Here is a 140,764-nt window from a genome sequence, read left to right on the forward strand (position 1 = left end):
CTGTATTTGCATGTCGCTGTGTCGAGCACAGATACGCAGTCCTCAGGGAAGTTTCTGGGAATGGCAACCCTGCAAATCAACATACAACACGCGCTCAACAACATCACGCTCTGCACACATAAAAACACTTGAAAAACGTGTGACCCTTCAACTTACGCAGAGCAACACCCGCTGCAGGAACAATCCATGCAATCACTGTTTCTCCAAGAAGAGCCAACCGGGTGCCATTTATTGTCGACTTCATCCAGGCAATGGGTTGCACCTGCAGTACGTGGGTACAAGCAACGTTTGCCAAACTAGACATGCTCAATTGTTTCCGTTCACCAAATGGCGCGTGAAAATAAATAAATAAATAAATAAATAAATAAATAAATAAATAAATAAATAAATAAATAAATAAATAAATAATACCTGGTTCGATCGTCGAGACAGTGCAAAAACCGTTTGAATGTGGCAGCAGGACACATAGCAGCAAAGCCAGAGACAGGTATGACGTCTAAAAAAAAATTTGAAACGGCATAAGCAAAGCAATTCAGTGTGCTCCACACAACAAAAAGCACATCTTTAAGAGATTAAAAAACAACAACAACTGAAGGCATTTGCAACCCAAATATATTCAAAACAAAGAGCGTAAACAAAAAGAAGGTTTTTTTTAAATGACTGAATCACTACAGAATTGAATTCATTTTAAAATTAAAATTTAGAAGTGTATACCCCTCAATTTTTAAAAAGGAAAACAAGCCCCCCCAATTTCTTTTGGTTTACCATTGTTGCAGTATGTAGGTCTCATCTAAGAGAGACTCCGGTCGCAAAGGACTTTTATAGTGAAGGTCACAGGAAGGACCTTTGGAATTTGGGTAGTGGACCTCTTTCCGTAAATACAGTCAACAGAAGAAAAAAATAATAATTATACACACCGTACAAAGTTTTCGGAAATAATACTTTATTTCCAGACAACAACAAAACACTTGTCAAAGTTTCAAGTGACGGTTGTTGACTTGAGGTTGTGGTATAATTTAACTTTGTTAGAAGTTCACTTTTAACTTCTTAAAGTCATTGCATACCAACGACAGAACTTGAATGAAGCTATCTGAAGATTTTTGAGTTACAGTACATTTCTTGTCGTAGAAAATACAAAGACTTCAACTGGCTGATGTGTTTTATTCATTGATATCACGACCTTTTTCTTTCATTATTATTAAGTTGTTAAGTGCCTTTGTTGTTTCGCGAGGAGTCAGCGAGTCTGCTCCGTCAATTTCCCACTGTCCCCAAAACTTCACATGGAATGGATGGGTCGTCTTTCTTGTGCACTTTGTATTGACTTTGTGGCGGACAGTGGAATTGCGAAGCAACTCAGCACGAGGTTAAAAAAAAACCTTGAAATTGGTGCCACTAAAAAAGTCATGAAATAGCAGAATATATATATGTGTGTGTGTGTGTGTGTGTGTGTGTGTGTGTGTGTGTGTGTGTGTGTGTGTGTGTATTATCATCCAGTGAACTAGTTCTCGGAATTCTGCTCCACCTTGTGGATTTTAATAGACTAGATACAGATCAAGTCAAAATATCTCTTATTAACCCAGCACCAGCTCTTACACTAAGTAGTGCGTTTATATTTGGAGGGGGGGGGGGGGCATTAACCTTGGATTTAGTTTTTTTCCCTAAACTTCCAGTCAATGACACTGGGTTCGGAGCAAACAAACAAAAAATAATCAAGGTTACCTGAAGACCACCATTTAAATAGTCTCTTTTGCACAAAATTAATTCTGCACAAGACTTCTGTCAAAACAGGTACAAGGTTTGTCACAAAAGGTCCAGGGACTACAAACCGCAATTCCAAATTAGGCAAAATATACAAATAGACAAACCCACAAAATGTGCTGCATTTTTATTCATTTCCATGACCTTGCGAAAATACTTCACATCTGCTTCTTCCATGCAAAATTATTGTATTACATGTATGAGCCATTTTTTTGATCGTTTATCATGGGTCATCTCTCCTATGAACGCTGTATTTGCATGTCGCTTTGTCGAACACAGATACGCAGTCATCAGGGAACTCTCTGGGAAGGGTAAACCTGCAAATCAACATACAACACGCGCTCAACAACATCAAGCTCTGCACACATAAAAACACTCGAGTTTACCGAGTCTGTTACTTTGTTCTCTTCAAATAATCCTGGTCCAAGGTGCACTTGGGTCACAGTTGTCCCTGCAAAGAAGCGGTCCACACAAAATCAACAACTTTGTTTTTTACAGAGATAAAAACATTTGGAGGAAAATAAAAGCCATCTTTCAACTTACGCAGGGCAACAACCGTTGCAGGTACAGTCCATGCACTGACTGTTTCTCCAAGACGAACCTACCGCGTGCCAGTCACTGTCAACCGGATCCTGGCACCGTGTTCCATCTGCATGGATAGAAAAAATTCCAGCATGTTTTTTTCACGCTCACAAGACATCAGAAAACCATAAACATGACTTTACAGTATTCTCTTTACCCGGTGACATTTGAACTGGTTGGCAGCGGCCATTTGCCAGTGGCAGCAGCGCACACAGCAGAAAAGCCAGACACACATATGTTCTCTGAAGAAAACAAGATTTTTTTTTAACCATTGCATTCACAATTAGAGTTTAAGGTTCATTAAATGGGTTGAAAACAATCAATCAACTCATTTTAAAAACACACAAGTTAAACTTACCATTGTGACAATAGATGTCGAACTGAGCCTCGAGTACCAACGTGAAGATTTATAAGGCCAAATTGGGGGTGTTTCTGCTCACCTGCTTCTTTATGTCAACATCGACTGAGTCACGTATTTGGCCATAACATACATACTTCTGGACTTTAAAAAGCTGAATCAAAGTTCCTTGGCAAAAAAAAAGTCATTACACCACTCATGTAGTTAGACATTACCATATCGAGTCAAGTCATGTGATTTACAACTACTGAGTGATAATCAGGTATCATGCCAAAAATGAATTATAATGTATTTCTGCAAAGATTCATTTTTTAAAAATTCAAATAACACTCACCTACTTCTGACAACAACATATGGCATGATGTAGAGTAAATAAATGCTCTTCCGTAAAAATACCAGCATCTAGTGGCGGACAGTGGAATTGCGAATCAACTCAGCACTAGGTTAAAAAAAAACTTGAAATTGGTGCCACTAAAAAGTCATGAAATAGCAGAATATATATATATACACACACGTGTGTGTGTGTGTGTGTGTGTGTGTATTATCATCCAGTGAACTAGTTCTCGGAATTTTGCTCTCCAAATGATCGGAATCAGACTCCCAAAAATTCCATATCAGACCAGCCCTCATTGATTCACCAAATAAAATGTGGATTTTGTGCGTTCAATAAAAGCAGGCTGACTGGAACTGGCTGCATGCAGCTTTTATTTGTTCATGACCTTCAACCTTGACCTTCCCATCATAAGAAAAACAGTACAAAATGCATGGCGTCGAACACTGAGGTGGCAAACATGACACGCAGGCTGCTGACACGTAAACGACATGCATGTTCCGTTCATATAAGAAAGACGGCGTATCAAACGGCGGCTCCGACATTGGCTAACGGGTACACATTTTTGTTCTTGGCAAGCTCGCATATAAAAATAAACAAAAATCATGCTGTTTGTTTAAAATCCCTTGAACATGCCCTTAGACTGGAGAGAAGCACACACACTGTGGAATGTTGGAAGCCTTTCAACTCCTCGGGTCCCGAAACTTCTTTTAAAATGGACCAACGGATAAAGTTAGGCCTTAAAAAAAAAAAATAATAAATTGAACATGCACGCTCGAATGTGTTTGTTGTTGTTTACATTTGCCTGCGAGGAAAACAAAATGTGATATGTTTAACGATGGACAAGAGTAGTGATGAGTTAGGGAATTAAAGGGTCATGCCATAAATATTCCGTTAGTGCAAAAATAGTCATCTTTCACATCTCATTGCAGGATAAACGTTCGGGAGAGTTTGCGTACAAAGTCACACAAAAAGAAAGCAATTAACGCTGCAACCCAGAGTGGAGCATCACAATAAACAAACAAACAAACAAACCTTAAATCCTCAGTCTGAATTCATGTTGAATCAAGAAATTAAGCGCCTGACCGAGACTAACATTTGGCATACACAATTAATTATGTTGTACAAATGTGCGTTTTTTTTTCTTGAATGGAACCCCAAAAGTGACGAGTTGGTCTATCCCCAACTGCAGTCACATTTAGAGTTGGACATCATTTGATTCTGGTTCAAACCAATTCTTGATTCTGAATCTTTTTAGGTTAACAACAACAACAAAAAAACGTTCGTAGAGTTCAAATTTGGGGTGTCCAACACCCAAACTACGGCACATTAATTTTTCCACACAAAGAAATTTCGTTTTAAAATGACAACAATCTGGAACACAATTTTAGGGGTTCCACTGAATTGATTTTGGCCAATTCATTTTGAAATATATATTTTTTTAGGTCTAAAATGACGTGTACGATCACAAAGAAACAATTGACGGAAGCCGGCCAGGCTCTGTTATTCCCAAAAAGGGATGAGAAATGGCACATTGTGTACAAAAACGTATTTACAAATAAATAATGGCACAAACAGCAGATCATTTGAGGACACTTAAAACATTGAAATCAATGAATAACACTTGTTTTTTTTTTTTTTCTCTGCACTGCAAAAATTTGATTTAGAAACACAAAATGGCTGATAAGCGCCACTAAGTTGAAAGTCTTTCTCTCAAACGTGTGCATTCAGATAACCAGCGGGGGGCGCTGAGAGAATTCCGTAAACATTTCCAGTGTTTCGACACCGCTCGCCGAGAGTCCGAGACAGCGGCTTGTTGCCGAGGCAACCGGCCCGTCATCATTGAATCGAGTCGTGGCCGCAGCCCACCGACCTGTTATGACAACCTTGGCAGCTATGTTCGCATCTTTGACAGTCAATGGCGCCCCCTACAGGGAGGTGGTATAAGACGCTTGTGCTCCTAAATGAAGTGCTTACTACAAAGCAAAGTAATAGTTTAAATTAGTAGGAAATGCTTGCGTGTTAAGATGGAGTGACTGCGCTGATGCTTTTGCCCCACCAACGCAAGGCACGAGGGCACAAAGTGTGCATGTGCACGCTAAATAAATTCATCTGACACTACTTACAGAAAGGTAGTGATATCGGGCTAGAGGGAGCAATTGCAGATTGAGGTCAATGAAAGATTTGAACTCGTACACAGAAAATTTAACAGTACTCACAGTCATATATTCTTTATCCTCTGCAAAGAACAGCTACTGGTGAGCTGAAAGGAATTGTCGTAGGAATGTCCAGCTGTCTGTTTTATACTGCCCCCAGGTGGCCAAAGGTGGGCAATGAGATTTTTTTTTCAATATTCTATTTCATGATATCACTTACATGTGTTTTATTAATCAAGTAAAAACATTTTTTTGGGGCAGGTGGTGCCATGAAGAGCCCAATATCTCTAACTTCTTGTGAGTAGTGTATCTTGAGGAGCATTTTGGGGGGGCTTTTCATGACAGTTCCTCTGAGGTTTTACTTGTTTTTCAAATAGCACGGTGGGCCCGATGAATTGCCCCCGAGTCCTAAGTTGCCCACCCCTGGCGTCCTCCAGTGTCAATTGGCTATACGAGGTGTGTGATCGACACGTGAAGACGATGAGGCACTCTTCATGCATCCTTCGGCTCAGTGGAAACAAGTAGCAAAGGTCACGCTGCCTAGTGTGCGAGTGTGTGTGTGTGTGTGTGTGTGGCTCATAGATGCGTTTCGTCTCTGGTTTCAGAGACAAAGTGCGTCTGGTTGCGAGCGTTCCGATTCTGGCCTACTTGGGACTCCTCGGGCATGTGCGCCAGCGGGTCGGAGCGGATGATGTACCTGAAAGACACAAAGTCACCAACTCAGTTTGGCACAGATCTTCGAATTTCGGCCGCCTTGAAAATACGTATGTCGCTGCTTTCTTACACAATGTCGTTGAGCTCCAGCATGGTGTCCGGAGGCGGGTTGATGAGCACGTAGGACAGCGTGTTCTGGTGGTCGTTCATCTCATCTACGGAGAGAAACATGTTTCAGGGGGGCTTCGGTGACAACAGTACTGCTTGCTCGCAAGCAATCACGCCACGCAAGGAAACAACAAGTCAACAAGACAACATAGAAAATTGATACGCTGCCATTAATGAGACATGAATAAGGAGTATTTGACATTCGGGAATGGCAATAGCACAAAGTATTTATGGTTATATATTTATTCGGGCAAGAAAAAGAATATATTTACAAAAAGAAGAAAATCATTAACATCACCTAATGAAATCCAATAACTAGTTCATTTGATTCTTTTTTCCAACAGGTTTAATGCATCGCGTTGATTTTATTGATCGCTTTTTTTCGGGGAGTGGACGGTGCACATTTAAATGTCTTCAAGTGTGTTTTGCCATTTTGACGTGAGTCAAGTAGGTTCCGCGTGTCTCCGCGGCAACCCACCTGCTTGCGGCTCTTTACAAAGACAAAGGGGTGCAAAAGGGGGCGTGGGGGGGGAAGAGAGAAGGGCCAAGCGTTAGCGTCACTGACGGCCACTGTGACGAGGACAGGGGGGGGGGGATCCAGAGGCGCATGCGCAGCTTCAAACATGCACACAGCGTCCATCATCATCGTCATCATCATCATCTCCATGGCATTCCGACCCCAGCTGGCAAGGCGAGACGTTGCCATGCCGACACACATGCTCCAGCATCCGTCAAGACTGAACCAAACGTAGCGAGCGACTCAAAAACACAAGCTAGCGGAGCAGAACGCATCTGCGTGCCAGTGACCTCACCGACGGCCTCCGCCAGCCGCAACGCTGAATTGGTTTCATCTAGAACTTTTCACTATGACGTCACACGTAGGAATTTTGGAGTTTATGTCATCCCCTGTATGTGCGTGGCTAAAATGGAGGCCTCCATCTACAGACAATCATGCGTTCTGCTCCAGTCGAGAAGCCAAATGGATGCCCTGCGGGACTCTAGCGTTTTATTTTTTTGGGGGGCGTCACCTCACTCACGTGAGCACGATGCAGAGAAGGCCAGAGATAGAAAACAAGAGAGTGACAGGAGAGCGAGAGACTGGCTGCTGAGCTAACAATGGCAAGGACGTCATTCAGGATTAGCTCTCAAACACACTCGTGAAATACGTCTTAGGAGAGCAATTCAAGGAATGTGTGGGAGAGCGTTTTAGTAGTTTGTCTGTGGATAATTTGGTGTGAGAGTATTTCCGTTTTGCGTGAGCGCATTTATTTGTGCGTCGAGAATGTCCCAGTCTTATTTCAGTAGCGAGCGAGAGCAGCGTTACTGAATCGTCCAATAATGTGTGAGAGCGAGTTCAGTTAATGTGCGCGACAGCATTTCAGTAACGATGCGATTGTGTTTTAGCAGCGGAAAAACAATCAGCAGTGAGAACGTTTAAAAAAAAAATATGAGTGTTAAAAAAATAATAATCTAAGCATTTCAGACGAATATGTGAGATTGATCATGTGATGTAAGAGCATTTCATTAAAAGAGTGAGAAAGATTCAGTAGGTTGTTCAAGTGCGTGAGAGGTAATCCTGAACGACGTCCCCGACGGCCTCTCATAGTATCTAACACACATCGGACACACTCTCACAAACGCACGCACGCACGCACGCACGCACGCACGCACGCACGCACGCACGCTCTCACACATGCAATAGAACAAAGCGGATGGACCGGCTAACCTGACGGCCGGCTCCCGTCTGTATACGGCTGCTCTGATATGTCCTGCAACTCTAAGCAACGGCAGTCACGGTTAACTCGAGCGCACACTCGCTGTCAACGGCAAGCGCACACATCGAATCCAAAGAAGGATGCTGGTGAAAGGACGAGCTCCTTTCGCCCACAACCACGCACGTACGCACCCATTGGGAACACAGCACGCACGCACGCACGCACGCACGCACGCACGCACGCAGGCAGGCGCACGGGTTACCTTGCAAATATCCTAGATTTACTCGATTCATCACATCGCTCGCAGTGAGATTAGAAACATCCTCTACGGGTCAAAAGGGGGGAAAGAGAAGAGTCAGAGAGAGAGAGAGAGAGGGAATAGAAAGAAAAATCAGGCAGGCAGCGAATGCATTTGCGTTTTGACCAAAAGAAAAGTTTCAAAGGTGAGACGATGCAAGAAGTTCAAATGAGAAAAAAAATGAGAAGAAGCCATGCTTGAGTATGCAGAGAGTCACTTCCAAATGATTCATCTGTGGTGGGTGCTCACTCAGAAGGTCAGGAGCATTTGGGCTTCTCCCTGGAAGCAGCGTGAGCGACACAGTACACAAGATTCAGCCAGCGCAACACATCGGGAGGACGACTTTTTTTTGCTCGAACCTTCTCTGTTGTTTTGGAAGCGTGACGTGATGAGCGGAAATGTGAGCGGATGCAAAAGCAAACGGAGGCGTGATGCATTCACATGTTGCAGGGTTTCGACAGGTAAGTGCTTTAAATCAAATCGTTTTTCCACCTACACCCTTATGAGACATCTTTTATTAATAGTTAACGCTAAAAATGGTTATTAATTAAGTTAATAATGAAGATTTCTTTTTTTTTTTTTGCTTTTGACACTTTTGGATAATCAGACATGTCTTTATTTTGTTAAATAACACACAAAAGTCCTTTCATACCAAATGAGTTCAAAGCGACTGGTGGAATATTTTTTTTAAAAATGGAACAAAATTCACAATAATCCATCCAAAATTAATTTAGCATTGTCAATGGGCCAGAACCTCCTATGCATTTTGTAAATTATTCTCTCCCAAATATCTTTATCAATTTTATTATATATATATTATATATATAAAAAATGTATTATGTATGATTTAATATTTTCAGCAGTCTAAATTAGCCGAGTAAGTTTCTATTGGCTTCAGTTTTAAACGATAGTATTGATCGCTTTGCATTTTGATTGCAGCGTATCATCCGATTAGTCGGAGATGGTTTTTGAGGCAGAACTCTCAGATTGACTTGATGGACCCATGGAAACCCAAAGTGGTCATGACTGCATTCATACTTTGAATTTTGCAGTGAAAGGTGGTCGAAGACATCCATGCATGTTGGCTTCATGATGATGGACTTGGACCGCGTGTCACTAAAGACACGCAGCGGAAATGCCATGACATGATGAAACAAGCACAAACACAGATTGGAGTTCCATGAGAAAACACACAAATAAGAAAATTGCGGGTGGAGGCTATATTTCATCTTAACTTCATTAAAAAAACTGGATTTTTCCATAGAGTTTGTCCTATCGTTTTTTGAATCCTAAATTATTTTGGAGCAAAATTTAAAAAACAACAATCTCATGTTTATATTTACATTATTTCCTTTCATCTTAATACAGACTTGAACTTTTCAAGGATCAGTGCATCTCCATTCACCGCCTAAAATGATACATGACAAAATCCAAATGTTTTTCAATCTGAATTTTAAGACTCCACCCTTTGAGATTAAAGTAAAGATTTCTTCACTGAAACTCCAGTCTGCAAAAAAAAAAAACAACAACTCGATTTTGTTTCCCAAATGACAATTATGATGCAATGAGGCATCATTTGTAAACAAAATCATCAACGTGCCGTAATGGCTTCGCATTTATGGAATGAATTCTACTGCACGTTTTCATTTGGAAAGAAGTAAGGCCGTGGCGCTTCGACTGACCGTATCCCACAGTGGGCAGGCCCAGGTGCTTCATGCGGTTCTTGACCAGCTCGGACAGCTCCTGACGCTCGGAGCGGCGGTACAGGTTGAGGCGCTGCTGCGAGATGCGCTCGGCCCGGCTGGAGGGCTTGTTGGTGCTCTTCCTGCTCAGGCGCCGGGCCCACTGCATGCTCTTCTTCCTCAGCAGCGGGTGCTCCGACTGCTCGCTTGCGCTGGAGTTCCGGTGCGCCGTCTTCTCCTTCCACGACTCCTTGCGGTTGCGTTGCTGCTCCTCGCCTTGTTCCACGTTGATGGACACCTGAGACTGAGATGGTTAAGAACCTGTTAGAAAGCCGCTTTGGGACCCGGCTGACGTAACGGGTAGTAGCCGTTGCGTGCTTTGAGCGGGGCGGGGCGGGGCGGGGCGGGAGGGGCAGCTTGATAACCCTACCTGCACGTAACTGTCCTTGCACTGAAATAAGAGAAGGACAAACATACATCCAAACAAAAGGAAAGATGAGTACAAAAAAAAAAAAAAGAGGCAAAGCAAAAATCAGTCAAAGGGACGCAAGGGATGACCAGCCAAAGCAAACGCGGCGTCGCATGCTAGCTAACTTGCCTCGGATGTGGAGAACATGTGCGACTCGGTGCGGTAGATCCCGATGGGGATCTCGGCGCTGGAGGAACAGAGTTTTTGGAAGAGTCTGCCGTACGTTCTGATCCACAGGTCCTCCTCTGTGATCTTCATCTGAGGGAGTTTGGAGAGAACGGAGTTACCCCGGAAAAAAAGATCTCCTTGGGAGCTGCCGACGGTTGTACTTACAACGCACAGATACCCGGAACCTGGTGTCGTGTCCAAACCGAGAAGCAGCCTGGCTATAGCTATCATGTAGTCTTTCACAAATGACTGGTAGAGCAGCGTATCCAGCATGCTGATACTGAACACCCGCCCTGCCGCAAAGGGTAAGCGGAACATGAAGGCCAGATTGGAGCCCTTATCTCGTTCGATCTGGAAAAACAAGGGCAAAATGAGTGTCAGGAGTTGGAACTTGAGCGAGCGCTGCTAGTCTTTGTCTTGCCCACCTTCTCTAGTTTGGAAAGAGCCAGTGAGTAGCAGTCCTTGGCTCGGAACTGCATGAACCTCATGTTGGACGGATGCGTGAGCTCGGTGATGATGCTGAGGCTCGGGAATAATCTGACCAAATGGGATCACGGAGATCAAGCGCGGAATAAAAAGCGGATGATATGGAACTTTTGTTTCCTACTACCTGAACATAGTCTGGACATTGACGATGGTTTTGGCGTCGGCCATGTAGTCCTCCTCGGCACTCATGGTGCTCTCCTTGTCCACAACCACCAAATTGTCGGCGTAGATTATTCCACACTGCAGTAGGTTGTCCAAGCTGATCCATGAAAACAAAAAGCAAAATGGGTTTTGCCACAGCATTCTACTTGACTTCCGCTAGAGGGAGCCCACGTTCAACACTATGATGATGATAGATGAGATGAGAAGTATTGATTTAAAGTGATGTGTATAATTGCAACCAAGTCATACACAGAAATGTAACTTTTTCCATCTTTTTTCTTACAATTTTAAAAATTAATCTTTTGAAATTAATAATTCAAATATTAAAATTTGAACTGTTTTCTTGTATTTTTAAAAGCTTTTTTTGTCAAGCACCCGCCTCCCCAGCTAAATTCTCATGATGATATTCAACTCATGAAACACACCAACATCATGGAATGAGCGTGACTGTGACCCCCAGCCACCACATACTTATCGATGGTGCCGGCCATGAAGTAGACCATCGGGAAGCAGCAAATGGCCTCTAAGAAGTGGTTGTCTGGCCTGAGGCAAACACCAAATCACCGGTTAGCAAGCCACACGGATCATGGATCACTTCTGGAGTATCCCAGACACATTATGAGAGGAACCTCTTGAAGTACAGTTATTGGGATATGATATGATTTTTTTAAATTGCATGAACTTACGGGTAGTCCAGCAGAAGCACAATGGGGTTGAGCTCCTTCCGGGGTCGGTAGTACGCTCGCAGGGGGACGATGAAGTTGTACAAGCCGTTGCCCGCCGTCTCAGCCGACACGATAATCAGCTTGTTCTTGAAGCCGTACGCTTTGGCGTCTTCGAAGCTGTTGTGCGTGCAGCCCTTCATGACATTTCAAGAGGAACTTTTACTCACTGGATCCCGTCCGTGTATGTGTGTGTGCGTGTGTGCGAGTGAAAAGTCACTCACCTTGTCAAGGCGCAGGCAGCAAAATGGAGCTTTCTGCGGAAGGAGGTGACACAGTGTGGGAGAGCTGCCGATGTAGGGTGAGTTGGGAGGGTAGCCTTTCACAAAACTGCCAAAAAAGAAAGCAGGACGATTCAATGATTTGATAATAGCTGCAAGTAGTTTGCCACCAAAGTGGAGCAATTTAGACCTCAATCAAAATGTTCTGGAAAAATATGCCTGAAAAGTCTCACAAAAAAATTCAGTGAGTCAAGACATTTTGGGGGCTTTTTTTTGGTGGTGCCACCAAAGAAGGGAAAAAGCACTGGGCAAGAAGAAAACATTTTCATTTTTCATCCACTAAGCATCTCAATTGCTCTCTGAGCTCATCAGTACGCCACTAATATCTGTCGTTAAATGCAAAGAACTGTGTATGATTGTAAGTACTTTGGATTGTCCATCTACATGCTGTTGCTGAACCATTTGTGTTCAATGTGTTGCTTGAAGGAATAAAGCACCACCATCATAGAAGCTAATTAGCGTTAGCATCCACCACACACTGCTGCTTTGGTTTAGGCAGTTTTAAATCCACATCAGGCTGTTTTGGGATGAATTTGACACTAACTGCTGCTTGTTGTAACGTTTGACTCTCAAGACACCACTGGAGTTGGCTCCTAACAAATACAGTCCACCTAATGTGTCCAGTAGATGGAGTGTATCTCTATAATGGAGTTGAGTTGGAGCGATCTCAGCAACGATAAGCATGGAGAGTGGTGGTCTTGCAAAACTGCTGATACTAAATGAGAGTGTACCACATGCGTGTGTGTGTGTGCGTGTGCGGTGAGCTACACACGTTAGAAAGTGCTTCAGCCCCTTTCATCATCATGACACACCGCTTACACGCCAAGCTCATCTATCTCACCTTACCGCCCCCTGACACTTGAGGAGGTGGAGCACATTAATCCTTTTGAGAGTCTATTATGCTCAGGCGAGGGCTACTGGGTCTCAATGAGCAGATGTCGCGGGTTTGGATCTCAGCAGCGTCCGCGTTACTTACTCTGATCCGACGGAGCCCTCCTCGTCCGATTGGTTGGTCTCGTCCTCTGACTGGTCGCTAAGGAGGTCGCACGGTAGAATGGCGGAGGAGTCTGCGATCTCCAGGACCGGCGCGATGCTCGGCCTGCGGCTCCCGGAGCCGTTCTCCGTGGGCAAAGCCAGCTTGCTGATTTCTTCCGGGGGATCGGGGTTCTGGAGGTCGATGGCCACGGTGCCTGGACGCAACACACCGCACGCTAAGTACTCGGTCAAATCTCAAAGTGCGCTTCCCCTCTTTGATAAGAATTAAGAGCAGCATGCAAAAAAAAAAAAAAAAAATCATGATTTATATTTGTTAAAAATATGCCGCTTACATACGGATGAATGCACAGAGCAAGCCAGCCAGCCATATGTGGAACGATGCGGGATATATCGCATCTCTGGTAGACAACATTGGCGTTTTGCATGACATCAATTCATGCCACTTTTTCATCGCAAAGTACAAACTGCATTTGTACCGCCGTCTTGACCCCACCAACTGTTTGGAGAAAATCCATACATTTTGCCACGCCTGCTGGCCACCCCTTGGTGGCACCCCTGGACCAAACCAATGCTGGATGATTTCACTTCACGAATAAATACTGTCACTATTAAAGATTTCAATGATTCTGTTGATGATTCCATGATTTCAATGAAATGTGTACATTGCGTTGAAAAAGTGCCACGGATACATTTAAGGACTGCAAAGTACGCCACAGCTGTAGGAGGTGATGTGTCCTGCACAAACTTACCATATGAAGTGGCCTGATCAACTTTTACAGGTCAAAGAAACAAAAAAAGCACAACACAGTGATGTCAGCCGTAAAAAAGCAGGTAAGGAGAACAATCATGCACAACTGAGCGAAAGCATCACCCGCCCGCCGCTCGCAGCCGCCGTTCATTGACATTCATGCCATTCAAGCTTCATGCCGCTCGCTCGCTCGCTCGCTCGCACGCTCGCTCTCACCCATGCTGGCAATGATGCTGTGCACGGGCAGCCTGGAGGGGGCGTCGTAGAGCCCGGAGACCGACAGGTTCTTGTTGTGCTTCTCCTCCTGTTTGAAGATGAAGGCCGAGTTCTCCTCCTTGGTGATGTTGATGTAGTAGCAGGTGTCGGTGGCGGCCATGATGTGGCGCGGGCCGGGGTTCAACAGGATGCTCTTGTTGTCTTCCCGCTTAACGCCGATCAGGCACACGCCGTACCTGGCAGAGTGAAAACAAATGTAGGCTTGTATGGTTTGTAAAAAGCATCCCGAGAGCGCTTTTGCTTACTTTTTATGAGCGTGGAAGGAGGCGTAAGTGAAACTCTTGCCGTCGTACTCCCCGAAAAACTTGCTGTCACATAATCGGATGTGGTAGACCTCGTTGCCGGAACAGCGTCCGTACATCCTTTGCCACTGCTCCGGTGACAACTGGCCTTCCCTGCGGATTTATTAGCACAACGATGACACTTTCACAGATGGTTGATTTGGGAGGGATGCCCAAAAAAAAAAAAAAAAAAAAAATGTGTTGCCGCACTTACTGTCCTCTGGAGGTGTGAACGAGGAGCGTCACTAAGGTGGACATGGCCGGACACACGCAGTTGAGCGCAAGCATGGCGTACTTGAACTCCTCCTCACACACGACGTGATCTGGAAATACAGACGGTAACTATTGATTATCACTGTCCGAAAAGTGGAGAAAATGTTTTTGTAGTTACCAGCAAATTTCACATGGAATTTGTTCTCCGGCTTGAGAATCTGCACGTAGAGCGGACAGTTAGGAGCAAAGTCCTTGGCGGCCCAAGCCCTCAAAATAGTCTGATGATCCTGTGGAGGAGATGCACAGAGAACCGTGCTCAATAATAGCACAATTGCACGGATGGGTGTGGTCTGACGCAATTGTGCGATGCCATTAACATTTTGAGTTTGTCACGTGACTTACTGCGGCAGTTCGGTCACCCTCGTTCCTGCTGCTCAGGATGAAACACGCCTCGGCGTCGTCCATTCTAAAGCAGATGATGCATTTTTTATCACTGAGATCGATTGGAGTAGTGCCTTGATTTACTGGTTTAATTTGTTCCCTGACCAGGCTTGGAATTCAAAGTACATCTCAAATGGAAATGCCATTAACACCAATCAAGTATTTTGTACCATATAATAAATAGAATGGAAATAATCAAACGGTTTGCGCATCAAAATTGTATGCGTTGGTTGTGCGATTCCTGGTGTGTGCAAATTGACCACCAGGGAGCAGTATTATACATAGGTAACGCTAAAAACAAAAGAGGGTGACTAGGATTATTAGAGATTATGATTTTAATCTGTTGTGGGGATAGAAAAACATACGATGGGTCTGTTATGAAGTTATTATGATATCGTTTCAAAGCTACGTAACACGTCAGCGATCACTCACTTGGCCCTCATCAGGTCCTGGTCTTTGAGGGCCGACCCTTGAAGATAAATGACCCTCTGGGACCACAAAGGTATCTGGAGGATGCGGCGAACCTGAATATCGATATCGGTGGGACACAGGATCACCACATAATAATCCTGTAAAACAGAGGGAAAGTGAAGATGCTGTGAAAAGTCCACAACCCGACAGCAATGTGCAAAAAGACAAGGTGGACTGTCTCCAAAGTATACCTGCAACCTGGGATGAGCGTAGAACTCGTTGAGGAAATCCATCAGCAGGTCTATCTTCAGCGAGCTGACACACAACACCACGTGCTTCTCCGTCTGTGCTCGGTGGCGACTGTAGTTCCCGCCTAATTTCTGGCTCTCCATCCACAGGTAGGCGAGTTCTTCAAACTGAAAGCGTTTTGAGTGGAAGCACGAAAAGCCTTCAACAGATGTTTGTTGCCTCGCGTTGCCTTACCTGCAGCGGGAGCACCACCAGGGCCACGCAAATGAGAATGACCACCAGTAGCTGCGAGGGCCAAATCTGAGGCGTCACATCTCCGTAGCCCACGGTGGAGAAGGTCACGATGCAGAAGTAGAAGGAGTCAAACAGGGTCAGGTTCTTTCCGGCTCTCTCCAGGTGCTGGATGCCGCACGCTCTAGATAAATGTCACAGATGACGTTCAGCAAAAGTGACTTTTTTTTTTTCTTCCCATATGGGTGTGGCAAGACCAGTGATTTTGTTGTTGAGTAAACGCGCACTCACCCGGTGAAAACCAGACACAGTAAAGTGCAGATGAGGATGAACACCTGGTTGAACATGGCCGAGTGTGTCCTCTGGATGGCACGGTGGAAGTCATTCTGATAACACCACAGAAGAGCTTACTGTTCACAGCTCATCTGCTCTTACTGTATGTGTACTTTTTTTTAATCTGTTACAGGAATCATTTTTGTTAACATTTGTTCCGTGTTAGTATGCTTCGCATGTCGCCACCTGTCCGGCCCGGCGTGGCCTTGCTCTGCCGGTCTGCTTGGTAGCAGATTACACCAGCTGGCTGATTACAACTTTGGCAGGAATCCATTGGCAGAGCTGAGCTAGAGGGGGCGCTGTGGGGGCACTCCCCCCCCCCCCCCCTCACCCCAATATGTGCTTGAACTACCTTAGATGACTCTGGGCTTAATTTTTTTTCTAAATTAGCATCTGTCCTCCATCGAGAACATATTCTGAATCTTCAACAGCATTCTTTGAAAATGTTACAGGGGGTTGTTAAAAAAAAGTCTTTTGTTTTGTTTTGTTTTGCGGCTCCCCTGAGATAACTCCAACAGATACTTACAATCATGTTTTCCAGCGCCCCTTTGGCAAGCCAGCAGTTTAGAAAAACCGGAACAAATATGTTTCGTAAAGGATGCCAGAAGATCTAGAAAAAGCACAGTGAGTCCAGAGCAGTGATCAGCAGGAAGGTCAGTCGGTCAGTCAGTCAATGCTGGGGTGTTTTTGGACACAACAATTTGGACTCAAAAGAAATGCCCCTCCTTGTTTATTACTTACGGTGATAATAAATGGCACTGTATTGATCATCTCCAATATGAAGGATATCTGGAATATCTGCTCCCAAATGTTGCCCTGGAGAGCAAATTGACGATGAGCAAACTTCTGAACAAGCAGCAGTTTAGCAGATAAGCAACAATTTTTCTCAAACTCGCCACAAATTTGAAGACAGGCGACAAGAAACTTCTTTACCTTGTAGCTGAGATATGTGATCAGCATGGTCTCCAAAAAACTGATTAAAGCCACGGTCACCTAAAGTGGAGTAGAAAAAAAACTTTCATGAAACTCTGGAATTTGAAAAGTTTGTTGAGGCGAGCAACTACTTTTCTCCTTTCGTTTCACCAAGGTCGAGCAACTGAACTTGATTTATTGGTGAGGTGTTTGGTTCGGAAGGCCACTGCGAATCCGTTTGAGCTCTTAAGGATTGAATGTGTGTGTGTGTGTTTAAGATACTTAACACAAATACAAGTGAGTGTCCAAATGAATCATGATGAAATAAATCCATCCATCTACTTAAGTTCTTGTCTTCATTAGGGTTGCAGGTGAGCTGGAGTCTTAAACACTAGACTCGAACGAGCACTGCCGAGATTTCAACCCCCACCGTGCTGCTCAATATAAATCAGATGAAAAATAAATATGCTCACCTGGATAGCCCACAATGGATCCGGTCTGGTAACCCAGAAAATCAACTTCCTTTTAAAAAGCACAAGTCCATTAGTGACAATATTGTCATTTGAAAATACTGCTGTACCTTGACTAGAGTTGAAAGTAAGCGCTGAGAAGATGAAGCAAATGACATGCATTAAATTCAAGCTCAAAATGAGTGACGTTTGCGTATAAGGCAACTTTTATGAAAATTGACTATAATGAGGCATAAGGACTCAATAAAGGCCAGCCAAGGCCTCAACATAATTTAAAATAATTCAATTGAATTTAAATCATTTCTCAGTTGTCTCTGAAAAACAAAAGCTGATAAAAGTGAGGAATGTGTGGCAAAAAACGTGAAGATAAATTGAGTTCAATGAAACTAAACACGTAGGTGCAATATACCGTCCCCTAGTGGCCAAGACACGCACACATAATACACAATGCCCACTGAAATATTGATTTCTTAATGTTTTGTTACTTCTTAGTTATATAAAAATGATGTTTATTGAGGTGGCGCTGGCATAGAATATTTGTATCAATTTCAAAGTTGATTTATGAATTCAACTCAAAAGTCAAGGTACCACACTGCATGGTTGCATTTCACAGGATAACGAACCAGTTGATTTCTGGTGACTCCGATGTTGAATTGGGCCAGCTGGGGTCCCGAATCATTGAGTTGTGACTAGAAAGAAAAAAAAAAGAGAAATAAATGCATGACTCAATTATCAATTAATTGCCTTTTTAAACTGCTTCTTATTCCAAGAGCCCCTTAAATCCGGTCAAATCCAGCCGAATTAAAAAAATCAAAAAACAAAACCCAGATGAATCCATTTTGGTGACACCCACCACGGGTTTCCGTTGGTCTCCTTGAGATCGTCCAGGCTGACTCTCACGATGTAGAGCACGCAGGTGAGGATCTTCAGGGAGAAGTTGAACAGGCGGATCCTCAAGCCTGCATAACGGCAAAAAAAAAAAAAAAACAACAACAACTTTGACTGTGCTCAACGTTTGTCCGGTATAAGTGTGCGTCAGCTCAATTTACGGCTTTTCTGGCTCAGCATTGTTATTTTTTCGGCGGACGTGAATAATTGGTCGCCGCTACTTTCCCTCCCAGGAGAATAGCTTTGGAATCCCACAATTCCGGAGATTGATGACGATTAATCGGAACCTGGGCTGCAGTGTGTCCTGGCGCCCAGATGGCGGTAGCAGCTGCGTTCCCCGCGTCAATGATTTGGTAGCAGCTGAGCATCGATTTGGAGCAAGGTGGCCCCCGCAGCAAAGGGTGACATTTTCATTCAATTCTGCTGCCTTTTGTAGCAGCTCCTGAGAGGTTCACCTCAATGTTTCCCCCAGCGATCTTTATTGCGTTTCCTCATTAGGACAACGCCATGCCCTTTGTCTCAACGATGGATTTAATAGGAGGCATAATGCGATTATCAAAAGCCCACGTGAGATTGAGCAAGATTGGACGCTTCGTCATGGAGTGCCTTTTTTTCAGCGCAAGCTTTCAACCGTATTACTCTACTTACTTGACCTTTGGTTTTTGATGAAGAAAAGCTTCAGTCTCTCCTTGAAGGTGTTTTCGTTGACGTAGAACTCCACCTGCACCCTGTTGGGAGAAGCGTCGAGACTTGGATGAAACGTTAAATAGTCTTCCAATCGCTTTTGATTTTGTTTGCGCCGACAAACGTATGAAATCCCAAAACCACCCACTCGTTCACTTTTCAGCACAAAACTTCATCTGAATTTAATCATGAACAACAGAAATCCAAAGGGAAGCCAACGCGGCGCGTTTCAACAGCCCCGGTGGAGCCGACGAGCACTTAAACTGCGATGATGACGATGATGATGATATGTAGGGGAGCTCCGATAAATGCGGCTTCTGTACCGCAGCAAGAATGATTGTCGCTAATGAACGCAGAGGGAGTTATTAAAGGAGCACCGAGCTGACAAGATGAATAAGGGGGCACAAAAGAGTCGGCGAGGAGATGAGAGAGCAGTAGGCCCACATGATAGTGGGCGGGAGAAAATAAGAAAGGCTAATTTCCCCTGGTCGCATGCGATGGCCTCTGTCGCCATGGAGACAGATTCCAGGGCAGGAAAGGCTTTCATAAGCAAACAACATCCCTGAGACGCTGAATTGTGGCCAAACCATGTGAATCAAGTGCCAATTGGTGGCAAATGAGATCAATAACCGAGCAGGTGGTTCCCGCTGTCGGACGGGCGGGCGGAGAGTTTGCGCACTCCGACTTGAAATGGGACTCCAAAATAAACTGCAGTCTGAGAATAGAATTGATGTGATGTGATGTCACGCTTTGTTTGAACTGGCTTGCCGTGTGTTTGTCTGCGTCTCCGTGTGGGAGGGTGAGATGAGAGTAGTAGCACGCAGCCTGCCCTGCATGATGGAAAAGCAAAAGCAAAAAATCGTGGTAGCTTTCAAAGGGGAACGAAATATTTGTCTATTTTTCATTATTCTTATTTTTTTATTGACAGAAGAAGCTGAGCCTCAGACTCAATGACAATGTGAAGGACAACGAGTGGGACAGATTTTTTTCAAATCAGCAATGGTTCTCGGTATGCTAAACATTTGGCCCAAGACTACTTTTTTTTTCCTTGAATGACCTTGATAAATTGTGGAAAATTTACATTTAATCAGCGCTTTAATTTCCTTTTATGTTTTTTTTTAAACTGTAATTCTTCTGCCAAACTGTATTTACAATATAAGTTACTTGGGAAAAGTAAATATCTCCCCCGAAGACATTTCCAGATCAGCCAACGGTGCTTGTGTGTACTTTTATTCCCATAAAGCTAGTGGAACAAATTGTTACAGCTGAAAACAAAATGTCTCTATTTACTTTCTGTTTAGTTTGCACAAGTGCCGCTGCGTACGCAACAATAACCGACGCAAAGCCAGCAGTGCATGAATTCCAATTAAGGTGGCACCGCTCCTCATGTTCACGCCGTCACCAATCTCGCCGTGACGCGGTGACATTTAATAAACTTAAGCTGCCGTGGAAGCTGCGCAGCATCAGTCTTCCGTTCTCCGTCATCGCTTGAATTCACTGTTATTTATATTTTGTTGTATTTATTCCCCGTCGGAATACAGGCAGGTACCGAAGCTTAGATGTGATCTAAAAGCTGCAGCCACGCAAAAAAAAAATACGCCTCGCTGTCCGGAAGGAGATGATATTGTGGAACTGGCTCAAGTCCAAAACACTTAAGAAGTAGATAAGTTTGGTATAATCACTGACATATTGGCCAGCGGCCCAAAGAGATCAAAGTGCAGGTCACGTTTGGCTCTCCGAGTCATCGCTACAAGGCAGCGGCCAAAATGCTTTCATTCAAAACTCTTTGCAGTCGTTTCCAGATGACTTAGCATTTCAAATGAGATGAAATAATGCCGCTGTCAAAAGTCTCTCAAGATGCATCACGCTATTTGGACGCCAATGTGCAGACGGAGCAAGAAAGCGTGTTGAGCAATGTGAAGATTTTGAGAAGCCAATTGGAATAAAAGGTTCAAATCCAAATGGAGGAAAAAATGTTCAAATATTTACGAGACTCTATCAAATTGTTTGTGCGACTGCTCTCACGGAGTGAAAAGGAGGTGGCGATATTAACATCACTCAGCCGCTTGACAGAAGCGGCGCCTGGAGGCAAAAAGTGCATGTCAACATGCTTCGAGCTCACCACTTAGGATGCCCCCCAGAGAACTCAATCCATTTGCTACCAGTAGTACGTGATCGTAAATAGGCAAGTAGCCGGTGCAAATTGGCAAATGCTGCTTTATTGGAAGCATGCAAAGTGCACACAACTGCCTCTCTTAGAAATGGATCAATTGTCAATCATATCCACTGACAGGCTTTTTTTTTTTTTTTTTTTTTCCACTACACGTGCCACCTTTTCATCATTTAGTGTGGAGTTATCAAATTAAATCAAAAATATTGATGAAGAAAATAAATATTAAAAAAAGATTTACACAAACTAAAACCATATTTAAATAAATATATTAAGATTTCAATTTTCTTGGAAGTTTCATCACCACAAGTGTTGAAAAGGTAGCCATAAATCAGCATTGTGCAGCAATATCATGGCTCAGTCAGGCAAGAATCATAAAACCCATCCAAAGATGGTAAACAGTGTGACTGCTGTCTGCCGCCTCTGCCTTCATTTCCCAGCGCGTGACGTGACCCATGCCATGCAAGCCGTGACGCTGCCAGAGACTTACTGGGCATTGGTTGAGTCCATACTGTACTCCTCCTGATACCTGGATGCAGCACACATGAACATAATAGACAGGACAGAGAGAGATGGCTTAAAAAGCTGACGCTGGGAGAAGGAAAACAAATAAAAGCCAATGCAAACCACGGGAGACGGCTGAACACAAACCGTCCCACGTCCCGGCGAATCAGGAATGAAATCAGATTGATTTAGCTCCAGGCCATTATGGCTGACAGTTATACGTAGCTTCAAAGTTTCTGACAAGGCGTCAACGCATTTTCGCCTTTCTAAATGGGCTAATGGAGTCTCGCTCCATTAAAGGCGGGAGGAAGCAGCTAGGTCGCCAGAAAAGATGCGCACATCCCATTAATCTCAAACATCTTGTCTTATGGACAACATGGCTGAGTCACTGATTCAATCCTAATGGCTCGATAAAATGCCCAATTGTGGCTGTTGGTAAGCAGCAGTTGCTTTTAGTGGCCTTGCTCGAGCGGACGCGCCTCTCGTTCACTTCAGTCATTTGCTGTTGACAATCTGGACGCTCATAAGATCGTTCAGTGGATTTAGAAAGAAAGCAAACAGGACAAAAAAAAAAAAAATGTGTAACTGACAAAGTGGTCGACATGGTACATAGAAACGAGAAGATCTATGAGCTCACTGACGCTAAACACATCTCTTAAAACATATTCAATCCGTATTCATGCAATCCTTTGGATATCAATCCCCGTCGGGCCAAGCGCGCCACGTTCGGCTCACCTCTGTGCGGCAGATGTAAAATCCCGAGCCTGAGCTGAGTTAGCGAGACAACAAGTGGAAGGCGGCACTTTGGAAGCATGCTTCCCTGGAAGCGAGGGATGAACGCATCTGAAGAGGGAGGGCCTCGCACGCCGCCACTATCTCTGCAGCAATTTCAAGGGCAAATGGGATTTGTAGTTTCATTTGCGAGGCAAGGTCAAGAATTCCCGAGCTGGCAGCGGAATGCGTAGGGACTCGGTCATTGTATCATTATGTTCCTTCCGGGATATTTTGCACGGTACCATGCGATTCTGCTGGTCATACACGCTAAGATTGTTGAGGCCACGTTGGGCTGCCCACCCAATTCCACATCCGTTCAGCCTCGGCATCTCTTTAAGATTCAATAACATTTCTAATTCAATTTCCCTCTTCCACTCTGCGAGGCTCTGCGGGTTGAGTCAGAGGTAAAACGGAATTAAAAAAAAAAAAAAATGGGCGAAATACGTAATCGCTTATTCTGCCTCCCGAATGAATCCGTGTGAAATATCGATCCATGAGCGCGTGGGCGGGTTTGTGTCGCCACGCCACGCTGCTGTGAGCACGACATTCATTTGAGATTCGTAAAGCTCACATGTATTTGTAGATAAATGTACTCATTATTTTTTTATTCGATCATTTGAAGGCATGCTAAGCAGGGGGATTCTTTTGCGCTGACTTCATTAAAGATAACGACAAAGATGGACTGCTTGGAAAAACAGCTCATTAATAACCGGGGAATGAGATCAAATGAAAATTGAATTGTTATGTGATGAACGCGGGGGCACAAGTGATCATTGTGGACATGAAAATATTGGGCGGGGGTGTCCAAATGCCATCCTCGAGGGCCGCTATCTGCGTGTCTTAGATGTTTCTGTCCTCCAACACACCTCAAATTCAAATGATCAGGATTGTTTGATGATTTGAATCAGGTGTGCCGGAGGAGGGAAACATCTAAAACTCATTTTTGTCATAGTTTATGATTGTCAACGTCGTATATAGTACAGGCTACAAAACAATGATGAATAACTAGTTCAGAAAGAAATCAGACAGAAGTAAAGACTTCACGTATTTTAAAAAAGACGAATAGTAATGAAAATTGCAAGCAACATCTCTATTTTTTTTAAAAGTGAAGACAATTTGTAATGACACCAAGTCGATGCAAACATTTTCTTGGCGGGCCGCATAAAACGATATGGCGGGCCATATCTGGCCCCCGGGCCTTGAGTTTGACACCTATGAGAGTGGTCCTCGAGGAGCGCACTCGGACAACCCTGATTTAGGGACTTGAGATCATCTCGAATTGAATTACATATTTTTGATTGTACGTTTAAATTTTCCACAAAAGTGTGAAATGACCGAAGCGATCCATCAAAAGGTGCCAGCGTGATAAAATACAATTGCCAGGGGGGAGAAACGGAACAAATAATAAAAGTTGATAAATTGCAAAAGTGGTTGAAACTGGCAGCCTCAGATGCTCTGCGGAAAGATCGGCCGTCGAGCGGGATGCGGTTCTGTCACTCAACAGCGCTGCTCTTTATCTGATTGCTTCTGGGCTTCTGCTGGCTCTGAATAAACAGACTTGACCATTCAAATCTTTTCGATGTCGAATAGACTCTTCACAGCAAGGTAAAATCCGTCTTTCTGTTGAGACCACACTCCGCTGTTGAAAATGCTCCAAGGCTCGTTACGCATCGACATTACTGAGCAGTAAAATACTGCTTAGGTTGTTGTTTTTTGTTTTTTAACACACAGAAACAACAACAGAGTGGATAATTTATGTATAGATACATTCTGCTGCTGCTGCTGCTGCATTGGATCACTCTATTGATCTCCTTGCCATTATTTTTGCAAAGGCAAATTCTATGGGGGCTGTATTTCAACAAGCAAAACAGCCTTGAATTCTGTCAACATGAAGTGGCTGGCCTTTCAAATTGAAAGACTGAAAGCTGAGGCTAAGGTAACTCCTTCAATGAAAATGAAAAGATAGGCACCTCTAAAAATGCTCGTCAGAACTAAATAAAAAAAAAATAATAATAATATATATATATATTATATATGTATATATATATATATATATATATATATATATATATATATATATATATATATATATATAAATAAGCAGCTAAGTGAGAGACACCTCAGGTGTCAAACTCATTTCTGTCGATACAGTCTCCCCTCAGAGGGACGCTTTGCCTGGGAGCCACATTAATATGTAATCACCTCATTATATTAAATGTACAGTGCACTTAACACCCTCTGCATTAGATTGATATTACAGTCGTGCCAAGAGATTATCACCTGTCGCTCATCTCTTTGAACGAAATGAAAACGTCATTAGTGCATTACAGTCTGCACCCTCCCCCCAAAAATGTCGAAATAAAATATGATTGTATTGTTTTGTATTAACGCTGCAATCAAATTCATTGTGCTGCTCCTACTGTTATGGCCGTTTTAGCCACCAGCAGTCATGCATTGCCAATGTTGCTCATTTTGGGTGGAAATGAACCAGGACTACGGCAAATGGCTGGCAAGCAGTCCAGGTTGCACTCGCCGGGATCGCTTCCAGCAAATCCGTGACCCCAATGAGGACAAGCGTAATTGAAAATGGTTAGCTCGTTGGATGAAGCGCGACTCATATATTTCATGGTCAGCTCAGCATTAACAGCAACATGCAATCAACACAGCTAACGAGTAAACGCTGAGCGATTTTGGAAAATCTCCCGAGTCCCCACTGCAGCAGCAGCAGCAGCAGCAGCAGCAGCAGCAGAGTTGTGCAGTGCTCTCTGAAGCACAGCCAAAGCACCAAAAAAAGCACATTTGTGTTTTGTGCTACCAACCTGGCTTTAAATAACCCGCAGGCTTCAAGTGCAAAGATAATTGCTGTTTGTGACAGCTGTCAATCAAATAGTAGGGCATCAGTGCCCTCAATCATACAACAGCATTGGTTGCTATGTCAACCCATGGTTTGCATTTGATACTTAATAAGATAGCGTTAGGTCAAAAAAAAAAAAAAAAAAAAAAAAAACTTTCCCTTGAGACTCATTCAATTCTAATGGGAATGCAGCATCTACGGAATTATGTAATCACTGAAGTGTTAAATAAAAATAAAAAAACGAAATGACAGCAGGTGCCTTTGCAATCTGTCATGCAATTGCCGACCGACCACCGGCAGAGGCTGTCAGGACAATTTTGACCGAAGCAGGAGGGATTCAACATTAAACGGCAATTTCATTTCGATCAGCACTTCAAGTTTGGACGCGCGATATTGACGCGAAAAGACCAATCTATGTCTGTCCGTGCATCGTCGCGTTTCGGATCTCCGCTGCAGCTCGATTCTCTCTACCTTTGGCCGACATCGCTCCCAAACGAGTCCATGCTCCTCAGGGGGTTGGACGAGTGCGCCCAGGTGGGCTCGGGGCTTTTCCGCACCTCGGTCTTCACGTCTGGGTCGATCTCCGAGGGCGAGGGTGTCAGCTTGGCGCCCGCCATGCTTCTCTGTCGAACCGTCCCCCACCCCCACCCCCCCTCGTAGGCAGGCACACGAGCTCGCTCAACGCATCTTCGTCTCACTCAAGCAACACGGAGCGGAGGAGGGCGAGAACATTCCTTCCTGTCGCATCGGCGGGTGTTCTTCGGAGAGATACTGTGAGGCGCCAAGGCTCGACTCCTGCTCGCTTCTCCATCCCTGACGGAGAGGAGCGCAGCGCAGCGCAGCGCGGCGCAGTCTCCCTGCGCGCGTCGTCACGACGTAACGAACGTCAAAGCTGCCTCGACCAACGAGTCTTCTTCGTCTTACATAACTTGAGTTGGAGCCGTTTTGGTTTATGTAAAGGTTATCGGTCCACTTGAATGTAAATTCATCGAAGACTTGGCAGCTTTTTTTGTTATGACAGCCGAACGCAAAGCGCAGTCAAATAAGCAGGTGGCCGCTCCTACATGGCAAAAAAGATGAAACGAAGGTGGGCTACACTCAAGCCAAACGCGTTATTTAAAGTCGGCATAGAAAAAACGATTATTTCAATCCTTTTCCCACTAAAACTCACTTGAAATCTACCAAACTCATATGATAAGACATAATCATTCCCTATTTGGATAAGAGAACAGTCCAACAGGTTGTTGATTGTCAAACCTGAATCCTCACTGACCTCCCAAAATAACCCGCATAAAAACTCAAACTGGATTTGGTCAGCCAAATCCCGATATAGAATCGATAGTCATTAAACACTACAAAGAAACTGCTGATAAAAAGAAGCAGGCGGAGTTTTGTTGGATGCAAGCACGGAAGACAAGACGGACGCATTGATTGGAGCCGAGAGACATTCAGTGGCATGACGGGGAAGTGCGGATTGAAAGCATCCGATTAAAAAGACGCTGCAGGTTTAATGCATTCTGCAACTAATGAACCAGGTGGCAGCAGAGATTCATTTTTTGCATCACAAAGGCAATCAAAGGAAACGCTTTTTAATTCAAGCGCCACCAAAAATACAAAAGACCCCACGCTACAATCTGCAATGTTCCATTCTGTGTACGTGGAAACTACTTTCTCAAGCACTCTCACTGGTGCTTGGCACAAAACGTGAGATTGGAGGAGTTGACGCAGGACAAAGTGACAAGCCGATGGATGGATGGATGGATGGATGGATGACTGGAAGGACATGACATCTTTGTGACATTGCAACTTGCCACATTGAGTGCTGACTCATTACGGGCATAGGCATTTAAGAAATGGAAACACATTATAAAATAATCTATCTATCTATCTATCTATCTATCTATCTATCTATCTATCTATCTATCTATCTATCTATCTATCTATCTATCTATCTATCTATCTATCTATCTATCTATCTATCTATCTATCTATCTATCTATCTATCTATATTGCCAAAGTTGGAATCGTTCCGTAAAATGGAGATGAACGGTAATGAACAAGGAATTTGCTAAATTCAAAATTGGCTCTTAAATCTCATTCACTCCCAAAGACATATTTAGATGTATTTTCAGACCCCATACATTCAATACAAAATACTTTGCAAACACTGCGAGGACTCGATACATTAAGATACGGCCGGTATCGTCAGTCGCCCGTCGCTACTTTGTTCCCGACCAAGAGGACAAAACAGTTATTTAGTTGTTAAAGCTGTAATGGGTCCAATCACAACAAAACACGCCGTTCCTTCGCCACAAAGCTCCACATGACAGGATACTCAAGCGACACGCGCCAAGCGGCAGATGGCCACTGAGAGCTGCAATGATGCCTCTTATGTCAAAACATATTAAGGCAGCAAGCTGGCGCCGCTGGAGGTGAGCAGCACAAGTCTCGCCTGTGCCACTGGCTACAGCTTGAGCAACACACACACACACACGCACACACACACACACACACACACACACACAACTCCATCCTGCAGTGCGCAAATTGGTCTTCTGATGTAAAACGGTCCCACTAGCCACATATTGTTATAACCATATGTTCTTTTCTGAAATGGAAAACATTGGAAGGAATAGTCTCCCCCAAAAACCCGCTCCGCTTTTTGGTCTTTGGACTTGCCGTACATGTGAGTGCTGGATTCTGCCTAGTCAAAGGTGGCTAATTGCGTAATCTTCCGCTCCGACAGACATTTTGCAGGACATTTTGCCTCCCCCTGGAGCTCAAAGGAACTGCAGCAGCCTCAAATAAATACATTTTTTTTTTCATTACAAAAAGGCTAAATGGATTGACGTTTATTTCCCATGGCGAATAAGTAGTGTGTGAAGTACTAGAGGGCTCCAGACTGCCTCATTTTTTTTTTTTTATATTAACTGCACATAATAACATTTAAGAGTCGCGTTACACCATCAAATGACACTCTGACTTGTTAGTTGAATATGAAAATCTCAGGTGGGTTGTTTGAAATGTGCTTGAATTAAATTTGTTTGCCGAGTGAGCAGAGGCTTAGTGTTCCACAGATTTATTTTTTGTTCCCTCAACAAAAATGCATTCATGTGTAGCGAACTAAAGCGGATTTATGGACTAAAGGTCGCCGCTCTCCTGATTGCTTTTTCTCCCCAAAAGGATAAATCATTGATGACGTGCCGATTTTAAATCGACGTTCCAAAACGGACGACGCCTCACTCAAAATGGCCGCCGTCACAGCAGCTTATCAAAATTAACAGGGCCAACACCCCTGAACGACGCTAATTAGGCAAGCGCGACGAGGCACGGACGCCGAAGAATAAACACAGGAGGGGGATCTCCGAGCAAAGCCGTTAAAGCTCAAAACGATTTTTCTTTTCTTTTCATCTAATCGTTCTCTCTGCAGTTTATCTTTAATTGTCTGCTCTGTTTGACTCCTGCCTTCTTAGTGATTATAATGTCCCTGATCATTTCGAGCAATCTAAGTGCTGATGGTTTTACACGGTCTGAGTTTAAACGAGCTGCGACACGCCGACTAATAACGGGATCGATCCCTCGTATTTCTGTCCATAATCCAAAATTTGGCGATTACACGTACAAAGAGAGAACGACAACGTCAGCCGCCCGCACTTTGCCACGACAAGAATCATCCAAACGAGAGCACATCGCAGCCTCGCTCAAGTCGAGTGCCCCCCCCCCCCCCCCCCCCCCCCCCGAGTGTCGTCCACCCACTCGGTAGCAAAGTGCAAACTGCGGCTGTCCCTGAGAAAAACAACCGGTCTGTCAAACATGTCAGAAGATGATTTGGAGAAAAGTGTATCCGTGCAAGATTAGAAAATGCGCATTTCCATTCTAAAGAAGCCTCCGGTTATTTATCTAGCATAACCTTGGCCTGCATTTTCTGTTTTCTTTTTCCTTGTTGTTTATCAGGTCATTTATCAGATTCTCGCGCTTGCTCAGGTGAAACAATACCGCTGACAATGCTCAAAGGACATAAGCAAGGAAAGAAGCACTCGACTAGTCTCACGCACTCACCCACACAGTTTTCTGTGGGTGTGGCCAAAAAAAAATATGCACAAAGTGGGGTACAGTGTTCCTGTTGCCATTTAGGGTAGCTGAGATCATTTATCAATGTGTAACCCAAGCAAAATGACATCTTATTGAGCGAAGAAGAAATTGAGGATGCACCCCCATCCCCACTCGCTGTCAAGGGAAAGGCTACCAAAGAAGATGAGCTATCTGATTCGATTATTCAAACCCTCTAACTGTTTCCTCACTAAGTAAATTATATTCATATCGCTTTTTTATAGTGGACTGGAAAAGTGCTTTGCATAAATATAGTCTTTTTATTTTCCTCTATAAAAGCGCAATATTAATTTTGCTTCTACTTTTGGGGTCATGATGGTGGTTAGTATATATATATATATATATATATATATTTTTTTTTTTTAAGTCAGTGGTGAGAAGCACTAGTACCTCGTCTGAGTGCTGCAATTTTTGATTAAATTTCTGTCAGCAGAGATTTACTTGTCCTGTGAAGTAGAATTTATATAGACTCAAAAAGTGGAATTTAAAATAGTACAGAAGAGCAGCCAAAGTTGGGCGTTACCTTGGCAGAGATTAGGACTAAAAATGGCAGCTTTCCAGCAGACACTCACAACTTGGTTTTTTTTTGTTTGTTTTTTTGGACTGAGGCCCGCCTGCATGATGTCCAACAAGAAGTAGCAGCACGCTAAATTACCAGCCACGCTTAAAAGAAAGCAACTTTGACAGGGGTCATGCTCTTGAGTCTTACAGAAAACATGAGTAGCAATATTAGCATTGACTGTTAGCCGCCAGAATGCTAGTGGATTATCCACGGATGATATCTTTCAATGTTTTTGCGTCTGAAGGAATTTAAGAATCGCACTGTACATGAAACGACACGGCGCCTTGCCACAGTCGCAAATGTTTCACGGGTCAGCCATTCTGGACGTTCTGGATTTAGTGGCCAATTAACACCACTTATTCTGTCAACTCCCTTCTGTACGCCGTCTCATTCAAACAGAGAAAAACACCCGGCTCGATTATACACGGAGAGGAAAAGATGGATGGAACCAATTTTATACCTGCAGTTTGTTGTGTGTGTGTGTGTGTGTGTGTTTTTTTTCCTCTCTGGAAGAGGCTTGCTTCTATTTCTGACAATGGCTGAGACAAGCCCCCCCCCCCCCCACTTCCACTGGCTGACACGCTGAGAAACAAACCCACACGCTCTCCAAGGTATAATCAGAATGACACATAGGTGCGCACACACACACACAAACACACACATACATGACAAAACACCAAAATCACTTCCCAGCTCACACTGTCGCAGTCATTAAAGTCCTCAAACACTAGTTTGAGTCTGGCGATAATAACATCTGTGAAGGGGAGGGAGGACCCCCCCCCCCCACACACACACACAAGTTAACACACCCTCAATCTCTGCAGCACTTTGCAAAAGTGGATTCAACGAGGATATACCAACTTGTAACAAGGCCCAATTATGCTAATTTGCAGCAGCACACTTTTATTCTGGAACTCCACTTGATACATATTTACAAGATCCTCCATTATCTGGCCCCACGCTTCATCTCCTGGCTGCTATTTTAGCACCTATTTCATTAAGCCCCCACACTCATCAGGAGAAAGCCCCCCTCCCGTTGCCTCTGATTAGGTGACTGTTGAAAAGCTGTGATTCGTGGGTGCGCCGGGCATCGAGCCCATGACTGTATAGACACCCGTGACAAGTCAACTTTTACTTTTAAAAAGAGCAGAAACTTTTCTTTTTACATATTCCACACAAATAATTTGAGAATATTCCCCCCCAAAAAATAATTAAAAAATCAATATGATAACATGAAGAAATTTACGACACTCTGGGAAAAAAGGGACACAAAATGGCCACCGATTTTTACAGTTTATCAGATGAATCAAATGGAAATGAGTTGTGGCTGGGCGAAACTCTAACTGGAAAAAAGTCAAGCTCTACATTTTAATGTTCTCAAAAAAATGTGACATACAACCTGAATGAACCCAACATGTATGTATGTTTTCAGATCATTGGAGAAAGAGCAGAGTGGGATTAAATCTCAGCCATGCTAACCATGCTAACCGCTACACCAACGGGCTGCTTTATGTACCTCACAAACAGCTGACGTGAACATTTTCACAACATTACTTTCTACTTAACATATAACAAGCTCGACTGTAAATAAATGTGCCTCTTAGCTGGACCCTACTTATCCATGAAATGTTGTCAAGTAAATTATCTTTATCGCTTCAATACTTCAGACAACAGCCGTTGAATGTGACAGCATGACAAACAGAAGCAAGCAGACGCCAAAGGCTATCAAGACAGCGAGCAGGGAGGGGAGGGGGGGGGGGGGAGGGGGTGCGTGTCCCTCCAGGGGCTAATTTGTTTCCAAGCTTTTCACTTGATGAGACTTGAGCGGAGGAAATAATCAAGATCACGAAAGCGTGAGGATACGGCAGAGCAACTAATGGCCGGTCCCCGAAGCTCAGTCACATCATTTGCTTCTGCTCTGCTGCCGGCCAAACCAGCAATGACACGACCGCACCGTCAACAGCATCGTGCGCCGCTACTCTGGCGTCTTCATTTGCGTCTACATTTCATAGAAATGTGCAAAGGGGAGAGTGGGCGTTGAATTACAGATGTTATTTGTATTGGAAATGCAATAACTGCTATGTTGGCACACACACACACACACACACACGCACACGCACACAAAGGATTCAAATTGACTTGCGATATCTTGGATGGTTTCTAAGCTTCTTCTCTTTTATGTCAGCAATGTGAGGAAGAAAAAAAAAAAGATGCAGTTTCATGAATAAAAAAATACATCTCGGGACTCTGAGGGGAAAAATGAAGCATACAAGCGTGTCCTTGCAGAGAGCAAAACATGGGAGCGCGAGTCGAAACGCTTACGCGTAGACAAAACATTTTTCCCTTGATGTAAATCTCAGTGACAACAGCGCACAACGGGGGAGACGCTAAAACCGACGACGAGCGCAACCGGAAATGACAAAGCCGTGTCGAGACAGAACAACTAACCGAGGCGACAAGGCGGAACATCGTATTTACAGTCATGTCACACGAGACTGTCCCCAACGGGGGCGGCGGGAATAATCTTCCCGTTGGCACACACGTTGGATCAATGAGCTAATTGCGATCCGCCGCAGCCGTTCAAACAATGTTATTGATTCATTGCTGAGATATTGCTGCATCCACAAGCAACCGGACGCCTGAAGTGGGAAAGATAACGTGGACAATGTGATGCCTGTTGGATGCAGCGACTAAATGACCAGACAAGCCGCTTGCCATAGAAAGGCGCAGTGATGCGAGCCTGCTGGCTGCTTCAGCAAATGGAAAAAAAAGATATCAGATTAATAAGTTATCTTAAAAAGTTAAAAAGTCATGCTAATTCACCTCACAGTGGCTTTTGTTTTAATGCAGTTGGAAAAAGCAATAGAAAGCATACACTCCATTTGCTCTGCAGCAGCACTGCACTGAGCCAAGGAGCTTTATTTCAGCACCATGGAGAGCTCATCAGATGCTGGGGTTTTTTGCCCTCCCGGGCCTCTTCCAGCATCTGCTGGTCCTCATCTCAAACCACAGCAATAATTCAACTCTTAAGGGACTCCCAAGAGCGCAGGCTACTCGAGCTCGGGCCATTTCCACGCCAGGGGATCGAACATGTACGTCGCAACAAACACAAGGGGCTTTAAAAACCAGCGACGCTTCGAAGAGCTTTTACGCTACCTGTCTTCGTTCTGAAAGGTCTGGTCGCCCAGCAGGAGGTCCCTGAAGCGGTAGCGAGGCGGAAGGGGAGGCACTTCGGTATCCACTTCAGCCATCTTGAGAGTAGAAATGTCCAGGATGACACCAGAGTTGCTGCTGTTGTTCCTCTGAAGGGTCTCAGTTGAGGGCCTGCTGGGAAAACCAAAAGGCGACACCATCAGCATGCATTCCTATTTCTTGAACACACTGAAAATACAAAAACAAATTCAATTTGGTTTTCTTACCTGTCGCCATGGGAACTCGATGATCGGCGTGGAGGGCTCATGGCTGCCTCTTGTGGAACGTTTTGGAATGAGGAACCCAGAGTGAGAAAGAGACACAAGAGGAGTTCTTTTGAGGAATAAATCACAGATGCTGTAATGCAATCAATTCATGCCTTGTCTGTCTCATCCTTGTTGGTCTTATTTTACAAATGGCTCCGCATGCCCAGCCTCGTGATTAATGCGTCTGGGAACCCTGTTTGGATTGGTCTCGGAAAAGCTCGACAGCGGGAACAGTAGTTCGGGTGGTACGTAACAACTTTGCGTTGTGAGTGGTGGCCACAGCGTGGCGTGGGCAGCTTTGAGTGGGCTTAATGTGAAGAGGGGTGGGTGGACATCAGGAATGGAAAGGGGCAGGTTGCATGCTTCCTTCAGGGGGGCGGGGGGGGGACACAATTACAAGATGAAGCCCTACAAGCATGCCGGTGAACTGAGCAGTGACCTTTATGTTTTCAACGGAAATAATGGGTGAGTCACAACCGGTTTAATGGAATCGTTGCGGAGTGCAGATTCGGGTCATAAAGACAAATGGAGCAAAGGGGGGGGGGGGGGGGGGGAATGGAGGCAAGCTCTGGTTTGCAGACTATTAAAACACTCAAACAAAGATAATTTAATCCATCTATGCATGCATTTTCTATAGAGCTTGCCTCATAGGGATCATGGATGAGCTACTGACTCAACTGGATGCTAACCACAACTGCACCGCCCAGCCCACTGCGGCAATCATAAAGGCTTATTGTGCCCGATTCGCTTCTTTAAGTAAAATATATGCAGAGAAATACAACTGCTCAATGACTAAATGAAAACTTATTATCTAGGGATAGGTGAGCAGCGATACCAGGTAACCGATACCTGGTATCAGTTCTGGAACGTATTGGGTACTTGTGTAGGCTGCTGATCCAAGCCTATGCTAATTAAAGCAGGTCTTCAATTCTGTTCCTCTAGGGTTTCCTGGATATTTTGTCTGCTTGGTACAACTTAATGCAAATAATCAGGTTTGTTTTTTCCATAAATACGTTAAACTTAAAAAAGTCAAGTCACTAATAAAGTAACTTGCAATCTAATGAAGCTCCTTTTAAAATCAAGTAATCAGTAAACTAACAAAGTTATTTTTTCAAGATTACTGTGACAACAATGATGTCAAAATGTGACAACAAATGTGAAATGCCGCGGGACCCATTAAGGACCCTAAGCCAAGTTTGGAAAAGCCGAACTCGGAACGATTATCACAATGATTTCTTTCTTTCTTTCATAGTTTTAACATAACTTGTCAGAGTTACAAAATGTATCGAATTAAATGACTACACCTGGAAATGCCAACTATTTTCCTAGTCAACTTTGCATCACACCAACACCAATACAAACAGATTTGCATTTGTTTGTCCTTGTTTTGCTCCATGTCATCTACCTGCCTGCGTCCCCGTTCCTAATCGCGGTCCCATCAGCGTAAACTTGCTCTCCGGCGTTGCTTCCGTGACAGCGGGTCAGCCCCACCACCGCGTCCGTGACAAAGCCGAGTCATTTTCTTCCACAAAACGTGGTCCGGACGGAACACACAGACACTCGGGAGGTCAACAAGGTCGAACAGAGCGAACGCAGCACGTCACGCTCAAGCTAGCTGGCTGCCTGCCTGCTTCGCTCGATGGATGTTTCTTCCAAGGTAGCTTGTGGCAGCTGCCCAGAAAAGTAGTCCGTCTTCAGCTCTGATTGGCTGACGCGCTATTCCCAAAAAGATTTACAACACACCTGACGACCAATTGAAATATCAATCCGCCGGCCGGCCGGCCGGTGTTGCGCACCGGCAATTCCAAGGCAGCTTCACGCCAATGCGGAGTGACTTGCGTGTCCCTTAGCAACAACTTTGTTAGCGACTTGACGAACTAACATTACCCTGCATCGAAATCCGCTGCGTTTGTCTCTTAGCAAGCTACCGCATTAAGTCATGTCGACTAGCTAAACGCGCACGCTGGCTGGCTGGCAAGAACCTGCTGTTGTCAGCATCAGCATATTTTCCTCTGGAGGACACCAACCAGATGAGGAAGAGGACGGGCAGGGAGGAAGGGAGGGAGGAAGGCGCTCATGCCTAAACCTGGAAGCACCTACGGCCGTCACGCCATCTACCGACCAAGCAGGGAGATGTTTTTGTGTGAGGAGGGGCATTAAATATTCTCAGTGGTCAGGAAAATGTCGCAGACTAATGAAACGCTGAGGTCTTTGCACACAATAGTAGCTCCTAAAATGTGTCTTCATTTGACTTGCTTTGGATAGACATGATTTTGGCATGGCCCGCACACTGCTCTGCTAACTACCCTGTGAAATCAACAGTTAGACATGATGTTACTGTCTTGTCCACCAAAAAAGTCATTTTGAGTATGGATGATCAATTTTCTTGATCACCTTTTGCATGTGTCCCTATCAGCAGCGACACATTGTGTGGTAGCTGCCTCTTTAGGAAGGCAGCCTCTGATGTTTTCAGCGACAAGCATTTTGGTGTCAATGAAGGCTGAAATCAGTGCATAGTGCAAAATATAAATTTACATTGATATATTTCATCATGTCATGTAAACGTATCCACGCTGACATTTTAATCAGTACACGGCTCGCTAACCTACTCATTTTGCGAAGTGAAGGTCCACCAAGTGTTTAATAAATGTATTTATTATTCATGTAACCTAAAGCAATTGAAAAACTGCGAATTGCTAATATAAGATAAAATGTCCACCTAGTTTTGCATGTTCACTGTTCAATGGAAAATGACAACTTTTGGTGGGTAAAACAGGGAAGCTTATATTTTTTGTCATCGCTTTAAACATCACTTGAGCAACAATTTATACTTCTTGCCAAAATGTTGCAATTTCTTGTTGAAGCTTTCATGCACCTCGTGATTGAGTCATTTTATAATAAATGAGGCGTAATGTCAAGGCCAATGCTCTCAAGATAACAGACGGAAAATCCATCCCCACAGTTTGTGGACAGAAACAGACGAGATGATCATTTCTAATTGTCAATATTTTGTCTATGACGTTGCTATCGACTTCATTGACATAAGACTGGGAGGAAACTACATCTCAAAGACACCTGATGATGATATTGACTCCATCTTAAGAACTTCTAATATGCACAAATTTGCCATTTAATACATACCTGGAGCTGCTCTGTCCTCCACCATCTGTCTCACAATGGAGCCCCTCAAGTTGAAGAAAACATTCATTGTGCACGCGCTGACGGGGAGCGGGGCTGGATGGCCGACGTCTCCGGGAAAGCTGTTTGCGGCGCCGTGTGCGTATTCCTTGTGCTCGCTCAGGCAGCCTCAACCGCGTTTCAGCCCATTATCCTCCAGGGGGCAAGAGCCCTCCGAGCGGAGCGTCATCGTTTTGAAAGCCCACACAGCCACTTATGGTGTGCTGTGCAGTGCCGTGCCGTGCCGTGCCGTGCCGTGCTGGCTGGCTGGCTGGCTGGCTGGCTGGGTGGCTGGCTGGCGCATCTCACTCACTAGCTCGCCTCACTCTGGCGCTCCATTTCCTCCAGATTTCAACGAAACGTGATCGGCTTTATGTTTGCACAAGGAAGACTGTGAACCGTGATGTAATAAGAACAGAGAAGCACACACACACAATGCAGTGTGCTTGGAAGGAACACTATTTTATTTCCAGTATATTGCTACAATATTTCACTTTTATGACATTCTCTCTGCACTTCTTGCAGCTTCTCAAAATCTCATCTCACTTTGCAAACACTCCAGTCTTTGCTTCCACTGAAATGTTGTCGCAGTGGAACACTATCTGTATCAGGAATTTGTCTCCTTTGCTTCCCTTCCTCATAGGACATCATAAAAATATGAAGAATCGATTCAGGGTCCGGCTGTCACCGTCATAAAACAACATGAATGCTTAAAAATATTCTGTAATGAATACATTAAAACATCATTCATCACTCATATTTACAGGTAAACTCATCAAACTTTAATGAAGATTGCGAGGCATAATGAAAATCTAAAAGATTCCTAACGCTTGCTGAAATGAGGTTCAGTGAGGTTAACGAACATCGTGCAAGATTTTAAAAAAATGTTTTTATGCTACTACTATAATTTACTTTCTGTTTATTATGTCAAGAACATCGCTGTGGGACTAGTAAAGGTTGATTCTCACAGTGTCGTGCGGGGGCTCCCCCTAGTGGCGAGCAAAACTACATCACTGCTTAAATACAGTTCATTCATATTTAACTTTTTAGGTACATATTTTATACAGCGACCCTAATGAGGTGAAGGGGTTGGAATTGAGCAATCCAATCGTCCCACTTTATGTTTGAATTTTCAATTTTTTCCAATTTAAAATTGAAAAAATTCCAAATTATGTTGAGCTATATTACATATCAATTCGTCTTTTATTGACGAGATGCATACCACATTGAGAGTGCTGACAAGTTCATTCGTATGTACGTAAAATGACAACAAGAAACTCAAATCGTCTGAGCCGTACCATTGAATCGAATGGAATCGTAATCCCTTCTTGAATTGTATCACACCCCACGTATCGAGCTACGTATCCCATCAGCTTTCAGTGGTGGGATGGACATGGTTCGTAAGCAAGTACATTGTAAACGTGCTCTTTTTTTTTTTTCCCCCTTCATCTTAATATTACCTGTTGTTAACATCTTTGTAAACACCACTCTCTTCCATTATTCCCTGGCTTGAAAATACCCAAGAGCTTCCGCTGCACTTTACATAACACTTAGTCACCCCCTCTTATTGTCCATGCATGTATAGACCACCTCTAAAAGATCCATTTTTGTATGGAAGAAGAGGACATAAAAATAGCAGTGATGTAACCTTGTAGCCTCTAATGTGCTTCCATTCAATGCGTGGACTTGTTTTCCACCAGCGGTTTACTAATGCAACTCATTTTTGAGCAAACTGTTCAATTATTCAGTCATTATGCTGCCAGGGATTGAAGCTTATCACAGCATGTCCTCAAGCCTGGCACTGGCATCCGTTAGCCCATCTTTGTCTCCATCACTTCTGTCCCGCTCCTGTAATAACGCGCCATTGTCGAGGGCTCAGTACAGCACGGCCGCTCTGCCTCCTGGATGCTTGCTCTTCATACTTCCAAAGTGTCTAAAAACAGACAAGCCAAAGGGAAACGGTCAGACGGCGGGCGCCGCAGTCAGATGCAGGAGGAAGCCTCAAGGCTTACGTAGGAGCCTCGCATGAATCATAAAGTCGCGCTGTCTCGACGTTTTGATTTGAATGTCATCGGAAGTAGCGCCAAAGTTAGTTGCGTTGCGTTGCAGTGGGAGCCTTTGATTAACGGATCTGGGAACTTTTCCGTGTAACTGTCATGACTCACCTGTGGTAGCACTAGCTCGTCTGTTATAGGTTGGAATACACAATCCGAAATCTACAACCAAGATAATAAAACTATTGGGCACAGCAAAACCTCTCTTTATGTATTATCGCTGTGAAATCGTATTTTCAATTATCTAATTTTTTAAATGTGTTTTCAAAATTTTACAGATATAAATATTTCTTATATTTCTTCTTCTTCTAAAGAAAATCATGATTAAAAATCACATTTCAGCTGCTTGTTTAATTAGGTTTTCGTTTACAACTCGTGGTATCAACATTTTTGTTTATTTATATGAAACAATCCTATCTTTTCATTTTTACCCCCCCCCCCTCCCCGTGAAAGCAATGAAAAACAAATTAACCAAATAGAGCCAAGCATGGAATTAGCGGGCAATATTGCTAATTATAAAACCCACTCAACAACAGCGCTGTAATTAAACCGGGAGGACCGTAGCGATTCTCCTCTTACCTCCAAGCGTTGCTTTCACTGTTGTAAACTTCGATTGTTTTCAAATCTGCAACGCCGTCCGAGCCCCCCGCGGCCAGCAAAGCACCTTTGAACACCACGAGAGACACCTGAAAACAAAAACATTCACAATGTCACCCGTTAGGGAAAATGTCACCGTCGACATTTGCAAAGGCCCGACCGAATGCATCCGCTCGCTCACGTTATCTCTCTTGCTTCTCATGCGTTTGACAGGAGTCCACCTGCTGGTGTCCGGGTCGAGGCGCTCCGCCGAGCACAGACGCAAGCCGAGGTCGTCCCTGCCCCCGGCCACGTAGATGTGTCCCAGGTACACGGCGCAGCCCGCGTTCTCTCTGGGAGTGGACATGTGGGCACATATGGACCAGGTGCCGTCTTCGAGGCTGTATTTCTCCACTGTGAAACATTTACGTACTCTTAGTACAATGACACCGTAAGACCAGTTATATCTTTATTTTTAAATGCGCCCAAATTATTGTTGGGTATTGAAAAGAAAAATGCAGACGTTGAACTTGACCGAAATAGCTTGTGGGAATTTCACGGGCATGCGCTTCTCAGAGACGGAAATAGTCAAAATGGGTGGCAGCGTGACATAACTGTTGTTTTTCTTTGATAAGGCCAGTCCGTGTGTATGTGTGCGTTTGTGTGTGCGCGTGCGTGCGTGCGTGTGTGTGAGAGAGAGACCACGCGAGTGTGCGTGAGGTCACGTCTGCTTGACGTCAAAGTAAGCGGAAGTCAAGTATTAAATTACACAATAAAAGTCCAAATTCATGCTTTGGGGTTTTGTCATTGCTTGAAAAAATACGGTGTGCATTTTCCATTCCTGTGCAGTGGAAACTGTGACGTTAAACATATTATGTTCCGGGATTTTTTTTTTTAATATGAAGCAATTTTCCCATAGGAAATAACAGCAGGGCTCAAGCTTTAAACCTTTATTGTTTTGTTTTAAGTATCTTATAATCTCATTAGCGGTCATACAATTGTAAAAAGATGCTCATGAGAGCACGATTTTTTTTTTCATAAACAATAAAAGAGCCAAATAAGTGCAGCATTCTCAAGGCTGTGTCATTCAAAATGATGAGTTGAACCTTTTGTCCGGCCTGGTTGGTCAAATTCTAAATTGTCTAACTGTACAGCAGGTACAATTGGGTTGCTTGTTTTGTTTAATTATTATTTTTGCTGCTAAGCTCCAGCCAATACTGCAAAATAGCATCTGCTTTTATGACGCAAATAAAGAGATACTAACAACAAATGTGCATTGGTTAATTAAAAAAAAGCCGAGTCAGGGAAAAACATTCTTTTTCTGCCTGGAATCACGGCCAAATTTGTACTTGGATTCTTTGTATTTTGCTCATTACAAGCAATTAAAGCAGCCAGTGATTTAAAGGCGAATATTTTAAGGACATGGGAGCCTGTACACACTGGCGGAGTTAGAAGGGGGGCTGCTGGGGCACTGCCTCCTCACCCAGACATATGATTGGACAGGTGCCAGTCCAATTAATTGACTTTGGGTATTATTTTCCACATTTCCACGTCTTTGGAAACGCAACAAATCTTGATCAACATTTTTTGAAGAATTTAAAAATAAATAAATAAATAAATGAAAACATTCTTGAACAATACCTGAATTGAGTGCCAGGACTCCATCATTGCCTCCAATCACATACAAGTGATGGCCCAGCACGGCAGCCACAGCTCTGGCCCGTCTTGTCAGCATGGGCGCCTGCTTGCTCCAAGCGTTCATCTGTGGATCGTACCTGCAGCAACCAAAGAAGAACAACACCTATGTAACACCTACTCAGAATATGAGCTTTTTTTTTATTGTCTTCAACTCTGTTACATAAGATGCTTTTGAGGGACGTCAGAAAGAAAAAGAACATTCCCTGCACCCACAAAGTATATCAGTATAACAGCGTTCAGCACCACACTGAAGGTTGGTATGGAAATGTTGCTGCAGTACCTCTCCACGGTATTCACGGCTGCAATGCCGTCGTGTCCTCCAATGGCGTACAAGTATCCGTCCATGGCCACCACGCACACTCCACTGCGGGGGCTGCTCAAGGGTGCTACATCCGCACTCCAGCTGTCTGTGTCTGGGTCGTACCTACCGGGAGAGGGGGGGGGGGGGGGGTGTCAAGTGTTGAGGCAAAACAGACAGCTCCGCTCTAATTAGTCTTCAAACATTAATGAGGTAACAAACAAATACGCAGTCATGTCATAAAATGATATTTTATGTGCAGACACTTGTTGCTAGGCAGAATTCTTGGCACACAATCAATGGTGACCAATGAAAGAATTGACACATGCTTGTCAGGTTCGCTTGGCTGTTTGAATGGCAAACAAAGAAATGGTGATGGTGATGTGTTGAGCGAGCCAAAGTGACATTATGGAAAAAATGGCTTCAAAAATAGCACTGCATAGAATGCAAAACATTTAGTCGTAAACATGATGACTCTCCGTTACATTACATGACAAATTTGCTTGACCATGCATGGCCGACAATATTTATTTCAGTTTGGCATTCTTGGCTCACTGAGTACTATTTCTAGTAACCTTGTAGCCTTAATAGCGAGCTCTGGGATCCAACCCAATGCCTCATTTATTATCAGCCTGACTGACAAGTCATTTACATTTAGTTGGCATTGTCTCCGTAAAACGTTGCACACTTTAGCATCTTCCTCATTAGACTTCAATTAAATTGGCTGTTTGGTTGAGAGGGATGCATGTAAGCCTTTGAAAATCCCACAACAGCACTTCAGGGAATGCCTACTCTCCTCTCAGGTAACAGTGACGATGGCAGGCTGGAGTGGACGTTCCCCCAACTGGGTCTCGCTCGTCATTATGGCTCATTTTGTCAAGAAGTGTCTCTCTCTGTGAGAACTGGAGAGCAGCCAACTGCTTCGAGTTATTTGAGAGTGTTTGGAGCCAAGCATAGAGTCTACATGTGTGCATGTCCTTGTAAAACCCCCCCCCCCAAAAAAAAAAAAAAAACAAGTCCCACATGACTCATGTTGTCCAAGGCCACAAATAAATTCAGCTTTAATGCTGACCTCTGCTGTTCAGTGATATGTTTAGCAGCACAAAGCAGCTTACCTCTCCACGTTACTGTAACATCGGAGGTTGTCTTCCCCACCCACTGCGTACATCTTATTGTCCAAGGTGCCCACGGCCACCTCGCCCCTCTGCTTGACCATGCGAGCCGCCGTCCTCCACTCGTTAAATTCGGGACGGAACTGCTCCACCAGACAGGATGGGTCGTCCTTGGTCCAGCCGCCCACTGTGGAAACAAAACGGCAAAAAGCTCATTTGCTATTTAGGTTTTGCTTATTTATTTATTTACAGATATATTTATCTTTAAATGCATTTCTTTATTAATTTAATCTGTACTTAAGTAGCGAGTGTGAGTACTCTTCCGATGCCACGGTGACCTCATCGGAAAGCACTGTTCTCAAAAAAATGCTAACAGCAGAGTAACCAAGTTGAGATAAAAGTATCTCTTGGTTTTTACTGTGCGCGAGTAGCCTGACAGAATGTGTCACCGGCGCGGGCGCCTCATCAGGATGAAGCAGAATGTCTCCCTGGAAGGAGACCAACCAGCTGGCGCCAACACCACCTGCTGAACATCCTCCGATACGTCCACGGCTGTTCACTGTGGATTTAATCTTATCCTACGTAAGATGTCCCACCAGACGAGCAGACACTGACCCATAAATATCATGTCAGTGCCGACATCTTGGGGGGTGGCGCCGCCTTCGCCATCCTTGGATACCATGTGCTGATTTTGGGTCTCCTCAATGGATGACCTGCAAAGAGAAAATCAAAAGACGTGATATTTATGCAAACTATTTATGTAGACTTGCTGGGCATTGATTTTTATTCAAATTCATATTGTTGAGGGACTTGTTTTGAATATTAAATTGTTAAAAGAGGCTTTAAATGATCATTCCAGAAGATTAAAAGTCCAATTAGTTTTTTGCAAGCAAGAATATTTTAATTCAACGGGTTATCTCAGGCCACAGAAAAACGATTAGCATATATTTATTTATTTATTATTTGGTTTGTTTCCTGAAGTTCGGCTTAAAAAAAAAGATGAGTTGCTACAGTATATGCTTTTAATTGGACAACAAATCATTTCCAAAGCATTCAATTATTTCTTCTATTGACATGACGGCAACCAATCCCAAACGTGCGCAAAGTCGAGCCCCTTACCCTTGTTCATTGTATACTCCCATTTTTTTTCTCGCTCCGCGTTTCTACCTCCAGCAAGGCCTTCTGTCATCTGCCTTAAAAAGTGCCAGCGTCAACACTTTTGTAGTCAGCAAACTGAAGGAGCAAGCTTACTCTCTCTCCCTAGAAACACTGGCCACCCTCCTTAGTGATGTAACTGACCCCCTTCCACCCCCCATCTGTGCAGTTTGAAACCCAAGACTCCTCCTGAACATTTTATTTGTCAACTGTCGCGCTGTCGGAATTCTCGACATGCTTTCTTTTTTAGACAAGACTGCATCAGTTACTTGTGTGGAGGGGCGGGGCGCACACCCTTCCAAGGTCTTTCACTTTCCAGCAAATAAACCTCCCCAGTTGATAAAAATCTTGACACATGCATTGAAGGCTCTGTGATGTCAAATAAATCAAGCTAAATTCATCCTCTGACTGTTTCGGCGAGCTTTTCGAGATGCATCTCACCATCAGTCAGTGCTTGAATGACGGCGCTGACAACTGAGTCACAGAGTAGGCGTCAAAAAAAAAAGAAATCTTATAATGTGTGTTTCTAAATTGTGCAAAGTGGCCTTGCTTCACCTTGCAGTTTTATTGACGCATTCTGCTGGAATGCCATCTTGGTTGAAAGCGTTCTCAGCTTTTTATTTAGTCTGATGTCCGAGTTTGGTTAACGTCCGTCATCGCCTTGGTCTCTGACATTTAAGTTTGACAATGATTCATTTCCTGACTCACCGCATTTAAATAAGTGGCTAGCTTTAAGTCAACCCTCCGTATGATGCAGAAGCAGCCCGTGTATGGAAAAGAAGCAAACAATCCCCAGCCCGAACGCACCGAGCAAAAAGAAGATGGATTCTTCTCATTATCCAACGAGAAGTGGCCGAGATTTCCCCGGTGGCCCGCCGAGATGATCCGAATTTGCCCTCCAAGAATCAACGTTTGATGAACTGGGCGACTTTTATGCGCTCGCCCGGAGGCATTCCACTGTAACGGGCCTAATTTTCACAAGGTCAAGAGGTTTACTGAAGGAGGATTTGAAAAAACATAAATAAATAAATAAACAGATAAATAAATAAATAAATATAAGCAGTTGCTGTATATCAGGTGATTTGAGCATAAATTAAGAGCACACATGGAGGGCAAGGCGAGCTGTTGATCATGCGCAGGCAGGAGCTGGTGTGAAGTAGCTGATAGATATTTTACATGAACAGGTGGATGCTCCGTTTTTATCCCGGCAAATGCCTCACTCACCATGTCATCGCGGTAGACGATGTCATCTCTTGATCAAGCCGACAACCATCTAACCGTTATAAACGTTCCAAAATCGTACTCATTTGTACTCAACAAAATGCTAGCTGACCGTTTCTAGCAAGCTGCTTTGTTGCTGTGACAATTGTAGTTTTTGAAATTGACGAGGTCACAGCGCCTCCTTCAACAGATTGTATTCAAGGTGAAACTTTGTCGGGTAAATGTCAATGTTCTTTGTATTACTGACGGCAACTGTCATTGACAATTTTTTATGCCCGAGTGTGACGTAAATGGCAGCCATCCATTAAAGAGGAAAGGTCGGCCATGAAGTGCCATGTAGCAAAAACGAAGACCTGCCATTCTCAAAATGGCGGGTCTTTTTATATGTGTGTTAATGTATGAGATGTTCGTAAAATCTCTTTCCTCTTGTCTAGCTCAAGAAAGTCAGTGTTACATAATGCGCCTTGCAGACAGTAGGTGGTCATGTGATGGTCATGATGACTTTTGAGGGTTTTTGGATGTCACGCGTAGCGAAGGCCGGCTGGCTGAAAGGCTAAACTTCCTGCAGCTGTCCCCAATAGGATCTCCTAACAATAAAAGCAAGGCGCCAACGTAAGTGACCTTCAACCCTAACTTGTCATGAAGTCATTTTTGGACTCGGAGAGAGTGGAAGTTCATTTTGAAACGCTTTCATAGAGACCAGAATACAGAACGACACAAAGCTGGGAATGATTTGAATGATTTTTTTTTGACAAAGCAACGCTTTTGTGCTCTTGATGACAAAATGTCGCTTATTATCTATCCACTCAGACTGTGTGTGGAAGAAAAATAGATTTGAGTGCCAATCAGGCTGGGATTTTTCATCACTGTTATTTTTTGATTTTTTTTCATGGTTTTGAATTCAGTTAGTTTTAATTAATATTGTGCTTGTTAGTTTTTATGAGTTGCTATTTTTCTCTGAAAGGCTTACTTTGAACTTTTATTAGTTTTACTATTAACTTTAGTTTTTAAACATAAGTCAAAGTCATCTGTCAGCCAAATGATTGCCAATGTGACGATAATGAAATATGACACCTGATAGACAGGACTTTATGACATAAATGTGTATATGTGTGTGTGCCGGTAATGAATAACTTAAGTGTGAAAAATCAATGCGCAATAAGCATCGCTAATTTGCACAACTGCCATTTTCCAGCACAACTGTCAGTATGTTTTTAATATTTTCATAAATAAATGTCTTTCATTATGAAATGAATGGAAGGTCATATGTGTGACCGGTGCTTCCATTTATTTATCTATTTATTTTTTTATTATTGATTTATTTAATTATTTATTATTATCTTTTTATATTTTATTATACTATCATTATATATGATTATATTTATGATCTATTATTTACGTACCAATTCTGTTTTGACTTTTGTGCTACAGCATCTTAATTTAATAGTAGTGCCATCCCAGCTCTGTATTACCGTTTATATCAATATGACATGATTTTATTGCGGTACAGTTAGTGTGAAAAACTGCTCGGTCTTCTTGCACCCTCTAGTGCTAAAACGCAGAGTTGCAGAGTATTTGGGTTATTTTATTTGCTACACGAAAGCTGCAAATAGTTGAAATATTCCAAGCGACTCTCAGAATGATCATGATGTAGCATGTTACATCAAAATTGATCAATATAGATAAGGAGAAAATATCTCATTTATTTAGTCACTGTGCCTTGTAATTATTTACAATCAAGGTTAAAGGTCATGGTTGATCACCTGAGGATGTGACAGCTTCTCAGGTGTCACTTGTTGGAAAACTCGCAAAGCGACAGTATCACCTCACAAGCTGACAAGACAACAGGTAGGATATCTCGCTCCAGTGCCTTCTTTTCATGAGTCCGCCATTCGAAATATTATGTGATCTAACAAGAATGCTAGATCAAATAGTCCGAAATGACAAAATAATGACAGATCAGTTAAGTCGTGTTTGATTTCAGGTCATAAGAAAGGAAATTTGACATCTTGAGCTGATGTCTAATCCAAAACAAAACTGGAAGAACTCAAAGATCATTTTAACCTTGTCTCTTCGACTGTATTCATTTTTCTGATTGTAATCTGGTGTGAGTGAGAGGCAGTCTCTCAAATATGATGTCATCATAAATTGGAGATATCATCGTCAAAAGTCTTTTAGCCTGTTACTGTTGGGAAATATTTTCCTCCTGAGCTCCTTCAACTCATCAACTGTCCACTTTTTTCAGTTGGCCTGCTGTAATGGAGACATACCAGAAGGAATCACTGAGAAGAATCAGGCGGAACAGCCAAATGCTCCTGCAGGATCTCTTTTCAATCTGCACAGGAGGCAGAAATACTTCAGTAAGCTCTTCACATACTGTCAGCACCAAAAACAACAACCCCAAACTCATTTTGACATGTTCATCCCATCCAGGCTCAGTCAGGTCCAGTTGCCAAAACTAGTTTGCTCAGAGCAAAAAGGAAAACTCCTCCTCGATGGAGATGTCACACTCTATTGGCGTGTGCGCTATTTTAGCATTATTGAAAAGATTGATCACGTTAGGCATTTTGAAGATCCCTGAGAGTCGACGATGTCATAGCTTTTCATTTCTAGCACGTTATTTATATTGCAAAATGTTTTTTCCCACCAAATTTGCTGAAGTTTGATCCCTCAAGCAACTGTCCCAATAAACATCTTTATCCAAAGAAGTCATTATGTCGACTTCAAAACAACTCCTCAGACAAAAATCCCATTTGTTGTGTCTACCCGTAGCTGGACGATCTCACGGCGCGCTCTCGCAAAGATGACGTTTACCTGCCAGCCGTCACCGGGAAGGCCTCACTCCGAGGAAATCTCAGTCAGTCCTGCCCTTATCTCAACAACAGTAGAAGAGGATCCTTCTCGTCGGTCAGCTCGTACTCGACCGGAGGTCACTGCAACAAACAAGTAGGCGAAAACAAACAAGTAGGCAAAACGAAGCTTCCACTTATGGAACTTGCGTGGTGTTTTTAGAACTACCTCAGTGCGCAGAGAGAGGCTAAGAAATCCAACGTCACTGTGACCATGACGTATCTGGGACAAGGCCACCGGGGTTCAAGTCGAGATGAACTTAAAGTGCTCCAACAAGTCAACGGCGGGGAGAACATCTGCGTCTTCAAGGGCTCGGTGACTCCAGGAGGTACCGAGGTCGATCTGAATAGACGCAATGCAAATGATTTGACGTTTAAAATTCAAACAAGTCATTTTCAAGTGACATCAATTGCTCGCGGCATTCCTCAGGGTACCTTCCTGAGCCCACACTCATTTTCAACTTCCAGACCAGTTCAACTTCATTTCTCAAAGACACCGAGGCTTCCCCTTCAGCGCTTCCTTGTACGTTAACGGCATCAAGGTGGCCCGAATCAGCTCCTGCTGCGAGTACCGCTACTCGCCCGGCTTCCAGCAGGGTAAGAAGAGCTGCTTCCGGTTGTCCTGGCTCGCCGGTGGGATGCCTTGTCACAGGTGGGAATTCCGTACGCAAGTTTCCGTAGCGGCCGAGATCATACATTGTCAAGTGTGTAAGAGTGGGGCACGACATTTTTATTTTTTTTCCCAGATGCACAAGTCTTGGAAGCCAATACAGCTCCTGCCAGCAACTGAACAACAGCACAAAGGAGAGCTTAGTTCTCCCTCTCGTGCGACGCTCCGGTATAAACGACTTTTCCCATTCCTTCCTAAAGCTTTTTCATCTGCTCTTTTTTATTCGTCACAATCATTCATTCATACTCGAAAGCTACAACAAAATGTGCCGCCGTTCATTATTTTCGTTTTATGTTCCTGCCAAGACTCTAACGTCGCCACAGCGGCGTCATGTCCATCATCGCCTCTGTTTACCCCGACCAAAAAGGAGAATAAACCCGCAAGAGGGACAAGAAGACACGTCAAGGACAAGGCCGGTGGAGCCGCGGACAGCGGGGACCCCACGGCCATTAAAGAGACCTCCAACAAGAGAAGACGTAAGGGTCAAACTAATCAGAGCAGGAGCAAAGACAAGACGGCTACAAGCGAGAGCTCCCGAGGGTCGACCTTGTCCCACAAAAATGAGGGCCGAGCGTCATCTGCCAGACAGGACCTGCAGCGTCAAGGGTCACATGGCACTCACAAGCCGAACATCAACAAGACGGCAGATATACTCGGTGAGACCCGACTTGACCAACCTTTATACGCTTTTTGCATTTAACTGTCATCGTGGGGATAAGACACCAAAGATCAACATTGGTTTTGTTTTCCAAGACTGCTTACAGGATGAGGAAGTCCTGACTAAGCAGAAACGGGAGAAAGCGAGGGAGTCAAATAGGAATAACAGAGCTGGGGATGGACAGACAGACTTCGAAGAACAATATGTGCAGATGAGCAGCGAACTGGAGAAGAGCCCAAGCAAGCACAACTCCTTCCAAGCAAACAGTGAGCGAGGAAACTGCAGCCAAGTGGAAAGAGCTGCAGCGTGACACCACCGTGATTTACATAATAGGGAGAGAAGGTTCACTATGGAACAATCAAAGACATTAGCGACAATTTGGAGACACGTTCTAGTGCTTTTGAATAGCGCCAACGCTAACAATAACCCATTGTTTGTGCAAAGTGCTACAGAGGCGTCGGCTCCAGAAGAGACTGGCGTCGGGCCTCGCGGAGCCCGGCTCAGATGTGGAGCAGAGCGAAGAGAGCGACACCATCTTACCAGCAGATGGGGAGCCCGACAAAAGCGAGGATGGCGAGGGGGAAGAGGAGAAGACGGGTGAAGGAGAGCCGCTTCAAAATGGAGACCTGCAAGCGCAGGTGTGCTTAGAAAAATAAAAGGGTTATTTATTATGGATGGAAATGAAATATGTGTGTTTGCTAATTTTCTACTCGGGGGATGATGAAAAAGAAAGTCATATGACTGCTGCTGGTGCTGCCACAAGGATTTGATATTTCTTGCATCAATAGGGGGCAGTATATTAATATGAATGACCAGAAACTAGAGTCTATGCAGCATTTACAGTTGGAGGAAAAAAAAAAAAAACACGTTGATAGTTTTTGAATATCAAATGGTTTCTTATGCATTCGGAAATAGATTGATGTGCTTTTTTTGCTTTCTGGAAAATGAATGAGAAATTTCTCATGAATTTGAAAGATGTCGAAATGTAATTGCAAATGCGAGATAATGATTTTTCACCCTGCGGTTAATTGATTGGTAGTCAGATGACACAACTTGGCCTCCAGGGAACTATGACCTGCATCGTGAAATCTTTCGAGCTGGCTTCTAATTCCCCCAAGACCTTATGAAGATATGAAACAGCTCAGCAGCCCGCTTCTGAAAAATGACACCGTTCACATATTGCCGTGAATTTCTCCTGGTTTGTTGCCATAGCTGGAAGCCATGATCACAGTGCTGAGCACATCGGATGAGGTGGAGCAGCTGGTGCTCAGGAACACCGACCTGACGGACCAGCTTCTGCCCACTGTAGCGGACGCTCTGAAGAGCAGCTCGTCCGAGGTGGCTCTGCTCAACCTTAACCTCAACCTCATTGGCCCGGACGGGGCTGGCATTCTGCTGGACGTCCTGAAGGTGAAACCTCAGGTCAAAAGTTTACAGTAAGTGCTAACACCTGAAAAGACGGGGAAACATGAAAAAGCCAAGATAGGAACCCTAAACCTTATTTTGAGAATCGATTATTCCATCAATCAATCGGATAATATTTATTTTGCATTCAAGTGTTTTATTATTGTTGTTTATTTGGTGATTAAAAAATACTAATCACTAATTTTAAGTGAAACAATGAATACGATGAATCGATGATTAAAATAATTGCCGATTGATGTTTAGAATCGATTTTGTGACCTCTAGCTGCCAAACAATTACCAGGGACTCCAAAAAGGCCCCGTTTATGGCTGTAATCCAGAACGTACATTTGCGGGAGGGTGTGGGAATTTATTCCAAACCGATTTTCTTGCTAACAATAAGATCACACCATTTCTTTTCCCTTCTCTAGCTTGTTTGGAAACAGACTACGCGATGATGGCGCACTGGCCCTCCTGAGCGGCATAGCCGAGCTACAGGAGCAAACATGGAGAGCCGCCGGCGCCGCCGCCAACCTCAGCACTGGCGACAACTTGTTTTCACTTGTGGAACTGGACATTGGGGGAAACAACCTGAGCGGGGTGGGGCTGAAGGTTCTGGCGTCCTACATGAGGCAGCACTCGCACCTGCAGTATTTAGGTCTAGCTCAAACCGGCGGCCCGGATCTGGTGGCGTGGAAAGAACTTTTCGACAGTCTCAAAGGAAACGACTGGCTGACTCACATCATTCTAGACGAGAATAACCTGGGCGACCCCGGGGTCAGGCTGCTGGCCGATGTGTTGAAATCCAACGCCCGTCTGCAGATGCTGGATCTGGATGGCAACGACGTCACGGACGTGGGAGGAAACGACCTCATGGAGGCTTTACTTTGCAGGGGCCACGTTCCCATGAGGCATCTGAGTCTCGCCGAGAACAACATCAGCTCTGCGCTCATGCGGAGGATACGAGAAGAGGTGAAAGGAAAATGAGATCAATTTAGAGATGAACAATACAAAATATGTCGACGTTGATTGTTCTCTCGACTGTGAGAGAAAAAGATTTGCGATCAAAGCTTGTCAAGCCGGTGATTATCGCCTTGTCTCGACGGTGAAGTCTGCTGAAATCAATCCTCCTTAGATTTGATCTGATGGTCTTTCTTCGCCGTGGAGCGCTGATAAAGATGTTCTCCGAGGATGACGGATAAATAAAGCGGGCACACCTGAAGATAACATCCGTCCAAGTTGTCCTCATTTAAAACTCCACGCAGCTGCTTACGCTTTTGAAAGTACTTTTTTTTCGTTTCCCGCCTGGTTTGGCTGTTGATCTACGAGAATCTCAACGGGTCCATTTGTGCCCGACAAAGCGACGGCTGAGCTGTAATTCACATTCTCCTTTGATAGCGCCCCGCCGTCTCTGTTACATATAAATACATCAGGATCACTGACCCCCATTGTCCACCCACTCGTGTAATCTTTAGCCGGCTGGAAACAAATCCCGCTCGCTTGCTTTCCAGGTCCAAAAAAACAAGGCCTTCAGTGTGGAACGGAATTTACAGATTTGCCAGAGAGTTTCACCTTTGAGACCTCGTAGGCTGCCTTGCCGCATCTTATTTGTTCCGTCACACGCGTGAAAAATACATCAAGCTACGGTTTGATGAAAGAAATTAACCTTGAGATCTAGCGTTCAGTCTGACCACGCAGCTCAACAAGAACATATGGTTCTTTGGACCTCGAAAGCAATCCCACGCCAACAAGGTCCCGCAGGCTCGCTACTTAAATTAGCACCAAAGAGGGCCGAGACGGAGGACGTCGACAGAGGCCCGGTCGGCAGGTAGCAAACACAAATAGAACAGCAACATTTAGAAATGGACTTGGTGTGTTTGAGGAAGGCCAGGTGGGAAACGCGTACCTTCTGTTGGGTCCATTTCCAGACGTCGTCCGGTGCGACAGAAGCAACGAAGCCTGCAAAAGTATTCAGCAATTAGAATGAACCGCGTGCGGCGCTTTGAAGGAACAAAAGGTTCAATTTGAAGCCTTTATTGTGAGATTTGGATCAGTAAACAGGAACAAATGCGAGGGTGGAAAAAGCTTGGCGCCGTATGAAATTTGGCTTTCCAGATGTGCGAGATGTAGCACTGCCTTGGGATCTCCACATAACAGATCCTGCTTTTCTATGCCCCGGCAATTTATAGACGAGCACAGACGCAGCCAGCATCGTGCACGCACAAAACAGAGAAAATGATCGGTGTGTCATTCGCTCGCGCCATCACAACCGTAAGTCAACGCATTGTGCTGACGATGCAAGATTCATTTAAGATGATATACTTTCATTATCATTAAAGTATACCCATCGGCATATATTCTTTATCCTCACTAGATTGCATCATTAACAACAGTTCTCTGCAAGGCCTCGGTTGGTGCAGATCTGGAATTAAAAACGATATGCGATCTGAAACGGTACCTAGCGTTAACGTTATTAAAGGACATTTGACTAGCTGTTATAATATATAATATCATATATTATAATATAATATAATATAATAGCCAGTAAAGGTCCATCCCGTATTGTTGTCATAATAAACCCAGACGTGTGGAGCGCAAGCCGCACGGCCGCATAGAGTAGGTGACGCGGCATTGTGACGACGGCCAACGGATCCTTGAGAGTTGGCTGGGCTAACAATAGCCCCCGCTGCCGTTTGACATTTGGCAGCACGGCGAGCTTTTCAGTATGGATTACTCATCAGCGGTTTGATCCTCCGTGCAAATGTCAGCGCAACAATGCTTCTGACTTGGCAGCCGTTTCCGTCTCCCCGCCGCTCCACGGGGGTGTGAACGCTTGACAATAATGACCTATGCTTTCCCATTTATTAGAAAGAAACATCGTGACTACCACTTTCATAGTGGATAGAAATGACAAGCCTGACTCACACAGGCCGGCCGGCCGGCCGGCCCAGCGCAGGAAATGTAAGAATTGAGTCTCAGATGACTGATGGCTCCAACAGACCATCAAATGTTGGTTTTAGTGTGCAGCTTCACACCCAATCCAAAAAGAGTGCTAATGACCAAACACAGCCCGTTATATCTTCATCACCATTCCAGACGTTCGGGAAATATGACTGAATATAATACAGCTTGTTTTCAAATTAGTTTGACAATTTCATCAAAATGGAGTATTTTTTTTGAAGGTATATATTATGCTGTTAGAAATTTTTAAATTTTATATCATGAATTCGGGACGGCTGACTACTGATACCTGGTATCGGTACCGATACCAGCCTTATTTCACCGTATCGGTACTATCGGGCAATACCTGAATCGGCCGGCCTCTTGTGGCCACTTTACGAGCAGGAACTAAATTAGAAGAAGTTTTTTTGGGGGAAAATACGAGTGGTATCGGTTCTTAGTATCAATTCAAGTAACTACTACTCAATAATTGAGTACTAGTATCCATCTAAAAAGTGATATAAACATCGCTATCATAAATAAATCCATCATCCACTATTAGACTAACGTCACATTTCCATTTTGACATGTCAGACGCCATTTTTTTTTTGGGACTCCTAATCAGCGCTCGCCTCACCAGACTCAACAACGGCGCGTCATTAGCGACAGTTAATCAACCATTCAAAGCAACTCAAATGTCCTATCTGGGTGCAGCAGCACTTTTAAGCAAAACCCGCTATTAAATTAAGTCATGGTAGACTGATGTTCAATTTCCTGTTGTAACGTACGTATGGAACGAGTAAACAGCACCGGGGGGCACGCTCTTATTGGAGCCAGCTGTTTCGTGGAGGCTGCCATGCGATCACAAGGCCCCGAGACAGACAAAAGACGGCGTGTTTAGAAGACCAGAGTTTCCATCAGCAGCCGAACGGAACACATTCTTCTTCTCTTAATTTCAGACGTGGACGAAAAAAAAGTGCAGACCTCCATCCACCTAGGTGGAAAAAAAACTTCAGCACCAGTGTTGCCATAGGTACCGTGGAAAAACAAGCTGAGTGACTTTGATGACTTGATTTGAAAAGTAACTCGTTACTTTTTGGATGGAATCATGAATTACTGTGACGTGTGGGGAGAAAACAAAACAATGGCACCCGTATTGGATATCTGTTTAGATTTTCTTCCCTGGAGAGTTTTGGCTTGCAGTCAATGTTTTTTCACTTGGGTTAGATGGAAGCTGGCCCCCGAGGGCCAACATGAAAGAGATGTCAAGGCGAGGACCACCGAGATGATACGCATGAGACCACAACCCCCCTCTAACACTGGCGGCAGGAAACACATGCAAAGTACATTTTGGAACCTGCTCATCAAATAGGGACAGAATGAGTCCTGTTTTTGTGTTGTGCAGTTGAGGTCAAGCCACGTCGAAGGAAGGAAGGAAGGAATAACTTTTCAATGTATGCCGAGCAGCTGTGAGGCTAATTGAGTGTTTCGCCAAAAGTAGTGCCCAACAAACTAAAATTAATGCTATGGAAAAAATATAAAACTCAGAAGGCCGTTTACGAAGAGCAAGGCATCCAACTCGCTGACCCCTTGAATGTTTTTTTTTCAGGTGCACAGTCCCCCGTTTGTGTGCCCGATTACGCTAACACAATCCTGCTGCAGTAAAACAACTATAAAAAAAAAAAAAAATCAAGGATGAGCAGTCGGGAAGTGTTGCTAAGATTCTGCACATTTCTACTTTTCAAAAACAGATGTCAGTCTTCTGCGAACTGTTTTTCAAAATGACCGTGAACTGTTGCAACTTGCGAGTAGAGCCTCGGTTTATAAACTTAACTGGCTCTGATACGAAAATATATATTTGCAGGTCAAAGCAATTTATTATTATTCTTTTTACATTCAAATGAATGCGAAGCGAAAGTAAGCAATACGTTTTTTTTGTATTGTATTAATTTCTACAGCTGCTGGGTTAAGTTGGATAAGTTCCAGGTACCAAATGCACAACCCGTCATTGTGTTCCAATGAAGTAAGGAAAAAAAAAAAAAAATCACTTAGGAAGCCACAAAATGAAAATACGATTTTCCAGTACCTCGTCCATCACAGGCCCGTCGAGTATCTCTCTTGGGTCATGGGAGGCGTTCTTTGAAGGAGACAGGCTCGGTCCGCCTTCACAATGGGTGCACGGCGAGGCGAGGGGAGGGGTGGGGCCGAGCCGGGCCCTCGGCGGGATCCAGTTGCAAGCAGCTGAATCGCCGCTCTGTTGGGTTTCCCCTCGGACGCTGGCTGTCACCGTAGGTCAATGAGGACTTTCTCCACGCGGAGGAATTTCACAGTACACGAGCGGGCCTGCAACACGTCTCTGTCACTGCGGCGAGAACAGACGTGTTCTGGAAAGAAAGTTGCCATAAATAGACTGTCCATACGTTGACACCTCGTCATGTCACTTTTCAAACGGTGGTGCAAGATGAATATGACACAAGTGGACCTGACCTCAACGCGAGTGTTTATATACCTATTTGTCTGTCCGGTCGGTCGGTCGGTCGGGGTTACAAATGATGTGTCCGAGCCATGAGGAAAAAAAAAGATTGCTGAGGTGATTGCCTTCTAAGTGGCTTGTACATAAAATCTCGCTCACCTTTAGTATCTTCTGTCATTTGTCCTTTCACCCACCAGAGAGCACCCAACTGATTTTTACTCCAATTGAGATAAAAAAAAATATTAACAATGAAGGTTATTATAGTTATCAAAATACCTACAACTAAAACCCGAATTCTCTCTTCACACGACAAATACATGTTCTCTTGAATTAGATTCGCCAAGTGACTCATTCATATAAATTCACGAAGGTAATCCATTTTCAAGGTCTTGTTTTAAGTATCAAGATGGACATTTTGGGGAAATTGTGGTTTTGTAGTGCAGGATGTAGAAGGTTTGGACAGAAAATACAGCTGCGGTCACAATTGCTCTTCAACTCAACCGCTAACATTGTTCACTGAAAGCTAAAATAACATATGGCAAATGCAATAATACGCGTTTGGTTTTTTAGGTCGCTTTCTGTCCCGTTTTCAAACTATGACTAGCTGATTGGAAGGAATATGCACCCAAAAAATATATCAAAAAAATAATAAATAATGTTTTTTATCAGTAAAATTTTAGTAAACAACTTTTCATTTCTCCACTTTGCTTTGAATTTTCTTAACTAGCTATCCACTGGCTGGCCTCCCTTGAAATAACATTTAGGAATCCCCTTCATTACATCAACAGTTCATCTCGTCCCAGGACAATTCGAATTTCATTTATACACCCAACATGTGCAATTTTAAAATATCCTGCCATGTTGAAACGGCCCAAAGTCATTCATAAAGGACTTATTTCATTGAAACACTAATATTTAACTTCTCTTTAACTTGATTGTGTATGTTGGGGCTTCTTTCATTGTCACCATCCCCTAAATCCTTCCTGTAAAGCTCCACTCACGCATGCAAGAGGAGCCCCCCAGGAGGAGTTGGAGGGGGCTGCACACAGAGCTCGGGAGGGAGGGAGGGAGGGAGGGAGGAGGACACACCTTCAAGTCCCTGCTGCAGCTCCACAGCACGACAGAGGGAGGCATCCCCCCCCCCCCCCCCCCTACACACACACACCCCTCCTTCTCTTCTCCCCCTCACTCACGCAAGAAACTTTCATTTTCGGGAAAGTCTGCACGCTCACAACACATATAGGCACAGACGCGCGCAATGCCGCGAGGATTTGGGAAGACGCGCGCAGGTGGAAGACAATGACAGACTGCGTTTGACTTGTAACCTTAAATCACTTTCTTATTTGAGAGGGAAAAAAAAAGAACTTGGAAAAGAGTTGCAACCCGGGATGGAAAGAGCGCCTCTTCCTCATCCGGACAGGAGTGAAGCCCCCCAAGAAAGAATGAAGTAACCGCTATGGAGCCGGACAATGCCCCGCACTCCGAACTCAAAGGAGCCGGGGGGTGAGTCACCGTCTCACTTTTGCATCTTATTTCTGCACGCATGAGATAAAAGCAACTTAATTCACACAGCGCCACCTCGATTAACTCATATGATTTAAACGCGGAGCGGAAAAAAGTTTTCATCGTCCCCTTTTGGCAGCTGAACTGTGATTCGGTGTTCAAAAAAGATGTATGAGAGGAGGAGACAAGCCCTCCTCGTCTCTCCTCCCACGCGAGTGCATCATCTTCTGTTTATTGGTTGCCCCCCCCCTCTCCCCCCAAAAAGGGAGGAGAGATAGAGAGAAGAGAAAAAAAAAAGGAGTGTTGCATCATATGGATGCACTCATCAGTAGTGTACACTACTGTACATACAGTGTGAGCCGAGTGCACACCCACTTATCTTTTTTGTTTTAATATCTAAGAGAGAGAGAGGAGGGGGAGGAGGAGGAGGGGGGGGGGGGGAGTCCTGAGTAATGTCAGTGGAGTGGTTTGACCGCCGGTTTACAGCAGCTCTCTGGGAAAAACCACAACCGTAATAAACTTCCTGTATTACAAGCGCCGTTAGCAAGCCACACACAACCGCATTATGGGAATGGAAAAAATCATTTGTGTAAAGCCAGCGCTGCCATTAACACCTCCGTAAAACAACATAGCAACTGTTGATAATAATAAAAAATGACTTCAGTATGAAACACGATTGGGCAGATGGATGAATGTTTTGTATTCAAATGTTGTTTTTTTGTGTGTGTGTGTGTGTGTGTCCTAGGAGAGTCCTGATTCTTTGGACTATCCTCTGTTGTACCTGCTCTCTCACACTGGGCCAAAGTGAGTATTTGCTAAAAATATCTGTCTTGACAAAGGCGATGGAAAACGGTGGATGGGTTTAAGTCAAATTTGGTAGTTGACAGACGTTTTTTGTCGCTTGTGGGAAGGAAGCCTGAGGCAGTCTGCTTCCATCTTCAGTAAAGCTGTGAAAGTACATGAGGGAGCATTAGATAAAAGAACACATTTATTTGAATATTAACAATTAAAATCTGTGCTTTGTTGGGAAGATGTTTCTTCTCAGCTTCATGTATTTTTAACGTGGGGCTGATTCTCGACCCCGCCTCCCCCCTTCCTCCTTCTCCCTCCCAGGCCGACATTCATTTCTCCTCTGCTCAGCTCTGAATTTATTTTTTAAAGCAGCTTATCCCTTGCATTTTGTGGAGAGAAAGCCCATGCATATTTGAGATCTTTATATAAGCCGGGAGTTTCGCCACCGCACGTACTGAGCGGATTAGCGTACAGTATCCAAGATGAGCTGATTGGCCCTCGATGATTTTCCGACCTCTTGAAGCTAAACACAGCGCCTTTGTTTGACAGCGCCACACCAGAGGCTGCACTTCTACCGAGGAGACTCTCCAATTTTGTTTTGTTTTATGTCAAACCTTTGAATACAGTACTGATTAATGCCTCAGTTTTGAAATGAAAATCAGATTTTCTGGCAGTTTAGACGTTAGGTTTGGTGAAGAAATAACATTATTCCCCCCACCCCATATGAATTATATTTGAAATTCTTCCTTCATTTGAACATGGAGATGGTGGAAATGTAACTTTCATAGTCTGAACAACAAAATGTTTTGTGGAGTTGCAGAATCATGTCGTATTCTGTGCACGCAACCTAAACAAACAAAAGTTCCCCCCCCCCCCCCTTGTGATGTTCCAGTGTAATGCTGGCAGTTGCTGACTTCTCCTCTGTATGTTTTGAAGACGTAGATATTCTGCAGCAGCTGGGTCTCTCTGGGCAAAGGTCAGGCGGGTCAACATCTTGGAGCGCTCCATCAGTCCCGAATGGAATCATCCCCTTCAAGTCTGGAGTTATTCTCACCCCGAGGGCACGCATCCAGGTGCCCTTGCGTAGCGTCCTCCCGGCTTCCTTCACCAGCGCCAATCTCTCCCTGATTCTCAGTCTGTCCGTCCACCGCATCAACAGCGCCTTTCTTTTCGCCGTTGTGTCAAAGAGAGGGAAAGTGCAACTCGGTGTGCAGTTCACACCGGGCCGGCTTCTTGTTTACACGGGCCACAGGAACAGCGTGGCGTTGGACTATGACGTTCACGACGGCCGGTGGCACAGTCTGGCCTTGGAATTCCGAGGTCAGCGGGTGTCCCTGCACACCTCTTGCGGGAACAAAAGCCTCCATGGAGATTTTCAATCCAAAAAAAAGGAAAGGCTTACTCTGGAGGGCTCGTTTGTCCTGGGGAAAACCGACCACAACGCGGTGGCCTTTGAAGGCGCCATCTGCCAGTTCGATATCTACCCGTCGGCCGAGGCGGCTCGTCACTATTGCGATTACGTTAAGAAACACTGCAGAGAGGCCGACACGTATCGGCCTGTCTTCGCACCCCTGCTACCTCTCATTTTCATCCATCCAAACACAAGTCATACAACAGCGCTGGCGTTATCCCCGGAACCTACTACCTCCTCAGCCGAGGGATCCGTTTTTGGCCCAAAAGATGATTTGCTAATTGGGAATGACACATCCATGTCTTGGACTCCTGAACCCGCTGTTGCCGGCAGTCAAGTGGACCTTCCGGGGTTGGGGAAAACCACAGAAACCGCGACCACGTCTCTCTGGACCAGTCCGACACCACCGACATGGGAATTACCTTTGCAAACCACCGCCGACGCAAAGCAAAGAGAGGGCCAAGGATCGGCGGATGTACCGACCTCTACAAGACCATCGGAGACTAAACTTCAGACCACAAGCGAATCCCCACAGGCGTCCTCCTTGAGATCCGACTTTCTCCAGCAATTATCCACCGACGCGCCTCCAAAAAATGATCCTCAAGTAAGCATCGTGCAGGATGTCCAAACCATGCCCATCATTCCTGTCACTCCTGCAGCCGGAGATGACTTCCAAACATTCGACCTGGAACCGACCCTCGTCTCACTTTTGGCAGGACCACCTGGGCTTAAAGGAGAGCCAGGGCCTCCGGTGAGTGTGTAGACGATAAGTCGGTTCTTTCCAACTTGCGTGCGAGAGTTCCTGGTACAGTTCTGTCAGCATAGTGTTTATTTTACAAACGATTATGATTAATTATACCATTCCATAACTCTTGGCCGCCGTACGCATATGGGCTAATCCCTAATACGATTTTGGTTCCCATTTGTAAGGAAGGCTGAGCTCGTAGCTTCATTCCTGCTGACGTGTCTCTAGAGTTTTAGGTTTTGTAAACCTGGAATCTCTGTGTTGATAAATCCAAATTAGAATGTCCACTGACTTTAGCTTATTGTTCTTACATCGAAACTTGTCAAACCAGGGCGAATCTGCATTTTAGCCATGCTAGAAATAGGCGGTTTTAGAAACAGTCTATTACCTCAGTGGCCGGTGCTGAAGTCTCAGATTCTTCTGACTGACCGCTAGACAAAACCCCGATATTAGAAGAAAAGCACAATTAACCAGTTCCACTGAAAAATCCATACCAACCCTTGATTCATTTTTAGCTAGCTTTAGCAGACATGGATTTAGTTTCCGGTGCTCATTTTGCTTTGGACTACAGACTAAATGGATATTATTGAGTCATAGGTTTGATATTAAAAAGTGCTACTTAGCATATGGAGTTCAGATTATAGATTAAATATGAATATCTTTGCTGCTGACCTAACTTTGCAGCGTTAGCATTTAGCTGCGTCAGCATGTTTCCCTTTGACGTTAATAAACTCATTGCAGTCTTGTTCACTGTCTTTCTGCAAAACACAAAATGCTTACACACATTTTCCATTGTCGAAGAGACCTTCCGTGCGTTAGCACATGTTTGACCCACGAAAAAAAAAGGTTTGAAGTAAATCTTTCCTTCTGTGGCGGTGAAGGAAACCGCAGCTCTACGAGCCACTCAGACTATTTAAATGAGAGTCGAAGTCGCTGCCAATCACTTGGGTGGTGAAGGTCATCTTCCCGATGCTTCGCATGACCGTGTAACTCGCTGACGTCTGATTTGATGTCGTTTACACAGATTCCCATGGCAACTGTACAATTTGTCCCACAATATTCTTGACGCGGTATCAAGTTGTAAATTTGACATAAAGAAAATAATGTACATGTGTTATGTCAAGGCTGAGTTTCAACTGTTCCACATGTTTTTTTTTCCAGCAGTCTTACCGAAGTCGTACCGCTACACTTTGATTTATTTTTCGTGTTTTTCATATCCTATCAGCTATAATCCCAATCATGTCACGATAAGATTACCAAGCGAATATGTCTCCCGGTGAGTGACGAAAACAAAGAAATTCATTGATGATAACTGACTTTGTAACTACGTACAACGGCATCGCCTACTAGTGCTCGTGGTCTGCCTCACAGTTCTGAGGTCTTGGGCTCCGGCCTTTCAGTTCATTTTTTTACTATTATTATTATATATTTTTTATTTATTTATTTATTATAATTCTTATTATTTTCATGATTTATTTATTTTAATTAAAGTCTTCATTCACAATTCATTTTTTCCAAATTTACTGAAGCCTTTTTGACAAATCGCACGTATGCTGCGGGCTTTGGTCGAAATCATACAATTTGCATAAAATCCCTCTTTTAAACAACCCAACAAACCTTTCTGGTTTTATGCTAAGTGTATTTCATTGAGCACGACGTCCTGCTGTATTCTCCCGAGAATAAGCTTGTTCTTGTTATTGCTGGGGCCATAAGGAAAACTACCCAACACTGCTAACTTGTCAAGCAAGCTCATGTTCCTCAGATTCCTCATTAGTTTTGACCTTTGCGAGCCTTGCTAATCCATGTATGAAATTGTTTTAAAGCCGGCCAATGGCCTTCATTAAAGCGCGTAGCCTCACGAATTCTATATGTCACAAGTGACTTTACTAGCTTGAGGAATATTGGCTTTGTAAGGGTCACTTGCACCCTTAATTAGACACTTTCTGGCCTGCCAGTATTTCACCCAGCTGCAGTTTTACCTTCTGGTCCTTAACAGCATTTAAAAGACTGGTCATAGCTGATGTGACATTCATTAAAAATCCGACACGAATAGACCTGCTGTTGCATTATTTTACGAGGACGTTTACAGAGTCATAAAGAGGGATTTACAATTAATCTGACATCATTCTTTCCAGGGCTTTCAAGGACTTCCAGGATTGCCAGGAAAGCAAGGGAAGCGGGGTCCACGGGTGAGTGAAGGGAATCACAGAATGAAATATCCCACTCAAAATGCTTAACAGGGGTGTCAAACTTATTTTTTGTCACGGGCCATTCTGACTGAACGTAGTAAAAACTGTTCAAATATTTTAATAAGATAAATGTTAAAAAAAATTCTAGCAATATCACTATTTTTATTATTTTTTTTTACAAGTGAAGACAATTTGGAATTTTAGTAAAGACACATGAAGTCGATGCACAATTTGACGTGGCGGGCCGTATTTGGCCCCGGGCCTGGAGTTTGACATCTTGTTGTGCGGTCTCCATTTGTCTGGAGTATGCACTTCCGACATTGCGGAAGGAAGGATCTTCAAGGACAAATTCATTCAATTGTGCTGTGCGTGTGTATCACTTCCATGTGCCTTTACACACTCCCTTGTGATGTCGGGGCATACTGAGCGATTTTCTATGTCATGGTCAAGTTGATCAATGAAGAACATTGTGTTTCAGTGTGGAATTTGAGAGGAGTGTTGATACGAGAAATGTATTGTTGTGGTTTGAGTCAAGATGCGGAACCACACATGGCATCCAGAATGCGACATGGGCAGCAGCTGTCCGCTCCCAACCAGCTAACTGACAAACGGAATGGCAAACAAGTGCAGGACTTGAAAGTCCTACTTGTCATGTTGAGTGCGGGCGGGGGTGTATGAATGAACTCCACCTGCCCAAGAAACTATCTTCTCAGTGGAGCCCAATCCCTTTTCAACAACAGAGAGTCTTTGTCTCCATCATATTAAAAGCGTTTTAAGACCCCGTCTGGAGCTCAGCAGGTCTTTGCAGTTGCAACTACTCTGAGGTTCATTCATCAGGTCGTGACTACGGTGTCGATGTGTTTTAAGGCCAGAAGAAAACAGGTGCGAGTGTGTCTGTTGCGCACTAATGGTGCATCAAAAACACAAAGTCACGTCGTTACCTTTAGGCACGTCTGTCCGACGCAAGCTTGGCGTTTTGTCATCAGAAGAGCCCGGCTGCTCGTATCTCCGTTTCTCTTGCTCCTTATCTGCCAATGATGATTTCCATACGTTGTAATCTGGAGCATAAAAAAAAGGGGAATTTACTGAAACAGAAAAGAAGAAGAAAATCTGTGGATGAGCTTCTGTTAAGTGTCTCCATATGGCCAGCGCCTGCAAGGGGGAAGAAGGGTTTTTTCTTTTCTTTTTTTGAGTGGGGGGAAAAGAGGCAAGGCAGGAGGTTCTTTTGGAGTTCTTTGACTTCTCCCCCACAAGCTGACAAGTGAAGTTAGATAAAAAACAGAGATGTGGAAAGGATCACCCAGGTGGAATCTGATCCTTTTCTTTTACCTCCAGTGCGGAGCGCGTCGCAAACGCTCAAAGAAGTCAAAGAACGGGCAGAAGATACAGTGGCTTCCTGTTGGGATATATTTGAATGAGTAAGATTTTGCCTCGTCAGCGCTTTTCGAACACTAGGGATCCCTTATGGTGCTTTATTTTTCCAAGAGGCCCCCCTCTTTGTAGTTTGCATCAATTTACGATCCCATCAACGATAAAAATGTATTTTCATTTCTGCCCACCTGGTTTGACTCGCTTTCGGCAAAACATTTGGATTCGCTCAAAGAATTACAACCGAGCAGGTTTTAAATCACATGTCTATACTTTGCCACTGGAGGAGGGGGGGGGGGCCCATATGATGTGATGGATGAGTGGCCTTCACATCACGGGACCCCCATTTAACCAGTGGAAAAGTGCAGGGGGAAGGAAAATAACCGACATTACGGCAGGAGAGACATGAGGGAGACATATGAGGGCTCGCAGAACACCCGGAGGTAAACTCCAGGACCTGGTCGCCGTGCCTCGGACCCCAGACAGTCGCCGGAAAAGGAAGAATATATCTACACGTGTCATATAGTGGAACTTTAAGGGCCATTCTGGGATAGTGGACGACTTGTGATTTATTCTAAATATTTTCCCCATAGGAAATAATGGAAACAATAATAGAAATAGCCAGTCGTTTTCATAAAAGCTTTATTAACTGGACAGGTAACGTATTATGGCAATTGGAAAAAATCTTTTGAGAATTCTATTTATCTCAGAATGTGTTTAATGTTGGAAACGTATCCACTTATAAACGTATGGTTACTTTGCTTTCAGGGTCCTGTCGGCCCACATGGAAACCCGGGTTTATCCGGATCACCTGGAAGGAAGGTATGGCATTGAGAAGTCTACGTTTTTGTTTTATTTTGGGATAGACTTTTTGGTTTCATTTTTTCATCACAAAATGTTCATTTTTATGATTTAAAAATATGGAGGACAGCTTGTTGACAATCAACTCAAGATCAGAAAAGACTCCAACCCAAATTGCAGGGGACTCCAACTTCTACCCTGGGGAACCTCATTCCAGCCATTACCAGCGACTCTTGTGCATATTGTCACAAAATAATCATTTCATATTCCCCGAGCTGATAACGTCCCCCTTTTAATTGCTTTGTTTGCCCGTTTAGCCGGCTAACGAATGTCATACTCGGACTAAAATGACACAAAAGTGAAAATCGATCAAGCGTATCCATCCCAACTGATGACTTCCTAACATTACATGACAAAATCAGACTTGAATAAGTTTGTAAATGTGCAAAACAAAGCCCTTCATCATTCTCTGCAATGTTCTTGGCAGATGTGAAACAAAAAGATGCGTAAGATGTATTTTATTGAGTACATATTGAGTCCACATACTCTCACTGGGGTCAAATCTTCCAGACTGAACAAGTCTTCTGAAAACCCTCTCGTTCCCTTTCGGGTGAAGCGAGCAGTTTCAAGTTCGGCCAGACTCATTTACAATTGCTTGACATCAGCATGTGTTCCAGCTTTGATTTGTTAAGCGAGCAGCTTGCTAGGAATAATATGTTAAGATGATGTCACTTGCGTACTTTCCTGGAATGAGAGGTGTTTCTATGTCAGGTATTAAACCACGGCGGTTTTCCACCGCATATGCCACGGTGGTGTCATCAACGCATGCCATCACGTCATAACTCAACCAGCAAAAAGTAGATTGGGAGGTTTGTTTTGCCTCTGTTATCTGATCTGGCTGTAATGATGATCAATTGCAACAAAACCATGTTCACTCACTCACTACTGTGAACTGTCTGACCGTTGTATTCGACACCAAGACGAAAATTGAGATGAATATCGCCTGGAGGGTATAATTGAAAGAAGAAATCGTTACATGATCGATGGGGAATTAAACAAAAACAGGCTAAGATGTATGAACAGTATGTTTCTCTGTGCTGGAGATTTGCTCCTCGGATTTTGAAACAATCCACCTGGAGAAAATTCCCACCAACGTCTCGGGGCCAAATCTTGGCTGATACAACGATACGGCGTCGGTGTCAACTTGTTCCACCTTGCTCTGGTTGAAAACGTACTCCAAGCCAGCGATGTTCGTTTTCTTTCCCCAAAGGATCTCTCGCAGTAAAAATGTGCACGCTGACCCAGAATGCGCCGAGTGGTCCCACTGCCCGAAAAGGGAGAAGAATGTTCCGCACTCACTCCTCGGTGTAAACCGAGTTACTGGAGGGCATGAATGGCCCGCGAGATTGTGTAAATACACGAAGCAACAAGAAGGATGATCTCATTACTTGCCGATAGTGCGAATGTAAACAAAGTGTTTCGGGGGCCCTTTGGCGTCTAGTGCAACGTCTAAAACAAATCAATGCTTCTCTTCCAGGGAGAAAAAGGTGATCCTGGTCTGTCTCTTGGTCAAGCCCCGGAAGGACAAAAAGTACGTCGCGCCTCAGTGACACCAAAATCCATCCGTCCATTTCATACAGCCTTATCAGGGTCGCAGATGGCTGAGCGAGTTGACTTGAAGCATGAGTTCAGGCAGATATTCTTTATCCTCTGCAACGAGCGACTGATATGACTGCCGCTGACTAAGAACGTGTGACCCGCTTTTGTTTTTGCAGGGAGAGCCTGGTGTCAAAGGCCACGCTGGACCGCCTGGCCAGTGCGGGCGAAAGGTAGGACCCATTTGTTCCATCTCAATCTGTTTATGTTTGCGCGTGAACTTGAGTCGAGCAGGAAGCCATCTGTCATATGTTACAGGCCATATTTTGTCTTTTAAGCAGACATCGGAATATCAAGTCTCCTCCTCCTCCTCCCTGCCCTGATCTGGAATGACAATTTCAGAGCCAAAAAGTGGATGTTAGCCCGTTGCCTGGAAAGCTACGCAGGCATCCAGCAGCACACCTGTGTTCTGGATTCACTGTAGTTTGAACATCTGCAAGTCAGATTCCAAGCTCGCAGAGTGAAGCTCGTGTTATGGACGCTCAAGTGACAATAGCACCCGCTCAACGCGAAAATTCTCAGTCTATTTTTTGGTGCGTTTGCCCCGTCGCGTCAACTGTGATAATGACGAGCAGCCAAGTCTTCTGCTCAAGACCTTGTGCTTTGCATTTCGGCCTTGGCCCTAAACTTTGGTATTTTCTGGAATCGCACAGCCAGAGTGATTTCCAAGGCGAACCGCTCCCCCAGGTTATCCGTTGAGTTGTTTCCCAAACGCACAGCAAAGGAAGTTGTAAACGTGGACACCTGCTCTCAAGCACTTGCATATTTGCGGTCCTCTTTGCTCAATTTGCATCGAAGCAATGTCAATTTGACTTCATAACCATATATTTAAGAAGAAAAAAAAAAAGGCACTCAACAAATGCATTGCCAAATCACATTAGCCTTGTTTAGCTAGCTAAATTACCCCCAGATCCAACGCAGTGGTCAACACTAAGTCCTTTGCCTTGAAACCCCAAGATTCCGACAACAGCTGGCTCCAGGTGGAATATCATGAATAATAAAATGAATAATAATAAATTACTTAAGACTTTCCACAGATGTTTTTGATGTCGATTCTTCGAAACAGCAAAAAAGAAAAAAAGGGCCAAAGTTGTTGACATCCATCTGGCAGTGTCGGAACCCACCCTAAATTGACTTACTAGTGGAGCAAGAGGATATCTCCTGAGATCTACAAAACGTTGCTTTCATGTGGCATTACAGTTTCACCACTGATTAGAGTCAAGTTGCAAGAAAGCAGCAAAAATTCCTTATCAATAAACTAAAAGGTCAGGTGAGGGGGTCTGCGAAAAAAAGCTCACATGACAGGAATCACACAAGTATGTATGGAAATGTGTTATGCAATCAAATAATGCCGACTGTGAAAAAAAAATGAAAAAAAGATCTTCTTTCCTCATGAGTCATAGAACATGTAGTCATGGGAAAACGCTGATCTACTTCCTGATGGTTTATGGTCATCTCTCGCTAGGCGTTGTCTTGACAGTCTGGCTCAAGTTGGGACACATCTGGGTTAAACCTTTTCACATGTTCATACTGCAAGTCAAAATGGCAAATTTAAAAAGTGCAAGAGATGCAATCACCTTGGCTCAACTCAAGAGCATCAGGCACCTCTTTGTGCACAGCTGCACTCCACTAACGCCTTTACAAATCATCTGGGTCATATTCCCGCACCCGGGAGCCAGAAAGCAAAAATCAAGCTGACTCAGCGCTTTTGAGTCAAACGTTCATTTTCCACTCTCCGCCATATGTTAATTACGCTTGGATACAATAAGCCCGTCCATCCATTTTCTATTATGTTGAAATTTTTGCCGATTATGATTTTGATTATTTTCGTATCTCTTTGGTCAGCTGGCTGTCCCAGTGCCAGAGAAAGCCCCTCATTCTCTTCGGAGAATGTGAAGGTTGCCAAGGAGACGGTCAGCGCTGTAAAGCGACACTTGAGTCGAGTTTTCGCAGTTCTGGGCTGCTGTGATTTCTCCTTCTCTTGCCAGCTATGACGATTTTGGACCACTGGAAAAGAAGCTCTTACGCTTTCTTGGTGGTGAAATAACACACAAATGTAATTTGCTGAGTAGCGGGATCTTCACCGAGCAGGAATTGGTTCTTGGGAAATATTTTTTCATGGAAAATATTTTTAATGTCTGCCGGACAAACTGTTGTTGTGGCTTTGTTGTGTGGTCTGTTAAAAGGACGAACAAAGCTCGTTTTTAGACTTCTTATTCTGTGTGGACTAAAGTCTGCTGACTAATCTGGATTGCGGTTATTTGGCCGTCTTTCCGTCTTACCTTGATTTTTTGGGCCACTTATTGCTAATTCGAAGCACATTGCGAAAAAAAAACCCATGCCTGTCAAATCCTTGATTGTGAATTAGAATAAAGCGTGTGAAGGGTTTGGATAGTCGCTAATCTTTTTTTTTTTTTGGCTGTCAAGATGGTTACTTGAGACGAGCATTATCATCGTTTCAGTTTTTGCTTATTTGTTAGGAATGAGCTCACTTGTTCGGAATAGACTGTAACTTAATGGTGTCTTGAAGCAAATGATAGCAAAGTAGACGTGGGCACTACTGTTGAATCGGCGTAAAGAAGAAAGAACATGACGTCAGCTTTTTGCTCCAGAGTCCAAAACTGAATCGGAATTTTTACAAGCGGCCAAACATCGGTAAACAATTTAAAATGTAAATGTAGATACAAAATGTTTTGGTCTCATTCTGGTTCTCCTCAATGTGGTTTGACTGTTAAAAATTCAACGATTCTTCAACGATTTTCGACTTTTCTGGTATGACGTTTGAACTGATCATGAAACGCTTTGGTTTCCAAGGCAGTCCGAGCTCGAGACTGGCTGATTTACTGAGCCAAGTTTAAAAGCCATATCAGTGCATATTTTATTGTCAGTACTCTGCTTCATTTATCAGGAATTAGCAACATGAGGGAATTCCAAAGAGCATAGGTCACGCACATATCGTTGGACTCAATTTCTCATCAAATTCTAACTGGTTGTTTTTTGGTCAACAGGGACAAAGAGGTCACCCTGGTCCTGCTGGTCTGCCCGGGGAACCTGTGAGTACTTTTTAACATCTGTGCTGATCGTATGTGCCTAACTTTTGTTTGTTTTTGCGCTTTTGTGGGTGGAGCATATGCAAATTTTGCAATATGAACAACCCAAAAAAAGAAAAAAAAGCATAAAAAATGGCGTCAGCACCAAGAACAGAAGGTGGCACCAGTGTCACATTAGGAACATTTTTGAAATGTCAGAAAGAAAAATTAGATGATTATCATTCAGGATAACTCATAGCGACATCCGATAATGTGGAATCGGGAAGTCTTATCGAGTATTTATAGTTCCAAAACAGGATGCGAGGGGGGTTGGGGGGGGGGATATTAACCTCGAAACATCAGCTATCGGTTGTTCAGGAATCTTGGCGGAAAAGAGAGACGTCGCTGGCAAGCGCACAAGTGGGCTAACAGCTTTGGACACTCCAAGCTATTTGCTCCACTCCCACACTCCCAAATCTTGTGCGCGCTCCTTGCTAATTAACTTTGGATGCACGTTTGTTTGTTTGTATTTATTTATTCTTCTATTTATCCCATTCATTTATTGATTGATTTATTTATGCATGTGTTTACATGCTAGTTCTCAAATTTAGCGCTGATGTTGTGCATGAGTTCAAATCCCTTTCAAGCGCCATAACAAGTGGCGTATTTTTGTGTAAAATAAATTCTAAATGGATTTTCGAATTATAACATTCCTTAGTTTTATTGCAGCTTCTTTAACAATGAATGGTGGTTGACCGCTGGTTGATTGGTACTCGTCCCACAAATACGTTTATTGTTTTTAAAAATATAATAAATTAACATTTTGCTTGTTTTATTGGAACAATTTATTTGGTTCTCACTCCACTTGTGGTCTTTTAATAAGAAAGCGTTTAGAACTTAGTTGTAAACCGTAATCTTTGGAATTTACCAACTTGTTTTTGCGAATTGGGCTATTTATATTCACGTTTTAATCATAAATAATTTGGCCGTAGCACAGATGAATTCCACATTATCAAGACATCTAGCTGACATTGCTGCATGTTTGAACGTGTCAGAGTAGCATTGACAATGATGTCATCACAAACAAATCATGGACAGGAGGGAGATACAAAAGCATCGCCTCATATTTGATATCATCACTTCTCACTGGCAAATGTGAAAATATGGTGCAGTAGCTCTTTAAGTGCGGCAGCGCACGCTTGCCGCCAGTGACTAAACAGCACAACTTTGATGATTCTATTTGCGAGTTTACCCATAACCGCCGTATTTGTTTTGTTTTGTTTTTTCCCATCCCATGACTGCCGCCAACTCAAAACACATGTGCATTGCTACACTTGTACCTCTTTTGTGCTGATCTGTGTTTCGTTGCTTCTCTCCCAAGGGCAAACGGGGAGCAGACGGAAGTCCCGGGGTCAAAGGTTATCCTGGCAGGCAGGTGCAGTAAATCTAGTCTTGCAGGGTTGGTTGAGCAGGGCCACACACGCAGAAACACACGAGGGAAATCATTCATGTGGATTTAAATGACAGGAAATTTGAGATTTTTAATTTTAATTCAAATTAAATTTACTTTTTATTTAAGCTTTTCATTGTTTTTTTTCATTTAAAAATTAATTGCCTGCATGTGGTCTTTATATTATTATTTTTTATTTATATATTTTTTATTCTTTCATAATATCATCATAAAACAACCCCCCCCCCCCCCCAAACTGGTAGGGGGCCATCTCAAGTCACATGACCAAAATAGAAATAATGGAGGGGCATTTTTGGGCATGAGCGAATGCCCAGAAAAAGCAAAACGATTCAAAAGTAGCTGAGATGCCCATCTGTCTAATGAGGAATTTGAAAGTCTCCAGGTCACAGAGTCCAGTCCAGACTGAGCCAAAAGTCAAAGATGTTTAACTGCGTCTCGCCTGTTCAACTTTACTTAAGCTCCAAACCAGACGAGCTGTATGTTTAACGTATCTCGGAGTTCACGCGTCGGTCTCGCCATTTGCCTCCCGAAGAGCACTTATGATGTCAAAAGTCTTGACGCCTACGGGCGCTTGCTTACCCTGCGCTGATGGATGGATGAGCTTTTAGCACCCCCCTACCACGCACGCACGCGCAGGCTGGGAAGTGTCCACGTCTCGCACACGGGGGGATGAACTTTACGGTCGCGCCGCTTCCTTCGCTGGCATGGAGTCGAACGAGAACGCTGCTGAACGTTGGCCAAAATACTCAAACAATTTCATCAAGCTGCTTCATGTATCCCAAGGGAATGCTGTGGATTTACAGTCTGCCACATCTGTAAGATATTTTTATGTGACCAATACAGGTCACATGCACTTGATGTCTGCCTAGAAGTACTTGAGGTCATAACATGCCAGAGAAAGTGTCATAGCTTCTCCGGGTTTGACACATTTATGACAAAACTGTCAGAGACAGTCCATTCCCTAAAGACCAATCACGAGTGCGTGCTACAGTAGCAGCTTGTGTCTTTTTAGAGAACCATCGAGTCTACCATGATGAATTTACCACCAAGTACAAGTTGCAATACAGAGTTTTGTTTTGTTCGAAAAACGTTTTTTTGGGTTTATACGGTCAAAGTACGTTCAAGAGTAATCGCAAACCCGTATTTGCCGGTCCATGTGAGTTCACGGGATAAGACAGACAAAGACTAAATCATTTTTTTTGGGAGAAACACAGATGAAATATCTCTTCAGCAAATTCTAAGGAAATCTGGTCGAATACATTTTGCTTGTTGTCATTTGATGATCAATGTCGCTGATTGCAACCACAAACACACATTCTTTACATTTGCTTTTACTTTCAGGGTTTACCTGGGCCCATAGGTAATGTGGGACCAAAGGGAGTCAAGGTGAGTTAAATGTCAATGAACATTCTTATCATTTTCTCTGGAAGCGTGGAACTGCATTATATCAATATGTTTGGAAATGAAATAAAGTTGTCTGCGGCGCAGGATTTGTGCTCCTAAAAAAAATTGCCAAGACTTTAGCATTTAGCCTCGAGGTACATTCACCCGTATTTGCAAATATGTTTGAACAGTTTTGCAAATACATTCAAACGTACTTGCCAGTCCAAATGTTTACTCAACCTCGGCAGTTCCATGCTTTCTTAATTTTCAAATACATTGCATGATTGTGCCAGGATGGATTTGAATCCGAGGGTTCTTGAGTCTTGACCTCTGTAAATCTGACGTTAGCCCTTTATCATGATATTTCAGATTTGGCATTTTTATCATGAGGTCATTGTAATATTTGTTTCTCCTCTGAGCAGGGTTGGCAACAAGGTCTTCCGAGATTCTTGATGCCAGGGTATGTGCCCTTGGACTACATCGTGGAAGCCAGCACCATGCAGTCCATGGGCATATACACTGGCCTCAAGACCTGGCACCTCGCGAACATCGTCCGAAATTCTCGGCTAGATGTGTTTCCTTACTTGGATGCATGTTGGCTCCCTTCATCCACCTTCATCTGTTAATCTCTTCAGGGGCACATCGGCACCCCCGGGCTCTTTGGCCTTCCCGGTCCTGATGGCGAGAGAGTGAGTGTCAGTGGTGTTGCTCTAAATGAGCCAAGTGATTAATTTCACACATTTCCAATTCATTCAATCGTTCTGACGGTGGAAATTAGCACTGGTGGAAAACTGGTGTGATCGCACATTACGCACACAACATTGACACAGTACTTAAATTAAAAACTACTTACAAATGCTGAAATTCAATTGCCGATTTAAATTAAAATAGACCAAATTTTGTAAATGATTAAATGCATCGTTTTTAAAAATGAAATACAACTGAACTGTACTGGATTGAAAAAAGAAAAGTTGAAGCCGTTACAACATTAGCATATGCCCACTTAGGATGTTAAATTGTGTGATACTTTCATGCACCACTAGAGGGAGCCCCTTTTTCTCACTTGTTTGTTTGGTTGGCTGTTTTTCAGGGAATTCCAGGTGTACATGGGAAGAAGGGCGAGATGGGTAGGCCGGTAAAGTTTTCTCTCAACACACTTTTCATGATCCTCATTTACAGCCCCTCATTTTTCATAAAGCCACATATTTAAGCTCGTCAACATCCCGCCAAGACAATAAGCGTCGCTTTCATCAAGAGACTAAAAATGTGAATCTGTTCGTTTTTAAATTGAAGTTCAAACGGGCTTTTCCCGTAGTTTTAAGATACTTAAGGAAAGGCAGCACGCCGTGCTTGGTTTTCATTAGCATACTTTGCTAATACAAAGTGTCAGTTGTGGTTTTGGCCCGACGACACGACGAGCCACACACCAGGCAAAGTCTCCCGTCAATGGCGCCTGGACGTCAGCCTTCCATCCGCGAGCTCTTACATGGAAAACGGTGATACCGCTCATGAACGCTCGTGTCAACGTGATGGGTCCCGGCGGACGAGTCAGGCCGTACGTTTCGACATGAACAAGACGGCCAAAAGCAGCCTTGTCATGAGTTATTTCTCTCTCAGTGAGCTCATTGGCTTTGCGTAACGCACTTTGGGTTTTTTTCTCCGAGTCAGCAGAAATGAACGGCCTGCACGTAAGAGACAAGCGTTTACGTTTATCCAGTAGATGCACCATTGTAAAACAATCAGAGTTGTTTTACACTCAAATCTCTGTTAGAAATTAAATGAATGTACAAATAATAAACTGGCTGACGTTTCTTAGACGAATCCTCTTCCAGAAAAAAAAAAAACAGTCTGGCCAATTTGTTAAAGACTCGCATGTGTTTTTGATCAAACCAAGACATTTATTGGCATTTCTGGAAAGAGGCAACATTTTCCACATTTCCTGTGGGCTTCATGTTGCACCAATTACTGCTTATTGCTTTATCCGCGACAGCCAACCGTTCCACATCAGATGCACAAAGAAAATCGGTAGGAGTATCTTTTGGGTACCTCAAATGAATCGAACCGTAGTCAGCAAACACAACACAAGAGGGATTTTTTTTTTTTTTGGTCATCATTCTCGTCTTCCACAGACGTGTGGGATGTTTTCCTGTGATGAGCGTGTTGACCTTGGCACGGTGACAAGCATGCGTCAACTTTTTGTTCCATCATCTTCATGATGGAATCAACAGCACCAGCCGCAATTAAAAAAATAGCTGAAGTCAGCATTTTACGGGTTCACCGTGCAAGCAGCTTGATTCGACCATGTGGGCAAGTCCTGGGGGCTTCTGACTCTTGTGGAATTTCCTGTCAGAAATGAAGCATGGGGAGCGCATCTGATCGGATCTGCTGAGATCGCACTTGCAAACGACTTAACGCTTAACGGGCAATTGAATGAAAGCAGAACCGTAAGACTGTGAAAAAACACAATCGCTTACATAACGACCTCATCTGTCTGCTTAGGGATTTCCTGGCGACTTTGGAGAAAGAGGACCCCCTGGTCCTGATGGCAACCCTGTAAGTACATGATGACTGTAAGATGAAATATGCGTAAATACCGCACCATTTACTAAAACTACGGTTATGAGTAAATAAATATTCACCGCACCAGTTTGTTGCCATGAACTGGACTTTGGACTTTTGAGGTAGGGTACGATAGAGCTATCGTACCAAAGAGCCTGGATGTGAATTGTTACGGTCAATGGACTGATGTTCCAACCCAAAAGACCTGGGTTGCGGCCACGACTACCAAGTTCCATGATGGGTCAGACCTGGAACCCGATTCTCTTTGCAAATTCAGTTTCATGTCATGTCAACACCTCTCCCGTTGATCCCGTGGAAGGTAGCATGGCAAGTTTCAGTTCTCAGGGTCCACTGCCATCGTCTGACCTCCGAGATCTGCCCCCAGGGCTGATTTCCTGTCTGGTGTAGGAAGTGAGTCACATTTGGCTGCTTTCATCTCCTGTCATTCCTTTGGAGAATCAGAAGTGACAGGAAGGCCACGCTGGGTTACTTGTTATCCACGCTGGCCGTAAAGCGAGGAGAGGATGTGGACATGGCATGCGGCCGGCCGGACGGCGCTGGGTTCATAACCTGGACAACAGAAGTCTCTGTGTGTTGAGCGCCAAGTGCTCAGTCAGCGGGCTCAAATGAAACTAAAAACCTGTACAGGATTAACTTGCGTATCTTAGGGTCTAATTTCTTCCCTCCCTTTTCTCTCAAAGGGTGACCTTGGAGCTCCTGGCCCACATGGAGTTCCTGGTCTTCTTGTAAGTATTGCAAGTGGACTATCAGGCAATTGAACAATTGACTTCATGATCTTTCTTTTGTGCGCATAAGGGTGAGATGGGTCCTGCTGGCATGATGGGGTTACCAGGAGCTCCGGGACTCAAGGTAAACACTCGAACCAGTCTCCATGGTGATATGAAAAGAGCAGACTTTGGCCTGTTATTTCTTAGGCATTTGTCGTTTTGCTTCCAAGGGAGTGCCAGGAAACGTCGGTGAACCTGGACTGAAAGGTGATAAGGTGATCTGCTCATGTATTTCTCAGACTATTAGTCCTCAAAGACCAGTCTCGTATGCCTAACTCGGCTTCTTGATCAGTATAATTGACCCAAATGATTTGGTGTCGTGGACAATACTTGCGCCCGTCCAATGGTTCTTGTAACAGAGGATTGTACTGAAAGGCAACCACAACCGTCTTCCTCTCCAACAACAAATATTTTAGGATGTATAATATTCGGAATCCAACCAAGCTTCAGCTATCGTACTTGACGATGTTTTTTGGAAGACTAGTGGATAGATATTGCGTTTGACATTTTTGATGACTTGTGCAGAGTTTCGTGTTGTACCGCGAGCTATTGCTTCGCAGCCACAAAGTGATCATGCGGTATCTGAATGGTGGTTAAATCACTGTTATTGGACTGTTTGAAAGTAGTTTTGCAGTGGTTATAATTGATGGAATGCAATATATAGCGTATTTGGCAGTGATGGATTATGTGAGTAGCGGTGAGACATTTCTTGATGCGGTACTTGTGGCAAGTTGTCGTTTAAGGTCACTTTGAGTTGATTGACAGCCTTTGGCCAGCTCCAAAGTTCCCGTTGGATATTTTGGCAGACTATCCAAAAACATAAGCTGTCTAATCACGCGTGAAACAGGCTTAAAAGCCTTTAGTCTTAATCAAATCCCGTATTTATCTTGAGTTGGATTACAAATACAAAACTTATGTTGTACTGCCATTTTTTTAATTGTTGCTGTTGTGTGTGTCATGTATGAATTGCATCTCAGGGGGATGTTGGTTTGCCAGGAGAACCCGGAGATGCGGGTTTCAAAGGGGACAAGGTAAGTTTGTCCAGTGCAATCTCAACTAAATTCTTAGTTTGGATCTTTTTCTTTGTTTCAACAAGTTCCTGGAGTGTTAATACTCTCGAGTTGTATTTTGACAGGGCATCCAGGGGTCACCTGGTACACCAGGACCATGTGGAAATCCAGGACCACAGGTGAATTTCTTCATTTGGTAACAAAGTCTTTGAAAGAGAATTGTGCTGGCACATTTGACTTTTGCTGTTACTTTAGTGATCATCATACTTTTTAGGGTCAATCTGGTGATAAAGGTCCAGATGGTTCAGCCGGCCCTCCTGGCCTAGAGGTATGAAATCATGTTTCATCATGTTTTCAACAACATCATGGAATAAAATTACGACTGGCGGTATAATAATGTAGATTTCACTTCACGGGGTTCATTCCAGGGTTTCCCTGGTGACATCGGACCTCCGGGTCAAAACGGCCCAGAAGGACCAAAGGTCGGTGGTGTGGAAATATGAAGAGATTGTGTCTCAAATGTGGCTTGAATTGATTTTCAGTGTTGCCATTTCCAGGGGAGGCAAGGCACACGAGGGTTTCCTGGTCCACAAGGCACATCTGGACTCAATGTGAGACGAGACAGCCATTCTGTCGATCAACAATCGATGACTGTGTCTTCCACTCAGTTTTGATACTTGATTCTCAATAGGGTGATGAGGGGCCCATCGGGCCGGCTGGGCCAGCAGGAATTGAGGTGAGCGCTGACTGGATAAAACCCATTTTGATATTAGTTATCCTTTTAGGGATTGGCTAATTCCTGATGAAGCTAACATGCAAACACAACACAAAGCTGAGCCAATCTTGTAATGCAAAGTGAACCAACTGTGCCGTCCTTACAGTATCCAGATTGTTTTTGTTGAAACATATAGAATTGTCCAAGATTCCGAGGTTTGGATTTAGATACTAGATTTGGATTTATTTTTCCACTCAACGGTAATCAGATGGACCTACATGGTCACTTTGAACTGGACATATGTTGAGTGTTTCTCATTCCGCAACACATTCTCTGAGTCACTTTGACTTTGTGTTCAGGGCAGGCCGGGGAGGCAAGGATTCCCTGGACTTACGGGCTTGGATGGACTCAAGGTCAGAAGGACAGAGCGCACACAAACAGAGCATTAGCGCCTTGGTTTTTTTTTTTTGCTATAACATCTCATGATCATAAATCAAATGGTAATTGTCCTTTAACATACTCGCAAACGAGACATACTTTATTCACTGTAGGGTGAGACCGGGATAAGCGGAGAGGTCGGGAGTCTCGGCGAGAGGGTAAACAAATGCTTTTCTCCTTGTGAATCGCAACTTTGTTTCTGTTTAGCGATAAAGCGCGTTCTTTTCTTATTCCGTCAGGGTTTGCCTGGCTTCATCGGGACTGCTGGGGCAATGGGCCTTGCGGGAGAAATGGTTTGCTTCTTTTTTTATTTATCACACATGTTGACTTTGATCAGTTTACTGTTAAAGAGTCTTAAAAATGTCAATCTTTGCAATCAATCTAGTGAACCCACTGAATAGGTAGTAACGTCTGTCTTAAAGTTGTAATTATGACCTTGTGGCCTTCCGCAGGGTGATCGAGGGAAAACAGGCACTCCCGGACCTCCAGGGGAATCGGGGTCAATCGTAAGTCTGCAGTCAGTCTCTTGTCCCAAGGGCACTCAGTGCTTTTTTTAACCATGTGCATCTGAGAGGAGATGATAATGATGATGTTCATCCAGAGAGGCAGTTTAATACTGACGTCTAACATGTTGGAATCACTGCAGTTTTGTTTGTTTGTTCAGGGTCACACTGGACTACCTGGAGAGACAGGCCCTCCTGGGGCGGAAGGAATCCCAGTAAGTCAATCCAGCTTGATCCTCAAACCCACTGATGGGTTTCAAGGTTTAAGAATTGGTGCAATATTTGAATATTTTCTTTTATTATAGCATGTTATGGGATTTTTGAGAACTTGATCTGAGTGAGCTCAGATTGGGGTTCACCCTGGACTGGTTTTCAGCCAAATTGAGTATTTACAGTCCTGTGTTTTTAGGGACCTACTGGCCTCAGGGGATCACATGGCACCAGAGGACCCAAAGGCATTGAGGTGAGGCTTCAAAATACATTTCTGTTATGTTTACAGATGAAATCCTAAACTTTGGTCAAATCAGAGATACGTATCTGCATTTGATTGGACATGACGTGGCAGCCACAACATACTTGTGAATCTCTATCAGTCATTCACATGTGAGGCGGCAAAGGAGAAGCGCTTGAGAGCCACATTTATTGACTTTGCCATAATCTAACGGATCTAATGAGATGCCGCACAGCGAGACGGGCGGGGTGGACCCAATGAACAATTGAATACGAGCGTGTATAATGAAGCCATTTCATTTGGTAAATTAGATGAACAATCTTCCCCTGGTATCACAAATGTAATATCTGATAACTATAATAGATGAAAATTACATCTAGCCCTTGGAAAATAGAATTAAAACAGTCATCCGCCTGATGAAAATCCTCATTAACAGTTTAAATACTGCGAGAGGTTTTCCAGCCATTCCAAAAGCTTTGGGAAAGGGAATTTGAGGAGGCCAACGGTTATCTGTATCCACTTATACCTCCGCACTCGTTCTTGCTCGGAGGCATCTACGGGCCGCGATTTTTTCGTAGTTTCCTGGAACGAATCCGATTGAACTTCAGAGGTGCCAGTGTACAAGTAATCCCCATGACGGAAAGACGGCGTTATCCGTGTACTGCATGACCGCAGTCTTCATTCGAGTGTCTCCAATGTGGGATAAATTGTAATAAATAAAAATAGAGACTGTCTCCTCGGCCCGACTTGTTTAAAATGAAGATAAATTGCTCTGATTCAATGACTTCATCTTTGAAACCACATCAGTCAGGCAACGTGAAAGTCCTAATTTTCCTCACAATGTGTGAATGAAAGTTTTTTTTTCTTTTTTTAAGGGTCCAAGGGGTCCAGATGGTGTCGTAGGGGAAGAAGGTGGTGTTGGGCTAAAGGTGAGCACCTTAAAAATGGTCAATGTTCTCTCATGTCGCGTCAAATGTTTGTTTCTGATGCCATCCTTTTCTAAATCTATTTGGGGACAGCAGCTCTCTAATTGGACATATGGAAAAGCTTGGGCAAACATCTTGTCGATAAAGACAAAGTAATCATAAATAGCTTTTTTCATCAGTTTTCTTTTTTTGTTCGTGATTATTTTTAACATCTGAACAACTTTATTTGAGGGAACTCTTTGTTGAGGGAATAAAATGCAAGTTGTGAGTTAGAACTTGGCTGTGGAGCGACGTTTAACTGTGGGGGATTTTTGGGAATTTATTCTTTGCAGGGTCCGGATGGTCCGCCAGGAAAGACAGGCCTCCCCGGGGATGAGGTAAATGAAAATAAAACAGGATATTTGTTGTAGAAAATACATATTTGGGGTTCTTTTTGTACATGTCATGACTCACTGGCTACTTTGAGCCAAAGTTAAGCAGAATAAATGTCAACAATTTTCTAACTAGCTGTATCTAAAAAAAATTCACACCATTGCACTTATTGGCCTCATTGTGTTGCAGGGAAAGCTTGGCGAGCCTGGTGAAATTGGGCCTGATGGATTTCCCGTAAGTGACCATTTTTACCCTTTTTTTTGTTGACTTTCTTAATAATATGGTGTTGTATTTTAGGGGGTACAAGGGCATTCTGGCCCTCCAGGGGACAAAGGACTTCCTGGAGATACAGTGAGTCATATTTTCCTAAATTACCACCAGTCCTTTTTCCACCTGAGTTACATTAGACTAGTGAGATGATGATCCACACCGTCCTATACCTGGAGAGGCAGCTTTACTGTTGGCCAGACAGCAGTGTTGCCATAGCAACAGCCTCGTCTCCATCGCTTCCAAAGCCTCCGGTGCATGCTTTAGAAAGCACTTTCCATTGCAGATTAATATGGCTCCTCAAGCCCACATTTATTTCCCTCCTTTGCTGTCACTTTTAGAGGTTGTCAAACGCTCAGATTGATTGTCTACCTTTGTGCGTGCGCGCAGGGAGCAGCCGGGCCTCCGGGAACGGGCGGGCCGACGGGGGAGATGGGACCCTTGGTGAGTGTGTTCACACAACCGGCTTGGGAACGACAGAGCGCTGATGATTGCAATGTCTGTGTGTCTGTTCAGGGTCCGCCGGGGAAAGCCGGCGATGGAGGACTGTCTGGTGAGCCTGGACATAAGGTATAGGCCACTTTATTAGGTACACCTACATAGTATGACAGTTTAATCAAAAAGAGGCCTTTATGAATGTAATAATGCTCAGCGCGGTATTAAAATAAGAATGATGTTAGTTATTGTGGATGTAGTTTGTAGCGAATACAAAGTTTTTATGATTTGAAGTGACATTCATTCGCAGGGTGACGTTGGCCCACCTGGCAACATCGGAGAGCAAGGCCTGATTGGCCAGAGAGTGAGTATCATCTATATTACACAGTCAAAATATGGAAGTAACTTATTACAACAATGAATATTTTGCCTTTAAGGGTGAGCAAGGCATCGATGGTGAGGCTGGAGCTAATGGACCTGATGGAGTTAAGGTAAAGGGAATAATGGAACAGTAGCTTCAACCTCTGTTTATGTTGATCCTAAATGCTAACTAAACAGTTTCAGCATGAGTTCATTCAGTCCAAGAAATTTGTCAAAGAGAACCGAATGAACCCAATTCCAGTTGAATCTTACCGCTAGCTTACTGTCATTAAAAGGGAGACAGACGTACAGTATGCACCAATTCTTGGAAAGGCACTGTGGCAGAAACACACAATGAGACTCATTTAAAAGCTATCGCGGCTGGAAAGTATTGCAAAAAAAAAAAAAAAAAAAGGAACACTACAGAGGATTATACAAATCAAAGATTGCCAAAAGAAACCAAGTCAAACAAATCGAATTAAGAGATTCATTTTGGCTCAGCGTTGTACAGTAAACACAACATATTTTTGTCAACCGAGAGAGTGTACATGAAATCGTCTGTGTAGCTTTTGGATGTAAAAGTGCAGCTTACCGGGCAGGGGATTTGCAGCATTAGCTGCTCACTGTTGGGAGGAATACTTAAAAGCCGCTTCTTGTATCACTTCATTCTTCCATTCTGGTGAAAGACAAATGGAGAGTCAGCAAGTTTTGCAAGTCTCTTTGCAGTCATGTGTATCTCCATCAAATCCTCCAGAAGGTATTAAAAGACTATTAAGTAGGTGTCACCCAAAAAAAAAAAAAAAGCAGCTAAAATATCACTCTGTATAGCGCAAGAAACTGTTTACAACAGTTAAAAATGACTCCATAAGTTGATCCAGAATTCAAGTTCATCTGAATTACTGGCTTGATAATTGGCAAACTATTTATTAGTGACGTAACTCCTTCACAAACTGACAAACCAACCAACTTCTATTGTGTTTGATTGCATTTCGGGAAGTGAAAATAAGTTGGAAAAAAAATATATATCACCGGGGGAATTTCACGCCCCAAGTGTGTGTTGAAAATAACGTGTTAAAGCTATTTCTTGTCATGACTGTACAGTATGTGCGTTCTCATCTGCTCTGCTTGTTTGTTTTAGGACTATCCTCCTGGGTCCTATAAATCGATATAAATTCTTCCATTTATACAATGATCTCTTTTCAGGGTGAGAAAGGAGATGAAGGCGCAGAGGGCGCCAAGGGAGACAAGGGTGAATTAGGACAGAAAGGAGAGGACGGACCCAGCGGCCTTGCCGGACTGTCGGGCGTGAGAGTAAGTGTCGATTGGATTGGCTTGATCAAATAAAACGTCTTGTTTTTGTCCACTTAAAGTCATTCTACTTTTAAAAGGGTCAAGAGGGTAAACCGGGCACAATTGGCGAGAGTGGAAAAGCAGGAGGCAAGGTTTGTCCAGCCGTCACCTTCCCATTTAAGTCCCCGTAGGAGGGATCGGACACTTCTAAATAAAGAGGTTCAGCTCTGCGATTGGAAATTGCAGTTCTCACCCCGCATGACATACCCGCTTATTGACCGCCTCTCGCCAGGGGACCAAAGGACACCAAGGTTACCTGGGTGTGAGCGGGCCAATGGGCGAGCAGGGAGCGCCAGGATTCGTTGGACTGAAGGGAGCGAGAGGGACCCTAGGCCCAGTGGTAAAACATCTGTTAGCTTTTAAAACCTCCGTCGGACTGACGGACTTAATTGGATTTTGGTAAACGTGTGCTAAACGTGGATTTATTTCCTCAGGGTGCTCCTGGAAGAATGGGCCAGATGGGAGAGCCGGGAATACCGGGCTATGAGGTGTGGAATGATAGCATTTTCAGAAGAAATCCCCTCCAGTAAGGTGATAAAACAATCACCCCAAGAGTAGGATTTTCTTAGATTTCTATTCGTGTCACTGAGAAAAACATTATTCTGCTTTGTGAGGATGAAAAGATTCCCGATTCCTTCAGTTTGTGACCATACAGAATGAAATGATCCACTGGACTATTTATAGTCTCCGCTTACAGTTTTGCAGTATCTGGACTATCTAAAGACGAGAAATGAAATCTAAAGACGATGGAGCGTATTTTTGGATAGAGTGCAGGAACATTTGCATGAAACATTAGCATATCACAGCAGCACATCATCTACACAAATTGCATACTGAGCAAAATGAAACATAATCACAGTGTTATTAATGATCTCATTGGCATTTCTAAAACCGTCAAATGGCATGTTTACTGATGAGGTGACATTTTTATGATAGTTCCATTTTCATGACCTTATGGAAAAACTCATTTCAGGTTTTTAAAGACTTTTAGACTAAATAGTGTGTTTATAATAAAGAAGAAATGAGATATAATCTAATCCAGACAGTGTAAAATAGAACTAGATTAACTTTTTTTAGGGTACCCATTAAAATGATCACCCTAGAAAATGACATAGAAAAAAAATGTTCACCGTGATTTACCCGAGTGCAATAATCATGCCGTGTCATCAGCATTGCTAGGTGATTTAGAATTTTATGGGAGCAAAAACAAATTTGTTGTGATTATATTTTTTCACTCATTGATTTTATGACAACAGAGGAGTAAATGAAGCAAAGGTTTAGCTTCCTCCCAGTAATGGAGTGCGCCTCTCGTCGTAGGGTCACAAAGGACTGCAAGGCTCACAAGGACCACCAGGACCAAAAGGTGAAAAGGTACATTGGTACACCATTTGTTCCGCACCCATTTCAGTTTCCAACGGTTGTTGGTTAACGTATCCATTCTTGGTGATTTGGGGCACTAATTCACTTTGTGCCGTTTCACGCTGCAATCAGCCGAGTAACTGGGCTCTTTTAGTCATGATTGAAAGAATACAAACATTTGTTTATTGGACACGATGCAGCACAACACAATAAAGCAGATTAAAAAAAACTGTTTTTGCGTGGGGGGGTTGGAGCCATCTGGACATCCATTGTTGTATTGTTAGAAAATAATAGCAATTCTTGTTTACTAATCAAAATCACTCTGCCACATCGATGAACCGATTCACCCTCCAAACGAAAACATGTAATTGATTTGATACAAACATACAATATGCTTGGAGATGTTGCCATGGCCTTATTATTATTATTGTTGTTTTAATCCTGTTCTCGTCATTTTATGAATAATTTCATTTGGCACATGCCGAACACATGACTGATAAAATTCTTTACACGTAATAAAGTCGTTTTATCACTTTGAAAGGATGAAACCACCTGTCCTATGAAATGGACAACCAATAGGGCATGCTTTGAAATCATTTTTTTTTCGCAATGTTAGCCTTCAAGGGTAAATTTTGATTTCTTTCTCTTTTGCTTTTCAGGGTGGACACGGGGAGGATAGCAAGATAGAAGGCCCCCCTGGTCACCAAGGTGACAGAGTGAGTTCCTATTGTGAAAAGTTCCTCTTGGGAGAGAGTGAATGCCGTCGTTAAGGACGGTTTGTACAAAGAGATACGTTTTTGAGGCCGTGAGAAGCAATGAATATTTTAGTGTCTGCGGTTTGTTTGGGCGAGTAGGTGAAGCCGTATCGGTTTTACGTTCTCTGAGGGGGGGGGGGGAGCCCTTAGCTCACCGTGCCACGTTTAAAATGGTTTTTATCTCTATGTGCAGGGTCCTCCCGGTAACAGAGGTGAAAGAGGAGAAGCAGGTGACCCCGGACACCTTGTAAGTGAATTGAAAACAACTTGGTTCCCTACTTGTGTTTCTTGGCAGTTATAGAGCCAACCATTTTAAGAAAGCTTCTGTGTAGCGTAATGTACAAAATGACATTTTGCAGGGTCCACTAGGCGTTAATGGAGAGAGAGGTAAAGCTGGTGCCCAAGGACTTCCTGTAAGTATCCCATTGGTTTGATTTAAAGCCACAGCGAGCTTTGACGTTACTTTTTCAAAGCGTAATGGTCATTTCAGGGACACCCGGGGCCCAGAGGAGAACAAGGAGCGAAAGGATCCAAAGGTGAACAAGTAAGGACTTATCTCAAAGTAATGCTGACTAGTGCAGGCGGTGTGTTGCTCCATTCTAAAAGTCTAACATGCACTCCCGTTTGTGTTATGGAACATTAACTCTCTGTGCTCAAGGGTCAGAAAGGAAAGTCTGGACCGAGAGGAACATCTGGGACCAAAGGACCACCGGTGAGTTAAATGCATGTACATCCAGTGTTCTCGTCAAGTTTGGCTACAATCTGTTCTGTGACGTTGGCCAAAATGGGATTCAGTTCTCTTTGAAATCTGTTGGAGTTGGAATCATTCATTACACAGCAAAAACTGGCAACGGTTACTTCGTGAAACTTAACTTACACATGGAACGCTCTTCCTCTTAAGTAAGAAGAACATTGCAGCTAACCGGCTAACGTAGCATCCTTAATGTAGATTCATTCAGTTCTCTTCAACAGTGCAATACTCAAACTCACAAAACGGTTACAGATCTTACAAATTATAGTCCAAGAAAGCCAAAAGGAATGTGCGACAAAAAGAAGTAGAAACTTAGCAAAATGAAAGCAGTAACAGCTAAGCAAGTCTTATCAGAAACTAAAATCATTTCTGACTATCATGACTATCATGAAACACTTGCAGTTCTTTGAGTATTTATTGTTTTTGTCAAGGGTCCTGAGGGGCTCCCTGGCCAACGAGGTGTTACAGGAAGGGAGGGTCTGGAGGGATTTCATGGAATGGATGGATGGCCTGGTACAGATGGAAGCAAAGGCACCAAGGTCAGGAGTGCTGCTTGATTAATAACTCCGATTAGGGGTAACTGTTTTTATATTTACATTCAGGGGGAGCAGGGAGAAGATGGACAGTTGGGCCTCACGGGGAAACCTGGGGCACAGGGTCAAAGTGGTGAGATGGGTCTCCCTGGATCTCAAGGTTCTTTTGGATCCAAAGTAAGACTTATTTTATCGGCTAGAAATTGAAATAGCTCTCAGATGGTACCGGTGCGTTTGTGGACCTTTAGGACGCATTTACGGTTTATGTTTTTATGACCTTCAGGGTGAAAGGGGTCTCCCAGGCCAAACTGGACCAACAGGAATGAGGGGGACCCTCGGCAGTGTGGGACTGAGGGGAAACCAAGGAGCGAAAGGCACCAAAGGGCAACCAGTGAGCAGAAATACCATATTTAGCAAGAAAGCTTATTTTGAAATCATTGCACAACCCATCCTGTAATATTTTAGGGGGACTTTGGTGAACGAGGATTTGCAGGGGTGCTAGGTCTGTCTGGACCAAAGGTAGGATTCCACCAAGATCCAAGCATTGTTTTGATATTTTGATAGATTACTGGTCTCTCTCTAGGGACCCCAAGGAGACATGGGCCCAGCTGGGATACAGGGACCAAAAGGACCAAGGGGACTGATGGTAAATAAATCTGGATATTCTTTCCAGTTTCAACCCAGTACACAACTCTATGTGCGGTATTACCATACGTATCGTAGCCTGATTTAACAACGACCACCGTACGATATAACCTTGATTCGTTGATATCGTTACCTTGATGTTAGCTCTGATGGCTCATGTCTGGAGTCAGTGGTTGGGGACCGCTGCTCTAAATCTCTTAAACCTGTCCTTGTTTTCCAGGGTATGGACGGAGCTCTGGGCGCCGTTGGCATCATCGGCCCCAGCGGCCATCCTGTACGTAGTATCTCTAGAACACATTCCGCCTGACAGTTTTATGGTCCTTGTCGTGACCCCCTGCTTTCTCTCTTGTCAGGGACTACAAGGTGACAAAGGAAGTCGGGGGGACGTGGTGCGTGACAAACTTTTGACAAATCCCTTTCTGTCTTAGCTGCGAGTGCTGGATTGCATGCTTAGTGTGGAGGTTCCACTCATACCGACCGCTCTCTAAAGCCCTTTGGCACTTTCCTATGAAATGCGACAATGAAATTCTTGAGCTCATAACCAATCCATTCATGAGAGGTATGGATATGCTTCACGTATTGTCCACATCTAAAAATGTAGTTATGATGAATGAGAAGGGAGAAATATCTCAGAACTGCTTTGCAAAAAGGTCTTATTTCTAATTGTGTTTTTCTGGAATTGTCTGCCTTCAAGTATTGATCTATTTCATCTTTGACAGGGCTTGCCAGGACCAAGGGTAAGTCATAATAAATCTTCTCAGTGCTCGTCAAAGCATGCCCAGAATACACATGAATATTTGAAAGCCTAATGTGTTAATGGAATTTGTCAGGGATCTCCTGGTCCACGTGGACCACCGGGACCTCCAGTAAGTTCACTTTACATACATAACTTATTAGATGTTATGCAATTCATTAATAAGACACCATTTTTGTTTTCCTTAGGGCCGCACCAGTTCTACTCTTCCTCTTGTACGTAGATTTTTTTTATAATGGCAAATTCAGAATATGCTCCAAACTATCTGTGATGGTTTGATGTCTCGGTTTTATTTTTGCAGACAAGGGAGGCACTTGGTGCTTCTTTTCAAGTTATCATTGATTCGCATGCACCACTCAGACCACAGGTGAGTTCTGACTGAAACAAAGCCTGAGAGGTTTTTAAAAATGGACATTTAAAAATCGCATAGCATTTACATTCAATTTGAACTAATCCCAACCGTTTTCCAAATACATGAACTGAAACTGAAAAGTCCAAATAACAACGCTGTGGTCTGTTTGAAGCTGAACTACCACAATATAGACCTTCCCATGCTGGACCAGGGAACGGAGATCTTCAGGACTTTAGAGCATCTCAGCGCTCTCATCCAAAGTCTGAAGAACCCACTGGGGCAGCGCAACAATCCGGCCCGCATCTGCCGAGACCTCTACAACTGCGAGCAAAGGATGTATGATGGTAGGGTCACAAATACCTGGACAGATGGTCTCGCTGGTGCAGTTTTTTTTCCCCATCTTTATAGTCTCCTGCTACTTTTCCAGGCACGTACTGGATCGACCCAAATCTGGGCTGTGATGCTGACACTATCGAGGTCACATGCAACTTCAGTGCTGGAGGACAGACTTGCTTGAAACCTGTCACCGTCTCCAAGGTTGGTTCAATAAATGTGGACCTAGACGTCAATGCACAAGCAGTTTTTTTTTTTTTTTTTTTCCTGGCTCAAACTGATGCAGTTGCACAATATGGGAATCCAATCAAGAGATTTGCTGATTTACCTTCCAGGTGGAGATGGGGGTGGGTCGCATCCAGATGAACTTCATCCACCTTTTGAGTAGCGAGGCTGTGCAACACATCACGGTCCACTGCCTCAACACGCCGGTTTGGGCAGCGGGACCTTCATTGCAATACTACGGCCAGGCCGTGAGCTTCAAGACCTGGACGGGGGAGAAGATCAGAGCGGGCGATCTTCTGGAACCGCTTGTACTTAGAGACGACTGCTGGGTATGCGCACACTTCACTCCCGTTCAATTCAAACATCAAAGTCCAAATAATTTTCGGTCGTGCGGTTGCACTCATCGTTAACTTCCGATGCAGGTCTGACACAAGCCGCATTTTTAGATCAGACAAAATGTGAAGATAAACGCTTTCAATCGGACCGTGACGATATCTCTTTTTTGACACACTTCCCAGATCAAGGACGGCCGCTGGCGTCAGACCCACTTTGTGTTTCAGACTCAGGAGCCAAATTTACTCCCTATAGTGGAAGTATCCAACTTACCGACCACAGAACCCGGATCACGTTATCACCTCGAGGTTGGACCTGTTTGCTTCTTATAAAGCTCAGTAAAAGGGGGGACCTCTGCCCTCCTGAGCGGGGTGACCTGACGGACAGTTGTGGACTGCGAGGTACCCCGATTACTCTCCAGAAACTATGCTTGGACTGCAGGAACATTTAAGACTTCTGGCACTGATCCGCCTTTGGAATAAAATGGACTATGTTTCCTCTCCGGTGACTTGCTACCAAGCTTTGAATTGCCTGGATGGAAGGAAACACCAAGAACATTTCATTGTTTTGGTTCTGGTTGTACAGAAATAATGACGGTACATTTATAAATGCGCTAATGTATTATTTATAACTGTATGTACTGTATATTGTAATATAAAGTGCAATAGATGTTACGGCGTGCATCATATCAGTCATTCAGATATCTTCACACGGGTACGTGGGAAGATACTACCTCGTACAGCACTGGCCACAACATTAGGGACACTTGCAGACTCTAATGAGTTGATGAAAATTCAGCTTTCAGTAGAGCACACTGCGATGAATCGATCAAAACCTAGTTAAAACAGAACTTGTTTTTGTAAAGGCAAATCATGTTACATAGTACATCAAAATGCATACACTTAATTCTTGTCTCATAAAATGAATTATAAGATCAAATACATCAAACCACGCTCGTGTGTAATCGGTTGATTCAATTGAATTACAATTAAAAAACACAATAAAAATTGATAATGTGTTATTTCCCATTAGACTGTGCAAGTGTACCTCACCTGGTGCTGCAACTGCTCTGTACTCCACAGGAATACTTCACAAAATATGCAAGCTGGCCACATTTTGTTCAATAAATTTTTATTTTCTAAAGCTACAGTTATCATTTTTATATTTAGTACCAATCAAAATGTTCTTTTGAATTTGGAATAACTCAACTATTTACTCTCGGAAACAAAACTCAGAGGTAGGCTTACTTTTTTATCTCCTAATTATACAGTGAAGGTTTATCGTGGGCACATAGCGTGGCGGCCGCCATCGACGGGAAGGTTGACTCCGGTAATGAAAGTAGCTGCGTCCGATGCCAGGAAGGCGATGCTGTGGGCCACCTCGTCCACTTCGCCCGCTCGGCCAAGTGCGTGAGTCTGCTTGCACTTTTCTAGGAACTGAAAGGAGAAACAAAAGAATGGAACAACTGAGATTTGTTTTCTTTAAACCAATTAGTTTGCGTTTATTTATGATTTTTTAAAAGTAATTGTTTCCTTACAAACATCTCTTAAAGATCCTATGTACAGTACATGAACTCAACTTACCAAGTTAAATGCAACTGAACTGTAATGATTCCTTCATCTACCACTAGAGGGCGCCCACAATTCCAGATCAATTCCTTACAATTCCTCATTTCGGATTAATTTTTCCCATCGAAAACAATGTAAAGTGAATGAATCAGTGTAAAATTATGTTAAGCACCATATTATTAAACACAATAAAACAATTAATTGAGCAATATTTCTCAGGAGGAATTTTGGCGAGATGGACAAAAATTCAATTTAGATTTATTTTTGTCATCTTCAGTATAACTGCAGGCCATTTATGCTTTTATAAACATGCTGTTGTCTTTACCTTAGCATACTGCTCTTCATCCAGTCCTGCCCTCTTGTGCACTTCTGTGACAATCACACCAGGACTGTGGTATTAAAACACACACGCTAGTTTAAAGTGTCCCCTGCAGCAATTTGAACGTGGTCATTAAACGTACCACACTGAGTTGACTCGAACTTGCTTGGACGCCAGTTCTGAAATCAAAAAACACTTTGGTAATTGCCCTTTTTCTGTGTGCATGGATGGAGGGAGCATTGTTCGATAAAACTGCTGACTCACCCAGCGCGACACAGCGAGTGAATTGATCAATGGCTGACTTGGACATACAATAGGCCAGGACGCCAGGAAACTACGTACAATGACAATAGATTTGCAAAGATTGTACTAGAACGTTTAACCTGGCATTTCAACAGGGGGGTGAAGATCCACTCTAAAACCTTTAACTTTTTAAAACATGTGTCGCTTGAGTAGTACAAGTATGATGAGCAGACATAATTGTTTCATTGCCTGATTAAGTGAGATCATAAAGACGTGGATTTGATGTACCGATCTCTGTCCATTGACGCTGGATACGTTGACGATGGAGCCTTTGGTCTTGACCAGGTGAGGCACGCAGAGTTGGGTCAGCTGGTACACAGATCTAGAAAGTAAAAATCACTGACTGCAGTGTGTGCAGTGTGAGCGTGTTTCCATGACGATGCCCACCTGACGTTGATGTTCATAACCCTGTCGTACGTCGCCAAGTCTGACGTCTCGATGCCGCCCATGGCCAGGATGCCGGCGCTGTTCACCAGGACGTCCAGTCGGCCGAAGCGCGCGATGACGTCCTCCACCGTCCTCTTCACCGTGTCCTCGTCCGTCAGGTCGCCGGGCAAAAGCAAGGGCTGCGCAAAATATGAGTCGCTAGCTACGTTTCGAGAATTTCATAACTGGCATATAGAAGCGTAGGCATCAATACCTCAGTTCCTCCACCACACTCGGCACACTCCTTGGCCACCTTCTTCAGACTCTCCACATTTCTGCCATTGAGAGCCAGAACAGCTCCAAGTTTGGCAAACAGGACGGCCGTGCCTGCGCCGATACCTGAGCTGGCACCGGTGATCAGGCTCACTTTTCCCTTCAGGGAAGACACCTGAAACACACATGTCACACTTGTATTTATGAGAATGTGATTGAATTTACAGTAATCCTTTGTTTATCGCAGATAATTGGTTCCAAAAGCCTAACGCGATAAGTGAAATCTGCAAAGTACGGTCACCAACAAGTACTGGGGAGGCTAACGAGTTAGAGGAATGATGCTAATTCGCGATCGTGCTAACACGCGAAAACGGACTTCTAAAGGAATGTAAACGAACATTTGGAGCAATACTACATTGTCCTACATGTTTCCTCAATTTAGAAGTTTTATTTTGACTTTTAAATGTTTTTTTAAATTGGAAAAAAAAAAATCCGCGATGTAGTGAAGCCGCGATAGACGAAACGCAAAGTAGCGAGCGATCACTGGACTTCACAGTCCCTAAAAACAGCAACAATGGAGAAGAGTTGAGACATCTCAATGAATCAATCATCTGAATCAAAATGAATATGTAACTAAATGATAAAAACAAAATAAATGGAAAAAGACTTAAGCTTTTAATGGAATTTGTGAAAGGCACTATAGCTCACGCTTGAGGATTCTTTTATGTTTAAGTAATTACAAAAAAATACTCAGAAAAACACATTACAGACGAAATAGTATAGAAGAAGTTCATATACTTTCAAATATGAGTGACTTAATACTAGTATTATAAATTTCGGTGTCATCTCTCTTTAGACCTGTTCTATTCTACTTTAGAATAAGCTCTGTGGCCCGTTAATACAAGAAGCCGCAGACGCGAAGAGTAACTTACTTTGTATGCATCGTCTGAGGCCATTTGAGAATTCAGTCAGATAAAGTCAACTTTGTATTGTATTGTACTGTTTTGTACACGACTTACGTGGTCTTGCTTGACACACGAGCAGAGAAACGAAGACATTTCCGGGTGGTGCTCAGGCTCGAGCTGTGATTGGTTGAACTGCAGTGACGTAATCGATAGTCCAACTTTCAATTATCATCATCAAATGTTGCGCATTATGTATACTAATAAAATAGATGGTATTAATGATGAATAATATCATCAATAAAAAATAGGTGATTAATATAATGGAAAAACACATCGGGACATTTTTAAAGGCTCACCTGAGGCATTTTTGGTTTGAACGACGTCATACAGTCAGAAATTATAATTATGCTCGAGTGATAGACAAACACAAATCCGTGGAACTTATTTTCTTTTTTTTAAATATATTTTAATATCAAACTTCATTGAAGAGTTTGCATGATGGCAGAAATCAGACACAGCACTAGCACGCACTTTATATGACAGGGATGGAACGGAATGGACAGCAATATTAATTAATATATTGTCTTTTGCTAACTTATCCCATATGCTTTGAGTTCTAATAAAAATTCCTGGATTTACATGTTTACATTGTGTTATTATTATTATTATTATTATTATTATTATTATTATTATTATTATTATTATTATTATTATTATTATTATTATTCCATTTCGGTCTTCCCTGGACTTTGGACATGGTAGCCCCCATCGACGGAGAGGTTGACTCCGGTGATGAAACTAGCAGCATCTGATGCCAAGAAGGCGATGCACTGTGCCACTTCGTCCACTTCACCCACTCGGCCAAGTGCGTGACTGTGCTTGCACATTTCAAAAAACTGAAAAGGAAAAAAAAGATAATATCAAAATAGAGCGAAACCCAACAATGTGACACAGCTTGACTTCCAACCAATTATAACAAAACAACTGTCATAGAAGACATAAACAACTTTGTAACACTGGTGGAGCTTGCAAGGGCACGGCCCTCTCTAAAAATATGCTTGGCTTCGCCAGGTGCCAGCCCAGATCATTGATTTTTTGGGGTATTTTCCTTGGAATCTCACATTGCCATCATCTCTCATCGGGAACATGTAATGAATCTTTATTAATTAAGATTTTTTTTAATTTAGGTGTCCCTCATGGTCCCTCCATGTGTGTTTGAAACCACAGCCTCCAAGTGGCAATGTCTTTACCTTCACAGTCTCCTCATCATCCAGTCCTGCGCTCTTGAACACCTCTGTGACGATCACACCAGGGCTGTGAAAATAAAACACACGCTGGTTTAAAAAATGTCCCCTGCCTGCAACAATTTGGACGTGGTCATTGAACGTACCACACGGAGTTGACTCGAACTTGCTTTGGTGCCAGTTCTGAATATAAAACAATATAGAGTCAAATATTTGCTTTTGTTTTTTTGTGCATTGGAAGAAGAGCACCGTTAGATAACAGTACAAACTCACCCACAGCAAGACAGCAAGTGAAATGGTTAATGGCAGACTTGGACATGCAATAGGCCAGAGCAATCGCCGACTGCAACGACAACAAACAGTTCTCAAGAAGAAGTGACCAAAGTATGATGAAATTGAAATAGTTAACAATTTTGGGATCATAGTTTGTGGTGCGTTAGAGATCCCCAGCCCATACCGATCTCTGACCAGCGACGCTGGATACGTTGACAATGCAGCCTTTGGTCTTGATCAGTTGAGGCACACAGAGTTGGGTCAGATGGTACACAGACCTAGAAAGCAAGTATGAAGCTCCCTCAACGATGTAGCCGGCAGGAGTACATCTCCACGACGACACCCACCTCACGTTGACGTTCATGATTCTGTCATACGTCGCCAAGTCTGACGTCTGGATGCCGCCGAAGGCCAGGATGCCGGCGTTGTTCACCAGGACGTCCAGTTGGCCAAAACGCACAATGACATCCTCCACCATCTTCTTCACCGTGTCCTCGTCCGTGAGGTCACCTGGCACAAGTAAGGGCTGTGCATTGTGTAGATGCGTAAGTCACCAGTCTTTAAGACCAAAGAGGCGACTGTAGATGGTCACATCCATACCTCAGTTCCTCCACCACACTCTGCACACTCCTCGGCCACTTTCTTCAGATTTTCCACATTTCTGCCATTGAGAACCAGAAGAGCTCCAAGTTTAGCAAACAGGACGGCCGCACCTGCGCCGATACCTGAGCTGGCACCGGTGATCAGGGTCACTTTTCCCTTCAGGGAAGACACCTGAAATGAAGAATTTCAAAGAAATATGTACTATATTTCAAAGGATCTTTATTTTTTTTAATGCAACATCAGATCCAATAAAATCTTGTAATTCCAAATCGGTCGAGTTTCGCCCTGGACTGGATTAATATTGTGATAATGTCGGGACAAATTTTTCTATGAGGTTTAATTCCAGTTAAATATGTAGTTTGAAGGGGACCATTATTTTGAAATGCAAAATCAGATCTATGAGTGTTAAGAAACTTCCTGTTGTGGGATCAAGCTTCTTAGAATGTGCTGTTTGAGTACAAAGTTCATCTTTGCAGCCTGATTGTAGACTGATGCACATTTTATAAATGCAAGAATTTATGTCCAAATTATTGTAATTATGCAAGCAAAGCGTTCGGCCATGGTGATGCTGACTTTTTAATTTTTTTTATTGAACTCCCTCTCGTCTGCATGTGCTCACTTTACAATACATTTTTACAATAAAATCAATAATAAAATATACAAAAGTGCAGATCAGAAAATGCAAAAGAGTGAATTCATAGAAGAAACTTACTTTTAAATCAGCACATGAGTTTGCCATTTCTGTTCATTTGCGTCGTCAGCTGCCAAGCACTTGGGTTCACGGAGAATGTTTGCGACCTACTTTTGCCCCCTGCAATAAATAGACGCTCACTCAGATTGGGTGGAGCTCAGCTTTTTTGCATTTTTCATGTCAAACTTTAACGAACAAGTGCATGCCAGCAGACAAAAAAAAGCACGGTAGAATACAAAAGCTGTAGACGATTGATTGAAAGTAATGTTTTATGCAACACAATGATAATTGATATTAACTCAAAATCCACAATATTTCTTTCTTGTTGGAAGATGAGGTTGATAAATCACACATTTGTGTGTAAAAAGTGACTGGTAATAGTTGTGGAAAGTTTCAAAAGTCATATTGAGGTAGACCTTGAATGGCCTCTGTCTGAAGCGCCGTCTCTGCTTTTGATGACAGTCTTTATTTGTACAGTATATCTTTGTAATGGACACTTTAAGCGTTTTGCGATCCATAAACAAACCGATAATAAAACTCAAGCTATCCACCGTTAAAACCTTCGGTGAAGGATGACTTCATGGAGTGTGTACTCTGTATTGTTTGGCTCCCTCTCAGCTGCGACCCGAATGAGAAATGATGTTATGCTCACATTCGAAATGGCTGAGAAGTTCTTTAGGGCCGTTGTGGTTGTCATGCTTGTAGCTGGGATTTCTTTAGCTGGACTGACATCATCAATAAAGTTTTTGTTTTTTTGTTTACAGTAACAAAGTATCTGCACTGTTAAACTTCCAAACACAACAACAATGACAAATAAAAGTAATCATATGTCATTTATTAAAAAACATGGGCAAATACTGGTTTCTTATTTTCTTGTACAAAACAATGAAATCTTTGCAATTTGCACTTTGGAGACTTTTTCTATCCAGCAAAAGGGTTGGCATGAATGGTGACATCTTTAATTCGACTTTCAGTCAACGGTCGGAACGTCTTTTCATGCACGGGCAGTTTTTCAAGCTCATCCAGTGCTTCCAAGCCATCGATAATCCTAGAAAGCAAAGCAGAAAAAAAAAACACAATGTGAAATACTTCTAATATAGATTAAGAGGCAGTTTGCATCGAGATATCACACGTTTCCCTGCAGAATTTGCAAGGTTCCAAATGGACGGAAATGTCATTTCGTACAGTACATACTTTCCAAACACCGTATACTTCATGTCCAGATGAGGCTGTTTGGCGTAGGTGAAGAAAAACTGGGAGCCATTTGTATTCGGACCATTGTTTGCCATGGAGACCACTCCTCGGACGTTATGCTGAAAGAAAAAACAAAACAAAAGCAGATTTAGAAAAAAAGAAAACAAACCTACATAGACAGTAAAGTACGGTAAACAAAATGTCAGGACATCTGAACTGTTAAAAGTTCATCCTGATGCTGGCTGAAATGAGGTCTGCTGAGGTATGAGGAAAATTAATGAGGAAATTTGGGTCAAAATTGTAAAAAATAGGGGGGGGGGGCACTTACTTTTAAATGTTCACTGAACTCATCTTCAAACTTGCGCCCCCATATGCTTGTTCCTCCTTTGCCAGTGCCTGTGGGATTTTGCATCCAAATGGAGGGAAGGAGGGGGAAAAAAAAAAGTCACGCAAATGACATTGTAAGCAATTATTGAATGTCGTCTTCTACCTGTTGGGTCTCCCGTTTGCACCATGAAGCCTTTAATGTTTCGGTGAAAGATGCATCCTTTGTAGAAGCCACTGGCACACAGGGCGAGGAAGTTCTAAAATGACAAGCAGTGACGTTCTGGTGAGGGTCATGACTGCTGAGGCACAGACATAGAAGTAACTTCTTGCCTCATAATCACAATAAACCGTTCAATTTATACATCTGATGCTGTCAAGTAAACCAAACATCTCTCACACTTGGTCTTCAACGTTCTTCCATTCTATCTATAAATCTATTCTCTCCTGTCTTTAGTCTATGTCATTCTAAAAACTTACCTCACAAGTTTTTGGAGCGCGTTCACAAAATATTTCGATTTTGATGTCTCCTAAATCTGTGTGAAGGGTCACTGCCTGCACACATACACACGCACGCACGCACGCACGCACGCCACAAAACAAAAACAGACATCAAATCAGTCAGTTCGAACAACGAGTTAAGAACTAAACAGAAATGATCTGTAAATAACACACATTTAAAACATAAAGACATATCTATGATACATTTGGATGCTGCATCGTCGTCTTAAATTGAAACAAAAAGTTACCATTTTAAACGCTGCGAAAGTGCGTGAATGAGTGGGCGGAAGAAACAAGTCCGTGTGGATGCATTACTCAGCGGATAATCGTTCCGAGACGCATCTCGGTACTTTAGGTCAACCTCGGTTCCGTCCCAACATACGACATTTCGAGGAACGCAGTTATTTGATGTATTATTTTGTTGATATTCGTATAGATATTTATTGTCATAATGATACTTTTATTGTTTTTAGGCGAAACTACAGACTAAAGCTCGTCCCGATTTACGTAATAAATCCGTCGCTGTTGCATGAACAGGGGTTGTCGTAAACCGAGTCCTCTTTCGTTTACGATGCACGAAGTCAGCACGGAAACTGAATAATCTTCGTGTAATAACGTTTTAAAATTTATTTGGGTATTTCAAAATCAAACAAACAATATTCCAAGAATATAAAATACAGTCAGTCCATCGTCACGAATAATGTTAAACATAAAGTGAATTGAAAAATGTTGAAACATAGTAGTATTCGGGTAATTCACGTTAACCGAATAGTTCTGCTTTTACTGCATTTTCCTTTTAGGCCCAACTTACACTGGGGTTTTTATGTTGGGGGTAAAAAAAGTGGATTTAATCAATCTTAACCTTGCTCTTAGGTTTAATTGATCATTTTAAGTCTCGTGTCAAATACAATATGAAAGATGTTGCAGTTGAATGTGGACCAGCATCACTTTGTCACCCCCCCCCCAGTACACCCACGTTGTTAATAATGAAGGTATCAATTGAATATATCAGTCACTAGACAAGTCACATTTTTTTTATTTGCAAAAGATTTGTATTTGATTTATTTTATCATTTCACACGCCCATGATTCTCTCTCATCTCTCATCAAAACAATTATATGTGAAAACATCTACACATACATTTGCAAAGTAACAAGACTTACGCTATCATTTGTAACCATAAAAAAGGAGCATAGCCTATATAACAATGGTTCTCATTTATTAGTGACTTCTTTCCTGTTAGCTACGACAGATTAATGATCAAAGCATTCCAAAACATTTACAATTAAAATACACATACATGTTCCGTTTCAGCCGTGATTATTTGGAGCCAAGTAGTCTTCCACATTAGCTTTAACAGGTGGTCAAGTGTACAAAGTATTAGACACGCAATCAAAACAAAACACACGGCAGTACGTAAAAACAGGAGTGGACAGGAGGAGGGTTAAGGCAAGTGGCCTGCACACACACAGCGTTAGAGAAGAAACCTTTTTTTTCTGTCACTGGCAGATGATCGATGGTGTGGGTTTTATTTGACAAAGACTACATTTGCCCCACTTGATCAAAGTAATTGTGCGTATCAGGTGAACAAGTCTTGGAAACCTGCCATCAGATATTCATGAAAGTGACAGAACTCCTCATTGGGGTGCACAAGGTTGTAAGCTTTTTGTGTTACTTTTTTTTAACATCATTTAGCTATATACACTAAAAACCTCGCTACACTCCAAGATTGAGATCAGGGGTGGGGCCATTTCAGTTGCACTCGTGTAAAAAGCAAATGTCGATTAATAATTGAGCAGTCGAGGCATTTCCTTTCCCTTCCGCTGAGGTTTGTTTATCGGGCTGGCTCAAATACTTGGAGGTCTCCTTCCCCACCCAACATCGAGATCAAGCAAGGGACGACTGCACATAACACTCGTTCAAAGGACGTGCTCAAACGCATTTTCTCATATATTAATACATTTGAAACATACCTTCCACTCCCATTTTTCTCTCTCAATATTTCTTATAGTCTATGCCAACAGGACTGGGATTTGGTACTACATATTATGGACAAAAAAAAAAACAACAACATAGGAAATCCAGGTGACATGGAGCTTAAATGATTGTCAACTTGACAGTGTAATTGTACTTGGTACGGTTGTAAATATATGCAACATATATAATGAGCTTAACTTTCAGAGATTTTGCTCTGTCTCGTCAAGTCCTTCAAAGGAATCGACTTCCAACACTCAGTCGGCTGATTTAGATACTGTGATGTCATACAAAAGAAAGACCAAGCTTGGCTTCTGGTTGGCTCGCTGACACGACGTGTCGGAGAATATGAGAGCAATGTCTTGTTTAATGCTCAGTATTGTTGGCCCATCATTTTGCATACTTAGCTCAAATTCGCCATCATTGAGATGCACAAAATGTAAACAAACCACAATCACCATGGCACTGCTTCTCCAATTTCCCTTTGGGATCAATCAAGTAAGTGTTCTCTTATTATTGCGAAATAGCCCGACGAGTGGGTCAAAGTGGATGACCAAATATAAGTTGGGAAGCTTAAAGAATAAAAATCGTGCCAATCTCGTGAACACGTTCCCTTTTCTTTTTTTTTTTTCACTGGCTGTACGTGACGCCATCCCGTCTCGGGGTTTGGGGCGGCCGCTTCGGTGACTGGCTCGGCGAGCATCTGTGAACTCATGGCTCCGTTCATATCTGCTCTTTGTCCGTCCGCCACAACTGTTCTTTGACTTCCGTGGGCAGGGTGTTGAAGAGGTCCTCCTCCACGACCAGCCCAGTTCGCTTTAATTGCCGGCACTCCGCCAGCTCAACGGGCAGACACTCCAGACGGTTGCCTCTCAGCTCCAGTTGCGTCAGTCCCGTCAGCTCGCCGAAACGTGACGGCAGCGACTGCAGGCAGTTGTTACCCAGGTTCAAAGTGCGCAGTTTCTTGCACTGAAACAGCTCATTGGGCAGGCTCTCGATCTGCGTGTCAAAGTGGACGAACGGGGAAAGCATTACGTATTTTTCGGAGTGAAACCTGAAATGAACGGTTATTTTTCGAGCCTTTGCAATTCAACTGAAAAGATTGAATAGAACCGCGTCGTGGAAACAGACGGACGGACGGACGGGTGCGACGACAGGTGGTGTACTCACTCGATTGGCAGTCACGGCAAGGTACTGAAGGTTCTGCAGGGAGCCGATGTCGGCCGGGATATTGGTTAAGTTGTTGTGGCTCAGGTCCAGGAAGCGAAGCTTGCGACAATAAAACAACTGGCCGGGGATCTTCTCAATCTTATTTCTGTTCAGGTAGAGTTTCTCTAAATTGATGAGCGTGCCAATCTGGATGGGGATGTAGGCAATCTGATTATACCAGAGTTTAAGGCAGACCAGCCTGTGCAAGTGCTGGAAACTGATGATCTCCTCGATAGTCTTCAGGTTGTTGTCCTTCAAATCGATCTCCTGCAAATTGTGCAAGCTGAAGATGGAGTGCGGTATGCGCTCCAGATCGCAGCGGATCAGCTCCAGTTCGGTCAGGTTGACCATTTTCTTCAGGCTGTTGAGCACCATCAGCTTGGTGCCTTCGTTGTTGACGGACAGCTTCTGGAGGTGCATGCCCACGTCGGTCACCACCTGAGGCAGCTTGGTGAGATTGCTCTTTAAACGAAGAACCTTGAGCCTTTTCAGCTCCCTCAGCCCATCGATGACGATGTAGCGGTTGTTCTCAGCGCTGAGATTCCCGGTGAGGTGAAGCTCACTGAGATTCTTCAAACTATAAATCCATAGAGGAATCTCCTTGATATCGGTGAATTTGATGTGCAGGGACTTCAAATTCTCCCGCAAAAAAGCCAACGCCGGAGCTTCGATTTTGGCCGGGGTGTGGTAAAGCCACATCTCTCGCAGGTTGATGAGCTGAGCGATTATCGGCGGGATGGTCACGTCCGGTATGAGCTCCAGTTTGAGAACCTCCAGCTCCATCAGGTCAAAGACCGTGTCTGGAATGCCGCTGAGCATGAAAAGGTGCAGCTCCAGCTTCTCTTGAGAGTTCTTGGTTATCCTCTGCCTGAGCTTGTCGAGCGTCCACTCGTTGTTGAGGTTGAGCTGCCTCAGTTTGTTTTCGCTCACTTCGGAGAGGAAGACGGCAAAGCGCTTGGAGTAGAGCGGGTCGTACTGATCGATCATGTGCAACATGAAGGCAAAGTCGTTCTTCACGTCGGGTATGTCGCTGTAGCTGCTCTCTTCTCGAATGGACTCGAAGGAATACTTCTTGAGGGAGCGCCGCAACATCCAGCACAGAGTATACATGCAGATGAAGCCGTACACCACCACCAAGCTAATGTAGAAACAGGCCAAGATCTTAAAGAGCGTAGCCAAGGGATGAGCGCAACGATATACGTTGTACCCAGTCAGACTTTGTATATCCACGTTACAGTCCACGCTGAACTTGATATCGTTCACATAATACCCTGTGTAGCAGATGATCAAAATGAATTTGATCACCTTGATGATCGTCTGACGGATGTACAACCTATACACGATGTCCCCTTCTTCCACGTGGATTCGGAACTTCTTGACTTTTTCAAAGAGAGCCTTGGCCTGTTCGCCTTCTTTCTTATCCAGGACCCCCGTGTCCGTTCGATCGACGATGCCCTGCTCGAGTCGCGTCTTGGTTCGCTGGAGCATAGGGACGCTGGCCTCCACGTCTTCGCTGATGACCGACTCCTTGTGCTCCATGGAGCCGTTCATTTTCATTGGTTTCGGATCGCTCTCTTCCACCACCGTCTCCGAAAGAGCTCTGGTGGTCCACGGCGAGTCGAAGCACTTGAGTAAGATGGACACAAAGTGTTCTAGTTTGGAGCTGGTGCGGGGAAACTTAAACCAAAAGTTGCTGCAGGCTAAGAAAATAAGGGTGTGGAGTAACACCAGGTAGGGGAAATATTTGGCAAACCAGTGTAATCTAGTCTCGTAGCACACGGCATCGACATAGTTGTACTGGTGGCGGTCCAAATCGTATTGGATTCCTTTGGGCTCCCACGACAAAGGTGCGATGAATGAGGAATTCAAGTTCTTCTTGCACGTCTTATCCACCACCCACTTGCAGGGCAAGCAGATCATCTTGTCCTGGGTGACCTGAAGAGTCCCACCGAACACCGAGATCATGAGCATAACGATGGAAATGTAGTCCGTGAACACGTCCCACCATGGTTTCAGGATGCGGTAGGCTGGCTGTGTGTCCACAAAGTACCGCAGTTCAGTGATGGGGATCATGGTTTATCTGTGAGAAAAAGCACCGATTTGAAGGAGAAGATGCTCGGCTTGAGGGTCAGTCAGTAAGGCCAGCTATTGATTTTCTTCTGTAAATATCGATAAGTTGTTTACACTTGCTACTTGGAACTTCCGTATCTAAGTTCTCTGAAATGAACCATGCGTATGTGATACACTTATTTGTAGTCCGCAGTTCATTTTTCTGTAAAACTCTGATAAAATTTGCGTCGCAAAATATGATTGAGAATCGGTGCTCCAAGAGTGAGCTTCTGGCTTTTCCTGACAAAGTGTTCGTTCATAGACTTTAGTATAATGGATATGCTGTTTTTTCTTTGCACAGGTCCAATTAATCTCTGAAATGGGGTGCCATACCGGATGTGGGCTTTGGAGCCAAAACTCATCAGTCATTTAAATATGAAGTACAATTTTTGGCGTCTTCTTATAGACTTGCCATCATTTACATTTGCATAAATCAAAAGAAAATTATCCAATTTCTACAGTTGGAGTTGCTGGCACATGTCCAAAAACAACAAAACTGCATCACTAGCAGAGATTGCATTATTCAGGAAAAAAAACCTCAAACTTTTGAGACAGAAATGGGCTGCAAATGTTACACCAAAAAAATGGTTATCGTGAGTGGGTGTCACGTGAGACGTCAGCATCAATTGCTAATATTGGCTGCTAACTAGCCAACTGCTGACTGTCGCCTGATATTAGAAAAGAAACCCACTCTTATTAAATTCGCAGTGGTTAATCTTTAACATGCAATGTGACTTTCAGCACAAACTTGCCCTTTGTCATTCAAGTTAAGGGTTAAACACCCAAGCGTGGTTTATTGCTTTCACACAGTGGAAAGCATTTCTTACGCAGTTAGGAAATATTGAACGGCGATGACTGTTTTGACTCTGGAGCATGTTCATCCGATTTCAAGTTTCTTTTTTTACCGATCGTACACAGACCGGCATCGGATTCAACTCTCCATAAAAAGTCATGCACAACCGCACACAGATGACGCATTATATTATTTCATCATTCTAAAAATACAATTACGAACGAGCAATAGAAGCAGAAAATACATTCTACTTACACATCTGTAAAGAGCAATAAGTCCGCCCGTTTGCAGTGAACAACATTCCGCATCAGCTTTTTTGCCGATGTTGTCCATCAGTGCTTCCAATCAGCCCCTCGGGCTTGGCGTGTGTGCGGCACGGCACGCCCAGCGCGGGAGTCCTCTAAAGATGATGTTCCGTTTTGGCATGTTTAACCCAAACAACGCGACGGCCAGAGGAGCCACCTCTCTCGCTAGCTCTCTATTCTTAGCCATTTCCGTTAATAATACCCAGAGTATTGTCTGTGGGGGCCTTGAGAAGCACCTCCCTCGACCTTCAGTCGGAGAGATCCTGTTTACCTTATAGAAAGTGCTGTCTCCAACCAGTTGCCTCTCCGGGACACTCTACTGTCACCTTTTCCCTCACCTCCCCAACACACCTTCGCTAAGACAATAAGAGGCAGACGCTGGCAGTCATCACAGGCGTCTACTTTGTTCACAAACGATAAAGTCGGGGACACCAAGTCTGCATCGGGGGCCAAAATGCAAATTTATACTGGCTCAACTTCAGAGCTCTTTTTTTTCCTTCCCCTACTCACATCACATGGCTGTTTCACAATTGTGTAACTTACCAGCTTCACTGTGTTATCTGGGCTCCAGTGCTTGCTGCTGTTGGTGCTGGACAAGCCGTTTTCTGTGAGTCCATGAGCGTTCATGGACCATCGCCACTATCAGTGCCATGAGCTTATGTGTGAAACCTATATTAAAAAAAAAAAAAAAAAGAAGAAAGAAATACAATAAACAGTGGGTGAATTGCGAGATCTGTCAATGATGGCATGTGGTAAAAAATGTTGAGAAAGTCAAATTCGACTTAGTTTGAGTTGGAGCATATGATTAACCTTAATGACAAATCATAAAACCATGACAAACGGGCTGTGTCAAAAAATGGCTTACTAAACCACAAGTCGTTGATTCAAGAATAAAACGTGTGGATTTACAAAACAGGCAGTCATTTTCTGTATTTTTTTTTTTTTTTCATTGAACACGTGAATGTAGATCGGACTACTTGACACGAACATCTTCAGCGCAATAGCATTATGGGTGCAGTTAGCCAGCAAGCTAACTAGCTACATGTTTACCACCCGGCTCTTTGTGTCATCTGGGCTTGAACTTCATTTGCGGGGAAACACGCCTCGGATAATATGTCAGCGGGGGAACTAACAAGTTGTGGGAAAACAGTTTGAAACGTTCACTTACTGTGTTTGAAGACGTGTGTTTTAATCCAGAACCACTGGAAAGAGCGCGTATTTGCCTTTTCTTGGCTAGGGCAGCTAAAGCTAATAGCCGTAGCCGCTGTTTTTCCGAGCACAATCCAGACGCTTCAGTCATCGTCTGCCACCGCCGACCGATAGGTGGCAGTGTTCTGATATTATGTCAACGTAAAAGAAGACGCTGTTTCCGGTGATGCTTATGTATTTGTTTACAGTGTCAAAACTGCTTCCATTAAGGTGATTTTAAAACTTCCCAAATGGTGTCATTGAACATTTTGCGAACGGTAGGCTCATTCCGGACGCTGCCACTCACAGGCCGGCTCGTGACGAATCAACCGGCCGCTTTCAATGCTGTTACATGTCCAGCACGCTGTTTGCTTGTGGGCTTGGCGAAGGACACATGGACAAGCAAGAAGACCCTCAGAGGCACAAGGAGTGAAAACGAGTTGAATCGCTACTTCTGGAGCGTCACGACAGTCAGGAGTTACAGCACATCCAATGTCCAAATGAACTGCTGGAAGTGTAAAGAACCTATTAAGGAACTCCCTACATTCTTCTGCTCGTCCTGCAAAGTAGTCCAACCTCCTCATGAGGGAGTATCCTTCTTCAGCATCATGGACTGGTGAGCATCTTGAAACCTACATGTCATATATAAGCAGCTTTAGATTCAGGCATACTTGTATTTACCAAGGCACGATTGACTGTAAGATTTCCTTCCACCAGCCTCTTTTCTTGTCATAGGGAATACAATATGAAATTGATACCACTCTTTTTTTGTCATGAATTTGAGGAAAGAATGACATGATAATGTGCATTACCCCCCTCCCCCACAGTGAAGACACATTTGCACTGGACACGCACAAACTGCAGAAAAGATACTTGCTGCTCCAACGCTCCCTTCATCCAGACAACTTCAGCCAGAAATCTGCGGTAGGCTGGGGTTTTGTAAGCGGATAACGGTCCAGGAGCATGGTCTGTGAGTGGTCTGCTGCTTCCCGCTCTGTTGGCCTTTTACATGAGTAAATGAAACATAATCACATAGAAAGCCCATCACACTTTGGCGTCACAGCTGGTACCCTTGTGCGGAGACATCACAAAAACACAAGTTAAGCCACAAGTGGTTCCGCTGTATATGATATGGTTACTGACTACACAAAGAGGAAAAAGCTATCAGAAAATGTTCTTTTGCAGGAAGAGCAAGAGTATTCCGAACACCAGTCAGCGCTCGTCAATAAAGCCTACGAGACTCTGCAGAAGCCTCTGAGTCGCGGCCTCTATTTGGTTAGTTCAAACTCCCTCGGTCTAACGTCTGCCTTGCACGATGCGGCGTGTCCTCGATGTTTTGCGTTCCAGCTGGAGCTGAAGGGAATGCGCATCGACGACGGCACGGATTCAGGGGTAGATGCTGAGTTCCTGTTTGAGCTGATGGAGATCAATGAAGCCCTCGAACGGGCCCAGACGCCAGAGGAAGCCGATAAGATCAGTCGAGACACAAAATGTAAACTAATAACGTCATGTCTCTCACACAGATGTAGTCTTTGAACTGGGGAAAAAAAAAGTCGCTCCCACTAGTATTTTAGTTGACCACCCCTGATCTAGCAATCTATGCCAGCCACTTATAATGACATGCAGAACAATCAATTATTCTTCCACTCGATGGCAACGTGGTTGCATTTGTCTCGGGATACTCTGACTGTCGAAATTTGAGTTACTCAATTGCCAAGATTCACGACAAATTGCACTCCCCTTTGAAGCTCTTGAAGTTTGTATTTTCTTTGACAAAATTCACTTGGTTCTACTCTGTGCATTCACAGACACAGACTGATGCAATGTTCGGTTCCCAATGAAAGAACCAATCTTTTGTATGAACATGTGCAGTCGCTGAACTTGTCGCATCCTCCTCGCTTGCAGGGAAACTGAAAGGCTTGACAGCGGAGATAGACGGCGCCCTGCGTGCAGGTGAGACATCAAGAAGTCCCTTTGAAAAGTCTTCTACATCCCTCCCACGCATTGCCTGCTCGTTATGTAATCTGCCGAAGCTTTACGTCGCCGAATGAGTCATCGGTTGAATCTCTTTTGTTGTGCGTGTCTGTGTGTGTGTGTGCGTGTGTGTGTGTGCGCGTGCGCGCGCGCGCTCTTGTCTCGTCTTTATTTTCTTATTTTTCCCTGGCAGGAGAGCTCCAAACTGCCAAGGCACTGCTTGCCCAAATGAAATACTTCTCAAATATTGAAGAGAAAGTTAAGGAAAAACTTTCCGGATACATGTGATTTCACTTCCTCCTGACACACTTTTAAAAAGTTTTGCACCATGATGACTTTGCATTTCTGTACATGTGATGTTCATAAATATTAAAGGACCTTCAACTGAACGGTTTTTCAATTTCACTTGACTTTTTTTTTTTTAATAGAGCCTAGATTACAAATGAAAAAGGACACCTTTTGAATTATCCTCACACATGAAGTGCAATTAGTTACACTCTTAACCTATTATGGTAAACAAAATCAGTCATTAAAACTTCTTTTATTCCAACAAACATCTTATTTTATGAAAACATGAATTCACTACAATCGAATTTAAGTTCCTAAAGCATTTCATTTCACAATTGACTTGTACCTAACCTCTTATTAAATATGAACGGCATTTATTTGTATTGTATCTTATTGTCCTCCCACTTGGAGTCTTATCAACAGCAGGATAGTTACTTCCTCAAGTTTCCTGTAGGTGGCGACATAACACCTGTGCGGCGGCGGCATCTCTGCTTCCATGCTGTGCAGACTTGCTCTGAGACCGGAAGAAAGACAAGCTCTTGAATAATTCATGGCGGCCATGTGTTTGGCATTAACGCACTGATAATCACGAAGAGCCACCGAATGACCACGTGAGCCAACGATCTGTGTGATCTGTGTGATTTCCACCTAATAAATTGTGCATCATAATGAAACGGGATCCGCTTTTTGCAGCCCAAGCCGTAATTACTTTGCAAATTGGGGCTCCGATTGCATCAAAATGGCTGATCTTTTGGCGGCGGCGCCAAATTCGATAAAGCAACTGGAACCGTGATATCAGGTAGAGTTTTTGACACAACATTTTCACATGCATTTCTAGTTGGATTCAGGTTTATATGTATGCAGTATATCCTGGCTGGCTGTTTTGGTCTGCAACAACAATTTCATGTATCCAATTTTTTTGCCACCCCCGACAGCCAAGCAACATGCCCACATTAAAGGACAATGAATTTAATAGAGACTTCCATCCATCCATCCATCCATCCATCCATCCATCCATCCATCCATCCACCAAGGAGCCATTATTATTCATGCGGTAATCAAAAGTCATCCCCGGCGTCTTTTAAATTAATGAGGAAAATATGATTGACCAACACTGAGGCCGCTGCCATCTCTCCAAACTCTTTTTGAAATTGAGTTTGAAAGACGCCTAAGTGGGGAACTGACTCTATGGACAGCATGGAAATTTGACTTGGCAAAAATAATAACTTTTGGATACATGTGATTAGCATGCAGCTTCACGGCTCAGCATGACTTTTTTTCTCCTTCCTTTGGTCTGTTTATTTACAGTCAAAGGCTTGGGTGACCTGAAATATTCTTGTTCAAAACATTTCTATATCTGTTTGTATAGTATAGTGGAACCTCAATTTAACAGACTCATTGGAGTGGAAAGAATTGCCTGTTAAATTGAAGTCCTTTTTTTTTCTGTAGCCTAAAAAACAAAAACAATGGTGTGCTGAAAATGCTTGGTATAAATAAAATACAACTTCCAATGAATACTGAATCAGTACATGCATAGTGGAGTGAGGAAATCAACTTATTTGTGTTAAATGGGGCAAAGCGTTTTGATAATCGTCTGACAACAACGTTCCCATTCTTTGAGGTGCTTCGATTGGCCTCCGGTGGTTTTGCTAATGGCGCATGCCCTGGCAGTAGCGTGATCATTATGGACTTAACATATTGAGACTAATGTGTTCTTTTGTCAAACAGGCTGCCTGTAATGTTCACGTCATAACATTAAGCCTGCCGTCGTACTCCTCGCAAACAGCAGCGATGCGATGACAGCAACTGATAGTTATTCCGCTTTATATGGTCCTGTGCTTAGAATTCCATCTGGACCTTGGGCAGTGGCTACACATTAGGTCATTAAGATCCACGTACACACCACCTGCGTGCTGCGTGCTGCGTGCTGCGTGCTGCGTGCTGCGTGCGCCTAGTCGGGCCGTCCTAATCCACGGATTTATCGGGTTTCCCTCCCAGTCGTAATCCATGTTTTTATGTTCCTCTCATCCCTCAGAAGCCGACCGACCCAGTCTTTGCCTCACCGCTGAAAGCCGCAGCTCAACCGCGATGAATGTTGTAACTTCTTTTGGGGCTTTTGATACAGTTTGATATTGGATCTGCTTCATGCGCTGTCAAATACCAAAATGTTAAAGGCTTTGCAAAAGTGTCTCCTCAAACACACACATGCACACACGGCATCCACTTTAGGAGTGATAAGGCTGAGTGCATTGAATGAGAAAATACATGTTGACGTACTTCTTATGACACTTTGGGTCATTTTTTTTTTTTTTTTTTTTTAAAGAGGAAGTCCATCCATCCATTCATTCATTTTTCACAGGCGAAAGGGGACGTCAACTTCAGAATTTTATTTGTAATATGTTCTACGCAGCCTAACGCGTCGAAACTTGCTGTTGACTAAAAATGACATCACAGTTGCCAGGTCACAACCAATTACAGCTCAAACGTTTTCTGAAAGTGAGCCGTGATTGGTTGTGACGGGAGACAACTGTGATGTCATTCTCAGTCGACAGCAAGTGTAAAATGGCCGCCTTCTGAGAATGTGAGTATGTGTGATTGATCTTTTTCAATTCTGGTTGGGATCAGCTGTTAGGTTGATCACTATCACTATATATATATTTTTTTACGGAACTTTTCATACAAAGCTCTAATGAGGCTCTCGTGGGTTGAAATGACATTTTTATATATATATAAAAAAATGTGTGACTTGGTCATTTTAAAATTAGCTGAAAAAGTGCCAGCACCCCTGGGCGAACGTGTCCAAGTGGCACATTTTGAGGCCTCGTGTGTGTGTGTGTGCGCAAAGCAAGGCGAGAAAGTGAGCGGCTGCGTCGGTGACTAATCCAACTGTTTGCCAGCCAGCGCTGAAAAGCAGCCATTATCATATTTATTACTCGGAGCACACGCACTGAGCTTCTTTTATTTAAATGTTTTTTGTGTGCTTTGTTGAGTATTTAGGTCATATTTAGCATGAGAGAAATAGCCCTGTGAAACACGCAGGGCTTTTTGTGGCAGATATTTAAATTTCTAAAGTTGCCTTTAAGGATTGGCTACCTCGTGAAATTAGGGATTTGTTAGAAATGAGTTTAACGTGGCATTTGGCATCAATAAACCAATTTAGTTTCAGTGTTTTAACACGGTAATTTATTGAAGCAAATCACCTTCTATTACAGCAAGCAGCCAAAACATTATGACCACATGCACAATCTAATCCCATTTTAAGAGCTTCATCATCAGATCTGTTTTCTCCACGATAATGCTCCGCCTTTATTGACACCGCCAGCGAGGTATTAGTTTAAATCTTTTTATTAGTGTGCATTACGCGGTCCTCTCATCAAGCTAAATAATGTATTAGAAACACCTCTTAGTATGAAATCGCCAAATTGATGTCATTCGTAACGTACCGATCGGATTGTTCGCTGAGCCAAATTACCACACAAGAACGGCATCAATTATTCAATTAGCATACATGTAACATCGGAAGATAAGCCATTTGAATTCTACGCTTTTGTTATGTTACTGAAAATGATGAAAAAGCGGATAGGATGCAATCTTTTCAGGCCGGGGTATAAACGGGGGGAAAAAAATGGTAGCCACCGTTTCTATTTGCTATTATGCAGCGAATCATACCAGGCTAGCGGCCGAGACATACGGCACATGCTGGGTGTCGGTGTAAATAAAACATTATTTGTGTGATGTCGCCCAGAAGAAGAAGAAGCCTTGAAAACCGTTTTGCTTTCGTGCTGTTTTTACTTTGCGTTTTTTTTTTACCGGTGCCGCCGTATAATGACTACATTGGTCTTCGCTTATTCTCGAAACGTCAGTCTGGACGATTGCAGCATCGCCCGCGTTGCCCACGTCAACAGTTCCCCTAATAACACAAAAGGGGAAAATAGAAATAGATCTCTTAAGACCATCGGTTCCATCGGCACTTTTTTTTTTTTGCTTCGATTCAATGAATATGGTGACTCAGCTTCGCTGTAGACACTCTACCTGGTTGGTATTTTTTTAAATTTTTAAATTAGAATTGCCCACTGTCCTTTCTTTTCAAAGCTTGCAGGTCAAAGACGTCTTGTATCTCAAAGTTGATCCCATGTTTGTGGAAATATGGTCGACAAGCATGATATTTGTACCATTCATACATTTTGCAAGTAGTGCATGTGTTCCTAATGCTCTCGGTCGGGCCTTTGAATGTTTTGAAACGCGATTTATATTGGATTTCTTCAGATCTCCAAGATCGATATAAGATGAAGATGAAGGTCCTGGGATCGTCACTATCACACTGTAATGCGGCGGCGATGGAAGAGAAAACTCCACTGTGGCTATTTCGCCGGAGTGGCTAAAGCCTTCAATGCACGGTCAGCTCAAAATGTTTGTATCTCCACTGTCCTTGACAACGCAATTACATGTATGGCTAAATGTTCTATTTATGTCTTTTTTGCCACTCACACTTGAACGTTTGTTTTCCGTGTGGTCGAGGTACATTCCCACGGCGATGTTGACAGAAACCTGTGCTGATTGGTCACTCGTGACGGTTACAGCAAAATGAATTGGAAAAAGTCGACAAAAACATTTCCTCTGGCAGAAAAATGGGTCCAAATTAATAAGACGGTGAACCAAAACATGTTACCAACACAACAAAGAACTTCATCAGAGGAGGAAAAAGTGAGTATATGCATACATGTTTTACAGGTCATAGGTCACATTAATAGTGGCCAAAAAAATGGACATTATTTTTATTAGGCTTATGAACTTTATGAATGATTTATTTTCGAACAATATAAAAAAGAAAAGTCAATTACATCCGAAAGTAAGAAAAGAAGAAATCAAAATAATAATAAAATAACAATTGTATATTGTATTTAATTGATTTACTGTTTGATATATTTTGTTTATTAATGTAAAAGCTTGTCATTTGATTTGGGGTGTGTAGACTTTTTATATCCACTGCATCCTGACATCCACATTCTCATCCTTGTAAGGATGCTCTTCACGTTCCTCATAGGCTTGAGGTCAGCAAATTGTTTTGGCCATGTATTGTTCACTCTTTGAAAATTAGTCTTCATGTAGTTCTCAAATCACCGCAAAAGATTTTCTTCCTGGATATAGTTTGGTGGGGGGGGGGGGGGGAAATATAATTTTATGCATGACTGCTAGCTTTGAGATGATCCTGCATGGAGAGCTACTCCAAGCCGCATTGTCAATAATCCCCAGGTTGTGAATATTAAATGTGAAGCTGCCAGACAGACAGACAGACAGGACGGAAGGTTGCATTGTGGTGCCGCTAACAACCAGCTGGAAAAGTAACATCCTTTTTCTTGAGCCTTTATTAGCATACAAGAATGAGAGCATGTATATTAGCTTCATTTGGCTTACCTGTGATTTTTACTTCACTGCATTTTTTTTCTTGCAGCGCTTTCCGCTAATGAGTCTGCCTCGCAAACAAAAGCAGCAACCGCCCGCCTTGCTCACGCTTGCGTACATCCCACCCAAGTTCAGCAACAATCTAACCTTTATTTTTTATTTTTTTATCATTATTCTTTCTTTTTTTTCTTTATTTATTTTGCTTGCTCCTGCCGCAACTGTTTCTATGACAACGCAGGGCCAGGCTCCTGCTGCAACTTTCAAAGCAAGATAAACACAGAAGCCAGATAATGGATTTGATTGATCTGGCTTCTCTCCGAGGTGGCGATATCAGGCGTGAACCTTGGCTCTTAAGATGACAATATCAGGCGTGAACCTTGGCTCTTAAGATGACAATGTGACAAAAAGTAGATCGCTGCTCGTTTTCAGATAATGGTGGAATGATTCGGAGGAAACAAACAAATTGTTTGCAATTTGGCATGTGATTTCTTTGGGCTGTATTTTTTGTCCGTTTTTTAAAAAATGACACAAATTAAAGGACATGTAGCATCTAAACCGGCCACCACACGCACGCACGCACACACACACACACACACATTTCTGCTCTAAGTATTGTTTTATTAGATTTAGTTTAGTCAGTCCAGCGTATGATATAGAGACCAGCAGAACAATTCAATTCTCTTTTTTTAGATCAGGCTGCAGGTTTTTTTTTTTCCCCTCTCCGGAGCTCAAGGGGAGTGCTGAGAAAACACTTGATAAATATATTTTAGAATATCAAACAGAATGCTAGAGGGGCTTGAGTCGACTGGAGCTACATAGATGTCTGACGGGGCTTTAGCACCTTCTGGCTTGAAAGTACAAACTGTGTTCTCCACTGTAGAAGCCTGATGAGCTATGTGTTGGAGGAGGGAAACATCTAAAACAAGGGTGTCAAACTCGTTTTTGTCACAGGCCGCATCGTAGTCATAGTTTCCCTCGAAGGGCCATTAAGATTGTCAACGTCTTCTATATAGGCGACAAAACAAAGTGATGAAGAACTAGTTTTGAAATCAGAGACCAGTAAAAACTGTGAAATATTTTAAAAAGACGAATGGCAAGCAATATCTGAAGACCATTTGTAATTTCAGTAATGACACAAAGTCGATGCAAAATCTTGTGGCGAGTTTGTACTTCTGTCTCCAACCGGTCCGTTCTGATTAGAAAATGGTCGTATCGCCTTTTGGTGGCATCTGCAATTGGCTAGCAAGCTTCCTTTTTAGCCCAAATCAGCTTGCATAGGCTCCAGCTCACTTAGCCTAATGAAGACAAACGTTACAGGAACTTGATGGATGATCCAACTATAATGGAAGTTATTCAAATATTTAAGAGTCATATACATGTAAATCACTGGTCGGAGGAAGGGATGCAGGCCCGCCTCCCGCTTATGAAAACATAGATGCATTATTGCCTGCAGCAGTTATTGGCTGTGAGCCTTTTATGAAACCTGGGTCAGAATCAACTAAACCTTGGCCCAAGCTCTCCTTCGCTATCCTTATTGCAGTCGACAGGACGGTGACCGAGTAATTCAATCCTGTCATCGGATCAAATTGGGGCCCTTGAGAAAGTACGGCGCCACTGACCCCCGGGCTCCGCTCGCTCGCTCGCTCGCCAAGATCCTGTCAGCCCGGGCCACCTCGGCTCATCTCGGCAATGAAACGCTTCCGTAATCCAAATTCTTGGACATAAGCAACGCACGGTGATACGTGCCACGACGACGATGATGATGATGATGATACTCCGTCCTCTCGGAATTAATCACTCTTGTGCCTGCTGTTTGGCATCGGCCAGGAGACGTTTGTCTTTGAGCCCGTGTCAGTAATTTGGCAATGACAGTTGCTCTCATTAATTCCGAGCTCGCGCGTCTGCCAGGAGAGCGGCATAGTTCGGATGCGTTGACAGATTGATGGTGCTAGTATCCCGTAATTCCGTGGCCTTCAAACTTCACAACGATTAGGCGTGCGTGGGGAAAGTCAATACAGATAAATGGCACTTTCCAAAATGTGATGGGATTTATAAATCATTGTTTGGACACTCGCGCCGAAGCCCGATACAAAAAGCTTGTATGAGAAGTTGTATGCTAGCTATTAGCGGTTGACATGCTAGCGTCATCACATTGGCTTCAGTCAAGCCGCACTTGCTGTATATCAAACTAACTAAATTGTTCTCCAGAAAACTAACAAAATTCTTCTCCAGAAATCATTTCTTCTGATGTCTGTTTTATGGAAAATAAAGCTGCTTTGATTCATTTTTATTTGACAACTCTGCAAACTTTCAAAGCGCGAAATAATTAAGATTTGTTTTTTTCCTTCCTCACACAGTACCATCTACACGACTGACAAGGAACATTGGAATCCAATTATGGGTGTGGCAGTGTTATCATTTCAATACAAAGAAACGTCAAGATGAAAAATGACCTCGGCCACCTCGTTCAATTGGTCTTGTGTGTCGGACGTGATTCTTTATCAGATTGAGAAAATGGTAAGTAAATACCACTCTCACAGCTTGACCAAAATGTTCAATCATGCTTTTATTTACTGACTGATGTGCTCAACTGCAAATTATACAGCTTTTACTATGACCGCTAGAATGACTGCTTCTACATTGTAACTTTGTTTACTGCTGTACTTGGTCCGGTAGTCAAAGGCAAACCACAGGATGAAGGGAAACAATACGAAGCACTACACAATCGGAATGTTCACATTTTGAACAAATTGTCGAGATCAATCGCTTGTGGTCTTTGCAAAAAAAACCCAGAGAGGAGCATCAGCTTCTTTGGTTTGAAAATTGAGTTGCGTTTTGCCTCTATTAGAGATCCAGTGTTGGCATCTGGTTTGTTTTTCCTGCTGTTTTTGACAGAGCCGCTCATGGGAAATATTTTTTTTCAAGCAGATGGTCTCATCGGCTTATCAGTTTCCCCACTTTGATTTCCCTAACTTGCCTGATCTGCCTTCCTACATCAGGAAAACTCTTGTTTCTGTTTTTTTACCTGCTCATTTTCCAGCCTGTTTGGATCAAAATCACCTGGCGGACACGTTCCGCCAATAACGACAAGTTAGCCTCGTGTGTTTTCGCCGCACGACATCGAACGAGTACTTCCCAGTTGATGTGGGAGGATGAAAAGAATGGATTAAGCCTGCCGTGTGTGGGGTCGTTATATCCTACTTTAGTTTTCATTCAATTTAGGGTTTCTGACTATAACCATGGAAACCTCGCTGCACCCCCCAATGATAATACCTTATGAAAGGGAGACATCGTAATTTTATATAATGGAATCGTTATAATGGGATTAGTCCTGCCATTACGGCCATTAGCCTTATCTGCACTGCTTCAAGCGTTCTACTTGCTGTACTTTTTCAAACACTTGCTGTCCCTTCGTGTCCCCACTTCACCAGTGAAGTTTCTATCAAAGTACTGAAAGACTTTGAGGATTTCCAGCGGCCACATTGCTCCGTGTCCAACTCTGGGAGATTGTTGCTCACTTAGATTCCACTCACTATTTTTGTGTCCCGCTGGGTGGGAAGCTTAAAGATGCGGCCTGCTTCGTTAAAATCCAGGAAAAAATTGCCTTGAACCGCTAGAGTGTGACTGCTCAGACATTTTCAAAAATGTAGATAGAGAGTAAGTTTGTCCAGGTGTGAAAACCTACTGGAGCTGCAACGTTGGTTTGGCTAGCTTGACGTCAGCTAACCAAATAGCGTGAAGCCTTGGTGCAACTTGATTTAAATAGAAAATGTCCAGCACAGGATACAAGGAAAGTGAGATCAACAAAAATTGTCCTAACTCAGCCTTGTATTTCGGCCGCTATATCCAAGGTTGGAACAACTAGCTTAAAATGAACATGCGCTAAGTTAGCCGTTGGATCCATTTTTTGACACCATGCTAATTCTAGACGCCATTTTGATCTGAGTGTTTTATATTCAACAAGTATAACAGGCCATATGGCTTGGCGTACACAAATTAGAAAAATACATTTGTTCCACTTTATTCACTATATTTACATTTGAAGTTCAGGTGGGACTGATTTTTTTTTTTTTTTTTTTTTTAAGGAAACCGCCCGTCTGCGCTTTATTAAAATACCGATGATTGAATGTTTCTATTTGTTTGATCCCTTCTGGCTTGTATGTGGCTGGAAAGCACATCAATGTTAACGTTTACAATGAGCCTGGGCTCTTGATTTTATTATGCGATTCCATATGTCCACTTAAGGCACGTACGTATGATTGCATTTAATCTATACTTCAATTACTTACATAATTAAGTGCACTTGCTGCACGGGGGTACCCAAACAGTCGCGTTGATCCAACTTATGGCCGCCCTTCCTTTGTTTTTACAAGGCCCATTTGGTTGTTTTTAAGAGTGTATACAAAAAGGTTTGGTACACAATTCACCGGCGTGATTAAATTTTAACGCTCTCGTACAAACAAACTCAGGAGCTCCGTATCGCAAGAAAACTCCTGCAACAAGCTGCTTATTTCCAGCTGTGCTAGCTTGCGCGTGCAGCTTAAGATCTTTGTATTTCCCCCTCCTACAACATTGCTAATCTCTTTCAAATGTATCACACAACACCACTGAGAAGTTTTCTTCACAAAGCATTTCAACCAGTGAACCCTGTTGTTGATTTTTCTCGATTTCTAAAATGCTTCTGATTTTATGTACGCCTCTCACTGGTCATTGTGACTCCTCCTCCGTGTTGACCCGAGACGTGATACTATCTGTCCGACTCATCTGCCAGCGAGTGACACAGCTTCCTTTTTTTGGGAAGAGGGGAGGCCTCATTGTGTTTGCGATGCGTCAGCCCTGCCAGCGCGTTTGCAATATCTTTAGTTGGTGTGCCGGTGAATCACACGAGTGGGCTATTAGGAAATTGATGTTTTCGTGATCCCGCGAGGCGGCGAGCGAGTGGGTTGAAAGTCGAGGCTTTTGCTCCTGCGTGGCTGGTGGCCGCTGAGTGTCGGGCACCTGTGATGCACCGAGAAGGATCCTTGCTTTAGTTTTGTCGTGTTTCTGCGTGACTTGGGGAAAAAAAAAGAAAAAAAAGACGTTCATTTAAGATGAATGAGACAACAGGAGCTGTTTCAAGGTTGTGGATGCTTCTCTTTACTTCTCTGACAAGGATTCACTTCTACATTGCTTGTTTGGCCACTGCTGTTAGGCATTCAGCCTGTTAAGAGCGCCGAGAAAACACTTAGACCTTGTGAGGAAGCATGTGTTGTTTACAAAACAACTTAGCTTTTAAGGAGTTTTTATTTGGATGGCCTTTAGTCAAAGGAGCTTGGAGCACCACTCTGATCTTTTACATTTAAGTGCTTTGAAAGGGCATTTTTAGCTTGTGTGTGTTTTTTTTTTTGTAATTCAATGAAACATCTCTTCATGCCTGACTTTAACACTATTTAATGCGTCTCGCCCGGCGGTGATGACAAGCTGCAGACATTTCTCGCATTCGGAGAGACACGGAGGCCGGCGAGACGGTCCGAGTCGCCAAGCGAGATTCTCCGGCAGCTAGACCCGGTTTAGACTGAAGTAACCAAAAAGGTCCGTAAAAAAAGTCTTGAGACCGACCATAAGTCTTCCCCAAATCCTCTCAAAGTCTTTTGACATACACAAAGCTTGGAACACCAACAGGTCACTTCAGGTGACACAAAATACGCATGGCTTGAAAGTCACATTTTAGGCACCTCATCGGAATGAGGGATTGTACGTAGGCAATGATAAAGAGCCGAGAGCTTCCAGTGCGAGCGGGAATCGATATTTATATATTTATACAGAAGTGCGAGGCAATCCTCATGCGGTAATTAAATTGCGGTGTCATATTTCCTTTCATTACTGGCTCTTTCATTGCTTTCTTGCCAGAAAGGCAAGTCTAACATTTCTTTCAGTATTCATGAGCTTATTGTCAGGAACTTGGGCAGAATTACAGTGTAATTCAGCAGCGTGTGCGAGATACAGATAGTGCGTCTCGGAGGCAGGCGCTGCAGCCCTTTAACACTCCGACTGAGTGTAAGGGAGGAGGGAACAAATCAATCGAATTTGAATAATGATCGGAGAAATGAGACGAGATCCTGTCGCCGCTCACCAGTTTGGGTTAGTTAAGGCGAATGAATAACCCATAAAGGGTAAATGTTGCGGCGGAACACAATTTAGATTAGACATGTTCAAGCGCTGCAGTAAAAAAAAAAAAGAAAAACGCCTACTTTGCGTACAAAGGGCGACTTACATGTTGAACAATAGCTGGGCTGGGTTAATTACATTACATGGAGTGGATACCTTTGGAAGCTTGTAAATCCCACTGCCCTCTGTAAATATTCACTATGGCAAGTGAAGGTTGGTAATGGAACAACAAAACACATCTGTTCTCCGCATAGCCAATTAAAAGTTTCCCTTCTGTATATATCAGAGTGGCTTCTCCTTTATCCGTTTTTAATCTTTGCCGCAATAAAAATAATGGATGTAGAGTTCGAGGAGAGCGTCCAAAGCAAAGCGTCTTTTTTTTTTTTTTTTTCTTCTTCCCTTGGCTAGCGCATTAAATCCCCAGTCAGGGTAAGATGAGCCTGACCCTGGAGCAAAGCCACAGTCCCCAAATGGCAGACGAAGGGATGGAACGGCTCTGGAATGTCGCCACGGCGAGGGCACCGAGCTCCGCCAATGGCATGCGAACAGCAGCCAGCCGGAATGACAACATTAACGACGAGAACGGTGAAAAGAACAACAGCTGGCCTCTGTACGTTGGGTCCCGCTGCCAGAACCGAACGGGAAATAAAGAAGTGGCTTTGTGGAACTTTCCCTTTGCCGTGTCGCTCCACACAGGGCAGGCAGCAGAAAGATGCCAATATGGAGAAATGCGTGATGTGGAGGAAAAAGATCATTCAGACATTGTTGTACGAATACGTTCGAACGTACTCGCAGACTCATTCGAACGTACTTGTAGGCTACATTTTTTCTCGTAATGCCACGGGGATTGGTAAAAAAATAGCATTTGGGCTATACCATACCAATATGTTTGAAAATAATTATTTTTGCAAAATTTGTTTTATTTCTGCAGCGTATAATTTACGTTCGCCATTCTTTACAATCAGAAAAGACGCTTCATGGTAGTATAATGCAACTGTAATTCGAAAATGAAAATGTGTGGAGAAAAAGAATAGAACAACTTATATGTTCCACTAGTTCAACGCAAAAACAGATTTCAGCGTTTCCCTCCAACGGGCAAAATCTATTATACCTCAAAGCCGAAGAAAAATGTTTTTTTGCATATCTTGTTACCTTTTAAGAAAAATCTTTTCAAAGGTTCAAAGAATTTAATTTCAAGTCTAAGTGCTGTAAGTTTATTTAATCTTCAAACAGACAAATCTTTTCGCAAGCGAACGCTCAACAACAGACATTAGTACGTTTAACGAGAAGAGCACATTGGGCATAATAACATCAGTGTTATGTTAAATGTTTGTTTGTTTTTTCCTCCCAAACAATTAAAGCGAGACAATAAATGCAGCGTGGGGACATGAGCAGAGGCGTTTGTTGTCCTTTTGAATTGCAGGATGGAAGAAAAAAAAAAAAAAAAGCAAATCTGTTTAACATCACTAATGCAAAGGGTAATGTGCATTACGTATGTGATGAGTGGATCTTGTTTTGCTATTATGCAGGCACAAATGTATTGGGACACCTGCTAGACTAATTCCATGATCAGCTTTTTTTGTGTTTGTTTCTGCCGACCATCCCTAGATGGCACTGGAGACCCGGTGCAGTATTTCTCCAACGTGCTCGTGTGTGTGCGTACCCCACAAATTCAATTATTCATCATTTCCCGTCCAAATATGCTTAAGCGTTGCAACGTCGTCTTCCTCTTTCTGCCGGTTTTTCTTTAGTATTTACCGTGCAGCGACTCACAATGTTTGGGTGGATTAGAAGGCCGGGTTGCAATCATGTCACTGTGTAGGTGGCATAATTATATGCTGATGCAAAAACAGAGACGTATGTATTGGTGCTGTGTGGCAAACATTATATTTCTGCGGGGTGGGCAGATGGTATTATTTTGCCTCTGACTGACATGAATCTTTACATTTGTTTTCTCTCCTTTTGTGGAATATATACAGTATATTTTATTCCACGTTTTGAATTATTCATTGTACGACACTGACATATTGAAGCTTTTATTCACCGTATACCCAAAGTAAATACATGTATTGATCAGCTGGTTGCAGGTTTGAAAAATGATTTCAATGTGATTAGCAGTCATACCAAGTGTAAAAAAATATATATATCGAGCCTCCTGATTGCAGCTGCTTTGCTGCAAAAAAGGGACAGGTTCCAGCCACAGGAAAAGAAAAACCTTGAATAATAAATGGGGCATTGTGAGGGAGGGCCTAGTGTTCCACTGAAGAAAGAAGAAAAAGCTACATTCAAGCGATAGAAGGCTCTTTATGTTATTATATTGTCAAAGATAATCCCATTTTCTGTTTTATTACAATCCCGCATTTGAAGGTTAGAATTGTATGTGAGGTGTATTGCGAAAAGTGCATAAAGGAAAACCGTAAACAGAAAAAGGAAGGAATGTTAATTAAAACAACAACAACAACGGCTGTTGACACAAATTCAGTTTGTCCTGTCAGTGACCCCGCCGCTAAATGTATTCTGTACCTACCGTCTTGCATCTTAGATAATGGTCAAAGGGAAGCGCTAATAAGAGTCTCGGAGCGACCTCATTACTGTCATAGTCATGCTAAGTAGCATTCAAGCTAGCAACTTGGTATTTTTGGTAAGCTTTCAGATTTCACCTTTGCTTCCTTGAGACGTTTAACAAATCATCATAGTGAGTATCGTAAGTGCAATAAGCACACTCAGTAATCATCATCCTCCTCCCTACGTTTCATGTTTTTTTTTTTTACACCTCATCCCCCGTCGTTCGGCTCTAAGAGGCTTTGTGCTTGCTTTTGGTCTTTTTTTTCTGGATTTATTCTCGTTTTTTTTTTTCAAGTCTTCAAGTCTTACAGAAGACTCTAATTGAGCGATTGAGAAGAAAATCTTAAATAATAACCGTGTCTGTTTGAATTTTGAGCCGCCGGGGATTTTGAGGAGAATTTTATATATAATACGAACGACTTCTGACTAAAAGTCACAACAAAGAAGGTGCTCTTGTGGGAACTCTGGGTTCTGAAGTAACGTATATAATAATTTTTATATAATTCAAGGAGTAGTTTGACACACTTCTGCTGTGTTGGCCAGACTTGAAAGAGTCGCGAGGGATTGTTAGATCTCGCTTTTTGACACACAGATGCAGATTTTTAGCCTTATTTTTAGAGACTTCACAACAAAGTGGATGAGCAAAACGTTTTATTCTTAGCAAAGACAAAACCTCATCAAGGGAAGTCAAGAATGATCTTGAGAAGGTTGGCGTGCCCTTGTCAAAGGCTGCAATCATGAGGCACCTTTGCGAATTCAGAACGTTCAGTTCAGAAAGATTAGGCGCGATATGATTGCGCAGGGCGGCCTGATTGGGCTTTGTCAGAAATCATCTTCAGACAGAAGGTCAGGTCAACTTGTATAAGACAAAATGTGGAGAAAAAGATTCCATATTCAATATTCCAATTCATTGAGATGCCCCTCTCGAGTGGGTTTGAAAAGTCTACACGCCCTTGTTCAAATGCCAAGTTTTTGTAGAGGTCGGGGATGACCACAGGGCGCATATAAAAAAAAAAAAAAGGTAGATTCAAAGTCACATTTCAAATCACAATTTATTTCCTTGAATGAACCCAACAGGACGTTTTGAGCCAAGATTCAAACGTCCAAACTTTGAGGCACTGTGTTTCCAATGATGAAATAAATCAATCGATACATAATGGCAACACCGACAGCCTGCTGTAAATCCAGACGTTTCTCCAAAATCTTCTAGCAATGGCAGCTCTGACTACTGCTTGGAGCTCCTGGAATGACAGCAAGCTTAAGAAAAACAGGAGACAACTTAAAGCTGAGAGTTGAGCAAAAGGTTGCCCGGCTGAGTCATCGTCTCCAAGGAAGCACTGCAACCATGAAGATTAGACTCAAGATGTGACGGAATAAGCTGCCGGCGAGGTTTCTCTGGGCAGGAGCGTTTACTTTGCGCTTTAAGAATCACTCTCCAAAATCTCAAGTAGTGGCTGCGATGTTATCTCCTTGGAATAGGTGCTCGGAGTAAAAAGCCCACAGCGGTGAATCCTCCGAAATGGAAGTACAAAGTGAAAGTGTCGAGCGTCTAAATAAGTCTTTTTTTTTTTTTTTCTTCTTTCAGTCTTGTATTGCCAGGAGAGCTTTTCACTCTTTCCCACGACCCCACCAAAGGGATTTGTTTTTTTTTGAAACATCATCTTATATGACATTATGAATTAACACGGCCATTTTCTACTAATTTGAGTTCTTACGTTTGTGAATTTCCTTAATATCCATCCGTCCGTCCGTCCGTCCATCCATCCATCCATCCATCCATCCATCCATCCATCCATCCCGCCGCCATTTTGTGGCAGCTACCCTATGGGTTAATAGCAATATCGGTGTTCAATTGTGTTCGGATGGAAAATTAAAAGTACACAAATGCAAATTGAACGGCTGAGTTGAAGATAGTTTGATGTTGTCAATTTTTCATTTCGTTTGTTTTAACGGCACGACGAACATAATGTTGCTGTCACTGAGTGACATTAAATCTCCAAGCTGATTGCTTTTAATGTCTATGCAAGAGTGCGTGGAGAAAATAATAATTTGATTGATCATTGGCTGCAATTAAATGCTCGCTGTGATCTACCTTGCATGCAAAGCTTTTAATATGATGAAGCTGCGCTGCTTTAATGATCCTGCGATTTAGAGGGACAGCTGCCGGAGGCATTCATCCGTCTGTCTGTCCGTCCATCCGTCCATCCGTTCGTTTTCTATCGTGCTTATCCTCATCAGGGTGGTGGCTGAGATTGAGCCTCTCCCACCTGACTTGGGCAGGAGGCGGCGTGTAAACAGGCCTCAAGTAAAAAAAACATATTTATGCTCAGTTTTGATTGGACATAAGGGAAAAAGTAGGAACGTTTGTCCAAAAATGTTTTGCTTCTTCGCTCTTCTTGGATTGTTGCTGATGCGCACTCGTCCAAATACACAGTGTGGCAGTTGTGTTTCGCAGCATCTGTAACGCCAGCCGAGTGCTGCCAACATCTGGGCTGAGCAGCCATGCTTGTTAGGGACATCTGTGCCGTATTTGCAATCCAAAGTGGGTAGCCTGGAATGTGATGCGGGCAGAACTTTTGGATGACTCCACAACTCACTCTCATGCTGACAGTGCAAAGTTATATAGTATATATGGAAACTCCATATATATATATATATATATATATATATATATATATATATATATATATATATATTTTTTATCAGATTGTGTCCAGAGGTTGAGGGTGTGCTCATTCATCTAAATCAAGACCACATGGTCGAGTGCAGAGCAGCATGCAGGGAGGGCAGTGGAGCATTGCGCTTTGCACCTGACACTCAGCTCACTCAGGTCACCTTCAAAATTCCTGTTATTATTCACCCGCTTCCTTGTTGACCTGCTTGCAAACAACATATGTCATGTGTGCATTGTATTACCGTGTGCTTTCCAGTGTTTGATTAGGCCGGCGACTTTCTGCAAAATCACTTGACTGAACCTAAGGTCATGTCCTGATTTTCAATGTACATTCAGCAATGCATTTGTTTTGTATTGTGCATTATTGGGATGCACTGCAAATATAATGAAGCCGATTTTTGTTGCCACGAAAATGAATTGACAACGTATAAGAATGAATCTTCAGTAGATTGGTCACATCACTCCGCAAAGTTACATACCAGTCTGCTAAGTCGTTTTGGAATGATCCAGCCGACAGATAGGACAAAAAAACAAGACACCCTCGGTGGTTGTAACGCTACTCCATTTTGATTGACGCCTTTGGGCAAGTATTGATTGAACAACGTATGACGTACAAGTGTACAAGAAGAGCTTTTTCTAATATTGCTCACACATAGCCAGTGAAAATATTGCAGATTCACACCCCTCAGTACCAAGTCGTACTTTTCAAACACACCCTGCTGCTTATCTGCAGTGTAAACAAACTAAAAGCAGCCGTGATGGGCTTCATTACAGACCATTTGGTTGGAACAACACCGGGACCAGACCATTAGCGGAAAGTGCGCCATATTTCCGAGGGGCTCTTTTTTCCTTTCTTATTCTTCTAGCCGTAGCTGAAATTGCTCAGCGGGATGGCGAGTCCATCTATTGTATTTGTGAGCAATGCAGTGTGATGAGCCTCCACTTGGCCCCGAAGCCTCCAACCCCCAACCCGCAGTCGCTGTTATATTTCCATTTGCATGAAGTGGCTGTCATTATTCACGGGAAATTTGTTTTCAGAGAGGCTTTGTGTGGCGCAACACAATCGCAGGCGCCCAATGTGAAAACGTGCAGTGATTTGAGTTCTAGTAATTCAATTTCAACCCTATCATACTTGTTATTCATTAATGTTCATTGGTTTGATGCCATCATTCCAATGAACGCAGAGGTTGTCAAGAAGTGGTTCTCCATTTTTTTTTTTTTCTACACCAAATTCACTTTTGCTAAACATATTCTCAACAAAAAAAAAGATGGTTTGACCCAGTAATTTCTTCTCACCGATGCTAGCCTAGCTAATGTTAACGCTTGTGCTAATAGGAGATGTTCTCTGACGCCAACGCCCTTAGCGCCCCCCCCCCCCCCCCCCAAACTTCTCACACTAGAACCGCCCCTCATAATCACTATTGCAACGCCTTAAAAATACTTTAGTGATAAATAGAGCAAATGATCCGGCGAATATCAAGCAGTTGTAATCCATCTTAAAGTGACAGGCGTCCATTAAAAAGAGATAAAGGCTCGTCTAAAATATCTGACACAGAGAATGATAGCTCTGAGACAAAGCAACTTTTCAAGGCGGCTGGAATGATACCGCTGTGTCCCTGCATCTTATCAGCGTGTCACAATTTTGAAAAAGCATACAGCGGAGGAAGAGTGATGCTGTAAAAGCACGCGCTTGTAAATAGACACGCCGCCCGCCCGCCCGCCCGCCCGCGCGCGCTTGTCCTTCAGAGCCCGACTGACTCCTCTCGCCTGGCCTAATTCATCCATGCCGTCGCCTGATTTACGAAGTGTCGCCGGCGGGCAATCAGGGGGCCGCCTTTATCTCTACCTTGTCTGACTAAATGAATTCCAAATGGCACGCTGCCCGGTTGTTTGTCATTGCATTTATTATCGCAGACAACGGGCAAAGCCCATTTGAAACAAATATAAATCCACGCAAAACAATGGCGTTGACGCAGTTGCGCTGTAACCTTTTGAAATATCACGCCGGGCCATCACGACGCCGAGCAGATGATTTCCTCCTCCCCCCGCGCACTCGGAATGTCAAAAATCAGACGGCGACCTAAGTCATCTTGCGCTCGTCATGTCACTAACTTGAATTACGACGGGATGAGTATGCTAGCGTCTTGATGTTTACGTAGCGCTCCACTAAAATGAACTGTGACAGAAAAGAAGAGAAGAGAAAAGGAGACACACTCCTGGGAAATGAACACGTTAAGGCTAAGGTTACAATCTCCAACTTTATTAGATAACGGGAGATTTTTTTTCTGGAGGGTATGAAATGTAATAAGATACTACATAAGCGCAGGGACTTACGATCCTATATGAAAGTATTTGAGCTCTTTAAATGGTTCCTCATGTCACATTTAAATTGCAGCCTACTGGGCAATTAAATTAAAAATAGTTTACATGACAGCTTCTGTTCCTCCAATTAGTCGGTTAAATGGACCTTTCACGTTTATCCTTCAATCAAAGACCGTATGGTATAAAAGTTTGAAGAAGAGAGCTTGAAAATTAAGGGATGAAAAGGAAGTTTTACGGAGTGCGTAGAAGCAAATCTGAAATCTTCATCAGCGCACGCCGGGCCTTTTATGCAGCTCGGCCCTTTTTTTGGAGTGGCCCTTGAGGATGTGAGAGAAGCTGGAACTAATCTCATGACGCCAAACGGGCTCTCAGTCCGGAGGGCGCCGTCACTCACCGGTGCGTGCCCATGACACAAAAGGCTCGCGGAGAGCACACAAGCTGTGAGAAGTGTCCGGAGGACGAGGCGAGGCAAGGCGGCGTGACATTTTACCCGAGCGGCGTGTCGCTCTCGGAGCGTGATGCGCTTTCACCGCCGTTGCATCACGCAGAATTTGTGATCACTCGCCGGCGAGCGATCAAACCCGCCCGCGTCAACGGCGGCGAGCCTCCCCCCCCCCCACGTCGCCACGCATTGATATGTTAAACGCGGTGGCTGTCGTCGTTCTCTTCCCACTTTGCTTGTTATCAAAGAACGGAGATTCCATCTGTTTGGAGTCATTAAGTGACTTAAAATAGCTCGGCGTGACTGAAGGGACCACACAATTGGGTATAATTAAATCTTGTGAAGTTTCCAGTCTTTGCCAATTGCTCACCAGCAGACGATTGTATTCACCGAGTGGCTTTGACGACGTCGTTTAAAACAAGTCAAGGCGTAATCCTTCTCTCCCAGGAGTGCCAATTGTGAATTCCATTCGCGGCTTGAATGGATTCCATTCGTAAGCTGAATGTCCCCAAGGTTGTAAAAAATAAATTCAAGAAAAATGTACGATGCGGCAGAGGAGACGAGCCTTCGGCGCACCTGTTGCACCTGCCCCCCAACTCGAATTGCAGATTCGGTCCGGACAGAACAAATCGGGATTGTTATGATGGCAACATATCAAAGTTTGAATCATAGAGCGATGAGGTTATGAATGATTCATTTCTGTCTTCCGTTTAGCGAGATGTGAGCCCTTTTTCCTCTTGCGCAGTTTTTGCTCGGTAGCAAACCTCACCGGGGGGCTCTTTAACCTGTTTCGCTGCGAGGTGTTGGCCATTCAAGCTTGAGCGTGCGTGGGAGCCGAAAAGCTCAGAATGAATGCAAGAAGGACTCCATGCTGAGAACACGCCGTCGGTTCACAAAGGACGTGTAAATAAGCCAATAGAAAAAAAACCAACATTGCGTGGAGAGCCTCTTCGAAAAACACAACAGGCAACAAAAGCCTGCATTTAGCCAGCCTGGGTTCATGTCAAGAAATGATTACCGTTGCAGCATTGTTTGCTTATGTTATTGACTCATTCGCGTAAAATGAATCTTTGACGCGTCAATGGTAGTCAACGCGTTAACTAAGTGACCAGTCCAGGTTAGAGCCTGCCTTTCTCTCAAAGTAAGAGCTTAGTCTCGTGAGTCCGCCCAGATATGACAGTTGATCATTTCAGGGTTCTCTCACGCCCTCTGCTGGCCAGACAAAGTATGACCCAAGTCACTGAAACACAAGTCACGCACTCCTGCGTGCTAACGGTTTGTCCTTGTTGGAGGTCTTTGCTCCACTGATTGCATTCTAGCCATATATTTTTTATTGGCGAAGCGCCTCAACTTTAACACAAGCAGAAAAGTACAAAATGTTCAAATGATAATATGAGCAAATTAAAATTCACTAAGAGCCCGAACAGGACGCTGGACGGAGGGAGATTGAATGCTTGCGGCGGTGGCAGCAGCGGCCATAATGTTCAGCGAGATGGGACTGAAAAGCCATCGTTAAATAAACCCCAGCTCTGGGCATCCTATTTTCCTATCAGCATTCGGAAAAAAGAAAAATGAATCAACAAAAGCTCGCCGCTGCTCATGGGTTAAGTAAGGTCAAGGTTCAATTATGTTTGGAAAGATGAAATGGTGGTTGCGAAAAAAAATTAACAAAATAACCCAGAGACAACTTACGTGTTTTCTTGTTGTCGTCTGATTGTGTTCCTAGGAAATCACAATGTCCCATCACTGATAAACTAGAATACGGTGATATTTCAATCAAGTACCATTAATTATCTGTTTAAATATTATAGTATAAATTAAATATTATATATATTTTACTCTTAATAATTGCCTGTTTGGTAAATAATATGAGAATGACGCAATCCACATATTTTATAGGCCTAAGTCACTCAGCAGCACAATATGCAGAAAATTTGCTGATAGCCTTGTTTTATTTATAAAGTAGCTGACTCGATTAAACGTGGACTTCGCTAACGCAAGAACTTTGTTTTGTACCAATTATGTCACCAAAATGAACAAGGGCTGTAGCTTCTTAACTTGTTCTGTTTGCTTGCTTTAGAGGCACTTCAATCGTTAAATGCTTAAAAAAAATAAATAGAAAAAAAATCGACTTGACATCACAACTTTTTCTCTCTCTTTTTAGTCGTAGCTCCGCCATTGCCTTCACCTTCCACATTTTCTTGAGTTCTTTTATATCTCCCCAGCTTTTTTTTTTCTCTTTCTTTCTGGGTGTTGCTGCCACACTCAATGTGGTGTACACAATTCAAGGACGGCACATTTCCAAATGTACCCATTGGGTGTGATTCAGCGCGATTATGATTCGATTCAATAAGATTCGGCTCATTGTTAGACAATGTCATGCAAAGAAGTCCTTAGTGATTTTTTTTTTTTTCATTATTCTATTGATATGTATTTTTACATGGGCTCTACTAAAATTTCCTACAAATATCCATGAAACCCAGTGCATTGTTCTTTCTTTTTTTTTTTTTTTTAAATCAAATGCCATCTTGGGTTTTTGAAAAATGTACATGAGTTATTTATAAAAGTCTGACTGCATCCACAGTTCAAGAAAACCTTCACGTTATTCAACTGGCGACCTCACGGTGCAACATGGTGGGTTATTATTTCTTTTTTTGCTTTGACATGAGCGCAATCCTCACAGGATAGAGTCACCATTTCTGCTCCCACACATCCACAGCTTGTGTTCCTCCCTGCTCAGTACATTATATTAGACATGATGAACAGGAGGAGGGGTGTAATCCTGATGGGAATTAATGGCCACTCTCCTTCCCTCATTATGACAGCCCAATCGGTGGCATTGCAAGCGAGCGCGACGTGCCGTTCAGAGCTTCTGGCTCATTCCGAGGTGTGTTATTGCTGCAAATTAACTGCCTCCTGTAGTCTCGGCAAATCGGAGGCTATTGTGCGCCGGGACCTCCTCACTCATCTCTCCTGTGGGGTTGACTTTGTCGTTCACTCGTTGACACACGCAGATTGTATTTACTGACGTTTATCAGTTAAGTCGCTGAGCAAAAAATGGTGTATAATTGAACGGGATCATATTGGAATGCCAAATCAATACGATAAAAACAGGCGTAAGAATACAATGGACCATTTGTTATGCGAGCAGCAGTTTGGCAGAGAGTGAACAATTTGGCAACAATTGAGGATACTGTCGTAGGAAACAAAGGCCACTTAGCTTGATGCTAACAGACAGTGCAAGTAACCATAGCCAAGCTAATATGTGTGAGAGTGCGCGATATATATATATATATATATATATATATATAGTATATATATTTTTTTTTCTTTGATATATGCAAATCTTTTCCAAAGGCTTGCTTCATGTGCAGGGTCAATGTCTGGTCTGTAATAGGAGTCACGGTGATGTCAATTTGCATGCGTTTGAGTCCTCACAGAAGACTTTGTTCTTCTCACCTTGGGGCAACATTTTCATTAACGTCACAAGTCGTTCGCCTCAGAGTTCAAAAAATGAACTCTCTCCTTCACATCACTAAGCTGAGAGGGTGGCACGCTGGCACGCCGGCACGCCAGCCTTCTGTAGCTCCTCGTGGTTCCCTTTAAGCAAACTTTGTACTCAACTCATCTCGTGCACGCTCGACGAGGCACCTTACGACCAGATTTATTTCGACAGGTTAGCTTTTCACTAGCGGTACTTTCTGCAGTGAGTCGTTCTTTCCCCTCTGCCAAAATTACAAATTTGACTGCTGTTAACACGCACGTTTTGTCACAAAAGCCGCTGCCTCACGAGGTTATCTTTATGCGCCATCGTTTCTGAGTGGATTGCTAAGAACGTTTTTTTCTTCAGGCTAACAGGGGCAATGTTTTTGCCACCATGGTAACTGGATTTTCTTTCTTCGGTTCTCAGGGGAGCGGAGGGTCTTGCGAACCTGATGTAGCACCGCGGAATACCTCCATTTTTCTTTGGTGGGCATGACTTAGTGGAATTGCACAGGAACAGCCTCCGCAACGCCTGTCCACCATCTATCTGGGTCACGCTGATAAGCTCAATACGCTTTTTAACCAGTGTAAGGGGAAATTTGTCACAAGGACATTACTCGAGGAATTCAACGTGAGCTCCTGAACACCTGAACTCCGAAACTCATTTATCTTGTTCGTTTACAAAGCAGCGCCAACTAGTTTCTACACATTTACTCATTAATTAGCTTTCAAATGTGAAATATGATTTGTAACATAAACTGCATTGTATTAAAGCGTCCCTTAAATCACGTCTATTGCAATACTAAGACTGACCTCTGGGAGGCGTCATGGTGCAACAGGACTTCCAGCTTGCAGGAGAACACAAAGAAGAACAAGATGCTAGGCTTACTGTTAGCTTATCTTGGAAGTTTATCCTTAGCATAAAACAAAGAAGAACAAATAAAAGAAGCTAGGCTAACTGTTAGCTTATCTTGGAACTTTATCCTTAGCATAACACAAAGAAGAACAAATAAAAGAAGCTAGGCTAACTGTTAGCGTATCTTGGAACTTTATCCTTAGCATAGCCAATGGCTTACGAAATATCATCCAAGCACTCAACCCAACCACTTTCTCTTCCATTTGGCTGCCATAACAAAACAATCGTCTTCGGGGATGCGCAAAGGGCCGACGGGGCGATGGCCACGGGCGTTCCCGTTATCAAAGAAATGCCAAGGGGCATCTAGCAATAACACACTGCGGATACGTCGATGTCACTCACCCAAATGGCATTCACGTGTTTTGCGACTGCACAACTGTGCTTACCTGACACAACTCTCAACGCGGGAGCCAAAACATCGGGGAATCGTCCCAGACAACAAGAAGCTGCAGGCAGTGACGTCTGTGATTAACGTGCTGTAAAGGTGACAATCGCATCGTGTTCTACATGCCGATGAGTCGGCCAAGTTTCATCGAGCTAGCTCATCAGTATACGTTGAACACTGCCAAGAATGAGAGTAAAGAGCCAGTGGGGGAGAAAAGGGTGGAAAGAGAACAAAGCAAACACCAGGGCAGAGACTGCAGCATGAGCTTCTCTTTAGGGAGCCACAGAGATGGCTTGGAAAACAAATTTGAGGCCACCTAGGTGATTGTACAGAAAGCAGCCACCTAATTTGCTGCTTATTTACAGCATAACTTCTCACTGTAAGCCCCCAACTATGCCTTAACATTATTCCTTCCTGTTTTGATGAAGTCTATAAGCGGTCGGCCTTGGTGCATCACGCGCCGAGCAGATCGAACAATGGCCGCATGCTGCGCTGGATAAACTGGTATCCCACTGAGCGAGGGCTGCAAAGTAGCTCGCTGATAGTTAGTTAGGCTCTGGCCCGTGCCTCCTCGTCTGAGATCAATGTTTGGTTTGGGTCACGCTAAAAATAAACACAGGGGGCGATGAACCGCTGGGAGTTGGCAGTGTGCGTTTAAGAATTAACGGCAAGTTGGAGGCGGTTGCGAAATGACAGTTGCATGCGGTCAGGGCTGTCGAGGCCTCCTCGGCTGGCAGAAGCACGTTCAGATTTCAAATGGATTCGTTGAGATAAATAGTCTGAGATGTCTCCTCCACTACATCACATAATATCTACTAATTAATTTATCTCGGAGGCATTGAGAGAGTCACGGGGGTTTCCCGCAGTACAGCTTTCACTTCCCTAAACTGACATGAATGGATGGGTGGATGGAGCTAGCTGATCTAGATAGCTAAAGCTAGCTAGTTGATTTAGATAGCTCAATATGGGAGTCGCTGATGGTGTAGTGAGTTTGATTCCCGCATTTGATGGTGTCTATGTGTGACCAAAAAAAAAAGATAGCTTGATTCTCATCGAGCTAGCTAGCTAGCTACATAGTTTGATGCGTTTGAGTTTAGTCAAGTTTAGTGCACTGAACTTGTGGAATTGTTTACCGCCGGGCATTATTTTGTGTTACAATATCAGATCTTATTTTAGAGAGCCCACAAATGGGCACATTTACGCTCCCATTGGCTGCCTTGTTACTTCAACCCTGACTAGAGGGAGATAGCTTTCAGTCAGCTTTCATCTTGTCATGTGTGTTGAGGGATGTCCAAGGCAAAAAAATAAAAAAAAGGCCCTCAGCTGCAAGTTAAAGGAAGGGGAAGGCGAGGGATTGGGGCGCGGGGTGTGAGGCGTTTTCAAAGATGTTCTCGCTGGTGCAGCATGGGGAAGGATACTGGCCCGCGGGGGATATGTGTTGGTGCCGCCGTGACATATTTAGGGCAGCTGTGAGACTTAACAGCGCAGCAGATGTTAGCCATTATTCTTTTAAAAATGAAATAAAACCACACATTTTTAGATGAATAAAAGCTGAAACCATAGCCAGGAAATGATGGGTATACTTTTCCGTTTCATATGATGTGCTATAGTCGCATTTTAAACCAAATGAAAGCTGTTTCCTGGTTTGCCCATGCCAGCTAGCCTCCTCCTCCTCTCACTATTTTGGAGCCTTGTTTTCTGCATGAATAAATAAGCGAGGTGAATGTGGAAGCATTTTCTATGCACCCTGCTGGTGCAAGTTTGCAAACGAATTCCAAGTCAGGCAGCGGCGGGGCGGGCTGTCTTGTTTATGCTTGTTCACCCGCAAAGGTCTGCGATTCATAATCGCTCGTGCGATCGGCGCTATTTTGCCTCCAACGTGTAATATGATAACAAGGTACCACCCATCATGCAAATTTATGACTCTGGGAGAAGACACCTGACATCCATTTTTTTTAATGCCAAGTTACTGTGGTTCCTGGTTACCGTGGGGAATTTCAGTCGAATTTTCCTGTGCTCTAAGGTCATCAATGTTGGACCAGAACAAGAGCTTCAAAATATCTAGTTGTACGTACTTGTTCTTGGCTGGTTTCCTGGAAATTCTTCAGGGGATGGAATAGTTTGATGTAAATTTCTATTTTTTGATACGTTTACATTCCTTCAGGATACGTGAGTAAGGGTGGTCCCTGCGGACCGCTTGTCCAAAACTCCGCCGGATAAAAATCCCGCTTTCTTTCACTACACCGCGCAGCGCTCAAACTTCGATGCGGTTGCTGTGCAGCGATGCAATCTTGAAGCTGAGCGACAGCGCGTGTGAACTCACACCCCCCGACTCTCGGGCATCTCGTAAGTCGGCCGAAAAAAGACGATGGACAGTTTTAATAGAGCGGCACGTGCCTGGCGGGAAGGTGGCTAGAATCCCCCGCAGATATCATAGGTGGCAAAATGAAGCACATCCATTTCTCGCAGCCAGAGGGATGACGTGGGGCCTCTGAAGAGGTTTGTTGTTGTCTTTCATGCGGCTCAAGCTGAATTACACAATGCTTCAATCCCCAATCTCAGCATGAGAGTGAGTCGGAAGCGTTTATTTTCATCTTTTTCCGTCTTTCTGACGTTGATTATTTTTTCGCTTACAGTCTCAACATCAGTGTCGGGAAGTGAAAGGTGCATTCAAAGGCAAATCATGCTTTGCTGCAGGGCGGATGATCTGACTGCCACTGTATGGCATCACGCTCTCCTGCTGAGTTTACACGCTGAAGTGTGAACTTGATCTGGACAGTAATGAGTCATTTTACCTCTCAGTCCCAAGGTTGAACCTTCAGGCTTTTAAAAATAACACACTCGCCTTGACATGCACACTGTCAAAAAAGATTCTGTTTTTAACACAAAGGCCGATGGAAGAAACAAAACGTTATACCGACCTCTGTGGTGACAAATGGTATTGCTTTTCTTACTTTTTAATTTTAAAGATCAAGATTTTTTTTTTTTTTCATGCCATTAGTGTGAGTTGGTAACCTGTACAGTTGGGGGGGTGAGAATGCCAAGTTTATTTTTTTCCTCCCTTTCCATGAAGCAGCAGCCTCAGGTGAACTAAGACTTTCTGAATGTGATGCTGGGCGTGCACCCAATTTAGGAAACATTTGCGTCACGTTTTGTCTCATGTGCTCAGTTGCAATTCTTTTTGCCAAGAGTTAAGTGTTTAGTCTTACGTAACTGCACGGTAGGTGAGCTTAATGAGGAAAACGTGTTCCTGTGTTGTTGTTGTTGGGTTTTTTTTTTTCCCCCTTGTTTTTTTTAATCTGCACACAACAGAACTCCAAAAATAAATTATGTCAGAATATTATACAACATCTAGGCGGAAGCGAATCTAAGATTCATTTGCTCGGTGAAAGCCATCACAACATGTTAATAAAGTATCAGGGTCATTGCAGACGGTTCAATCATGTTTGTAAAATGAAGCGAGTCCGGCGTTTTTTTTCCTCCCTTCTGATCTAAGTCAGCAAAGGCCCGCCCGTGTGGTGGCATGTGCACGGAACATGATTGACACATAAAGGCCGTGTTTTTTTTTTTCTCTCTCCCCCTTACTAATCAAATCAAAGGCACCAGAGAGAGATGATTTTTGTCTAACAGATTGTTTCACCAATACTAGTGTCGCTAACGAATAAGTGTTTTTTTTTTTTTTTTTTCTTCTAAAATTGCAAACTCCTCATATTAATTACCCAATCAACTAATGATTTGGCCTCAACAGGCACTATTGCTTTCTGAACATAATGACTGCTGCGCAGTAATAGCTTTTTGTACATAAATTTCTTTGAAGAAACTAGCCCATAGGTGTGCATCCATGCGGCCATTTCGCCTCCTGCTGCTTTTCAATTAGGAGCCAGCAATGACTCATAACAGTCCCCCCCCCCCCCACCACCAACCCCACCTCTCTTGAACATACAATTAACGGCCAATACCTTCATTCTAAGTTTTGCATGACTATTCCGAGGTCTCTCATGTTCCTCCTCTCAGATATTCAATTCTCTTGTTTAGCCAAAGCGGCCCTCTTGGGACTGGGGCGAGAGGAAGTGGGGGGGGCGGTGGGGATCCGGGTGCTTGTTTACTGCAAGGGTGAGATGGGAGGCAGTAGGGAGGACCAGTAGGAGGACAGAAAAGCGCCACTCCCTTCACGCTTCATCAGGTATTCACAAAGACGGCTCGCTCACGCCCACCTCTTCGGCACGCTCCGTCGTGAGCAGGATGAAGGGGATCACTATCCCCGTGACACCCCCCACCGCCCCCGCCCCTGCAGCTGCTTGGAATTCAATAAGAGGAGAATATGGTTTTGATGCTTGCCTGTTGAGGCGTTTTTTTCTTGGCTAGAAGTCAGCTTGATAAACTCATAGTTGTTTGTGATGTGGGGACCAGTGAGTGTGATTGCACGCACGCACGCACGCACGCACGCACGCACGCGCACACCTCTATTTCTTTGTCATTTCATTTGTGACTTTGAGGGGGCAGCACCTGCACATTATTTCCACGCTGCAGTCCGTGCAGAGCTGCAGCTGCGGCCGAGATAGAGGAAGAGAAGCAATCAATAAGCGTCTAACGAGGGCTCGGAACATGACGGAGAGGTGCGTGCGTCTAAATGATGTGTGCGGAAGGACAGCGTTTGTGAGCATGTGTGTGCAAGCGTGCGAGACTGCGGTGATGCGTGGCTGAGGCTGAGGCTGAGGCTGAGGCTGAGGCTGAGGCTGGATTGAATGGAGTTTTCACTGTGGCCCATCTTCCCCTGAGACCGAGGAAGTCACGACACATGTAGTCTACAACACAGATGTCACCGCCCGCTCCACTGTGCCCTGAAGGCAATGCAACAGGAGCCATGCACTGAAACGCTCGTGCTCTCGCTCAAGGTGTTTTAGAACACAACCTCTTTCTGTCTAATAATAACACACACACACACACACACACACACACACACACACACACACACACACACACCTATCTCTTATTTATCTAGATCTGTATCTATATACACATATATACACATACATTTATACACATACATATGTACACATATATTTATATAAACATACGTATATACACATTTACTTATATTTATACATATATACACATATATTAGTAGTATATACACGTACTTATACAAATATATGCACATACATACTTATATATACACATATATTTCTATACACATTTATACACTTACACTTATATGCACATACTTATAAATACATATATACACATATATGTATATATGCATACTTCTATACATATTTACACATATATTTATATACACATATTTAGATGCACATATTTATAAATATGTACGTGTATACACATTTACTTATACACACATCTACTCATTTACACATATGTACTATACACTCAATCTATATACATTGATTTTTTGGGGGGGCAATTAAGTTTGTTTCAACATATGTGAATGCCTTTGAAATGCTTTCTTGTGCAAATGTGCCTAATATTGTGGCCTATGTCGTGATTCACTTTGTGCGTATATATATATATATCTTCAAGTGGTCTGGATTGAATGTATTTTACATCTTGAGAAAGTCATACAGCAGAGTATTGGACTCTAAGTGCACACAGGCTTTCTTTGATATTGCATTTTATGATATGATGGCACTTACTGCAAGGACATTTCCTGACCAATTTAAGCCCAACGCCTTTCATTTCAATTCAACTTGATATGTATCTCCCCGCAAAATGCCCACAACACACAGATTGACATACACAAGGATTGCCGTGATAGGCGTGACACCCGCTCAAGGAGGAGATGTTCCTCATCCTCCTCCCTGGATGATACAGTAAAAGGATCAGGGGATCTTTCCATTACCCATAGTCGCGGCTCAAGCGAACGGGGGACAGATAAGACTTCAAGTAAGCACAAAGTGACGGGACGGCATACCATCACCCGTTGCTCAAAAGCTTTGTCATTTAATTTGAGCTTCTCGAATGGAAAACAAACGTGCAAGCATTTGAGCAGAAACGTACGTACGTGAGAAGAAAAAAGACACATCAAGCTCAGGATCAAATTTTCCAGGTATGGCAGCATTGCAGCAAATGGCGACGGGAAGACGCAGTTGAGTTGTAAAATGCTCCCTTGTTTAGGAGCTCATCAATCAGCTTCAAGCAAATTGGATCCCAGGCGCTAATTAGGTTGTTGATGACCTACACCGCACTGCGGTCCTTACCGGCTCTCGTTAACATACAAGTCTGCCAAATGGAAATGAGAAGATTTCTTGGATTTGCTTGTAAAATTAGACTTGCAGTAAAAATCACGCCGCTTCATTTTCGGGAAAAGAGTGATTCTGATTTACAGGTTATTTTTTAGTTACTAGGCGAGTTAAATGTCTTTCACTCAATCGTTCAAGTGTTTTTCAGTGGCAGTCTTCAGGAGAATGCTAATGAGGGCAAAAACCTCTCGAGTATATTTTTTTAACTGCGACTGCGCATCTCTAGAGACAAAGTTAAGCATCAATCACAAGCATTTTCCATTCCAAGCAACAAAGACGTTCAAGAGACCCAAACTGCTTTGGCGTTTGAGTGCTTCGTCCAAATCCCGAGGGTATTCGGGTGACTTCTTCTTAAATGCGTCCATGAAACGCTAGCTGTAAATGCGCAGTCGCTCGTGATTAATGTGCAAAAATAATTCATAATACACAATTCAACGACATGAATAATGACTTTTGAACACACTAAACGAGACATTAGTAAGCGTGAACTGTGATGGATGGATGGATGGATGGATGGATGGATGGATGGATGGCCGTCCACCCGTGTCTGCGTCAGTGTTTTTTGGTTTTTTTTTTCTCCCCTTTCCATTGTTGCCTCTCTAAATACATTAGGAGTGTGCTTTTACACCCGCTCCGAACAAAAAGTGCCCCGAGCTAACTTGTGTTATGTTTTGCTGCTGAATTAAATAAAGCAAAGTGAATTGTTTGGCTGTGATATCATGGCGCGTGTGTGTGTGACACGTGCGGAGCCCCTGCAGCTTTGTCAGGCGGCCACGCCCACTCAGCTGCACTAGCAATGTTTACAATTCTGTCACGCACGTTGAGAAAGAGGCAATATTGATTACGGTGTGTTTGTGATCGGTGGCATGATCAAAACATGAACAGCGGGGTCACACTCTTTATGCAATGCCTAATGAGCGTAATTAACTGGAAAGTCATTCTTGGCGAGCGCTTGCTTCCACTGCCAAGCAATTAGTGTGCAACCGCTGCTGTTTGTACCAGCGTGAGTGACGTCAGGCTTCCGCATGAAAAGACAGAAAAACACTTGGGTGCCGTTTATTGAGGTTTTGTGCGAGGCCGCTTTTGGGCAGGGGGTACGAAAGAACTGCATTTTTTTTTTTCTAAATACGTCAAAGATCCATTTATCAAGGTTGGCTAGGCCGCATGCTATCATAATCAAAACAAATTTTTATTTAAAACGATACTAAAATATTCCATTTAAAAAAAGGATTTCACTTAACATTTTCCAATCCAAAGCAAATCAAAACACATTAGCATCTAATAAGAACTAGTTTCTCTTTGATTGTAAATATTGTTGGATGGGGCTTCACACTTTGAAGGATAAAAGTCATGTAAAGTCACCAAAAATGAGATAAACAGTCTGACAGTTTGCACACGGGGAATCAAGCAGAAAGTCATAAGCGTTACAAATCAAGTTTTTCTCCTTCTATGAAAGTGCCTGGAAATGAACTGGAGGCGGAATCCGGAGCAGCCAGACAAAACCGCCCAATGCGAGGCCACATTAAAGTCAGCCAGGCAAAATGCGACTGACGCATGGAGGCAATTTGATTTCCAGTCTTTTGTAATCACACCTCACGCAAAAGCCAATTGTCCATGTTACTCATAAAACCTCAAATGATTCACGGTTTGAAATCGAAGAAACTGTTAGAAATAAGAAATCTAAGAAATGTTTTTTTTCCTCATTTTTCCAATTTCAATTTCTCTTTTTATGTGGCATTTTCACCGTTTTAGGACCGTTTATCCTGCTTTGCATGTGCGTAAAATTTCCTAGGGTGCCCATTATCTTTATTGCGTAATCACTCAAGTGATGAATTAATTTGGATCCTCATCACGTTGTTTACTCATAACGGGGAACCCTTTAAATATTTCAAAGTGGCATTTTTTTTTTTTTTGAAGCGGGCTCATGTTTTGCACCAGGTCACTGGAATCTCCATGGGCACAATACATGTCCAACAAAACCACGTTGAGTTATTTGCTCATGTGCATAAGCATCACAGGACTTTTTAAAAATGCAATTTGGAGAAGGCTGTGGTGGCAGAACATCATAATCTTGGGACGTGTAACAGCTCCCGCTAATTGAAACAATTCATCAATGTATGACTGATATATTTTTACTGCACGGTAGGTAGCACAGCAGAAATGTGTGGTTAAAAAAAATAATAAAATAAACGACCCCATTACGTACACTTGCTCATATCTGCCCATGTCAGGTGGCCGCGCTCGGAGAGCACAGCAGGACAAATGCGACAACCCGCCAGCATTTGGACTGGGCTGTGATGGACAAAATAAATAAATAAAGAAAGAAAGAAAGAAAGAACACCAAGGACAAAATCAATGGGGTGCCCTCCATCACCTCATAAAAAATACAAATTGTACCGCATGAGAGCGTGCGATGACAAATGAGCAGATACGATTGCAAGCTTTGATTTCTTGGCTTCGACTAAGTCGTTTTTTTTTTTTTTTTTTGGAGACTTTACAAACTGCCAAATGAAAGCCGAGATCACCTCGTTGAACTAAACGCGTTTATCATATTTTCATTTGTTCCAGTGTATAATATTCGCTTTTTCAAGTGGCAGTCACTAAGTCAGCTCAAATGTGATCTTGCGAGCGATTTGCGAGATGAGTGCGTTTTAAATAACTAAATGTTGCTATTTGATTTGTAAATATTTCATGCGAAGGAATTGAAGAGTCCAATATTTTCAAAGCTAAACTGTGTTTTCTTTCCCTACTTCTGCAGATGAAACGACTGTGGGTGATGCTCAAGACGTTGACTCTGCATGAAGTTTTTTTTTTTTCGCTCTGCATGGCGTCTTATGTTTGATTGCCAATTTTCTTGATATTTCTGTCCTTCCGACCAGCTCTTACAAATTTCATTGCCAACCTCAGCTTGCAACCATTACTAGTGAAAAATCTCAAATCACTTGAATGTACGCTGCCTGCTGGGTAACAACAGCAGAGAAGCAAACGTACTACATAAGCCATTGATCTCTTGGTTGAGGACGCTACTGTATGTGTTGAGCAGCTAATGAATAAATAGTGAATCAAGTCGACGTTAGCTTCTTTTACACGCTACGGAAGAATGAACAAATACAGCCATGATGGGATTTCAATTACTTTTAAATAAATATATAATGGATGATAACTAAGTCGATAAATATAAGCATTCAACTCACAATGTCAAAATGGCCGTTTAGATTGTATAAACATGTCTTGAAATGCAATATAAGTAAGGCAAGGCACCTATTTTTGGATCATGAATGAAATAGATCTCAAAGTGCAATTTAAGGCAAATCTCTGTTCATGACAAAAACTCGACATTTTTGTAAAAGAAAAAAAACGCAGAA

At 43.3% G+C, this 140,764-nt stretch overlaps 9 protein-coding genes and 1 long non-coding RNA gene across 27 annotated transcripts in view; 4 read left to right on the plus strand and 6 right to left on the minus strand.

Annotated features, from left to right (window-relative positions):
• Positions 1-838, minus strand: part of LOC137840114 (beta-microseminoprotein-like) — a 1,016-nt gene extending 178 nt beyond the window's left edge. The window contains exons 1-4 of the mRNA XM_068650018.1: positions 766-838; positions 412-496; positions 157-262; positions 1-69 (exon numbers count right to left, since the gene is read on the minus strand). The exon at positions 1-69 is cut by the window's left edge and continues 178 nt beyond it. Coding sequence (XP_068506119.1) covers positions 1-69; positions 157-262; positions 412-496; positions 766-768 — 263 coding nt within the window. The 5' untranslated portion in view covers positions 769-838. The remainder of the gene's footprint in view (positions 70-156; positions 263-411; positions 497-765) is intronic.
• Positions 839-4,703: 3,865 nt separating this feature from the next.
• LOC125994275 (potassium channel subfamily T member 1) lies at positions 4,704-36,950 on the minus strand. Of its 10 annotated transcripts, XM_049763517.2 has the most exons (35): positions 36,697-36,950; positions 33,517-33,565; positions 33,254-33,424; positions 21,784-21,822; positions 19,088-19,167; positions 18,405-18,510; positions 18,175-18,240; positions 17,555-17,603; positions 17,103-17,162; positions 16,911-16,985; positions 16,696-16,779; positions 16,128-16,222; positions 15,840-16,020; positions 15,608-15,772; positions 15,378-15,514; positions 14,907-14,970; positions 14,683-14,791; positions 14,506-14,614; positions 14,256-14,405; positions 13,951-14,186; positions 13,736-13,756; positions 12,967-13,180; positions 11,934-12,039; positions 11,674-11,846; positions 11,459-11,530; positions 10,950-11,084; positions 10,765-10,876; positions 10,505-10,690; positions 10,301-10,429; positions 10,133-10,153; positions 9,703-10,006; positions 7,985-8,047; positions 7,734-7,784; positions 5,970-6,054; positions 4,704-5,882 (listed from the first exon to the last, which is right to left on the minus strand). In XM_049763517.2, exons 1-35 carry the CDS (start codon positions 36,761-36,763, stop codon positions 5,762-5,764), a joined length of 3,885 nt encoding a protein of 1,294 aa, XP_049619474.1. In that variant the 5' UTR covers positions 36,764-36,950; the 3' UTR covers positions 4,704-5,761. The 10 variants fall into 10 exon arrangements, with proteins under 10 accessions (XP_049619474.1, XP_049619476.1, XP_049619475.1 ...); XM_049763519.2 differs by lacking the exon at positions 10,133-10,153; XM_049763518.2 differs by lacking the exon at positions 13,736-13,756 and having other exon boundaries at positions 36,697-36,948.
• A 966-nt stretch (positions 36,951-37,916) lies between these two features.
• On the minus strand, positions 37,917-43,830 carry si:ch73-29c22.1 (kelch-like protein diablo). 2 transcript variants are annotated; one of them, XM_049762114.2, is made up of 8 exons: positions 43,590-43,830; positions 43,086-43,183; positions 42,474-42,657; positions 41,341-41,484; positions 41,004-41,137; positions 39,565-39,776; positions 39,366-39,472; positions 37,917-38,665 (listed from the first exon to the last, which is right to left on the minus strand). In XM_049762114.2, exons 1-8 carry the CDS (start codon positions 43,610-43,612, stop codon positions 38,608-38,610), a joined length of 960 nt encoding a protein of 319 aa, XP_049618071.1. In that variant the 5' UTR covers positions 43,613-43,830; the 3' UTR covers positions 37,917-38,607. The 2 variants fall into 2 exon arrangements, with proteins under 2 accessions (XP_049618071.1, XP_049618072.1); XM_049762115.2 differs by lacking the exons at positions 43,086-43,183; positions 43,590-43,830 and adding an exon at positions 42,768-43,028.
• A 3,070-nt stretch (positions 43,831-46,900) lies between these two features.
• zgc:101858 (uncharacterized protein LOC449555 homolog) lies at positions 46,901-95,098 on the minus strand. Of its 5 annotated transcripts, XR_011086587.1 has the most exons (20): positions 94,968-95,097; positions 91,232-91,405; positions 90,979-91,157; positions 90,820-90,913; positions 90,553-90,622; positions 90,431-90,467; positions 90,295-90,358; positions 89,649-89,837; positions 88,172-88,932; positions 87,871-88,068; positions 81,604-81,687; positions 80,589-80,775; positions 72,772-72,862; positions 70,674-70,784; positions 63,421-63,537; positions 55,453-55,750; positions 52,333-52,385; positions 47,865-52,192; positions 47,661-47,779; positions 46,901-47,181 (listed from the first exon to the last, which is right to left on the minus strand). XR_011086587.1 is itself a non-coding variant. In XM_049762121.2 (9 exons), exons 1-9 carry the CDS (start codon positions 94,992-94,994, stop codon positions 89,831-89,833), a joined length of 726 nt encoding a protein of 241 aa, XP_049618078.1. In that variant the 5' UTR covers positions 94,995-95,098; the 3' UTR covers positions 89,640-89,830. The 5 variants fall into 5 exon arrangements, 4 of the variants coding, with proteins under 4 accessions (XP_049618076.1, XP_049618077.1, XP_049618078.1 ...); XM_049762121.2 differs by lacking the exons at positions 46,901-47,181; positions 47,661-47,779; positions 47,865-52,192; ... (7 more) ...; positions 87,871-88,068; positions 88,172-88,932 and adding an exon at positions 89,985-90,058 and having other exon boundaries at positions 89,640-89,837; positions 94,968-95,098; XM_049762119.2 differs by lacking the exons at positions 46,901-47,181; positions 47,661-47,779; positions 47,865-52,192; ... (7 more) ...; positions 87,871-88,068; positions 88,172-88,932 and having other exon boundaries at positions 89,516-89,837.
• Positions 47,095-51,653, plus strand: LOC125993528 (uncharacterized). Of its 2 annotated transcripts, XM_049762113.1 has the most exons (10): positions 47,095-47,206; positions 47,619-47,792; positions 47,859-48,024; positions 48,164-48,347; positions 48,442-48,533; positions 48,671-49,021; positions 49,119-49,289; positions 49,468-49,661; positions 50,236-50,459; positions 50,858-51,653. In XM_049762113.1, exons 1-10 carry the CDS (start codon positions 47,105-47,107, stop codon positions 51,411-51,413), a joined length of 2,214 nt encoding a protein of 737 aa, XP_049618070.1. In that variant the 5' UTR covers positions 47,095-47,104; the 3' UTR covers positions 51,414-51,653. The 2 variants fall into 2 exon arrangements, with proteins under 2 accessions (XP_049618070.1, XP_068506169.1); XM_068650068.1 differs by having other exon boundaries at positions 48,442-49,289.
• Positions 57,012-89,544, plus strand: LOC125993526 (collagen alpha-1(XXVII) chain B). Of its 2 annotated transcripts, none has more exons than XM_049762110.2 (61): positions 57,012-57,342; positions 58,088-58,146; positions 59,071-60,296; positions 62,426-62,479; positions 64,616-64,669; positions 66,186-66,239; positions 66,424-66,477; positions 69,313-69,357; positions 70,715-70,768; positions 72,146-72,190; positions 72,823-72,876; positions 73,278-73,322; positions 74,687-74,740; positions 75,448-75,492; positions 75,563-75,616; positions 75,705-75,749; positions 76,512-76,565; positions 76,670-76,723; positions 76,819-76,872; positions 76,973-77,026; positions 77,102-77,155; positions 77,236-77,280; positions 77,619-77,672; positions 77,811-77,855; positions 77,937-77,990; positions 78,150-78,203; positions 78,362-78,415; positions 78,610-78,663; positions 79,527-79,580; positions 79,910-79,954; positions 80,139-80,183; positions 80,247-80,300; positions 80,607-80,660; positions 80,733-80,786; positions 80,962-81,015; positions 81,089-81,142; positions 82,215-82,322; positions 82,400-82,453; positions 82,594-82,701; positions 82,796-82,887; positions 83,679-83,724; positions 84,380-84,436; positions 84,669-84,722; positions 84,835-84,888; positions 84,966-85,019; positions 85,134-85,187; positions 85,658-85,765; positions 85,829-85,936; positions 86,043-86,150; positions 86,225-86,278; positions 86,343-86,405; positions 86,625-86,678; positions 86,758-86,793; positions 87,124-87,141; positions 87,235-87,270; positions 87,347-87,373; positions 87,460-87,525; positions 87,683-87,854; positions 87,938-88,047; positions 88,179-88,397; positions 88,587-89,544. In XM_049762110.2, the coding sequence occupies exons 1-61, from the start codon at positions 57,296-57,298 to the stop codon at positions 88,731-88,733; spliced, it is 5,040 nt and encodes a 1,679-aa protein (XP_049618067.1). In that variant the 5' UTR covers positions 57,012-57,295; the 3' UTR covers positions 88,734-89,544. The 2 variants fall into 2 exon arrangements, with proteins under 2 accessions (XP_049618067.1, XP_049618068.1); XM_049762111.2 differs by having other exon boundaries at positions 57,014-57,342; positions 82,796-82,849; positions 83,679-83,732.
• Positions 95,099-95,766: 668 nt separating the features above from the next.
• ppil3 (peptidylprolyl isomerase (cyclophilin)-like 3) lies at positions 95,767-104,024 on the minus strand. Of its 2 annotated transcripts, none has more exons than XM_049762122.1 (6): positions 103,899-104,024; positions 96,945-97,019; positions 96,631-96,724; positions 96,469-96,536; positions 96,141-96,259; positions 95,767-95,994 (listed from the first exon to the last, which is right to left on the minus strand). In XM_049762122.1, the coding sequence occupies exons 1-6, from the start codon at positions 103,980-103,982 to the stop codon at positions 95,868-95,870; spliced, it is 567 nt and encodes a 188-aa protein (XP_049618079.1). In that variant the 5' UTR covers positions 103,983-104,024; the 3' UTR covers positions 95,767-95,867. The 2 variants fall into 2 exon arrangements, with proteins under 2 accessions (XP_049618079.1, XP_049618080.1); XM_049762123.2 differs by lacking the exon at positions 103,899-104,024 and adding an exon at positions 97,214-97,346.
• On the minus strand, positions 97,972-104,024 carry lrrc8ab (leucine rich repeat containing 8 VRAC subunit Ab). Its single transcript, XM_049762112.1, has 3 exons — positions 103,899-104,024; positions 100,110-102,228; positions 97,972-99,938 (listed from the first exon to the last, which is right to left on the minus strand). The coding sequence occupies exons 2-3, from the start codon at positions 102,219-102,221 to the stop codon at positions 99,663-99,665; spliced, it is 2,388 nt and encodes a 795-aa protein (XP_049618069.1). The 5' UTR covers positions 102,222-102,228; positions 103,899-104,024; the 3' UTR covers positions 97,972-99,662.
• A 691-nt stretch (positions 104,025-104,715) lies between these two features.
• hscb (HscB mitochondrial iron-sulfur cluster cochaperone) lies at positions 104,716-106,906 on the plus strand. The gene is made up of 6 exons (XM_049762117.2): positions 104,716-105,159; positions 105,371-105,467; positions 105,729-105,818; positions 105,891-106,035; positions 106,449-106,496; positions 106,711-106,906. The coding sequence occupies exons 1-6, from the start codon at positions 104,795-104,797 to the stop codon at positions 106,803-106,805; spliced, it is 840 nt and encodes a 279-aa protein (XP_049618074.1). The 5' UTR covers positions 104,716-104,794; the 3' UTR covers positions 106,806-106,906.
• A 4,321-nt stretch (positions 106,907-111,227) lies between these two features.
• Positions 111,228-119,807, plus strand: LOC125993533 (uncharacterized). The gene is made up of 3 exons (XR_007490277.1): positions 111,228-111,509; positions 114,566-114,725; positions 118,764-119,807. It is a non-coding gene; the product is annotated as an uncharacterized lncRNA (long non-coding RNA).
• The last annotated feature ends 20,957 nt before the right edge of the window (positions 119,808-140,764 follow it).

Source organism: Syngnathus scovelli, chromosome 3 (assembly GCF_024217435.2).
Source record: "Syngnathus scovelli strain Florida chromosome 3, RoL_Ssco_1.2, whole genome shotgun sequence".
NCBI classification, from domain to species: Eukaryota; Metazoa; Chordata; class Actinopteri; order Syngnathiformes; family Syngnathidae; genus Syngnathus; species Syngnathus scovelli.

Coding starts and splice junctions, on each gene's coding strand:
- ppil3 (XM_049762122.1), bottom strand. CDS start 103,982: ATGAACGCTCATGGACTCACAGAAAACGGCTTGTCCAGCACCAACAGC. Junction 97,020..103,898: donor CAGATAACACAGTGAAGCTG/GTAAGTTACACA, acceptor GTATGTGTGCAG/GCAGTGACCCTTCACACAGA. Junction 96,260..96,468: donor AGTTCAGTGAACATTTAAAA/GTAAGTGCCCCC, acceptor TTTTTCTTTCAG/CATAACGTCCGAGGAGTGGT.
- hscb (XM_049762117.2), top strand. CDS start 104,795: ATGGTGTCATTGAACATTTTGCGAACGGTAGGCTCATTCCGGACGCTG. Junction 105,160..105,370: donor TTCTTCAGCATCATGGACTG/GTGAGCATCTTG, acceptor CCTCCCCCACAG/TGAAGACACATTTGCACTGG. Junction 106,497..106,710: donor AGACGGCGCCCTGCGTGCAG/GTGAGACATCAA, acceptor TTTCCCTGGCAG/GAGAGCTCCAAACTGCCAAG.
- LOC125993526 (XM_049762110.2), top strand. CDS start 57,296: ATGGAGCCGGACAATGCCCCGCACTCCGAACTCAAAGGAGCCGGGGG. Junction 73,323..74,686: donor AGGGCGAGATGGGTAGGCCG/GTAAAGTTTTCT, acceptor CTGTCTGCTTAG/GGATTTCCTGGCGACTTTGG. Junction 84,889..84,965: donor CTGGTGCCCAAGGACTTCCT/GTAAGTATCCCA, acceptor TGGTCATTTCAG/GGACACCCGGGGCCCAGAGG.
- LOC125993528 (XM_068650068.1), top strand. CDS start 47,105: ATGGAGACATACCAGAAGGAATCACTGAGAAGAATCAGGCGGAACAGC. Junction 48,348..48,441: donor GGTGGGATGCCTTGTCACAG/GTGGGAATTCCG, acceptor TTTTTTTCCCAG/ATGCACAAGTCTTGGAAGCC. Junction 50,460..50,857: donor CCTCAGGTCAAAAGTTTACA/GTAAGTGCTAAC, acceptor TCCCTTCTCTAG/CTTGTTTGGAAACAGACTAC.
- LOC125994275 (XM_049763517.2), bottom strand. CDS start 36,763: ATGAATGTTTTCTTCAACTTGAGGGGCTCCATTGTGAGACAGATGGTG. Junction 16,780..16,910: donor CAGTGCCATTTATTATCACC/GTAAGTAATAAA, acceptor TGCTTTTTCTAG/ATCTTCTGGCATCCTTTACG. Junction 10,430..10,504: donor GTTCCGGGTATCTGTGCGTT/GTAAGTACAACC, acceptor AAACTCCCTCAG/ATGAAGATCACAGAGGAGGA.
- lrrc8ab (XM_049762112.1), bottom strand. CDS start 102,221: ATGATCCCCATCACTGAACTGCGGTACTTTGTGGACACACAGCCAGCC. Junction 99,939..100,109: donor TTGCCGTGACTGCCAATCGA/GTGAGTACACCA, acceptor TTTGACACGCAG/ATCGAGAGCCTGCCCAATGA.
- zgc:101858 (XM_049762118.1), bottom strand. CDS start 94,994: ATGGCAAACTCATGTGCTGATTTAAAA. Junction 94,427..94,967: donor ACTCATGTGCTGATTTAAAA/GTAAGTTTCTTC, acceptor TCTTCATTTCAG/GTGTCTTCCCTGAAGGGAAA. Junction 93,723..93,836: donor GCGTCGCTGGTCAGAGATCG/GTATGGGCTGGG, acceptor TTGTCGTTGCAG/TCGGCGATTGCTCTGGCCTA.
- si:ch73-29c22.1 (XM_049762114.2), bottom strand. CDS start 43,612: ATGGGAGTATACAATGAACAAGG. Junction 42,658..43,085: donor CACTGACATGATATTTATGG/GTCAGTGTCTGC, acceptor TTGTTTCCACAG/TGGGCGGCTGGACCAAGGAC. Junction 41,485..42,473: donor TGTTACAGTAACGTGGAGAG/GTAAGCTGCTTT, acceptor CTCTCCCGGTAG/GTACGACCCAGACACAGACA.